The following is a 144,179-nucleotide window of genomic DNA, read 5'->3' on the forward strand; positions in this document are numbered from 1 at the left end:
AGCTCTCATTTCATATTGCCACTGTGGTGTTTTCTGAGATCCCCTAACTGACCAGTTTAAAAGCTGCTGGGTTTGAGGCAGGAGGCAAAAACTGGCCACCCTGTCTGGGAAGGGAGCCAGCCTTCTTTGGCTACTCTAAACAAGCCTGGGCACCAGGGGAGGGGGAAAGCTCTAATTTGTTTCATAGACTGTATCTCATCTGAATTCCAGCCCCACTCTGAAATAGGAGGTACTGTTCTCATTTAGTCCTTTGGCAAATTTCTTAAGCTCAACGTGTTGGATTCTAAGAGAGGTTAAGAAACTTTCCTATGAAATTACAGCAGGCCGTGGTCAGCCCTATGCCCTATGAGCTGGCTGTACACATGATTGTTTTCTCTAGGATTTTACTACTAATGTGTTCTAAAGATCTTTTTCCCCTAGTAGCTGTAAAAAAACAGGCACTGGCTCCTTCCTGCATTCTCCTGCTCCTCACTCATTCATATTCATTTATGTGAAGCCAAGCATGTTGCTGAGGGGCAGCTTAAATGTAAACAAGTGACAGTAATAACCAGGAAGCTGAAGCCACACTGGGCACATGTAAAGGAGGGAGTGGTTGGCATATCAAATCTTCCATAACTAATAAGCTTCATCCAGGACTTCAGTTTCTTGCCCAGATACCCATCTCATGCCCCTCTCCCCTCCACAGTCTATGCCAACTCTTCTAGACTGAAACACCAGTGAGAGTGGACGGATATTGCTCTCAGCCGCTGTCTTTACAGCTTGGACTGTGGGTGTCCAGTGCTGGAGAAGTGAGTACTTTAGGATCACGAGAGACCTCAGAGTCTACTGTCACCCCAGCTGGGGAGGAGTTGCTCTTCAAGCCTCAAAAATCCTCTCAGGCTCATACAAGTCGGGACTTCACAGAGTTGGTGGCAGGTAGGATGTGGGCTGACTCCCCATGGTAGGACAGTGCCCTGAGGTAAGGACGGATAACAATGAGAGTGAGACTCCATTCTCAAACTCTCTGGGTGCTTTCCACTTTGAGTCATCCACATGCCTTAGCAGAAGGGACCTTGGTAATGACCTCTGACCTAATCCTTCATTTCTTTACTTTTTTTAAGAGCAAGTGCATTCTCTAGATTAATGTTTCTGTGGCACAGCTGGAACTAGAAAGCCTTATTGTTTCGAGAGTCTCTTCAAAAAACTATCACTTGACTGCCTAAAAAATAAACAGATTGCGTGGACAGCTAACCAAGGGAGCTCCTGGCAAAAGCCATTCCATCTTCAGAATTGTCACTTCTGTATAATAATTTTCTGCATTCATTCCAGATGATGACTCCCTGCACTTTATAGCACTCACTGTACAAAAAGTACTTTCACATGTATAATCTTTGAGACATTGACTTACTGGAAATAACTGAAGTATTGACAAACCTGCCTTCGAAGCCTGCTCCATTAAGCCGGGAAGTCACTTAACTCCCATTTTCTCATTTGTTAAATGAAACTACAAATCTCTTATTATGGTGAAGATGAAATGACGTGACAGGTATGAGTGCCTAGAACAATTTGGGCACTTGGCAAGAGCTCAGTATACCTAAAAAATTCTCTTTTCTAAATTATACGCATGGCACACATCAGAAAACTGAGTTCCCCCGGAAGTCAAGTACACTCTCAAGTATACATCCTCCACATGCCAAAGCCAGGGTTTCGAACCTTGGCTCTGGCTTCCCAGCCCAGGTCGCTGTCCTATGCACCCACCAGGTAAAATGCTTTTCTTAGTTATTTCCTCCAAGCACCTCATGCTTCTGTGAAACTCAGCTTGCTTCTGCTGGGTACAGGGCTCCTGAACCAGTTACCTTCAGCCTCCACCCCCAGAAATTCCTTCTCTTCCAAATACACCTTTCACTGTTGGCCTCAGACCTGGGGCTGCCCCTGGAAGGAATGTGAGAAGCAGGTGTGACTCACCTAGCAGGTCTTGGCTTGTCTTCTGAGACTGGAGGAGGCTCAACTGATTTCCTTATGTGGGTCATCAAGAGTCTCTCTATTCTAGCTATTTCCTTAATTAGAACAATTTTTAAAAAATTATCCATTCCAGTTTCCCCCACTTACATATTTAGTCCAATAGCCTCATTCTGCAGATGAGGAAACTGAAGTACAGAGAGGAGAATGGTTTGTCGAACTCAGCAGAGGATGGCAGAGCTACCCTCACTGTGCCTGTCTAATGTTTGTTGCACTTGTCTCCCTGGTTAGTCTCCTGCTTATTTATTTTTCCTTGATTATTTGTGTTCTTAAGCTGTGGTTAATCTTTAACTTTTGAATATCACTTAAATCAAAGAGATACTTTGATTAAATGTAAAATGGATGAGCTTTGATGTTATCTGCAGCTGTTTCTCTATTTGTAAAATAGGTATAGGTTTATCTAATATGTTTTTGAGATTAGACGTGAAAATATGGAATATGTATTCAGTGAGTGATCACTCTTGTTTGAACAACAAGAAGTTACCCTAAGATCACAGGGAATAAATGACCAGTAGTGGTTAAGCTATTCCAGTGGAATGTGAACAGAACTTCCACCCCACTTTCTTAAGAGGACATTTCCATTCTTAAACTTCAACCTTGGAAGCCACCTGTTTACAGAGACAGAGCAATCATCCACTTGGTTTGTATAAAACACTATGTCCAACACTCCAACATAAAGGCACAGGCAATGACGTACTCAATAGGACCCCTATAGCTCAGGAAATAATGCTAAGAGTTTATAAATGGGATGATATCAAGTTAACAAAGGCATCAATAAAGAATGTGAATAAAGAACCTACAAAATGGGAGAAAAATCTTTGCGAGTTACTCTTCTTACACAGGATTAATATCCAGAATATATAAAACACTTAACATCAAAACCACACACACACACAAAAAAAAAAACCAGCTAACAATTGGGCAAATGAACTAGATAGACACTTCTTAAAAGAAGAAGTATGAATGAAAAATACGTGAAAAAAATTTCAACATGTTAGCAATTAGGGAAATGCAAATTGAAACTACACTGAGATTTCACTTCACACCAGTCAGAATGGCAAATTATCAAGAATACAAACAATAACAAATGCTGAAGAGGATGTGGAGAAAAGGGAACACTTCTACACTGTGGATGGGATTGTAAATTGGTACAACCACTATGGAAATCAGTATGGAGTTTCCTCAAAAGACTAGGAATGGAACCACCATATGACCCAGCTACACCACTCGTTGGTATTTAACCTGAAGAAGTAAAATCATTATACTACAGGGATACATGCCTACCCATGTTTATAGCAGCATGATTCACAGTAGCCAATCTATGGAACCAGTTGAGGTGTCTATCACTGAATAAATGAGTGAAGGAAATATGGTATATATACCAGGGAATTTTATTCAGCCATAAAGAAGAATGAAATTGCCATTTGCAGGAAAGTGAATGGAAGTCAAGAACATTAAATTAAGCAAAATAAGTCAAACTCAGGTCAAGGGTTGAATATTTACTATCATACGATGAAGCTAGAGAAGAGAAAGGAAAAGAAAGTTGGGGTAGGATCTCATGTAAATCAAAGAAAAATAAGTGAAGAAAAGGATCAGACAGGGCAAGGAGGGGAGGGAAAGGGAAAATATTGGGGAATGATATTGGCTAAATTATACTGTTATATTGTTTGCATGTACAAATATGTAACAACAAATCCCACCATTATGCACAGCTCTAATGTGCAAATAAATATATGGAAAATCATCCCAGCTAAGCCCGTCCAGGTGGCACACTGATCTTCAACTAGGATGTGAGAGAAACAACTGCCCTCATTTTTTAAACTACAGGTTGAGTATCCCTAATCTGAACATCTGAAATCACAAATGCACTAATATCTGAAACTTTTTGAACAGTGACCTGGCACCACAAATGGAAAATTCCATACCTGAGCTCATGTGAGGAGTCATAGTCAAAACACAGGTTCACTAAAAATGTATAAAGTTATCTTCAGGCTGTATGTATAAGGTGTATATGAAACACAAATGAATTTTGTAAGTTTACAGTTGCATTCCATCCCCAAATCTGAGAAAAATCCAGATATTTCTTGAAAATATTTCTGGTCCTAACCATTTTGGATAGGGGATACACTGTCTATGTTAATGGGTCTCCCTAATAGTCTTTTTTTTTTTAAAATTTTAGCTTACTCTTTTACCCTAACTGGCATGGGTGGTTATATTATTCCCATAACAAAGGAGAAAATTAAGAGACTGAGAATAGCCCTTATGGAAGAGGACCCAAAGAGATCAATGCCTCTTCCACCATGTGTGGATGCAGCAAAAAGATGACTGTCTATGAGCCAGAAAGCAGACCCTCACCAGACACTAAATCTGCTGGCTCCTTGGTCTTAACCTCCAGAACTGTGACAAATAAATTCCATTTATAGGCTACTCAGTCTGTGGTGTGCTGTTATTACAGTCTATATTGACACAGTTAGCAGAGAGAGTTCTTTCTCTACAACCCTCTCCTTGATTCTCTTTTTAAACAAAGTATTTTCCAAAGAGGAAATGGAGAATTATTTCTGTATCTCACATAGGGTCACATAGTGAACACTCAGGAAACGTGTTGAATCAAACTGGTGAGCTACCAATGATTGAGCACATAGGCTGTGTGAACATTGTTCTATAAGCTTTAGCTTCATAATGTATTTCACAGCAACCCATGAGCATGAAGTATGTTCTCTTTACTGTTTTACCAAAGAGGAAAACAAGGCCTTAAACAAGGAGTCACATAGCTGGTAAGGAGCAAGGTAAAGTTCAAATGTGGGGCTGCCCTCTTCCAGAGACTGTGCCCTTACCACTGTGACCTATAGCACTGCAGAACGAAGAACCCTGTCCACAGCAAACAGTGATAATGCAGTAGCAAGATTTATTCTCAGGGACCTAGATGTACTCCCTCAAAGGACCATTAGGGAACTTAACAGATTTCTTTTATAATCAAGCACATCCTGGTGGACATCTTTCAGTTGTCATTTCCCTTCTGGAAACATTCTCAGACACTGGCAAATATCACCAGAGGTTTCGTGATTACTTTTCATCTAAGCTCAAGAAAAGGATTATTGGCAGAAGAGGAAAAATTATGGGCTAGGATCATTCACTGTTAGGGAATTGCCCTGAAGATGGGAGATCTGTGCCCCTGGTATCACGCAAGCCCTTCTCCTCCATTTCAATGTACAATCTCAGGTCTATTCTGCACAAGGAAGTCAATCCAAGCTGGGTAAGGGAAAGGAAAAGATCCAGAGTGAGAGTCAACACATTATCCAACAGGAAACAGGAATTTCAACTTACCAAGGCATCTTGTCTCCTTGAAAGAAAAGAGACCTTGACTAAATCAGTAGAACTCATGAGAAGCCATGTGACCTCGTGGCCCTGACACTGGATACCTCAGTCACACTCTCAACTCCCCTGCTATCTGACACTGTTGCATGAAATGTCCTGGCCACCCTATTTTTTGGGGGCAGGGAGGACTGAGGATTGACCATAGGAAGGGTCAGCCACTGAGTCACATCTCCAACCCTTTTTATATTTTATTTCAAGACAGGGTTTCACTAAGTTACTTAAGGCCTTGCTAAGTTGCTGAGGTTGGCCTCAAACTTGCAATCCTCCTGCCTCAGCCTCCCAAGTCACTGGGATTATAGGAGTATGCCACTGCACCATCAAAACGTTTTGATGTAAAAACACATTATCATATCCTATTGAACAATGTAATAAAGAAGGTGGGGAGAGACACTTGTTTTAGTTGGTTTTTTCATCTCTGTGACCAAAATGCCTAAAGAGAACAATGAGTGGAGGAAAATTGTATTTGGAAGCTCAGGGTTTCTGAGGTCTCAGTCCATAGATGAACTGCTCTATTGCTGTATACCAGAGGTGAGGCAGAATATCATGGTGGAAGGGTACAGCAGAGGAAAGCAGCTCAAGACATGGTACCAGGAAGCAGAGAGAGAGAGAGAGAGCTCCCCTCAAACAGGACAAAATATATTCCCCAAAGCCACTCCCCCAGTGACCTGCTCTTCCAGTAACATCTTACCTGCCTATGGTTACCACCCAGTCAATCCATTCAACTGGATCAATGTACTGATTAGGTTAAGGCTCTCAAAACCCAATCATTTCACTTCTCAATTTCTTGCATTGTCTCACACAGGGACTTTTGGGTAAACCTCATGTCTAAATTATAACAGCACTGAACTATGCTACCAGATGAGATTTTCAGTCCTGATTCTGGCTTCCTAGCTGTGTGATCTTAAATACTGAAGTTCATCTTCCTGAATCTCACCTTTGAATCATAAAATGAATCTAATGAAGTCCACTCTAACTCATAGGGTTCTTATCTCGCCTCAGTGGGACTGAGATAAGCTTGGCCAAGTGGCCAGTCTGATCTGGGCTGGCTATTGCTGGAGTGCAAAGGCCCTTTGCGACTGTGGTGGTCACTCTGGAGCAGTCACAAGTTGGGCCTCCTGTGTTTTTAAAGATGAAGAGCATTGATCTTTCATCCATTCCTTCAAGTACTTTTCGTTGTATTTTATGCAGATATGGTACCCACTTGGGGAATATACAATGAATTGAACAGATGCAGTTTCTTTGGGGCTTATTTCATATTTTTTCTTACCAGGAAGCCCCACAACCTTCTCAATAGGAGAAACACCCCCGTTATGTGAGTCTTGGTGGGAGACCACGTGGTTCTGGCAGGTGGGACATGGACATGTGACCTGACTTAGTCAGTTGAACACTCCTGCCTAGGACATTGCTCTAAAGGCCATGCTGTGACTCAGGCCATTTGAAAAAATACTCACAGCAGCATTGACTTTGCCAAGAGCACCAATTGTCCACCTGTGAATTATTAGTTCTGTTACCTCATAACTTGACCTTGCTCATGTTCCCTGCTGCACAGCTCACCTTAGTTCCTGGTCATTTTCTACATCTGCTTTCTGCCTTCCCATCGATTCTGCAAAATTCCCCTAAATCCTCCAGTAAATTCCTTTTATGCTTATGTGCAGCCAGAAAAAATTTCTGTTATTTACAATCAAGAATCCTGACTCTCAGAGTCTCTACCCTTATGAAACTTAAAGTCAGCTATTAACTATATAATCATATAAGTAAGGGCACAGTCATAAAATGAGATAAGTGCTCTAAAGAAAAAGAGCCATTATGGACTGTACAGAGTCACATCTTTGAGGAATTAATGCTTGATCTGAGTTGCAACATAGAAAATGTTATTTATGCATGAAGAGAAGCATTTTAGTGAGGGAAAAAGCCCAGGCAAAGGTCCTGAGGCAGAAGGGAGTGTGGTTCATCTGAGGACCTGAGAGTAAATCAGCAAGCATGGAGCATAATAGCAGTATGGACTGGTGCTGCATGAAGTTGGGAAAGCAGTCTGGGACAGATTACGGAAGACCATTTAAGCCTATGAAATATTATGACCTTTGTGCAAATGACAAAATCATGCCCTTTGTGCAGACAGAATAGAAAAAAGCATCCTATATATTTGTCTTAGGCTGTAGTATAGGACATGGCAAATGTACCCATCACCCACTATAACATAGCTTTGGCTCCTCCCCTGTCAAGAGCTTAGGGATATCAACGACAAAATTTATTTTAGGGAGTAACATAATCAGATTTGGGTTTTAAAAAGTTCACTCTGGCTGGAATATGGAGAATAGACTGAAAAGGAGCAAGAATGGAGATAAAGAAACAATCAATGTCCAGCAGTAGGAGCATTTCAGGTGACTGAGGCAGCATGGATTAGGGATGAGCATAGTCGTGCTGATGGGGAGAAGTAGGGATATTGGAGGGATATATAGAATATAAAATCAATAGAACTTGGTATGGAGTCTATGTGGGGAAGAGGAGAGGTTGGATTAAGTGACCGAGACTTGCCTAGGTACAACTTTACAAGTAGCCAAGCTATTTGCCAGTGTGCGATCTTGGATCAAGTTACTGAACTTTGTGCCTCCATTTCCTCCCTTGCAAAATGGGAATGATAACCCCTCTCCATAGAGTTGGTGAAAGAAGTAAAAACCTTAGTGCACATAAAGCTCTTGGACTAGTGCCTGGCATACCTTGAGCACTCATAAACCTTAGCAATTGTTAAGATTATATGAAACTGGAACACACAGTGCCTTGGCAGGCTCCTCGAAGGGGTACTGCTCCTTTTATTCTCCTCATATTCGAGTGTGCAGAACAGTGCCTGGGACACAGCCAATGCTCAATTATTAATGCCAATTGAATGGATGGATGGAGAAAATGGGTGTAGATATCTCTCAGAAGGAGTCCTGGCCTGTGAGTTTAAATAGGGCCAAATGTGTCCCTTGGACTATGGGATCAACTGTTCAAGGAGTTAAATTTCATAGAGTTCTATTTATAGGTCACCACTGAAAATTATATTCAGAAACAAAAGGAGGAAAAAGAAAGCTACTTAGAATTCCAAGAAGATTTCTTAAGAAAAGCAACACAGAATGCAATTAGGTAATTTATGAGTAAAATAAATATAAAACAAGCAAGGAAAACAGCCCAATATACTATGTAAAAAGTTAATAGCTATAGTACATAAAGCTATTAACTTTTTAATTAATTTTAAAAAACAATTATTTAGTTCAGGACTCAGCTATGTACCTTTGTGCAAATTAGAAAGGGCGGCCCCCTCTGGGCAGACAAATTAGAAAAAGGCACTCCATCTTCTTGCAGTGGGCTTGCAAGGCAGGACTGAGCAAGTGTAAGGGGACAAAGTTACCCTTGTAAGAAGAAACAAGGTGCTCCCTCCTGAGTTGAGGGTACGCAGGTTGGTGTCTGGAGTCAGCTTGATTTCTATCCTTGGCCTTTTTGTGACACATAACACAGAACAACCCCATGAGATGATCTTGAGTTCAATAGATGAACCAAGGTCATGAATGGACAATTCCAGAAGAGGAGCTAGAAATACTAATTAAAATCTTATTTAATGAGTTTAAAGCACAGCAAATAAAAAAATTTCTTGCAAAATTAATAAAACTGGTGTTGCTCAGTGCTGGTGAGGGGAATGTTAATTAGTATGACCTTTCTGGAAAACATGTGGACAAAATTCACCAAGAACCTGAGCTATTTCTAGTGTTCATTTTCTTTGACATCCTAATTCCATATCAAGGATTTTATCTTAAGGAATTGAACAATGATGAAAACAGAGATTCACATACAAGACATATTCCCTGCAGCAGTTCTAATAGTAAAATGGTGAAAGTAATCTAAACATCCAACAGTAGGATGGTTATACAGGTCTACAACTCCTTGAGATCTGGTACATTTCAGCATTCAGAAATTTTCAGACCACATGACAATTTGGTGCATATGTTATTTAATCCCCTCAGCAACCTCTGTGACAGCATCCTTTAGTCACTACATTCAGATTTCTGTCATGAATCTTATGAATAGTCCCACTAAATGATATAAATAGACCATAACATCCATAGATCATTTCCGGTCAGCTTTACTGCCATAGGAATTTGCACCAAACTTGCAGAACAGTTTCTGGTTTTCAGAGCATTTTGGATTTGTAGATAAGGAATTGTGATTGTGTAAATTATGATATAGTACTTGATGACTTTTTAATATGGAAAAAATATGCTCAAAGTTATGGTTTGGATGTGAGATGTCTTCCAAACGCTCGCATGTGAGACAATGTAAGGAGGTTTGGAGGAGAAATGATTGGGTTATATCCTTAACTTAATTAGTAAATTAATTCCTGAAGGGATTAACTGAGTGGTAACTAGAGGCTGGCGGGATGTGGCTGGAGGAAGTAGTTCATTGGGGGACATGGCTGTGGGGTATATATTTTGTATCTGGAGAGTGGAGTCTATCTCTCCCTGCTTTCTGATCATCATGTGAGCTGCTTCCCTCTGCCACACTCTTCTGCCATGATGCTCCGCTTCACCTTGAATCCTGAAGCCTGGAGTCTACTGTCTAATGGATTGGGACCTCTGAAACCATGAGTCCTCAAATAAACTTTTCCTCCTCTATGATTGTTCTGGTCAGATCTTTTATTCACAGCCATGAAAAAGTTGACTAAAACACTCAGTATACTGTAGAGCTAAGTAAAGAGGGGAAATGTAACAAAATTATATAATGATTCCATTCTTTAAAAAAAAATGGGAACAACTTTGTTATTTTAAGTATAAAATTTGTTTTCTTAAATCCAAACTGGCCATAACTGACTTCTTCTCACTCCACCCTGCCCCACTTTTCTTCTTTTTTTAAGACCTATCTTTGAGTAGAATGGTATAATTTTTATCACTGAGGAAATAGTGTTTTCTTTTAGTCTGTTTTATTTCAGCCTGGAAGCGCCTGTAAGGGCAGAAGCAAAGGAAACCTACCTCTGTGACTACCTCCTCTTTACTGAGACAGAGTAAGAGGCTTTGCACATGCTGAGGGAGGCCCTGTGCATAGAGGAGCATAGAGGAGCAGTAGGGGAGATCACTTGGCAGGAGATAGGACCATGTGTTAGTTTCCTGGGGATGCCACACGAGGGACCACAAACTGGTTGCCTTAAAATGGCAGACATTAATTTTACAAAGTTCTGGAGGCCAGAAGTCTGGAGTCAGGGTGTCAGCTTTCTCTGAAGGCTCTTTGAAGAAGAAAGTTCAGGAAGTTGCTGACAATCCTTGGTGCTCCTGGGCCTGGGGCAGTGTAACTGCAAACTCAATTCCCTTGCCATGATGTCTCCCCTCTGTGTGTCTCTGTGTCTGGATTTCCATTTTCTTATGAGGACAGCAGCCCCTGAATAATTGGGGCCCCTCTAATCCAACATGACCTCATCTGAACTCGATGACATCTGCAGAGACCCTATTACCAAATAAGGTCGCATTCACATGTTCCAGGTAGAAATGTTTCTTTGTTTTATTTTATTTATTTATTTATTTATTTTGTGGGAGGGTACTCTTTGACCCAGTTCAGACACCTAGTGCATCACTCAACCAACCAAGAAAATGGAATTCTCATATTCCCATTATTTTATGGCTGCTGAGTGAGTGAATCAATCCCTTCTTGCCTTTACTCCCAAATTTTCAGTTTGCCAGCTATGCAAGAGTGCTGGATGACTAATGTTGTTTGTATGGAAATGAAAGGAAAGGCATCTTTGTGCTTCTGTGAGATAAAGAGGGTACAGTCAACAGAAATGAAATCAGGCAACCCCCAGGAGAGACCCTGAGAAGGTAAGACCAGGAGGTGTCCCCTGTGGGGGAAGAGCAACGGATCTGAGCTGATATCTGTTATAGATAGGCACACAGAGAAAAGACTGCCTGTCATCAATGGTACTGGTAGGAATTTCTATTGTCCCTAACTGTGTTTTTATATATTTCCCACAATGATTATAATCTGCTTTAATCACAAGGAAAAACAAAGTTATTTTAAAGAAGGTTGGTGTATTCAACATGATGTGTTATTCAGATTTTAATATAGATGTTCAGAAAATGCTCAAAGAACTGGCAAACTGGATTTCCCCTTTCTTTAGTTTATGCAGGCTACTATATACTATTAAAACAATCATCTTAATTCTCCATGACTATAATTATCTTCAAGTTATGCCCTTTGATCAGTTTAGGAAGTTTAAAACAATTACTGTAATTTCATTAAGAAATCACCAGGTGTGGTGATACATATCTGTAATTCCAGTCAGTGGGGAGATTGAGGTGAGAGGACCACTGGAGCCCAGGGATTTGAGGCCGGCCTGGGTAACATAGTGAGACTCCATTACAAAACAAAACAGAACAGAACAAACAAAAAATGAACTGGAAGCATAGCTCAATGTTTGAGCACCTACTTAGCATGCATGAGGCCCTGGGTTTGATCCCCAGCACCACAAAAGAAATCCCTAAGTAAAAGCAATAACCAGCTTTTTGAAATGCTAAAAATCAATCAGGATAAACTATAATTGTCTAGTAGCCACATGAAAAGATTTGCACTTGGTCATAGTTTATTTTACTATAATTCTGAAAATCAAATGAAGTTCAAAACTATGGATGACTAGACATCACAGCTGCCCACATTATTCCATCAATATGCTAGAAAAGGGGATATAGTAATCAACAGAATTGTTTCTGCCCTCCAAGAGCCTACATTTGACTTAAGTTGTTACAGTAAATGGAGCAAGTGTATGACGGGAGCCTGTGGGGACTTACAAGAATATCCAGCAAGGAGAACCCACGTAATCTATGGCGAAGGAGGGGATCGGTTTGGGGAGGTTCTACTTGAGGAAGTCCTGCTTAAGCTGAGACTTGCAGACAAATAGGAGTTTGTCAGGCATAAGAAGAGGAAAGGGAAAAAAGTTGAGAAGAAAGCCAGGTGGGTAATAACTGAGAATATTACTAATTTCAGTCCAAAATATTTGCAACTCAACTCAAACTAATTTAAGAAAAAAGAAATGTGTTGACTCACCAGACTGCAAACTAAAGAGAAGGTGTTAGTTTTAGTCATGGCTGCTTTTGGAGACTCAGAGAATGTTGTCAAGTTCCTGTTTCTTATATCTTTTTTTTTAATAGCTAATATTATTCATCAGAGTTCTCCAGAGAAACAGAACAAATAGGATATCTACAGATATATAGAAAAAGATTCATAATGAGTGATGACTCATGGCATAATGGAGGCTTAGAAGCTCCACAATCTGCTCTCAGCAAGTCAGAAGCCCAGGGAAGCCAGTGGTGTATTTCCAACCCTGAAGACCTGAAAACCAGGGGAGCCAGTGGGGAAAATGACAGTCCAAATCTGAAGTCCCAAGAACCAGGAGCACCAACACCTAAGGCCAGGAGAAGAAGGATGGCCCAGATCAAGTGGGGAGCATGAATTTGCCCTTCCTCTATCTTCTTGTTTTGTTGGGGTCCTCAAAGGATTGGTGGTTGTCTAGCCCCATTGGTGAGAGTGGTTTCTTTCCTCAGTTTACTAATTCAGATGCTGATCTCTTTCAGAAACACCTGCACACATAACCCGAGGAATAATGTACTACCAGCTATCTGGGCTTCCCTTAGCCCAGGTAAGCTGATAAAGTTAACAATCACAATAGCATTTTATTTTTTTTAGAGCAGTTAGTTTTAGGTTCACAGAAAAATGGAGCAGAAGGTACAGACATTTCTTCTGGAACTCTTGCCCCCACGCATGTATAATCCCCTCCACTATCAACATTCTCCATCGGAGTGGTACATTTCTTAAAACCGAGGAAACTGCATTGACCCATTATTATCATCCAGAGTGCATAGTTTACATTAGGGCTTGCTCCTGGTATCATACATTGTATGGATTTAGACACATGTGTAATGATATGTATCTACTACTGTAATGTTTTGACTACTCTAAAAATCTTTGCTCTACTATTCATTCCTGCCTTCCCCCAACCTCTGGCAACCACTGATCTTCTTACCATGTCCATAGTTTAACCTTTTACAGAATGTCATATAGTTGGAGGAATACAGTCTGTAACCTTCCCAGACTGGCTTTAACTTAGGTAACATGTGTTTAAGTTTCTTTCTTGTCTTTCATGGCTTAATAGCTCATTTCTTTTTAGTGCTGAGTGACATTTCATTGTGTTGATGTACCACATTTATCCCTTTGCCTTTTGAAGGACATTGTGATTACTTCTAAACTTGGGCAATTATGAATAAAGCGTTATAATCATGTGTGAAGATTTTTTTTTGACATAAGTTTTTTTTTTTTTTTCTTGTATTAACAGAGGAGCTTTGGGGGGACACCTTTGGTAAATGTCAAAGAGCATGATTGCTGTATTGTGTGTTAAGAATAGGTTTGGTTTTGTAAGAAAACACCAAACTGTATTCCGAAGCAGCCATACCTTTTTGCACTCTCACAAGCAATGAATGAGAGTTTATGTTGTCACATAAACAAAAATGTGTTTACTGTCAGCGTTCTGAATTTTGACCATTTTACCAGGTATGAAGTGGTGGCTCGTTATTTTAATTTGCAGTTCCCCCTGACAACATATGATGTGGGACATTTTCTTTTTTTTAATTTTTTTAATTTGTTCTAATTAGTTGTACATGACAGTAGAATGTATTTATGCATTTTGATAGACCATACATAGATGGAGTGATCCTCTTATTTTTCTGATTATACATATTATAGGATCACATCGGTCATGCAGTGATATATGTAAATAAGGCAATAATGTCTGTTTCACTCTACTATCATTCCTTTCCCCATTCCCCTTCCCCTCCCTTCACTCCCCTCTACCTAATATAAAGTAACTCTATTCTTCCTTATTCCGCCCCCACCCCCTCCCCCTTATTGTGAATTAGCATCTTCACATCAGAGAAAACATTTGGTCTTTGGTTTCTTGGGTTTGACTTATATCATTTAGCATGATATTCTCTAACTGCATCCATTCACCAGCAAATGCCAGAATTTCATTCTTCTTTAAAGCTGAGTAATATTCTATCATATATATATATATATATATATATATATATATATATATATATATACATATACCCACATTTTCTTTATCCATTCATCTGTTGAAGGACATCTAGTTTGGTTCCAAAGCTTAGCTATTGTGAATTGAGCTGCTATAAACATTGATGTGGCTGTGTCACTATAGTATGTTGATTTTAAGTCCTTTGGGTATAAAGCAGATATTTTTCATATGCTTATTTCTTCTTCCATAAAATGTCTCTTAATGTCTTTGGCTGAGTTTTAAATCAAACTTTTTTTGTACCATTGAGTCTTAATTGTACATTTGTGATAATAGTTCTTTATTTAACACACCTTTTGAAAATATTTTCTCACTTGTGATTTTTCTTTTCAGTCTTTTGACAGTGTCTTTTGAAGATGAGGAAATTTCAATCTTAGTGAAGTCAATTCATCAATTCCTTCTTGTATGGATGAATGCCTTTGGTGTTGCATTTAAAAAGTCATTGCCAAACCCAAGGTCATTGCCAAACCCAAAGTCATCTAGACTTTCTCTGATGTTCTTTCTCATGTTTCTTGTTTGGGCTAGTTAGATTTTTGTTGCTGTGACCAAAATACCTGAGCAGATCAAATTAGAAGAGAAATTTATTTTTAGCTCACATTTTCAGATGTTTTGTCTGCTGTTGGTGATTTCATTTCTCTGGGCCCAATGTGAGGAGGAGCATCATGGCAGAGGGCAGGTTGGAGGAAAGCTGCTCACCACATAATAGCCTGGAAGGAGGGAAGACAGGAGGAAGAGAGAGGGAAAATACATAATCTCTAAGGCACGCCCCAGTGATTCACTTCCTCCAGCCATGCCCCATCTGCCTATAGTTACCATCTAGTAATCTATTTAAATTATTAATCCATCAAATGAATCTAAAAAATGGATTAATTCATGATTGGAATATGGCTTTCATAATCTAATTACTTCTTGTATTAACAGAGGAGCTTTGGGGGGACACCTTATATCTAAACCGTAACAGGTATTTTACATTTACGCCTGTGATCCCTTTTGAGTTAATTTTTATGAAAAATGCAAAGAGGTCTGTATCATTATTCACTTTTTGCATTGTGGATGTTCTATTATTTTAGCACTATTTATTGAAAAGACTGCCTTTTCTCCATTGTATTATCTGTTTGATTGTCAAAGATCCATTGATTATATTTTGTGGGTCAATTTCTAGATCCCCTATTCTGTTGCATAGATCTATTTTTTATTTTTTTTATTTTTAGCAACCCACTGTCTTGGTTAGAGTAATTTGTGGCAAGTCTTGATGTTGAGTATTGTCAGGCCTCCAATTTCATCTTCCTTCAATATTGTATTGGTTATTCTGGGTCTTTTGTTTTTCCATGTAAATTTTGGAATTGATTTATCAATATTCACAAAATAATTTGTTGGAGTTTTGATTGAAATTGCATTGAATCTACAGATCTAGTTTTGAAGAATTACTAGTTTGACAATATTGAGACTTTCTATCAATTTACATGGAATTTCTCTTCATTTAGTTAGATGATTTCTTTCATTAGAGTTTTGCACTTTGGTTCATGTAGATCTAATTCATTTAAAAAAAAAAAAAGAAACTTGCACTGAAAGAGAGAAAAGGGCAATGTGAAGATTGGGGCAGAGATTGAAGTAATGCATTTACAAGCCAAGGGTCTCATTTATGTTAATTTAGTGGTTTCAGTCTGAGATTTGGAGTCAGGCTAACCTGGGTCCAGTACTTCTGTTTACAATCTCAGTAGGAGCAATATGAGCATGAAGTCCTCCAACTGTTCATAAGAGGGGAAATTCACCAGTTCTGGTCTAGATACGTGCCAGATTGCCAGGGTTGGTGATTGTCACTGTGTTTTGAAGAGTGAAATAGCCAGGTGATGGTAGAAAAAACATTTGTAGCAGATGCCACTGGTGTCCAGTTACATTTCCCTTCATTTTGGTGACTGGCCCAAATTTCTGTACATGTTGGTTCAACTTGCTACTGCCAACAGCTGAAGTTCTTTGCTTGAGGCTTTCTCTGGTCAACAGAAGCCCATTTTACTTGCACATGTAGGAGGTTGGAAGTGCCAGAAAATTAATCACCTCTAGGACAGACAACCTTCAACAAATGACTAACAGAAGATGGTGGAAAGATAGCCCAGCTCCTCATCCCTCAGTTGGAAAAACTCACGCCTTTTTTTTACAGCATTCCACTCTTCCCCATCAGGATCACACGCCATCTATTCTCATTTGCAACTTGTTTGTTAATACATCTTTTGTTGGTGTTATTGCTTAGATATTGAATGTCTGACAAAGATCCCAGTATTAAAGGCTTTATCTTCAGAATGACAGTATTGGGAGGAAGTGGGACCTTGGAAGCTGTGAGAGACCCATCCTCATTGAGGATGTGCTCTTAAGGAGTTTGTGAGACTCCATCCCCTTCCTCTTTCTCTGTTGTCTCCTGGTCTCCAGGTGGGCATTGTTTGCTCTGCCACATGCTCCTGTCATGGGGTGCTGCCTTGGTACAGGAAAAAAACAATGACCAACTGATCATGGGCTGGAACCTTGAAAACTGTGAGCCAAATAGATCATTTCTCCTACGAGTTGATTGCATCAGGCTTTTTTTTTTTTTTTTTTTTTTTTAGAGTGGTGCAAATCTGCCTAACACAATTGGCTTCTTTTCCCTTCCTTATCTCACTTCTATACTCCCCACTCCCCAAATGGTATATCCTGGGATCACCTTCCTGCTTCCAAATCATTTGCATTTGAATTCTTAAAGTCTCCTTTGGGGGGGGGACCTCCTTTAGGCAGCATTCCACACACAGTGCCATGTGCAAGTGCATGGAAGTCAAAGCATGGAAATCTCAAAGCAAATTTAAGAGGCTGTCCATCTTCTCTGAGAATCTGTTGCCTGGTCTAGTGATCTAATGTATGAATAATCATTTGCAACTTTTTAATAAATGGGCACCATGATGTAATGACCATATTTTATTCAGGGGATTGTGGAAGTTGATATGAGGCATTGGGGACTGCTAATTTCCTCTGAAGACCAGTTCTACACCATCCCTGGCACATAGTACACATTCTGTAAGTATTATTGAATCAATGAATTTGCTTATTGTGTTGAAATTAGTGTATTAAAAATGTTCCCAGTGTGGACTGTGGGCTCTGGGTGATAATGATGTGTCAATACTGCTCTGGGTTGTAAGGTAGGCTGTTTTTATGTGGGAACAGGATGTATATGAGAACCTTCCCTGCTTTATACTCAAACTAAAACTTTTCCAAAAAAATAAAACTTGTATTATGCACTAGGATTCAAAATGCATGCTCAGAAAATAAGATTTGTTGAAAAAATGAAAGACCTTGAAAAACCAAAGAAATGCCTTTGTGTGAACTGAGCCACCTGCTGGTGAATTTTGACAAGGGGACTCTAGACAGTGATTGTGTGCTCCAGAATTTTTGGGACTTTGACTTTAAAATTCAAACTCATGAGCAGAGTTGTTCATATCAGCAAAAGAGTACAAATGATTAGAATGTTTATCAATAGAGGAATAATAGAGTGAATTATGGCATATTGTTATGGTTTTGATCTGTAACGTCTCCTAAATGCTCTCGTGTTGAAGACTTGGTCTCAATGTAGCAGTTTTAGGAAGTGATTGGATTATAAAAGCTCCATCTTCACTGTAGATTAATTCAGTCATGGATTCATAATTCGATGGCACTTTTGGGGGGTGGTGAAAACTTGAGGAGGTAGGAACTAATTACAGAAAATAGGTCACTTGGAGTTTGTCCTTAAAGGATACATCGTATCCCTGGTTCTCTCTCTCTCTCTCTCTCTCTCTCTCTCTCTCTCTCTCTCTCTCTCTCTCCCTCCTTTCTCTCTCTCTCTCTCTCTCTCTCTCATCTCTCTTTCACTCATTCTTCACTTACTGACTTCCAGGAGGTGAGCTGCTCTACTCTACTACACTTCTTGCTATGATATTCTGCCTTACAACAAGCTCACACCAATGGGGCCAAGTGATTATGGACTGAAACCTCTAAAACCAAAATAAGTCTTTCCTCTTTGATTTTCCTCAGGTATGTTGTTACAGCAATGAAAAGTTGACTATACATATATTCTTTGCACAGAACACCATGCAGTGATTAAAATAAATTTAGTGATCTGAATATATTGAAATTCAAATTTCTCTTTATGTTGTTCAAGTAATAAACTGTAAATCACTGAAAATATATATAGTTTGATGTTACCATGTTTTAAAAACACCGAAATATACCCTGGGTATTTGGTTGTGCAAGATGGGAACTCAACAAGAGATGGGATAGGGGTGATGAAGTGATTTTTAAGTCCCTTCCAGCTTTCAGATTCTGTAATCCTAAGAAATAAAAATTTATATTCCTTTAAAAAATATACTGCTTTGACCCATGTAAGAAAATTGTAAAATGTTATAGAGAGACATAAAAGGGGACCTGGGTAAGTAGAAATGCATAACAGTTTCCTGGATTGATAGTCAGCATTGCAAAGATATAAATTTCCCCAAAGTAATCTAAGATTAAAAACAACAACAAAATCAAAATCCCAGTGCATTTTGGGAAAAGAAATATAGTTCTAAAGTTCATCCCAAAGGCTAAATGTGTAAAAAGAACCACACAATATTTGGAAATACAATGTATATTACAAAGTTACAATAGTTAGAATTATGTACTGATGTCAGAACAGAGAGATCATGAAACAAAAGAGAAAATCCAGAAACAGGAGAATTTGGCATATAGCAAAAGTGATACTTGAAGTCACCAGGCAAGACTGGAATAGTCAGTTAACTGTAGGGACAGCAGTTGCCTTGGTGGTCCTGTCCCTGGGGAAAAGCTCTCCTGGTCTAATAGTTCAGAAAGCATTTTATGTTCTATTGTTTTCTCCTACCTCGTGGTAAAATATATTCCTAGTAGATTAAAGATTTTAAAAGACTTGAGAACGAAATCATTAAAGTGCCACTAAAATATTGATAAATATATAACCTTGTGATTAAGACATAGTATAAATGTGAGCTCAGAGGCAAAGACCACAATGAAAAAAAGGGACAGATTTATTCATATCAAAAAATCTAAAATTAGGTACATTTGTACATGCAAATTAACAAAATTGAAAGACAATAACCTAGTGGGGGGAAATGCTACATAAACAACAGACAATTCTTAAATACATACAAAAGCATATGAAAGTTTTATTAGTCAACACATTAAAAAATGAATATTTTATAGAAAGATTGGTTAAGGGAATAAAAAGACATTTGCTAAAGTAAAAATTCAGGCAGCATATAAACATGAAAAAGGGTTTACCTCATCAGGAATAAAAAAAATGTACATTAAAATAGCAGGGATCCATGTTTTAAGTATTTTAAACATGCAAAGTAGCTTAAAATCCTTTTTCAAGAGTTAGATAGCAAAATGATAGCAGTGTTTGTCAAATTTCCAAAACTATTTGCTTCATCTGGATATAGAGGACTCACAAGAATAATTTCCTTTGGATAAGCCCTCGGAAAAAGTGCTCCATTCTGAACATGGCTTGATAAGTTGTGTTTTTTGTAGGGGTTCTTACTGATCATGCATGGTGGCCGAGTTGCTGAACACCGGTTCTATGGCAGCATTTGTCCTTCCACACCATTGCTGTAGTCGGAACTTTGCTCATTAACACAGTAGATACTGTGCTGCTTGTCAAATCCCATTCAAAGAAGCACCATTCCAACAGCTGCCTGCCTCCTGGGAGATTTCACCTGGCTGGAGGCACCTGCCTCATCCAAGGACATGTCCTCTCCCCAGAGACAGACTGTTCAACCACTAGTTGATTGGGGGGTACCAAGTCCAGGATACTGCTTCAATTGAGGATGACCCTGAAGAGCTATCCTACTCTAGAACTCTTCTGGGAGAAGTTGAAATACTCCCTATTACCCTCTACCCAGCGCTCTTTTCCTTGCTTTCTTATAGGTGTTGTTCCTCAGAACTCTTTCCAGTAACCTTGCACACAAGGATTATCTCAATCTGCTTCCAGAGAATACAACCTAAGACAACTCAGCTTTCTCCAGTGGAAAGCCACCTTGCTAGAGAGGAATATTTATTGATAACTCCTACAAGAAGTGCTGGAATTTGAATACTGAGTTAAAGGTGAAGAATTATGAAGCATTATTTGTTTTATGACAGGTTTAGACAGAAGCTCAACACAACAATCCGATCTCTGCTGATCCAAATGCAGGTTGTGAACCAGCTGAAAAGAGAAGGACCCATTATTTGGAGGACCGCAATGCTAGGACAGCACCTTCAGTAAAGTGACCTCTTACTCTACTTAAATATGTGCTGAGTGTGACTGTTCAACGTGGTGGAAATGGCTGGCAGTAAATTTGAAATCACTCTAACCTGCAGAATTTGCACATCACCATATTCATGCTCTATTCCAACAAAAATTAGTTTGGCATTTCCTTCATCCATGTGTGACTTTCTTTACTTTCTTGTCATCCAGACTGTTCTTCCCACATAACACAAGTGGATCTTCCACTTAAACACTTGTCTTCTGCTCCAAAAGAATGGTCACACCTAGGCCCAGTATATTATTTTTATAAATCATCATTTAGATTATTATTGTCCCAGCTTCCTAACTGGTCTTCCTGCCTCTAGCCTCACTCAGTTTGTCTAAACAGTAGATACTAGGTTCCAATTCCTGAGGTTAAGCGTCAGGATAATTCAACATGGCCCAGCTGGCTCCAGGTAAAGACAAAGGGGAAGGCCAAAGCTCAACCACATCCTTGCTTATCTCCCAGAGTTTTTTTTCTTTAGAGAGTCCAGTGGAGCACTTTTCTAAGTGTTGGTGTAAACATTTTTTTGTTGTTGTTGTTACACAAGCAAAATATTAATACCACATTAAAGCAAAATAAAAAGTGAAAATTACTCTCACTTACCCCTACTTAGTCACCACTACCATTTGATATGTAACTCTCTTGAAATGGCAGCGAGGCTGTGGGGAGCATGACTGACTGACAGCCTGTGCCTCTGATGTTGTAGGTTCTCCCCCACATTTACAACAGCCTCATGCTCACCCCAGGCTGCTCTTAGCCAATGACTAGGCATAATGTGAGTTTTAGTGGATACCCATTTCTGGGCAGTATGAAACTCCTGTAATGAATGAAAGAAAAGCAAGACTAAGGATGGCTAGGATCCCACAATCCCTTCTGAGGCACACCCCCGGTGACCTAAGGAGTTAACACAATGCCCTAACTCTTCAATGTCCACAGAACCTCCCAGTACTACTCTGCTGGGGTCAAAGTTTTACACATGGGTGTTTGGAGGACACTACCCGTATTCAAACCACAGTAAGTGGGAATCTGATGGAAAGAGTCATGAAGCCCAGAGATGTTTCAATGCTTAGCCAAGGCAGATCTGAGCCCTGGTTGTGAAAACCTAAAGTATGGAATGGGACATCTGGATAGAATCCTTGAGGATGTTGACTCTGTAGACCCTTAGAACTTGTGGATGTGGCCAACTCCTCCGTACTAAGAGTGACACTTAACCTAAGTGGCAAGGCCAAACTGAGGTTCTATCACAAGGTAATAGGTGCCCGTCAGGAACTGTTCCCCATCTCCTCTTTGTTGTCAGAAAGGGAAATAACCAGGGTTCAATCTCAGAATTACCCAGTTAGGGATGTGTTAGGTCTGTTAAGGAGGAGAAAGATTGCATAATGAAGGAGCTTCAAGAATTAGTAAGCATGTACCAGCAGGAGCTGGGGGCAATTTTTGATTGATTTTTGAGTTTTTAAGGGTACTTCATCAAGAAAGGCAGGACGACCATAAGCCAGGCTAACTAAAATTCATTAACATGGGAACTTTTTCTTTGGGATGTGGGATCCTGGGACCCTAAGAGATAGGATGAACTCAATGCTGGGTGATTCTCAGAACCTAGGAGAAAATCATGGTTTAGGCACAGTGAGGCAGGAACGTCTGAATTTCCCTAAGAGATGGTAGAGAAAGGAATGAGGTAGCTATGGGAAGTAGCCTTGCTGGGATGGATTTATTGTGTGAAGGCAGAAGACTAGTCAGAGGGCTGTGTCCTGCCAGCAGCTCAGGTGGCATTCAGATACAAAAGCAATGGGGTGCACACAGATGAGAGGGACACCAGCATCACTAGGAAATTCAGAAGGGACTGTCCTCTGCAGGCCAGTGATGAGGGGAAAAGTAGTCATCATGAGACTGGTCTAGATAATATTCAGGGGGTAACAGGATCCCAGAGTAACAGAAACTTGGCGCTGGCTTGAAGCGCCAGAAGCCTGCAGGCTGAGATTACTGTTAACAGCTGTATGTAAGCCTGGCCCTCCCTCTCTCTGCTTTCTATTTTGAGATAATCATGCTAACTTCTATATGTCCTTCTACTATTATATGATGCCATCCATGGACCTCACCAGAGGCCAAACAAATGGGGCTGCTTGTTATTGAATTCTGAGTCTCTAAATTTGTGAGCTAGCTAGACCTTCTCCTCCCTGAAGTAGCATTCCTCGAACATAAATATAGAATACCAAACTAATATAAGATCCTTGACCTTGAGTTAAAACAGTGGAGAAGGCCAAATGCAAGCCTGTGAAGCTGCTCCTCTCCCCACGTTAAGATAATAAATCAAAACCAATATTTCTTCCAAGAGAGGATGATGGTGGAGATAAATGCCATCATGAAAGACTTAAAGGATACAGGATTGGTTTTCTCTGTCATGCTTTCATTTAATTTGCCAGTGTGGCTTCTTCAGAAATCAGATGAACCCAAGAGAATGGCTTAAGACTACTACAGACTTAACCAAAAAGCCCTGATCACGATGTTGTGCCAGCTCTTTCACACATAGTCCAAAAGGAAACTGAAACATTCTTGGAGAAAAGGAGGACAGTAAAACACCATGACCCTAGGTGCTCTATCCATTCCTGAGAATCTAACCAAGTTAAGAGAACAATGAGAGTAAGTCAGAACTCTCTATATACTTCTTTACTGTCTATTTTCTGGAATTTCCAGATAAACATTAACTTGAATGACAAAAGCTTTCTCTTGTGTATGCTGGGAATTAAGGCAAATTGTTAACTGTAGAAAGCTGCTTTCTTGAATGTAAACCAAGTTCCTTGGGATGCTGGTTATATGATGGGACAAAGTAAGCTAAGTTAGTGACATCACTGCTTCTGTAGCCTAGATTATAAAACTCCTCTCCCTGTAGTAACTGGTGCAGAATTGAGGGCGCTATGTAGAGGACAAGCACTACTTACTGTTCCAGCTGGTTGCCACTGGAAAAGATGTTGAGTGGAACGGAAATTCTATTTTCTGGAGTTGTGAGAGATGGAGGCATTATTTGGTGAAGGATCAAGAGGGATGGAGGTGTTATCTGTCCAACTTGTTGACACTAGACTGTCCCTGCAAGCATTTAAAAATAAATCCTGTGCCTTACATGCTGTATTTAGGTACTTTCTCTGGTCTCTCAGCAACCGATCCCACTGCCCTAACACAACTGGGTTGTAGACAGTACAGAGGTGAACCATGTGGACATCCCAAGAACCTCTCCATTTATTACAACGATGGCATCATGTTAAGTAGGCACGATAAGTAGAAAGGTGCCTAGCATTCTGGAAACCTTGGTAAGGCAAAGGCACTTCACAGGTTCAGAAAACAATCCTAGAGAACTGAGGGACCTGCTACTTCAGTTTTGAGGATCCAGGGGGTCAGGGTTTGCCAAGATGTTCCCTTCAAGCAAAAGGCAGATTATAAAATACAAACAAGCAAGATAAAAGAAAAAAAATCACTTATAAATCCTCTGAAATACCTAAAATCGTTCATAGCATTTATGTCCTTTGAGTTTTTTTCCATTGTACTGAGTATAAATATGATAAATATGGGATTCCACTGCTCATCATGCTGGTGTCTTGTTTATTTATCTATATACTCCTTTACCGTCTACTTTCCTTTTTTGTGATATAAGCGCCATGAGTCAGGTCTTTGTGATACCGCTGTTTACCGGTGACGAGTCCTGCTTCCTCAGGTGTTGAAGTATAACGCCGGAGAAGCACGCCGAGGCAAATGTAGAGTGGAAAATGCAGCTTTATTAAAGAAAAGGAAAAGCAGACTTCTCCCGGGTGGAAGAAGGGGACTCAAAGGCGGAATCCATGGGATGAGCAAATCTTGTCCTTCTTATGGGTTTCATTCTCCCATCTCTTTTCCCCCTTATCTCCTCCCTTCCTGCCCACTGGATTAGGCCTGGTTTTGAAATGTAAAAAGCAAAAGCGGATGGGGCAGAGGGAGGGTCAAGGTGTCTCAGACAGGCAAGGGCCCAGGGGGCATTAATTAGCACCTTCTTGCCTGCAGTCTCTGGCAAGGGCAGGTGAATTTGGTTATCAATGGGTTCTGCATGTCCTTGATATTCCATTCTCCCATGGCAGTCTCCAACTTCCAGAGGCGGATGGCTTGATGGCCTCTATTTTCTCGATCTGACCCGATTTCCTATTTCTACACTAACTGCCTGTCCCCAATTCTGGCTTCATTCCCCCCTCTAATCTTAGGAACTCCATGCTGCTGGGGAAGGGGGTCGATGACCGCTCTGACTTCTTCGAGCTGAAAGTGGACGGCGAGGGGCAAGCAGCTTGGAGTTCCTTTTTATAAATCGGGTCGATCGAGGGGTCCATGGTAAAAGTCTGGTTGAAGAGTGATAGGTTGGAGGGTCATTTGAGAGATGGGCGGTCTATAAGAGAAACAAGAAGTTATGAGTACTGGGATAAGATTAATGCAACAGTAAATGCCACAGCATAGGAACACACCAATGAGTATGATGATGATTATAGAGACTAATAATGTTTTCCACCAGGAGGTACCAGAGAACCAGGAGCTAAGAATTTGTTCCCATAATGAGTCTGGGGAGGACATGGCCTCTATCTGAGAATGTAAATCTTTAAGAATGTCAGTTACATTGTTAGAGTTGTCAGGGATGTAAACACAGCGTTCAGTTCTAACAATAGCACAAGTACCGCCTTGGGCTGCAGTGAGGATATCTAAAGCCATTCGGTTTTGTAAGACAGCTTTCCTCATGAGTGTCACTTCTGTGTTAAGGAGAGAAATGCTTTCTTCAACGTCATGGAGGGCGGTTTGGGTATAATTGTTTAGAGTCTCCACATGCCACATTACACTTTCTAAACCAATTTGCGGGATAAACATTGAAGCTAAATGATCATACCAACGAAAAACAGATCGTCCCCATCTATGTTTGAGATTGGGGAGATTTGCTGGCTGTTCTATACTTGGGGTCCATCTCCCTTGCATCCAGGGGTACCCAATAGTACATCTTCCTATCCAGCCTGGGGGAAGCCAGGGCCATAAGTTAGTTCCACATATCCATTGTGTTCCATTGGGTGCTGGCCAGCTAATTTCAGGCCTAGAGAGCCAACTAGTTCCAAACCAATCATTGGCTTGTAAAATTACAATTTGTTGGCATTGTGACTCTGGGGTCCATCCTAATTCTCGAGTATTATTAGGCCATATATCATAAGTATGGTTATGTTGTTCCCAACAGATTGGGGCCTTTTGGTTTAGATGCCCAATGGTGGGTGTAAGCCAGAAATTTCCGTCCCAAACCTGATAATAACCATCTTTGTATCTGTGACATATTGGTGGCGGTGGTGGAGAGTTAGAAGTGAATGGGCCTGCATGTGACTTAACAGCCGTAGAAATTTGAACATTGGTCTGCTCTAAAGTGAAAGCCTTTTTATGACCTGGTAGTGATAGAGTTTCATTGATAGGCCATAAGCTAACATTGGCATGAGTAGCAGTTTGTAAGGAGGGTTTTTCCTTCTTTTGTTCTAATATTAAGGACTGTAAATTTGTCCAGTCATTTCCCTGTAAAGGAGATACCCACCAAGGTAGTCCAGAGGTGCTGGAAAGGGGTAATAGTCCACATATCCAGCAATTATCTTTTTGTAATTTAGTGGCATATTGCTGGGCCCAATTTAGGAAAGAATTAGTTTCAGTGGATCTGCCTACAATAATAAAGAAAGAGAGGAGGAAAAGTTTACATATCACCATTGTCTCTGCAGAAGAGATATTTTAGGTCCTCTATCGGAGTGCAGGAGTATCGCTCCTCAGTTCCTTGGGAGGAAGTTTCTTTGGGAGTCGACTCAGGATGGCAGGCTTTAACTCGAGAGTGGTGAATCCAGTTCTCTTGTCCCAGCACTTTTACTGCAGAGGGGGTAGATTCTTTTTTTTTTTTTTTGCGGTACTGGGGATCGAACTCAGGGCCTTGTGCTTGCAAGGCAAGCACTCTACCAGCTGAGCTATCTCCCCAGCCCGAGGGGGTAGATAAGATTACAGGAAAAGGTCCTTTCCAAATAGGGTCTAAATTTGGAGAACTTGAAGGTAAGGTTTTTATCATGACTAGATCTCCAGGCTCATACAGAGGTAGAGAAGTGATTGGCTCAGATGCAGGATATTTACAGATTTCAGTTTGAAATTTGGCCAACTTTGTGATATGAGCCACTAAATCTGCAGTTTCCTGATCTTTAAGGATATCATTTCTTAGGAATGGTCTTCCATATAGGAGCTCAAGTGGGCTGAGCCCTAATGTTTTGGGGGTATTTCTGATTCTGAGTAGGGCTAGAGGAAGCATTTTAGGCCATGGGTAGTGAGTTTCTTGAGTGAGTTTTCTTAGGTGCCTCTTTAGGATGTCATTAGTCTTTTCTACCTTTCCCACTGGGGCCTCCATGCACAGTGGAGATGGTACTTTATGCCTAAGGCTTTTGATATTCCCTGAGTGACAGCAGCCTTAAAAGCAGCTCCATTGTCACTTTGGAGACTGCGGGGCAGACCAAATCGAGGAATTATTTCCTGTAATAAGGCTTTGACTACTTCTCCTGCCTGTTCAGTTCTGGAGGGATAGACCTCAGCCCACCTTGTAAATTTATCTACCATAACCAATAAATATTGAAATCCATTACTTTTTGGCATGTGAGTAAAATCAAGTTGCCAGTCTTCTCCAGGGAATTGTCCTGTTCTTTGTAGCCTTGGGGGCTTTTTGGTAGAGTTAAGGGGGTTATTCCTTTGGCACATTTCACAGGCTTTGACTATTTGTTGGATTGTTTTTGAAATATGCTTCCCTTCAAATATCTCTTGAGTTAATTTGAGAGTGTTTTCTTCTCCCAGATGGAAGGATTGATGTAGGGTGTGTAAAATCTTCCACTGGGAGTTAGCAGGTAAGTAGAGTTTGTTATCTTCCATTTGAATCCACCCAGAGGGCAAGAGGTTACCTCCTCTAGATAAAGCCTGCTGTGTTTCCTCCTGGGTGTATTGGGGCCTTATCTCTGGGGGAGGACCTGTCCATATCAGAGGGGCTAAAGTTGTCATTTGTTGTAGAGTCCCCTTAGCAGCCTCTTTGGCTTTGCTGATCTGCTCGTCTATTGCCTTCTGTTATTTCATCTATTCCTTTTTGATGTCCAGGGCAGTGAATTACTGCTACCTCTTTGGGTAAATGGACAGCTTCTAATAGTTTTGAGATCTGTTTATAGTTTTTTATAGCTGTTCCCTCAGTTGTTTGAAATCCTCTTTCTTTCCAAATTGCTGCATGTGCATGCAGGATTAGGTAGGCATATTTAGAGTCAGTATAAATATTAATTCTCTGTTGTTTCCCTAGTTCCAGGGCTCTTGTTAGGGCTATCAATTCTGCAAGTTGTGCGTTTGTGCCTGGGGGCAAAGATTGCGCTTCTAAAGTGTTATGTAAAGTCACCACAGCATATCCAGCTTTGCGTTCTCCTTGTTCCACAAAGGAACTTCCATCAGTGAACATGGTGAGGTCTGGATTAGACAGGGGAAGGTTTTGAAGGTCTTCTCGGGCTGAGTAATTCATGGCTAGGACCTGTTGGCAGTCATGTTCAGGACTTTCCTCTAATGTTTCTGGTAGGAAAGTAGCTGGATTTAAAGTCAAACAAGTCCTTATTTGAGTTATGGGTCCTTCCAGAAGTAAAGCCTGATATTTTAGAAGGCGACTATCTGAAAGCCATAGTCCTCCTTTCGAGTTTAAAATTCCTGAGAGATCATGGGAAGTGTAGACAATAAGGCCTCTTCCCAGGGTGATTTTGATTGCCTCAGGGACTAGTAGAGCTACAGCTGCAATTACTCGTAAACAGTGGGGCCATCCCTGAGATACCATATCAAGTTCCTTGCTGAGATAGGCTACTGGTTGTTGAATAGGTCCATTCTTTTGTGTTACCACTCCTAGGGCTATTCCTCCTCTTTCAGTGACAAACAAGTTAAATTTCTCCTTAGTAGGTAAACTAAGGGCAGGGGCTTGGAGTAAGGCCCTTTTTAATGTCTCAAAGGCTTTAATATGTTCTGGTTCCCATATTAGGTTGGTTGCTCCTTGTTGTAAAGTTTCTTTCAGAAGACTGTAAAGAGGCTTAGCTAATTCCCCATACCAGGAATCCAAAGTCTGCAGTATCCAGTTATTCCTAGGAAGCCTCTGAGTTGCCTTAGGGTCTGAGGCAGAGGTATTGTCCTATGGGAGTTATTCTTTCCTGTCCTAGTTTGCGGACTCCTTGAGATAGTTGTAATCCTAAATATTGGACCTGTTGCTGACATAATTGAGCTTTCCTTTTGAGACTTTATAGCCCTGATTGGCTAAGAAGTTTAAGAGCTCTGTAGTAGCTTTCTGACATTCCTCCTGGGTGGGGGCGCATAGCAGGATGTCATCCACATATTGGAGAACAATTGCAGATGTCTTATCTCTGAATTCTGTTAAGTCCTTAGCCAGAGTTTGTCCAAATAGGTGGGGGCTATCTCTAAATCCTTGGGGTAGTACTGTCCAGGTCAGTTGAGATCCACTATCTGGTTCCTCAAAGGCAAACAGATACTGAGACTGAGAATCCAGAGGTATGCAAAAGAAGGCATCTTTTAAATCTAACACAGTAAACCAAGCGGCAGTTGCTGGAATCTCAGATAGCAGAGTATATGGATTAGGAACTACTGGGTGGAGGGGAACAACTGCTTCATTAATTATTCTGAGGTCTTGGACTAAACGCCATTCCCCATTTGATTTTTGAACTCCCAAAATTGGTGTATTGCATGGGCTGTTACAAGGTACTAAAAGTTTCTGCTGTTTGAGGTTCTGGATGATTTTTAATAAGCCCTTTTTTGCTTCTGGGCGTAGCGGGTATTGTCTCTGATGTGGAAAGACAGAGGGATCCTTTAAGACTATTTTAACTGGGATTGCTCTTTTTGCCCGTCCAATCTTGCCTTCAGTGGCCCATACCTCAGGGTTTATATCGCATTCTAGTAGAGGTAAACATAATGATCCTTGTGGTCCCAAATTCATTGTAATGGAAGTCTGAAGTTTTGAAAGTAAATCCCTTCCCAATAGAGGGGTAGGGCATTCTGGCACTATCAGGAATGCATGAGAAAACATCATCCTATCCCACTCACAACTCAGTGGGGGAGTAAACTTTCTGGTAATAGGCCGTCCAGACACCCCTTGGACCGTTATAGTATTAGAGGAAAGAGGTCCAGGATAAGAGGTGAGCACTGAAAAACTAGCGCCAGTATCTAAGAGGAAGTTGACCTCTTGGCTCCCTACGGAGAAGCATACCCTGGGCTCATGTGTAGTGATAGGAGTTACGGGAGCCATTAGAATTGGCCCCGGGCCCCGTCAGGCCTGTGTGGAAGAGTCTGGCCTCAAGGACCTACGCCCCTGAGGACAGTCACTTTTCCAATGATTGCCTTGACACTTGGGGCAGGGCTCCGGTGGTGGCCGTTTGGCTTGGGGACATTCCTGTTTGAAATGTCCCTCCTTTCCACAACGGAAACAAATCCCTTTTGTGGGCTGAGGTACATTCCGTTTTCCTCCTTTATCACCCGGGAAGCTAACTCCTCTTAGGGCTAAGACCAGCGCTTCAGTTTTTCTTCTGTCTCTACGCTCTTTTTCCTTCTTTTCCTCTACATCTCGATTATAAAAAACGGAAGTTGCAAGTCGGAGGATATCATCTAAGGATTGATCAGGGCCATATGCCAATTTTTGTAATTTCCTCCGAATGTCTGGGGCCGACTGAATGATAAATTTGTCCTTTAAAAGTAAATGGCCCTCTGTGGATTCAGGATCCACGGTGGTGTGTTTTCTCATTGCCTCCCTGAGTTTCTCCATGAAAATAGCCGGGCTTTCTTCGGGACCTTGTGTAATTTCAGAAACCTTAGAATAGTTAATAGGCTTCTGTTTGATTCTCCTAAGGGCCTCAAGGACTAACATCTGGAAGTGTCTGATCTTCCAAGCATCCTGTTCATCGTTTGGGTCCCAGTCGGGGTCATTTCTTGGAACTGCCTGTGCTCCCGATGGATAGTTGGGTTTAGATCTAGTTTGGGCTCCTGGGGCATGAGCAAGGTGTAGGTCATCCCCAAATTGTTCAGCTGCTTTCAGGGTGGCTTCCTTCTCATTGGAGGTTAAAGTCTGGTTAAGTAACAGGATAATATCTTTCCAGGTGAGGTCAAACACCTGGCATAGGTTTTGAAACACCTCAATATATTTATCTGGATCTTCTGAAAATTTCCCTAGGTCTGTTTTTATCTGTCTTAGGTCTTGGAGGGAGAAGGGGTTGTATACTTTAATTGGTCCAAATTCTCCTCCCGGCATCTCCTGGAGAGGTAGTACATTTGATCTGTCCATTGGGGCAGATGGAGAAGGACCAGGGTATGGAGGACAGGAGGCCTGCTGATGGACTTTAGCAGAAAATTCCTTTCCCTCAGTAGGTGACTCTTTAAGGCTTTCTTCCTTTAGAGTAGTGGTTCTGGCTGAATCTATTTTACATTGTTGGCATAATTTGGGGTCTTCCCTTAGAATAAAGAAGATCTGAACATAAGGTACCTCACACCATTTTCCTTCCCTTTTGCAAAATCTATCAAGCTGTAAAATGGTATTAAAATTTATACTTCCCTCGTGGCCAAGATTCTCCATCAGAGAGTTTATATTGAGGCCAGGCCTGGCAGCAGAAGAAAATGAGGCGCTTTTTCTTGAGTGTCTGTGGGTCAAATTTGTCCCAGTTTTTCAGTATGCAGGCTAGTGGTGAACCTGGCAATACTGTTGAGAGTGAAGCTCCCATCTAAGTGGAAGAAAAGAAAAATAGACCTCAGGCGCCCGCGCCGGAGACCATTTTTAGGGACGTCTCCCTAAGTTTGAGCTTCAATCCGGTCCAGAAAACCCGTCTCTCACTACCTGGCTTTGCCAAAGTGATTTCTGGCCTTCTTTGGCAAAGTGCTAGGGTTTCTAGTTTGCCCTGTGCTAGAGACCCTGGGAGGATTCAGACTTAAGGGCATTACTGCTTTCCTCCCTGCCACTATAAATTCCTACAACAAAAGAAGAATTGTACATCTTCTTGCCTATTTTGTAGACTAAAGGGATCTCCAAAGGGTGAGGGGGACACCTATTGATTGTTAGACATATAATACCCTGTTCTCTGAGGGATTCAAGGGAGGGGTTGAATTAAAGTATACATCCTCCTTGCAGCTTAGAACACACTGAGCACCTTTAAGCACAGGAAAACTTTAAACAAACTAGCAAAGACTAAATATGCAAACAAAGATAACCTGAGCACTTTCCTATTGATTTTCCTATGATCCTACTATCTGAATGTTTAATGTCTGATCGGCGAGCAAAGGGGAAACATCCAGGAGGGAATGGATGTCTGTGGTGTGCTGCACGGCCCATACGGAGGCAAATGTAATTGGCGCTTTCCCTCAGTGCCGTTTGTCTACTGATCACCTTGGATACCCCTTAGGGCTGTCGGGAGGGGGAGTCCAGAGAAGGAACCTTTGGGGTCCACCCGAGAGTAGCCCGGGCCGAGAACCCCTCAGTTGTTCCAACCTTTCCTCCGCCTCCACGCATCCTGGGCGGATCAGGACTAGGGACACTGTGTACTCACGGCAATTGCGCTCCGGGCCTGGACAGAAAAGTAGGAAACGGCTTCAGCAGAGCCCCAACGTGCCTGCAGAGCAGGGGATTGGAAACTTGCCTGAGCCGAGAAACCTCTCACCCGAGTCTTAAGAATGGCGGCTGCACTAGTTGCATTTAAGTAGCCGACGGGTGCCCATTTTGCCCTCCAGAAACAAAGAGACAGAAAGATGCACCTCGGACAGATTGGGGTTCGTGAAGAAAAGCTCACTTACCTCGGCGTAGATCTCGGTGGGACCTCCAAATCTGATACCGCTGTTTACCGGTGACGAGTCCTGCTTCCTCAGGTGTTGAAGTATAACGCCGGAGAAGCACGCCGAGGCAAATGTAGAGTGGAAAATGCAGCTTTATTAAAGAAAAGGAAAAGCAGACTTCTCCCGGGTGGAAGAAGGGGACTCAAAGGCGGAATCCATGGGATGAGCAAATCTTGTCCTTCTTATGGGTTTCATTCTCCCATCTCTTTTCCCCCTTATCTCCTCCCTTCCTGCCCACTGGATTAGGCCTGGTTTGAAATGTAAAAAGCAAAAAGCGGATGGGGCAGAGGGAGGGTCAAGGTGTCTCAGACAGGCAAGGGCCCAGGGGGCATTAATTAGCACCTTCTTGCCTGCAGTCTCTGGCAAGGGCAGGTGAATTTGGTTATCAATGGGTTCTGCATGTCCTTGATATTCCATTCTCCCATGGCAGTCTCCAACTTCCAGAGGCGGATGGCTTGATGGCCTCTATTTTCTCGATCTGACCCGATTTCCTATTTCTACACTAACTGCCTGTCCCCAATTCTGGCTTCATTTGTCTTGTTCATTACTACATAACTGGCACCTAGGATGCAATTGGTGCTCAAGAATTTTTCTCTCTCTGTGTGTGTAATGAAGTATACTATACACACTGTTTTTTTTTTAAACTGCATTTTGATTCATTGTACACAAATGGGGTACAATTTTTCATTTCTATGGTTGTACATGGACATAGGGTAAAGATATCTGTCTCAGTCTATCTAGTTCAGTCTATCTCACACTATTTTGTAGTTAGCTATTTTCAACTAATTTTCAGACACTTCAGGTTATATTTCATCTTTCTTAGAATGTGTCACTCCAGAAATCCTGTGAAAGCAGAGAGTTCCCAAACTCCAAAGACTACTACTACCTGTGTAGCTTCTGAACCAAGAAATTTGAGTTTTTGGTAGCCCTTAAGTCTCTCTCCTTTTGGCCAGTACCGCTTTAGAATCTTCAGCTTGTACAGCCTTGTTCTGATCATTGTTTAAACGACCCAACTCGGCCAAAGTATCAAGGACATGAATAAGTTAACTCACTCCCCGGCAAATCACCCAGCCCAAAGCCACGTCCTCCTCCAACCACACGGGGGCGCTATGGCGCCGTAGTCCGCACAGGGACCGAAGTCCCCCAGGGAGGACGACTCTGGGCGGGAGTATTGACTGCCCGGGGTGGGCGGAGAAAAGGCTCGGGCCGAGCCGAGGGCAGGAAGTGGGGAGGTGGGGCTTCTCGGAGGGGTGTGCGCTTGCGCAGAGGTGGGTCGGAGGATCCCGGGTTTCGCCACTGGTAGAGTCTGTCCTCACGGTGACGCCTTTGCCCTCTTCTTCCGTGTTGGGCGGGGCGGAGGGGAAGGGGCGCCGTGTGGGAGCTTGGGGAGGGTGGGGCAGGGCAAGGAGGAGCGCCGGGTGAGAAGGGGACCTGTGAGGACATGGCTGGGCTGGGTGGCGAGGCCTGGGGCGCGCGCGAGAGGGCAGGTGCGAGGGCACAGCCTGGTCCTCTCCCGACCGGGATGCCACGGCGCAGAGTTGGAAGTTGGCCCAGCGGCGGTGTTTTCCGGGAAGCTCCCTTCCTTCCCTCCCCCGCAGACTTTCCTTCTCACCAGCTGCTCTTTAAGTGTTTGCTTGCTAACGCAGGATTGCGCGCCTCACCCGGACACCTTCACCTGTCCAAACCTCTTCTGGTCGCTTAAGGCATCTCAGTGTCAGCCCCTCGCTCTTCTCTTCTTTCTGAAGGAAGAAAAAAGTTATCCTGCCTATACTCGGCAATAAAAACCAGAAAATTTCCTGTGTAAACCTTTCTGTAGAGTTGTAATAGTTTCTTTATGAACTTGTTTATGAAATATCACTTTTTTACTATTTAAATGTCACCTGTGTGTGTTAAATGGAGCAACAGTTTTACTGTGCCATGCAAACCTCAGCAAAAAATGTTAGTCCAGGGAGATGAAAGTATCTCATTGAAATTCAGGAGTTGATCAACTATAGTGACTCCCACCAAGGCCTTGTAACCCTCACTAAAAGGGTTTAGGTTCATATCCGTCATTCTTTGGCAGGGTGAAAGGGTGCAGTGTGGCATTTGGAAGCTTAAGAACCCTGTCTGCTGTCTTACAATTTTTTTTAAAAAAAGATTTCCATCATGTGTGTACTTTGCTTGAATGATTATTTTAAAGTGCATGTCCTATTTTTGCCAATCTGACAGCTGTTTCCATAGAAACTAGAGAAGAAATAGTCATTTTCAGCGAGAGTTGTTAAAACTGTCTTCCAGTCTTTAGCTGTGAGTGCCAGTGAGTGCTGTACTTGCTCATTCTGATATGATACTTAAAAGAATTAAGGATCTGAAATGATCTTAGAGGCTAACAATTCAAATTGCTTAATTTTCTCACATCATTAATTTAGTAATCCTAGAAGTCTGCCTGCTATGTTTGTTGACCTGTCACAATTCTTTAAAAAGAATATGTCAGTCCTAATTCTTTCATAGGTATTGTATTGTCTAGTGATTGGCTCTTTGAAAATGTATAAATAGATTTCTTCCCCCATTCTTTACCCTATTTTAAGGATAAACCAGGATTACAAAATATCAGGTACTATTTCTATATAAATGACACTTGATTGTCAGTGATATAAATGGTAATGATTTTAATTATATATGGGTATTGTTTGGGGCTTTTTCTCTGTCAGTAGGATGCTTAAATTTTTTTTTCACACAGGTTATGAGGGATGAGCAGGAGTTTACTTGTCAAAGTTAAGCAGTATGAATAGATGCACATAGGCATAGATATGAGAGCTTTCTTTTCTGAGGGGTATAAGTGAAGCAGAGATTCTGAAATTTAGGAATGGGTGAAGGAAGGTTGGGAAAAGTGCCTGGAGAATACTGAGAGACAGCATTATGAAGTTTATTGAGGCCTATAGAAAACTAATGAAAGTAAAACAAAGTTGCTTGGTTTGGGGTTTACAAAAGTAATACATCCTGTAAAAAATTAAACTGCACAAAATATATAAGATGGAAATACTATATCCTATGACCACCATCCTGCCACCAAAGTAGTTGTTATGAATAGTAATCTACCTTAACATTTACTTATTTTTTATACATTAGCACATATTATCATTACTATTCTTACAAATTGAGTAGGTTTTTTCGTTTTGTTCTCTTTAATATCCCTACCACCCTGAATTATGTCTATCGTGTAGTAGGAACTCATTGAATATTGAATGAATAAAGAAACGAATGAATAATAAAATCCAGAGGACAAAAACTGAATGAAATATATGAATATTTGTTCAAGGTGGTCAAGAAACTTTTTTTTTTTTATGTTGGTTGCCAGCATTTTACAATTGACAATTTTAAAGTCTGAATTTCTGCTGGTAGTTTTTAGACATTTGGGAACATTAAACTCAAATTCCATTATACTTGTATCTCCTTTTAATTAGAGACGAATCTGTGTTCACTTAAGTGTGACTTTACTGATACTCACCTTCCTGAATCCCACAAACCTGCTGTTCAGTATAACCACTGTCACACACAGTATGGCCATTTAACTTTAATTAATTAAAATTAAGCTAGCTAAAAAATCTGTTTCTCAGATGTTCTAAGTGCTCAATAATTACATGTAGAGACTACCATATTGGACAGTACAGATGCAGAATATTTCCATCACTGTAGAAAATTTTGTTACGCAGTTACTGCTTTAGACCTTTCAGTTTGCCTCTCCTGCTATACAGTTTTTGCAAGTAGCATTTGTTGTAATTATTTCTTAAATTTGCATATTTATTTCTCATGACATGGATCTCCATTTTTTTGACTGTCTAGTCTTTAGCACTGTATGATTTTATGTGAATTATGGCACTAGATTCTGTTGTCTAATCTGCATTTTAGAAAAGTTGCCTTAACTCGAGCTTGGGGAATGACCTGGAGTGGAAGAGATTGTGGCAAAATGAGGCCAAATGGTTGGAGAGTGTATCACAAGCAATGCAGAGCCTAGGAACTGGATTGACAGGGTGTAAATACGCAGGACTGATTTAACGTGGGCTTAGATCTTTTGGATGTTAAAGTCACTATAGAGATAATTCAGCATTTTCTGAAACTGTTGCAGTGCTGTAAATTGGGAAGTTTGTATAGAAGGAACCTTAAGGTGGTTTCAATAAAGAACATGTGTAATACTAAAATGTTATTATTTTGTATATAAATGAATGTGTAACTGTTTCAGACCATGTTAAGTGTCTTAGAGATCATCTATTTTCAAGGTACTCAATGAAGAGAGGGAATTATTTTTGGAATAAAGTAGAAGCTTATGAGGCACAATTAAATGTAGAAAGTATACAGGTAATCACTTAGGACTAGGATGTTCTTAATCATTCATTTTCTCTCTGTCTCTATCTCTTGCTGGCTTCATGGTCTGTCCCTTGTGTCCTTTTTACACATGTATTCCATTGTCCTTTCTGTATATCCTCTTGCAAAGCTTTGGGTTTGCAGTTCTTGCTTGTATACTGCTTTGTATTTCCCTAGCACCAGCTATCTTCCCACTTTATATAAACCCATATATTCTTAGGCTGGATGCTGTCTTACATAAAACTTTCTCTATATCAGATATCCAGTCTTAGCTCTGTGGTCAGTTGTAGGAGTCATTAGGGACAACCATGACTCTTTAGGTGCATCCCCTAAGTTGATGTTGTGATTGGGCAAGAATCTAAAGCTTATCTACCATAGTAAATCATCAGATTTGAACTAAAGGAAGGAAAATGGGTTTGTGCTGTTTTTGCAGTTTGATTTCCAGTAGAAGAACTTAAATAAATTTTGCCATTTGAAATAATTCTTCTGAATTTTTTTGTCTCTTTACATCTACCCAAATGGCATAAAGAATTATGGTTGTCTCAACTAGATTATAATCTCTGTTAGGGAAAAGACTGTATATTATGCTGTTTCTGTAACTCCCATGCCACCTAGAGAAAGAAGAACCTTATTAGCTAAATACATGAGGATGGTCCCATTAGATTGTAACAGAGCTGAAAATCTCCAGTGGTCTATCTAGTGGCATTATATCTCTTGTAATATGTTCCTGGCACAACGTGTTAACTCATCTGTTTGTTGTGATGCTGATGTAAACAAACCTTCTCTGAGGGTCATATTAAAGTACAGCACCTATAGTATATACAGTACATAGTACTTGAAAATAAACAGGTAAGTATTTCAAGAATCAGATATTCACCTACATCACCACAATTTCATTACCTAAGAAAATAAGTAATAATTGCTTAAAATAACTTTAAAAACAAATCCAAATTCATATTCTCCTACTAGGTCTTTTAAAACTGTTTTTCTTCCAAACCAGGATGCAAAGATTGCATATTGTATTTGATTATTGTCTTTTTGGTATCTTTTAAAAGACAGTTTGATTGATATATAATTAATCTACAGTGATTTATACATATTTAAACTGTACAGTGTAAGTTCTGACTTGTGGACTATTGTGAAGCCAAAACTGTAATCAAAATAGTGAACAAATTCATTATCCCAACTCCTTGCAATGCCTTCCCCTACTCCTTTCTACCTACCCATCCTGAGGCAGTCATTGATCAGACACTATAGATTACTTTGTATTTTTTGCAGTGTATATTATAGATCTGGAATCATAGAGTATTGCATATACTTTTCTGGAGGGGTACATCTGGCTTCTATCACTGTATAGAAATAGTTATTTTTATGTATTTTTCTTGTATTCTGGTAACTTGTTAAATTCATAGCATTTTTTTTTTGTTTGGATTTTCAGTATAGAAGATCATGTTGTCTAGAAGTAAAGATTGTTTTGCTGCCTTATTTCTGGTCTAGATATCCTTCCTTCCTTCCCTCCCTGCTTCTGTCTCTCTGACTGAGACCTCTAGTGCAGTGTTGAATAGAGGTGGTGAGAGCTGACATATGTGCCTCGTTCCTGGTCTTAGGGGGAAAATGTAGTCTTTATCAATAAATGTACTATTGGTTGTTTGTTTTTGTATTGACTGCTTGTTTCCTCTTTTATGAGATGGAAGAAGTTCCCTTCTATTCCTAGTTTACTGGGAATTTTTTTGTTTATTTGTTTGTTTTTAAATCAGGGATGAATGTTGAATTTTATGAAATACTTTTTCTGTGTCTATTGAGATAGTTATGGGTTTTTCTTTCTCAGTCCATTAATAGGGTGAATTACATTGATTGGTTTATGAATGTTTAACCATCCTTGCATTCCTGGGATGAATCTCTCTCTTGATCATGAGGTTACTTTTTTATATATTTCTAAAATTTGCTAAGAACTTTTGTATCTAGGTTCCTGAGGGATATTACCTTATGATCTTCCTACAGTATAGTTGTCTGTCTTTGGTATCAGTGTAATAGTGGTCTTAGGAATGTGTTGCACACTGTTCTTTCCTTTTCACTTACTAAAAACATTTGTATAGAATTAATATTAATTCTTTAACTGTTTAATAGAATTCCTCAGTGAAGCCATTTGGGTCTAAGTTCTCTTAGTGGGAAAATTTTTAACTAGACATTCAATTAAAAAAATAGAGCTCTTAGGTTATCTATTTCTTCTTGAGTGAGCTTTAGTTGTGTCTTTCAAAGAATTTATTCATTTTGTCTAAGATGTCAAGTTTGACATTTTCTCTTTCATTGGTTTTAAGAAATTATGATGTGCCTTGGAGTTGTTTCCTTTGGTTCATTAAACTTTGTAGATTTGTGGGTTTATGGTTTTTATTGAGTTTAGGCAATTTTTGACCAATATTTCTTCAAGAACTTTTCATCTACCACCCTACCCCCCACTTTGGAGGATTCCAGCTATAAGGATATTAGGCTGCTTGAAGTTATTCCATACCTCATTGATACCCTGTGCATTTTCTTTTTTAGCCTGTTTTCTCTCTAATATGTGTTCAGGTTCACAAGTCTTCATTTCTACAATGTCTAATTTCCTGTTTTAGCCTGTATGCCTTTCATCTTGGACATTGTGGTTTCCTTATTCAGAAATTAAATGTAGACCCTTTAAAAAATACATTCAGTGTCTCTACAGAACATGCTCAAATTTTCCTTTAACTACTTAAACATGTAAAATATAGTTATAATAACTCACTGAATATTCTTGTCTACTAATGCTGTTATTTGTATTATTTAGGAGTAAGTTCATTTCCATTGATTGATATTTCTCCTAATTATAGATCACATTTCCTACTTCTTGAGAACCTAGTAATTTTTAATTATAAATTATACCTTGTTAAGTACTAGATCTTTTTCTGTTCTTACATCTGTTCTTGAGGTTTTTGTTCCCTACTGGTATGTAGTTGTTATATAGAAACAGTCTGATCTTTTAGGTGTTTTTTCTAGTCTGTTAGTTGGGATCAGAATAGCTTTCAGTGTCGGATTAATTTTTCAGTAAGACTGAGGCCAAACACTTCTGAGTACCAGTAACCATGAATTGTAAGTTTTTCTACTTCAGTGGGTGAAAATGGACATTGCCCTATGATGTGTAGCCCTGTATTTATATACATTGTGCCCTCTATTTTTTTCAGGTAGTTCTTTCCAAGTATTAGTGGTTTTTATTTTGTTTTACAAATATGCGCTGATAGAACTCATCTGAATGCGAGAGGGGGCTTCTCTGCAGATCTCTGGAATTCTCTCTGCAACTCGTCTTTTCTTATTCTCTGCATTGTAAACTCTAGCTACCTGGGCCTACTGGTACATCTCTTCAATTTAGGGCAACCATTGAGCTTCACCTAGATTTCCCTGTCTGCATTGTCACCTGGAAACTCTCTAGGTAGTATAGTAAGCTGGGGTGAATATAGGGCTCATCTTGTTTGTTTCCCATCTTTCCCTCTTTCATTGTCTAATGATCAGTGTGTTGAAACCATTGTGATATATATTCTATTTTTTTAGGTGGGAGGATAAATCTGGTCCCACTTACTCTATTTTAATCCTAGGAAAAGTCCTAGGATTTTATTTAGAAGAAATACATTTTTACTTTAAAAGACACATTTTATAAGTTAATTTTTTCTATCCCACTGCATACTTCTTTCCCCCAGTTACTGCCAACTGATAAAATTTTACTAGTGTTTTTTAAATATCTTATTTATTCTTATTCCCCAAATAATTTGCCTTTTTTTTTTTTTTTTTTTTTTTTTTTGCGGTGCTGGGGATCAAACCCAGGGCTTTGTGCTTGCGAGGCGAGCACTCTACCAACTAAGCTATATCCCCCAGCCCAATAATTTGCTTTTAAATAAAAATAGACTCCTCCCCATCAAAAGGTTAAAAATGAAGTGAAAAAAATGCGAGTTTTTCAAGTACACATCGTACAGTGATAGTATTATATATGTTCTGGTTTGTGTTGGTGAAAGTCATTGCCATAGGGATGATTAGTAGAAACGTAAGATAATTTAGGCTGAGATGTGGCAAAAGAACAACCATCACACGTGTTTCATAAGTATTGTATTCCCAATTTGGTGAATAAATATTTTTCATAGATACTTTTATTTTATTTTTTTCGTGTTCCAGATAATCAAGCAAAAGAAAGATGAGCTTTATCTGTGGACTGCGGTCTGCTACTAGAAACTGTTTTCTCTCCCGATTTAATTCACGGGACAACTGGAGAAAATGGAATTCACCAGTAGTAACTTTAGTGGGCTGTTGTCAAGTACAAAATCTCCAAATGTTAAAGAAGTATCAAGGTCTTAAATCATTCAGTCAGTGCGACAGGTGGACTTTTCTCCCTGGAAACTTTCATTTCTGTAGGACTTTGAATAACAGAAGAACGGGATACCTCTCAAGTGCCAAAAGTAAGAAAATTCGGATGGTTACTCACACCTGTTCTGCATGGAATGACTCTTTTCCCAGATGGGTGCTTACAAAAGAAGTTGCAGTTGATCTTACTCTTGGAGCCTCAAGTCCACTGAACTGTTCCTCTGTCAGAGTTGGCAGGAGTTTCCACACTTCTTCACGGGTTCAAGCCGCTCCAGTTCCTCTCTTCTTGATCATTCTGAAACCAGTGCAGAAGCTACTTGCAATCATTGTGGGCAGGTAAAATAATTAACAAATTAAACTTTTATATTAGCTTTTGTTGATTTTGATATTCACATTTCATATCAACTTAAAAATTAAAGTTTAGTTTTGAAAACCTAAACTTTTAAAGAAAGTTTGTTAGTCCTCCCCATACCATATTTAGCTCAAAATTGAGTTTTTATACAGTAGGTCCTACCCAGTTTTGTTATATGTGATTTAATACTCTCAAAATAATTTGCTGCATATTAATTTATGGCATAAAAATATGATCTTTAAAAAGTTATATGTTCATGTAACCCCTTTTAAAAATATTTTATAATTATAAGAAGAATCACAAGTATTGGCTATAGCTCATGCATAGGTGTAGTACTTAACAAACATTGCCTTTTTATTTGGTGAAATATGAGAAAGTGAATCATGAAATTAAGGAGCTTTTCTTATATAATAAAGGGCTCATACCTAGTCAAGTTAACTTTTAAACCATTAATATGTATTTATTCTGTTTCTAAAATAGTTTTATTTTTAAAAATTACTATTTTTGCATCATATAAGTCATTTTTTTTTTTTTTTTTTGGCAGTTCTGGAAATTGAACCCAGGGGCACTCTACCACTGATCTATATCCCCACCCCTTTTTAGTTTGAGACTAAAACTTGCTAAGTTTCCCAGGTTGGCCTTGATATTCCTGCTTGACCTCCCAAGTAGCTGGGATTACAGACACTGCCACCTTGCCCAGCTTAAATAGTACTTTTTGTTGTTTTTTAACCTGGTTTTTTTTTGTTTGTTTGTTTGTTTCATGGAAATTGAAGAAAGCTCATCTCATAAAGGTTTCTTAAGTTTGGTAACTACAATGTCCCTTCCAGCCTTCTTTCTTCTATACCAACAACCCAATATACTTTTAATAAAAATCAAAATGTTCTCTTTAGTTTATCATTTTCTTCTTTATGATTTGGTGTTGGCACTTAGAAAATAAACAGTCATGTTGGATCATAGGTTAAGTAGTAGACTCATCCCAGTTTCTTGGAATAATATCTTTCTGATTTCTTGTGTGTTCTCATCCTTTTAAATTCTTTTTTATTAATTATTTTGTTGTGGTTACAACTATGAGTTACTTAAAATTTTCTTATAGGATATGTTCTGCTTACATTTTAATTAAGTAAAATATCATATAAATTTTAAATAGGAAATAAGTGTACTTTGTAGTTTGATTTAGGTCTCTTCTGGTTAGGACCCTTTGTGTAAAAGCATTTCATATATGTTATTGTGTTAGGCACCTTTCCATCACTGTGACAAAATACCTGAAATAATCAACTTATAAGGAGGAAGGCTTATTTAGCTCATGATTTCATAGGTTTCAGGCAGTGGTCTCTTGGCCCTGTAGTTTTGGTCCTATGGAGGTACAACACATCATGGCAGAGAACTGGAAGCTAAAAGAGGGAAATAGGAAGGGGTTAGGGTCCTAATATTTCCTTCAAGGGCATGGACTTAATGCCTAACTTCCTCTCATTAGGTCCCTACCTCTCAAAAGTTCTATCATCTCACAATCCCAGTAGTGCCACAGACTAGTAACAAAACTTTTAACACATGGACCTTTGGGGGTCACTTGTAAGCCATATTAGTAACTTAACAAAATTATAACTTTAGAATTTTTTAAAGTAAATTTTTGTCGAGAATGATGTATATATATATATATACGTATATGTATATATATATATATATATGTTAAATTTTTATGATTTTATTGATGAACTTACAAGGAACTTTGAATCCCATTATTGAAGATATTACTTGTCAAAATATTTCTGAATTCTTCTGAGCAATAGAGTATTGTTGCCTGGTAGAAATTGAACCTTCTCAGAGAGTATCTATAAAATCTATTTGCTTATTTACAGTGCTTCCGATCTTCTTTTTACCTCTCCTTTTTCATATTCTAGAGGGGATAAAGGAGTTTCTGCTTCTGAATAATATTTATTTCCAAAATCAATGCTAAGGTAGTTTTCCTTGTACCTTGCTGAAGAACTTGCCAGAAATGTGAGAAGCAGTGGGAAGAGTAGTGGTTAAAGGTATAGATTTGTTGTACCGTAACTCCTTATATGTTTATATGGGCAATTTATCCCTATTAAGTGGTTAAGTGGTCAGACTCTGGAATGCCGTTGCCTTCATTGCCTGGTTTTCCTCTTTACTCTGTAACCTTGCACAAGTTGCTTAATTTCTCTGTCCCAGTTTTCTATAACATGGTTATTAGGAAGATTAAATGAGATGACATCTATATAATGATTAAAAGAGTGCTTTTCAAGTGGCAAATAGTCAATAAATATTAATTAATGGGAGTTATAGTAAAATAATCAAATAACTCCTCATTTATTGTTTGTCCTTAAAATATCTGAAGAAAAATTTCAAATGAGCATTAGAATTTTTAACTGTATCTCCATAGATACTCTTTGATCATTTAGCTAGCAATTTTATGTTAAAAAGTCAAGTATACAGAGAAAAGTATCATAAACATTCAAGTGTTTGATGACATAAAATTCTAGCACACATGCATTTGCATTTTGGTGATGTGTGCCAGTACAGTTATCAGAACTTTTAATTTTTCTCTTTGCTCTAGGGGCATAAGGAAATGGTGGCAAGCACTTCCTCCTAACAAGAAGGAACTATTAAAGCGAGTGTAAGGAGGAATAAATGGAAGTTATTCCTTGGTTTGAGTAGCTTTGGACTGCTATTTGTAGTGTTTTACTTTACTCACTTGGAAGTGAGCCCAATCACAGGAAGAAGCAAGCTACTATTATTGAGGAAAGAGCATTTCAGACTTCTGTCAGAACTGGAATATGAAGCTGTAAGTAGAAAGAATTGTTTTTCATTAGATTTTCACTCAAAGAAGGAAAGTTTCATATATTTGAAAGATGCACTGCTTTTTAATTTTAGTCATTGGAATGAAATTAACATCTTTTTTTGTAGAAATCCTGAGAACTTTCGCATGTAGTATTCCCACTGTCTACATTGGTTTCTTTCCCATTCACCAGCAACTCCTGCTCAGCACATGTCACCTTTACTTTCTCAGGAAAGCCTGCCTTGATTATTCAGACTGGGATCAGCAGGGTGACTAGATCAGGCACTAGTGGGTATCCTTCATTTAGACTAAACTGTGAACCTGCTCATTTGTAGTTGTGCCTGGTGCTTGGCAATAGTGGGGTTAGGTCTTTTACTTTTGTCTTCTTTTTGCTTATTGTACTTTTCCTTCAAAGAACTTACATGAGAGTAACTTAATAATTATTTGCATAATTATTTACTTTTTAGTCTCTTTCCCTTATTGAACTAAGTCCAAGGGGCCAAGGACCTTGTCTATTTTGTTTGGTGTTTTATTTAAGGGCTAGCATGTATGGGTAGTGTGAATTTATTGAATGAACACATATGTAGTGAGAATTTTTAATGCTTTGAAAGTCAAGTAAAATAAAATAATTTTTTGCCTAAACATCAGTTTTGGCAATTGTATTTTCTGAATGCAAAAAAAAAAAAAAAAAAAAAAGAGGGAATTCTAATTCTTAACTCCTTGGAGAATATAATAACTCAGGTAGTTAAACATTTTGTACCCTGGTAAGCTACTTGAGGATATCAACATTCTGTCTCTGATACCTAGGACATACCTCATATGTGCTTAGGTCATGTTGACTGAGTTAATGTCTTTTAGCCTCACTTGACCAAGCTTTGGTATGGTTAGGTCTTTTTTTTAAATTACAAATAAGTTACTGAATTTATCAAAGAAAAGTTACCGTTAAAATAAGGAATAATAGTGACTTTTTACTGTAAAATTGTTTTTAATCAAGACTTATCTCATGATAGATTACATATAGAGAGGTGAGATTTTTTTAGAATTTAGTCTAGTAAATTTAGTAAGAGACAAGTTTGAGGAAGGTATTCTGGAAAGATTGAGATGGGCTTTCTATTAGTGCATCTCGTACTATTCATATTGCTAAGACATTTTAAAAAATCATATATATGTGCTTCTATACCTGTATATACATATAGATATAGACACACTTGTCTGTTTTTAATTGTTTAATCTACAGATGTAATACCTTTGTGGTGAAAATTCAAGCAAATGTTCTTTTAGAGATAAAGTACTATAATTATATATAATCTTAATTCCTTCAGATAGGTTCATAGTAGGTTTTTGGTTTGTTTTAGTCAGTTTACATTGATGAAGACTATTGTAAATTCATGTTCTATAAAGTATGGTTTTTAGTGAAGCTGAAAAAGAAGGTTGCTCCCTTGTTGATTTATATGTGAATGACAACTTGGAAGTTAAAGTAATAGATTCAGAACATCCTTAGTTTTCTCGAAAGGATCTTTCATGAATATAGTGTCAGAAAAAGTTCTTAAAACCTGAGGTGACTAGTTTTAATCAGCATTGTATGGAAAAAGTAATCCATGAGTTCTCATATTTTAGCAATTCCCTTTCAGTCTGTGTGAATAAATCACTTTAAAATGAATAAAATGTCTTTTTAAAAGTTTATCCTTTATATTAGTATTCGTGTGTGGAATGTTTTTCTAGTGAGTTATGAAAGTAACTCTTGTGTCTCGCTTTTTTTTTATGTGAAATCTTTGTTTTCTAGGCAGTGTTTTGCTTTCTAAAATACTTAGGAAAGTAAAAATAAAATTTAAGTACTTTACTAGCATATAGGTTAACAGAAAAAGAAATTTTGACTTCAACACATTTATGTGAAAAATCTTCATATTAGAATTTATTCCATTTTGAGAAACCACTTTGCATGAGTAATTCAAATTTGAGAGATTTGAGTGTTTAATATATACAAATTTTTATATAATTAAATCTTAAAATGTCCAACACTAAGTAGTCATGTAACTTCATGAAGTGACATAAATGTTTTGTAAAACTCTTTACAATAAAGAATACTTTCATTTTAATCTTTTAGTGGATGGAAGAATTTAAGAATGATATGCTAACTGAGAAAGACCCTCGATATCTGACTGTTAAAGAAGTGGTTTGTCATCTAATTGAATGTAATAAAGATATCCCAGGGATCTCTGAGATCAATTGGGTTATTCATGTGGTTGATTCCCCAGATATAAATGCCTTTGTGCTTCCAGTAAGTGAATGTTTTCAAACACATTTTTATTGTTAAATTTAATGTCCTTATATTTTATGGTTTCTAATTGCTTATATTATTTTCTTTATGGTGCAGAATGGACAAGTTTTTATTTTCACTGGGCTCCTAAATAGTGTAACTGATATGCATCAACTTTCCTTTCTTCTGGGTCATGAAATAGCACATGCAGTACTTGGGCATGCTGTAAGTACCTATAGTGAATGCTGAGTTGTCAGAATATTGCTTCAAAGGTAGCAAATTACATCTTTTCAAGAACTAGTCTTTTCAGTTTTCTATTTTTAATGATGGAATTTTAGTATTTTTAGTAATTTCCTTATTCTGTTACTTAAAAAATGTAATTGGCTCATTTTTAGATTTTTTTATAGTCTTTGTACTTGATACTGAATTGCTAGTGTTTCTCTTAAATACTATTTTTATTAGCTGTCTCTTTTGCTAAAAAGTAATTATTTTCAACCTCTAATTATATCAAATTAGATTTTAAACTTTTCATAATTATTAACATATATATAATCTAGTCAGAAAATTAATTATATAAAATTATATTACTGTTGAAGTGGGAACATGTTTTTTTATTCATTCTCAGAGGATAGCTTAGAGCATCTCTGAAAATATCTAGAATGTTGGCCACATATAATTAATGCAAAATAATAATATTATCTTCTTACAGTTTTTGAAGGTTTTTTATATGTATCTTTTCATTCTTAACTTTAATACCTCATGAAATATATATTTATTTTCCCTATTTTATATATGAGGACTAGTGTATAAAAAGACTCTAAATAACACAACAGTACAAAGTGACTGACTTGAGAATTTAAAGTAGGTCTTCTTTTTGCAAGTTCAACATTTCTTTCTTTTACCACAGTTACCTGCTTGTTGGCAGCACTTCTTTTTATAGATTTTAGAATTCAGGTTGATTTATGGTCCTTTGATTACACATCTGTTTGACTTGGTATGAGTCCAGGAAAATAACATATATTTATTTTACTCCTTTTTAAATTGTCACTCATTAAAAAAATATGAATGGCTCTTTTGTCCACATAATTAGAGAGAAGTATATTTTCTTTAATTGAAAACCTGAAGGCAAATAGTGAAAGGATTATGAAATGCTAAATTACAAGTGCAAGTAATGTTAACCTCCAGTGGAAACAGTAATGTTTATAGTCCTTCTAAAAGTCTTCTTAAATTCTGCCTCTTAGAGTAATAAGAAGATAAGATAGGTCAAAGTTGTGCTTTTCTGAAGTGCAAATAATAGTTTTCTTCCTTATTTCCTCAAAGTTACAGGAAAATTTAAAAAGTATTTTTCTTAAATATGTATAAGTCCTAAGCGATTGTTAGTGTTATTATATGCACTCTGTCTTTCAAGTAATGTTGTCATAACCATAAAAATAGATCAGTTTTGGCCATTTTAACATTTAAAAGGTATTACATTCATTATGTTTTTTTGGCATCTAATTCAGTGCCTTATTCTCATTTTGTTATTGTTATCTTTGTCAGTGTAAGAACAATAATTAGATGAGACATAAAATGCAAATAGTACCCTTCATAGGAAATAGTTATTAATACTTTTTATGCAGAGATCTTTATTATATAAAAATATATTTTCTCTTTTGGGAATCTCAATTTTGATTAAATCTAACCTTTTATGTTGTTTTCTTTGTTTCAAAAATACACAGAATTTTTTATTTCTAGTTTCCCAAGACTGTGTGGTTTAGCAATTATATTTTTCAGTAATTAATAGCAAGGACTTTCTGTTCCATAATGACTTCATTATTTTGAGTTTCACTCTTTCATGTTAAAATAATTGTGTACTTGTTTTTCATAGCACAGAGTTCTTATAATGAAGCAAAGTGTGTTTTGTGATGAAAGATGATATTATTGAAGAATATAGTCCAAATCATTGCTTTTAGTTTTCAGGCATGTTTCATATGTTCAGGTTAATAACTGCAATATTATCATTCTCAGCATTACATTTACTGATCAATTTTCATAGCAAACAACAAATAATCCAGTGCATTAAACTTACATTAAACATTATTACTCAAAAAAAACTATATTACATATAATCTTGTTTGGTTACTGCTGTAAGTAAATACAAAAGCTCAACCTAATTCTCTGGTGAGAAATACTAAAATTACAAAATTGACAACTTGTATAAAATCAATGAGCCTTTCCTATTTTAGGTCATAAAGACCAAAAGATGTTTCTTTAAAATAAACTTCTAATCTTTTTTCTGAATTATTCCTTATTTTAACTGCTTCATATGTTAGGTAGTGTTTAGTCTTTATTCCAAAAATATAATAAACACATATATTTTGTTTAAAAAGATTTAGTGACTATATTAGAAACTAAAGCTTACTGGGTCTGTCTAATTCCTGGTCCTTTCATTAATAGTGGTGTGATTTGGAAAGCAGTTTTAAGGGTCCTCTCCATCTCAGTTTCATTATCTGTGAAATATGAATAGTTCTACCTATTTCACAGAATTGTACTGTTAATATAAGAACCTGTCATTGACTTGATAGTAAGCAGCACAGTAAATGTTATGTGTATGAGTATGTAAGTGAGGGACAGGAAAAACAGACTGGGAACTATATGCACACGGAAGAAAGAGAAGTAAGGATTGTATTTCTTGAGTACCACTTAAATACATGCAGTTATTTAATGTGATTACACATGATAACTAGAGAATATAAACACACTGTCTCAATTTATTGAGTGTAATTTTCACTTTTTTGATTATTCTCAGGCAGAAAAGGCTAGCTTGGTTCATTTACTGGATTTCCTAGGTATGATATTTCTCACGATGATTTGGGCCATTTGTCCACGAGATAGTTTGGCAATTTTGGGCCAGTGGATACAGTCTAAACTGCAGGAGGTAAGTCTGAGATAATATCTTGAATTTATAATGGCCTACTGAGGCTATTTTAATATTATTGTGAAGCAACAAATAACAGATGTTTTCACTTTTTTGGTGGATATTTAATATTTAATTTATTTCATTTAGTATTTAATTTAACATGGGTATTGAATTTTAGTGTCTTATGGTTTCTCATTTTTAGGGAATATTCTTACATATAAGCTTTTAAATTAAGAAATACTACATCTCTCAAATAAATGATGAATATGGATGGTTTAAAAGGGCTTGGTAATTTTTGGCTAGTATCTTTTTTTTTTTTCCATAGTTGTTCTTATACAGAGAGACCATAGTCACAAAACCCTTCCTTTCATCCCATTACTGTGGTGTACTGACTCCCCTGTCCCCCAGATATTTTCATTTTTTGGAAAACACTTTAATCTCTAAACTTCAATGATCATGGAGTTGCTAAGCTGCTTTATCACCCTCTCCTGTTCACTCCCATTTAAACTTACATTGCTTCAGAATTAGCAAAAGGACCATCTTAAAAGGTGTTTGTTAACTTTGGTTCTTAGTGCTTATGTGTAATGATAATCTCAAAAATATATTAAGTCCTTCATTTTGTTTGAAACACTGCATTACTGAAAGTAGGTCTTGTAACCTTCATAAGCATTTTGTTAACCATGATTAATTATTTTATTTTACATTTTTCTTTATTTCTTCTTATCCTGGGAGGTTTGGTTATTTAGGCACAATCTGTCATTTGTTTATTTAATGATTTGTGGAGCACCCATCAGAGTGCCATCTGGGTGTTGTTCAAATCTAATGTGCAGAATTCTTTGAGACAAATTGCTTTTGAGATTCAATAACAAAGGCTTTTATTCAGAGTCATCACATCATTTGGCTTTATTTATATTGAAATAAAGGTTCTCAAAGGGAAAAAGAAGAAATAGTTATTGCTTAGATTACAGAATCTCATATTTTGGACTTTGTTTCTGTCACTGACCTGCTGCAATGTCAGAGGTGTTCTTGAGGTTTCCCCTACCCATCCATCTATAGATTACTTTTTCTGTGGTGAAATCAGATTTTCACCACACTAAGATACCTTGTAGCTATTTTTGAAATTCTTGATGAAGCCTGTCTTTTCATTGTAATTCTTTAATTTAATAATTAAACTGAAAATAGAATAGGAATGACTTTTGTTTGAATTCTTTTCCCCTAAATTGAGGCCCCTCAATGCTTTTGGTGACAAATGTTTTCTGTCCAAAGCTCTTCCCATTTTGACTGGGAAGCAGAAAGGAACTCTGATAGTAAAGTCATTAGGGAGTAGGAATTGCCTTCATTCATTTACTGTCAGTCGTTTGCTGTGACTATTGAATACTACACTTAATGATAGGATTTCTCAAGCTTAGAACTATAATTGTTTGTTGTGGGGAGTTTTCCTGTGCCTTGTAGTTACCAGTAGCTTTCCCTTGTTGTGACAAGCAAAAACTTTCCACTTACTAATGTCCCTGGGGGACAAAGTCACACCAGATTGAGAATCACTAATTTAAAGCATTTAGCATAGTCCTTGTCATAAAGTAAGGACTCAATAAATATGAGCTATTAATTTTATTATTGGTTCATTTAATACTCTGTAAATTTAGGAGTTTGGCACTGTTATCAGCTCCATTTTACATATAATACTACTGGCTTTCCTTTTAAAGCCAATGTTTTTAATTGGTATATTATGAGTCTAAATGGGACACATGAAGACTGCTCATGGGTGAAGAAACAGTGATCCATTTACCAATCTTTTTAAAACAGATACGATGGAGACGAAAACATTCATATCTAATGGTCACATACTGTGATCAGATTGATAACAGGCATGTTGCCACCTTTGAAAAATTGCTTCCCCAATTAATAACTCTTTTCTCAAAAGTCCTTCCTATTGATCTTTTATAAAATTTTACTATTTACTGAAAATTAGAATTTAACTGGAAAGCATTCTCATAAATACAAGTAATTAGGAAAATTAAAGTTATAATGTCTTTTTTAAAATTTGAAATCAGAAGAAAATTTAATTTTCCTTACAAATTAATACTTGGAAAGGAAAGGGAAATTAAGATAATTTATCAAAGAGAGAACATTCTGCCATATTGTTAATTTTCTTACTGAAACAAATCTTCTGGTAGTATCACTGGTTATTATGTACCTATATTTTTTCAGTTCCATTTTAAACTGCAAGATCTAAATGTTCTTTGGTCATATTAAGAGCTTACATTAATAAGCTTTCTTAGGGATCCCTCTACTAAGTGGAGATTATAATTGGAAAAACAGAAATGAAACTATTGACTGTCCAGAAATTTGTAGGCATGATTTTTTCTTTTTTCCCCTTGTTTTTAAAGTATTAATCTGATAGAGGAAATAAAGGTTCTTTTTTTTATTTTATATCATGGTGTTCTTCAAAGATGTGGGAAGTATAGAAATTTTATCCTAGATACTCTTTGAAATTGATTTTTAAAAATCTTATTATGTTGTTCCTTTTGTCACATAATAAATTATCTTAATGGAGTTTCCCTATCATATTTCTTCTTAGTATATGTTTGATAGACCATACAGTAGAACATTGGAGGCTGAAGCTGATCAAATTGGATTAGAGCTTGCTGCAAAGGTAAAGTGACTATTAGTTGAAAGTCGTGTTCTTCACATAGTAAGATAAATGGGTGTTGTCTTAATGTTTGGCATGGGCAGAGATTGAGAATTAAACTGTATTAGTCCTAAATATTTATCAGTTTCCCATTACTATAACAAAATACCAGAGGCAACTAACTTCAAATGAGAAGAGGTTTATTTAGCTCATAATTTTGGAGGTTCAAAGGCATTGTGCACACCTGCACTGACTGAGTTCTATTGTGGGTAGAAGATGGTGGCATGTAAGGGCAGGAGCATGCATAGGAGCAAAGTGGTAATATCTATAACAAAAGCAGAGAGAAAGAGGGTACAGGTGGGGTCCTACAGTCCCTTCAAGGATGCACTCCAATGACCTAGGGATCTCCAACTTGTTCCCACCTTCCAAATGTTCCACTACCTCCCAATAGTGCTGCTTGGGGTCTAAGACTTTAGTGGTAATGTACCTTTAGAGTCATTTAGACCTCATTCAAACCATAGTCCCCTTTATATAATTTTCATTAATCTATAGAATTTGAAGATTGTCATCTTTGTAAGAATGCAAACTAAAGATGTTCACTTAATCCCTCCTATACTGAGGCTTTGTTATACCTTTAATAGAACATGTAAGATTGTAGTGCTGTAATTATTGTGTTTTATTAAAAAAAGTCTTACTCTTCTATTGGAAAGAATTTTTTGCTTGCATACATTATTCAATTATAGACATGAATTATGTAAATTGAAAATTTTAAATATAGGTATGTCCTGATCTCCTTTTAAAACTTACCACATGGTGGGGTATGCCTGTAATTCCAGCACCTTGGGAGGCTAAGGCAGGAGAATTTTGAGTTCAAGGTCAGCCTCAGCAACTTAGCAAGTCCCTAAGCATCTCAGAGAGACTGTCTCTAAATAAAATACAAAAAAGGACTGAGAATGTGGCTCAGAGGTTAAGTGCCCCTGGGTTCAATCCCCAGTACGAAAACAAACAAACAAACAAACAACCTTGTGCTCTCTAGAAAGCTAATGCAGTCCTTAGTTTTCTCCTATCCCTTGCTTCTCTGATCTAAGGAGGCTTTATGAGTAGATAAGATGATGTGTAGCTGTTACCCTACCTGGAGAAAGGTTAATCCTGTTGTAGCTATTATTCTGGTTGAGTAAAATGTGTAAAAGAATAGGCATTCAGGGTATTTTTGTTGTAGCAGGTAGAGCAACTTTGGGTCTTCACTTTTATTTAAATTGGTTTTGTTTCTCTTTACTCAATGGGCACTTAATGCCTGACTACTATTTTAATCACCTGTAATAACTGAGTTCCTAGAATTTAACATTAGAAGTAAAAGTGCATTTTTTTAATAAAAATAAGTGTAAACAATGCCACTTCACATATTAAGTTCAAGTTTTATTTGATCCTTTGTTGAGTTTCCAGTAGTTATTAATTATTAAAGTCACTATTATTTGAACCTCTCATAATGAGTTTTATAGTTTAATTTCATAAATGAAGACATTACTCATTCACAAAAGCAGAAGCGGTCCTTTGAATGTTAAATAAGTAAAACTAAGTGACTTTTCAGACTGCACATTCAGATTCCCAAATAAGGGATGATAGATATGTTATATCAAGAACTTTCTAATTTTAATGTATTATAGTCTATCAAATTTTCCCTTTATATTGTATGTTCTTTGTTCTTGATAAGAAACCTTTGTTGATCTCAATAAATTTTGCCTGCTTAATTTCCAAGAAATTTTATTATCTTTTTTCATATTATATAAGAGGTTAGATAATTTTTTTTCTATACGGATAGGTAATAGACTTGGCACCATTTTTTGATGAGTCATCGCTTCTTCCCCACACTTCAGTATCTTTTTGTTTTAAGGTGGTGGTATACATGGGGTCTATTTCTGGACTCACTGTTCTCTTCCATACCACATTATTACTGTACTTTAGTAATAAATGTTGACATCTAATAGCTTCTGTCCTCCAGTGTTCTAAAAGATTGATTTGACTGTTTTTGGACATTTTCATATGAATTTTAGAATCAGCTTATTAAATTATACACAGACTTACAAAGCATGCCTAGAATTTTAATTGGAATTGCATTGTATTTATACATCAATTTGGGGATAGTTGACTTGTGTCTACCTTATTGAATTTTCTCATTCATGAATATGATTTATTTGTCTATTTATTTAGATGTTTTTAAATTTTTCTCAGTAATGTTTTGAAGAGTTTTTGTATGTAGGACTCAGACATATTTGGTTAGATTTATTGTTAAATGTGTGATGTTATGATAGTGTCATTTTAAAAATAAATTGCTTATAGATAGAACTATCATTTATTTATATAAACGACTTTGTATCCGGCAATCTATTTCTTACTTTCCAGTCTGTATATTTTTTTCCCTGCCATATGGTAATAGTAAGAAACTTCAGATGGTAGGCAACTTTGTTTCTTCCTGATCTTATAGTATTTTTCCATTAATTATAATGTGTGTTATAAGCTTTTTATAGAGACTTTTTTTCAGATGAAAATTTCCCTTCTATTTCTAATATTTTTGTTATTTTAAAAACTTATAAATATTAAATTTTATCAAATGTATTTGATACATTTACTGAGAGAATTATGTTATTTTTCTCCTAATCTGTTAATGTGGCAAATTACATTGATTTTACTTTAAAGTAGTCAAACTTTTACTTGTGGAAGTGAGCTGGATTTTGTCAATTATATTATCTTTAATATGTTGCTAGAATTGGTTTGCTGATGTATATATTTGAATGTTTATATTTATGTTAATAGGAGATGGTAGATTGAATTTGCTTTTCTTATAATGTTAGTTTTTGGTATCAAGGTTATAACTGACCTCATAAACTGAGTTGGGAAGTGAACTTAATTTTCTATTCTCTAGAAGAAATAAAAGAAATGTAGGAAATGTAATGAAATATGAGAAATGTAATGCTAATCTTTTTGTAAGAGTAGCATTATATTTTTTAAATGTTTGGATAATTCATATGTAAAGTCACCTGGGTCTACAGATTTCTTTGTGGGATTGTTTTTAATTATGGACTTAGTTTCATTAATAGATATAGAAGTATTCAGTTTTCTATTTCTTGTGTCAGTTTTAATAGTTTGTTTTTCTAGGAATTTGTTTAAAATTTCAACAATTTTATTTTAATATATTCTTACTATCTTTTCAATGTCTAAAGGATACCTGCATTTTACTTATTAAATTTTAAATATCCTCCTAGTTCCTAATGTTGGTGACGTGTGCCTTGTCTTTTTTGCTGTATTTTATCACTTCCATCAATCATCAAAAATCATCTTTTGGTTCTATATAATTTCTTTGTTTTATGTTTGTTTTTTATTATATCAGTTACTTTGTCTATCTTTATTATTTTTTTTTTCAGGTGTCTCATGCTGTTCTTTTCCATTGTTTCTTAAGGTAGATACTTACTGATTTTTTAAAATTGTTTTGTTTCTAGCATAGATACTCTTCAACTTACAGTGGTGTTACAGGTTAATAGCCTTATTAACCAGTCAGAAGTTAAAAAATATACTATTCGTTGTGTCCCCCAAAGTCCCAGGTGTTAGAGACTTGGTCCCCAGCCCATGGTGCTATTGGGAGGTGGGCCTGTTAAGAAGTTAGGTCCTTGGGAATATGCGCCTGTGAGGGAAATATTTGGACTCTGGCCCCTTCCTGTCTTTTTTGCTTTGTGTTGCCATGACGTGAACAGACCTCTTCCTCCACATGCTCCTCCCATGATGTATTGTGCCTCCACACAGCCAAGTGACCATGGACTGAAACCTCTGAAACTGTATGCCAAAATCACTTTACTCCTTTTAAGTTGATTATGACAGGCATTTTGTCACAGTGACAGAAAACTGACTAATGGCCTATTACACCTAACTTTTTAAACATTGTAGCTTAGTAGTACAGTGCAGTGCATTTTACCTATTGGTGACTTACCCTTGTGATCATGTGTCTGACTGGGAGCTGTGACTCTGTTACTGCTCAGCATCATAAGAGTACCCTATATATATTACTAGTCCAGGAAAAGATCAAAATTTGAAGTGTGACTTCTCCTGAATGCCTGTCACTTTAACAAGATCCTCTAGTCAAAAAACTCTTAAAGTTAAACATTGTAAGTTGAGGACTGTGTATATATTTAAGGATATCCTATATCCTATATCCTTTAAGAGCATCTTTGCTTGCCACATTGCAGGTATTAACATATATTTTTTTCTTTAGTTTAAAATATATTCTTGTTTTCATTGTGATTTCCTCTTTGACTTGTGGATTATTTAGAGGTGTATTGTTTAATTTTTGATCATTTCATGGTTTTATAGTTACCTTTTGTTTTTGATTTCTAGATTAATTACAGTGACTAGAGAATATACTGAATGGTGAGTGTTACAGTTTGTATATGAGGTATCCCCCCAAAACTCTTGTGTTGACGCAGGAATGAACGTTCAGAGGTAAAATGACTGGATTGTGAGAGCTGTAACCTAATTTTTCCATCCTCGTTTGAATGGACTGGGTTGGTAACTGTAGGCAGATGGGCATGGCCGGGTGTGGGCATCTTCCCTGTGGCCCCCACAACCTCTCTCTGCTTTGTGACCTCACCATGACCTGAACAGTTTTCCTCTGCTGGGCCCTTCTGCCATGATGTCCTGCCTTACCCTGAGCTCAGAGAAATGGAGTTGACCGTCTGTGGATTGAGACCTTTGAAACTGTGCACGCCAAGTAAACTTTTCTTCCTCTAAGTTGTTCTTATAGTATGTTTTGGTCATAGCCCTGGAAAAGCTGACCAAAACAGAATCATCTGTTGGGTCTTACTTTGTGACTCAGCATGTGATCAAGATTGTTAAAATGGCGTGCACTTGAAAGTGAGCTCTACCATTGTGGATGCAGTATTCTATAAATGCTAGTTTGGTCAAGTGTGTTAATTTTGTTGTTTTAGGTCTTCCCTACTTATCCAAAGAGGTTTGTTAGTCTTTAATTATCATTACAGATTTTTCTCTTTTTAGTTCTATCAGTTTTTGCTTTGTATTTTTATCATCCATATCTAGAATCCTTTTATCTTTCTGGCAGATTAATCTTTTTATCAGTGTAAATCCCATTTGTCTGTATTAATGCTTTTTGCCTCCTATTCACCTTTTCCTTTGTAAATATTGTTATCCCACCTTTTTTTGGTTAGTGCTTGAATGGTATGTCTTTTCCTAATTATTTTCAGACTTTCTATGTTCTTAACGTGTATCTCTTATAAGCAGAAATCCTGTTCTTTTCTTTAATCTTGCCTTTTGAGGGGTTGTCTTTTGTCTGTGAGTTTTAGTGGCATTCCTTGATGACTAATGATATTAGTATAAGCACATTTTCATGTGCACATTGGGCATTATTTATATATTTTCCTTTGTGAGTTGTCCAAATATTCTGCCCATTTTTAAATTGAATTATTTGCCTTCTTGAGTTATAAAACGTTTTTATATACTTGCTAGATACAAATGCTTTGTCAAGGATTTGTGTATTTCATATATTTTCTATCATTCTGTGACTTGTCCTTTTGTTGTTTGAGTGGATTTGGATTTGGATTTTAAAATGTCTATTAAGCCTAATTTTTCTACTTTGGGTGTAATTATTTTCCTTTGTTTCATTTTCTTAAGATGGGTGTGTTAGTCAGCTTTTAGTCACAGAGACCAAAAGACATGACAAGAACAATTAGAGGAGGAACAGTTTATTTTGGGGCTTATTGGTTTCAGAGGTCTCAGTCCATAGATGGCTGGCTCCATTGCTCTGGGTTTGAGGTGAGGCAGAACACCAGGGTGGAAGGGTGTGGCAAAGGAAGGCAGCCCAGGATTTGGAACCAGGAAGCAAAGAGAGGAGCTGAACTCAACTCAAAATATATATGCCAAAGGCATACCTACTCAGTAACCTACTTCCTCTAGACACATCCTGCCTTCCTACAGTTACCACCCAGTTAATTCCTGTTAGGGGGTTAATGCACTGATTAGGTTAAAAACTCTCATAACCCAATCATTTCCCCTTTGGACTCTTGCATTGTCTCACATGTGAAAATTTCAGGGACACCTAGTATCTAAACTATGACAATGGGAACTAAGACACTTGGTTTTGGACTTTCTTGTTCTTTACCAAGAATAGTTAAAGCTATAAATTTCCCATTTTCTATTATTTTAGGTTAATTTGACACATTGATATATTGTTTTATTTATTATTTAAGTAAAGATGTTTTCTGATTTTTTTTGTGATTTCTTTTATCTCTAGGTTGTTCAGAAATGATTGATTTAATGTCCAGATATTTTTGGCTTGTCTAAATGTTTTATTGTTGCTTATTCCTAATTTAATTCCTTTGTGGCCAGTAAACATACTCTGTAAGATCTTTAGCTTGTAAAAATCTGGAAACTTGGTTTGTGGTGCAACATTTGGCCTGTCCTGATGAACATTCTATCACTTGGAGAAAAAAATGTGTTCTGTAGTAGTCAAGTGTGTGTTTTTGATAAATACAAATTAGTTTATGCTGGTTTACACTGTCATTCAGATTTATATCTTTCTGATTTTTGCCTACTAGTCTACTTTTTGAGAGAGGAGTTTCAGAATCTTCAACTATAATTGAAGATTTGTTTATTTTCCTTTCAGTTCTCTTACTTTTTGCTTCATATAATTTAAAGCTCTATATTAGGTACATATGCATTTGGACTTATTTTATCCTCTTGAATTGATTAGTCATTAAGAAACATTTCTTTTTGTTTCTAGTAATACTTCTTACTTGAAGTCTATTTTGTTTGACACTAATATAACCACTTCAGCTTTCTTATGAGTTACTTCACTTGGTATATCTCTTTCTATTCATTTATTTTCTAGCCTTTTGAGTTTTTTATATTTAAGGACACCTCTTACTGATAGCATATGCTAGGTTGTTGCTTTTGGTATGTCTCACAATCCTTGCCTTTAGGTTGAAGCGCATAGTCCATTTATATTTATTTAAATATTTTTGAGAATGGTTGTATTTAGGTCTGCCAATTTGCTGTTTTTTATTTGTCTTACCTAGTTTTTGTTTCTCTGTTCCTCCTTTTTTGCCTTCTTTTGGGTTAATCAGTATATATTAGTCTCCTGTACAATTGACTTGCTAGGTATAGGTCTTTGCATTATTTTTAAATTGTTCCTCTTAGGATAATAACATTCATATTTAACTTATTCAAATCTACTCGAGGTTAATATTGAATAATTTCTAAGAACAGGGGTCTTATTATGGTATGTTTGGCAATCAAGGATTCAGGCAAAGATGAAGCCCATTCTTCATATTTGTTTGAGAGTTTCCTCTTAAATTCACATCGTGCTGCTGGCTTCAGGTTCTCTCCACAGAAACTAAAAGTCCATATTGTTTCAGCTTTTTGTTGCCTAAACTTCTCTTGTTTGATGAATGCATTGATTAAAAAAAAAAAAAAAAAAAAAAAAAAAAAAAAAGGCTGCAGACTCATAGATCTGGTCTCCTGGGTTCCTCTTTTAAAAGTGCATGTCTGTCTATTCTCTGCCAACTTTTCAACAGTCCCCCAGAGTACCTTCAGTGCATTTTTTCCTCCTCCCCATTAGATAATTTGGGCAGAGCTGACAGTTTCTCATGCCTTTTGTTCCCTCACTATAAGAATTTCCTCTTATAGATTTCTCACTGCTTTTCCATCCCTGAGCTCTGGAACTGGAACTGGTGGACTGTTGTTTTCCACTACCTTTTACTGCAACTTTGTGGAAGCTGGGCAGTATCCTTAGGCCAGAAAGCCATGACCTTTTGTCTTATTTACTCTAAAAAACTTTTGATATTTAATTCTCTTTTGACTTGTTTATTTTTCTATACTTGCCAATATCATTAATTAGCTGTTATTCTTAATCAAGTTTTTATTATTGTTATCTGCTGTTGTGTTCACAAGCTACTTGAAGCTTCACATTCTTTGAAAGAATATTTTTGCAGGGCACAAATTTTAAATTGGCAATTATTTTCTTTCACCATGTTAATGATGACATTCCTGCATTTTCTAATTTTATTGTTTCTTTTAAGACTTCAGTGTTTCTTTTAAGACAAGACATGGAGTGTTCAATAGGAAGCAGTGTATTTTGTACCAGCACAGACTTGACTGATTTTCATCCACAGTCCAAGCCCCTAACATAGAGGGACCCTTTTGTCTTATACAGCCCCTGATAGTCCCCCTCCCCCCACGCCATTACATAGTAGTCCCTTTGTTTCCCCTTTATGGAAAAATACATTTTGCTTGAGTATTCTATACTATAAAATCATAAGGAACTTAGGACAGAGCTGTGCCTGCCCACTGGGGAAGGGGGTTTGTCAGGGTCATCCATGTGCCCTGAGTGCCAGCGAATTGCACATGCGTGCTGTGTGCCACCTCGCCTTTTGTCTGGGAAATGCATGGGTACCTGGTCACTGAAGGTGCCATGTTGTCTGGCAGAGTCCCGCTTGCGCGCACAGATACTAACCAGGTTAAACAAACTTTGAAGAGGGCTTCCACCACATCAGCTATCAGTTTTTCCATTGTTCCTTAGTTTTTCCATGGCTGCTAAAATTTTCTATTAGTCTTTGCTTTTCTGTAGTTTGTGATATATCTACTTGTGTTTTCTTTTCATTTATTGTGCGTGTTGTGGTTGGATATTCTTCATCAGTTTGGGAAATTCTCAGCCATTATCTTTTAATGAATTGCACTGGCTTTATTTATTTTCTTCTCTCCTTCTGGTATCAGGATTACAGATATGTTAAACTGTCATGTGTCTCTTTCATTTTTATTTTTGTATTTTCTACACGTTTGTGTTTCAAGATGTGTGTTTTTCACCTGCACAGTAATGCAGTTCACTAATCCTATATTCAGCTGTTTCCATTCTGTATTAAACTTATCTTTAAGTTTTAAATTTCAGTTACTGTGTCTTTTCATTCTAGAATTTCCATTTGATTCTCTTATAAATCTCAGTTCCTTGGTGAAATTCTCCATCTTGTAATATGTTTCTTTATATTTTCTTGAATATGTGAATCTTAATATTTTTAAACATCCCTTTTTGGTAATTCTAATGTCTGGATTCTATTTGGCTTTGCTTCTATTTTCTATTTTGCCTTTGGTCTTTTTTCTTAGTTTAGTTGATTATTTTTGATTGCTGGATATTTCATATAGATAGATATTTTGGCTCTAATTAACTTTTTATTTCATTAGAGGAATTTCTCCCTGTATTTGATGGCATTTAGAGTAAAGTAGGACATTTCCGTCAATCAGGACCCTACCTACTATCTTTGTCAGGTATACCCCGTTTCTAAGAGTACTGCCCTCTAGGCAGGCTTCCCAAAGGCCTGGAGTGTGCACTGTCTTCCTTCTCTTTAGTGGTCCTCAGCTTCGTTTTTTTATTCTCACAGTACCAGGATTCTGCTGAAATTGTTGAAATCTCTACCCAGTTTTTTGGATACTGTTTTTGAGGGCAAGGGGGTACTAGGGATGGAACCCAGGAGTGCTTTGCCACTGAGCTACAGCCCCATTCCTTTTTAATTTTTAATTTTGAGACAGAGTCTTGCCAAGTTTCTGAGGGTCTTGCAAAGTTGCCCAGGCTGTCCTCAAACTTAGAATCCTCCCGCCTCAGCTTTCCCAGCCTGGGAATACAGGCATGTGCCACCACACCCAGGTTTAGCTACTTCCTGTTTCACTTTACCTGTTGCACTTGGGTGGCTGAATAATGGCAGATATCTCTGTGAACTAGATTCAAGTGTTGGCTTTGTGCCCTCCTTGTCTTTAGAAGCTTGACTTCTCAAATTTAGCAGCTTTGATGAGTCTGATTCTGAAGTTTTTGGTTCTCCAGACCCACCAGGCAGCTACACACTCCTTTGCCACCTTTCTGCTCAGATTTTTCAGCCTCTTGCTTTTCATTGCTTAAAATTCCTCACATTCTTTGAGGGGAAAGAATGACACTCAGAAAGGGAGGTTCACCTTATCGAACTCCCCTTGTTTCAGGGATTTTTTTCTTTTCTCCAGCCTCGGCTGACTTGTTAACCAAATATTCTAATTGTGTATGGCAGAAACATTGGTCTGTTGCAAGCTACTTTTTCACAACTAGAAGAGTAAGTTCCTTAATTAGTTATTTTAATAACTACCTAATGTTGCATAATAGGGATGATACATTTATTTATCTGCTGTTAAAATTTGGGTTATTTTCAGGATTTTTTCTTTTTGTGATTGTTGTAAATAAAAAGGCATCCTTATTCATATTTCCTTAAACTCCATGGACTTTTATAGCTGTAGGAAGGGTAACAAGTAAGATTGGTAGAATTTTTATTTTTATATTTAGAACATACTTCCAATTATTCTACAGTGTTAATAGCAGATCTCACCAATATGTGAGAATGCCCTTTTTGTTCGTACCCACATCAGTACTGTTTCAGTCATTTTAACTTTTTGTCAATTTGGACAGAAAAGATGTCTGACTCCTTTTTTTAAATTTTCAGTGCTGGGAATGGAACTTTGTGCATTCTAGGCAAATGCTCTGCCACTGAGCCACATCACCAGTCCTTTTTATTTTATTTTGAGGTAAAGTCATATTAAACTGCACAGGTTGGTCTCAAACTTGAGGTTCTCCTGCCTCAGTCTCCTGAGGAGCTGAGATTATAGATCTTAGGCCTGTGTTACCACACTGGGATCCTTGCTTTTTAAATTTACATTTTCTTACCTCATGGTAAGTTGAATATTGTCTCTCTTCTGTTGACTTTTATTTTCTCTTTTGCAGATTGTCTTTTTTTGGGGGATACTGAATTGATTTTAAAAAATAGATACTGTGGACTCTGTACTTGGAAATTCTGATTTAGTAGGTAGATGATAAAGTTCTGATCTGAAAATATTTAAGAGCAAACATGTGATTCCGATACCCAGGCAAATTTAGACATTACTGCTTTTAATCATCAAATTCCAATTTTGTTTATCCATTCATCATTTGAAGGGCATCTGGGTTGGTTCCACAATCTGGCTATTGTGAATTGAGCAGCTATGAATATTGATGTGGCTGTATCTCTGTAGTATGCTGATTTTAAGTCCTTTGGGTATAGGCCAAAGAGTGGGCTAGCTGGGCCAAATGGTGATTCCATTCCAAGTTTTCTAAGGAATCTCCACACTGCTTTCCAGAGTGGCTGCACTAATTTGCAACCCCACCAGCAATGTATGAGTGTACCCTTTTCCCCACATCCTCGCCAACACCTGTTGTTGCTTGTGTTCTTGATAATCGCCATTCTGATTGGGCTGAGATGGAATCTTAGGGTAGTTTTGATTTGCATTTCTCTTATTACTAGAGGTGTTGAACATTTTTTCATATATCTCTTGATTGCTTGTAGATTGTTAGATCTTCTTCTGTGAAGTGTCTGTTCATTTCCTTAACCCATTTGTTGATTGGATTATTTGTATTCTTGGTATAGAGTTTTTTGAGTTCTTTATGTATTTTGGAAATTAGTGCTGTATCCGAAGTATGAGTGGCAAAGATTTTTCTCCCACTCTGTACACTCTCTCTTCACATTACTGATAGTTTCCTTTGCTGAGAGAAAGCTTTTTAGTTTGAATCTATCCCAGTTATTGATTCTTGTGCTGTGAGAGTCCTGTTAAGGAAGTCTGATCCTAAGCCGACATGTTGAAGATTTGGACCTACTTTTTCTTCTATAAGATGCAGGGTCTCTGGTCTGATTCCAAAGTCCTTGATCCATTTTGAGTTGAGTTTCATGCAGGGTGAGATTACTCAGCCATAAAGAATAATAAAATTATGGCATTTGAAGGCATATGGATGAAATTGGAGCATATCATGCTAAGTGAGATAAACCCATCTCAATAAACCAAAGGATGAATGATCTCGCTGATAAGCGGATGATGACACATAATGGGGGATGAGAGGGAGGCAAGAATGGAGGAAGGAGGGACTATATAGAGAGAAAAGAGGGGTGGGAAGGGTGGGGGGAAGGAAAAAATAACAGAATGAATCAAACACCATTACCCTATGTAAATGTATGATTACACAAATGGTATGCCTCTACTTCATGTACAAACAGAGAAACAAGATGTATCCCTTTTGTTTACAATGAAAATAAAAAAAATTAAAAAAAATTCCAATTTTGTGTTTTGGGGTAACTTGGTAAGTTTTTAAATAGAAGAATGAAATTAGATAAATTAGTGGAGAAATACTGATATTTCTTTGATTATTTGTGACATACAAGCCATTTTTTAAAAAAAAGATGTATCTGGATAGATAAAACTCTGATTCCATTTTCTAAAGTGCACTAGACATTTTTGTGTTGTGTAGTATGTGACTTTTTTGCCACTTGTGATAACATGGACTACTTAGCTCAAATGAGAAAGAGATATTGCTATGGATGTTGTCATAAATATGTAGCAATGCAGATAATGTCTTTGTTATGGAACACTTATGATATAAAAATGCCATCCCTGAAATACAAGTTTTTATTTCCTGTCAAAAAAGAAAAACAGTATAAAAGATTCACATATTTTATTTATACTGCCATTTATTTTGTGATAGCATCTGTTTGGATAATAGCACCATTATCTGCCCTTTAATACTTATTATATGCCAGTGTTATGCTTAGTGTTTTATATATATATTACATAATCTGATCTCTCATATAGTAATTCTGTAAAGTGGTTATTGTTATGACCATCATCCCCATTTTACAGATGAAGCTATTGAAGCCCTCATAGGTTCTCAGTTTCTTGCTTATAGGTACAAATGGTAAAGCTATGATTTAAACCCAAGTTTGTATGATTTTAAGGTCCATGCCTCTGTTCCTCTATCAGTTTTGTTTCTCTAATCAGCTTTTTTACCTATGTGTTATATTCCATGCAGAAATTCTTTTTCTCGCTCAACTTCTTAGTAGCATTTGAAACTACTAACCACATTCCCTTTTAAATGTGTATATGTGTGTGTGTGTGTGTGTGTGTGTATAAATATATATAATGTGTGTGTGCGTGTGTAGCTACCCATTTCAATATAGTATAGATATAGTATAGAAAGGTGTAAATATTATGAATTCATATTGGAAAATAATGGCCTTCTCTGCCCCACTTTACATACTCATCTTTAATTCTTTTAGCTATTTACTACTGCATTTATATGTAATATGTTTATTTTGGAATTTCTTCATTAAGTTTAGATATTATCTGTTGACTTCTCATTTTGGAAGATTCAGAGTTTTTTTTATCTGACTAATGATTTTATGTGCTTACTTGCCTATGTGTATTTCTCTATTTAACTATCTGTTCAACACTTTTACCATATTCTAATTGGATTGGTTGATTTTTTTACTACTAACTTTAGAATGCTTCGTACATGTTTTGTACACAGTTGTTTGTTGTATGTATGATTTGAAAATAGTTTTTCTTTATGGTCTGTCTTTTTTTTCTTAATAGGATTTTTGCTGCTTTTTTCTGTTTCTTTTTCTTTTTCTTTTTTTTTTTTGGTACATCTGCAGAGCAGACATTTCATTTCAGTGAAGTCCAGTTTGAGTTATCTGAATAGAACCTCTATACCAATGTTGGGGACCTTGCTTCCTTTTGGTACCTTATTACACAAATCTCAACCACTTCTGCATCCCTCAACTCCTGTCCCCTAACTCCTTTCACTGAGACTTGCCATGCTATACTTGGGTTCTGCCTGCCCATGCTGTAGTCAGGAAACTCTCCCATGCAGAGAACAGAGGCACATCTTGGGGTCAACTTGAGAGTTTTTCTTCAGTCAGATATCACAGTTCTGTCCTACTTAATACATTTGCCTTATTTGTTTTTTTCCAGCTTTATAGAAATTAACAATGAGAGCATCGGTCTAGGACTATTCTTTCATGACGGAAACTATATAATGAAACTCCTTAATTTGTGATTCATGATTATCTTTCCATATTTCATAAGGCACTAGGAGATATATCAGAAGCTCTGTCTGCATAGGCTGTGATAGTGAACTTCACTGTAAGATTAAGAATGGTGAGTGAGCTTTCTTGGGAAACCTTTACATGGAATATAGATAGGCCTTTTCTCTGTGCTTACTTGAATGTGTGTTTCAGAAGAATCCTATACAACTGGTTGTCAATGTTTGGGGCTTGAAAGGGCAGAAGGAGATAGAGTTTCTCATTTATTTTATTAATTATTATGAAAAATTATCCTTTAAAGTATTTGATTTTGTTGACTGTGCATGTTTTAGTCAGCTTTTTCACTGCTGTGACCATAAAGACATGACAAGAACAATTTTAAGGAGGAAAAGTTTGTTTGGGGCTCACGGTTTCAGAGTTTTCAGTCCATAACCAGCTCCATTCCTCAGGCCTCCAGTTGAGTCTGAACATCATGGCAGAAGAATGTGGCAGAGGGAAGTGGCTCAAATGATGATCAGGAAGCAGAGACAGAGACTCCACTTGCCAGATACAAAATATATACCCCAAAGGCATGCCCCCAAATGACCCACCTCCTCTAGCCATACCCTGCCTGCCTTCAGTTACCACCCAGTTAATCCCATCAGGAGAATAGTTCACTGATTAGGTTAAGGCTCTCATAACCTGATCATTTCTCTTCTAAACCTTCATGCATTGTCTCACACATGAGATTTTGGCAGATACTTCACATCCAAACTGTAATAGTGCATATTCATTTGTCACTACTATAAACAAATTTTGCCAGTTTACAGTCAATTACAGAAATTAACTTTTAAAAAAGATTTCACAAGCAACTAGACTATTTATTTTTGAGTATCTGTTTTTTAAGTTTGAAAAAGAAATTTTTTTTTTTTTTTTTTTTAGTGGTTCTAAACTGAGGGCATCCTTTTAGGAGGGCGTTATATGGGATTACTTTTTATTGTTACAGTAATTAAGGAGGTGTATAGGGGAGATTACTGTGTTTAATGGGTGGGGATGAGGGACGATAAATATTGCAAAGTGGCTGAAAAGCCTTCTCAGGACAAATTGGCTCTTGGAGCCTATCTTGCCCCTTTGGGAAACACTGCATGCTGGTTTAACTAAGCTGAGATAACTGTGCCAATAGCACCATCTAGTGAGGGAATTAGGTACCACGCTGAATCTACTTTCCTCACAGAAATAAGAAAATTTAAAATTGTAAACTATGTAAAATAATAGATTAGAGATTCAGATTTTTTGAGCAGAAGGGAAATTTAGAGCTAGTATAATCCACCTTCTTCTTTTATTGGTAAGGAAACTAGAGTCCAGAGAGGTTAACTGATTTATTTAGTAACATGCCTAGTAGCAAGATCCCTGGCATTTGTTTTACAGGTTAGTATTCTGAGCCTTAATTATAGGGAGCAATTTTTATGTTTTATTTGTATTACTCCCTTATGTTCTTGACTTAGTTATTCATCTAAGAAGGAAAAAATAAATGAGAACATCTAATTTATAGGTGTGTTATAAAGTAACTTTCATTATGCATACCTTATGCCTGAAATCTTTGTTTGCACTTAATGTTATCACCCAGAGAAATGAATATTCACTTAATTTTTAACTGCTACTGCTCTGAGTGTTGAATTTTATGATAAAATTTATTTAACATAGAGAAAAATAGGTACATGAAATTTTACTTAAAACTTTATTGAACTGATTGATGAATTGGAATGTTAGCAATCAAAAGATACAGAAAATTTGGGCAAAAAATTTTAAAATTAAATGAACCACAGTTTGCTCCCATTTCTCCTTTGTGTAGGGACATATAAAATTTTGCGGAAAATCAGATTTGGTTTTTATCAGTGAGAAGGATTAGCAAATAATGTGACTGATTTGTGTCTTGAAACTGTGTCATATTCAGTTGGGAAGGAGAAATTTTAAATTATTTTCTGGAAAAATATTAGAGCAGTGGGTCACAAAATAAAGTGAGTTTTAGCAACTCATGCCATCAATGATATTGGAAAATGATGAAGCTGTGTGAGTTAGACTGAAATGAGCTAGTTTCTTGGTAGATGACAAAAAAGACATTGGTATGCTAATGACACTGATGATGGTCTTAATGGTGGTCATAAAAGCAGTGGCAGATAACATTTTCTCACATGCTGGACACTGTTCTGAATGTGTTACATATGTTATGAGGTTCCCTGTAAGGTGTAGGTCCCGTTATTATCATTTTATAGATGAAACTGAGTGGTAGAGAACTTAAGTAGCTTGCAGAGATCTCTCAGATGGTAAGTACCAGAGTAGAGTTATGTTCATTTCTGACATGGAACTGTCTTATTTTAACCCATTGGAAACAATTTTAGTCTTTTGCAGTATTATTTCTAAAATAATGCCAATTTTTGTATTTGTTTTTGTCCCTTTAAATCTTATCTCAAGTTTTTTTTCTAGCTCTAGGAATCCAAGTACCCTCTGCTATAGTCCTTTGTAGTATTATCTCACACGATTATTTTATCTACTGTAAGTCTATGTGGGATACAGGAGAGGATGCCAGAATGATTGGAGCAAGTGTAAGGTGTTAATGACAGTCAAAAAAATTCAGAGAGGCTAATACCAAGACTTAACGTCTTTCAGGGAGTGAGGACTGAACAAATTTTGTTGGAGAGTCTAATAAGTAGAAATAGCAAAATTCAGACACTTTTCATGTTTTATTTCTAATGAACATTTTGTCTACAAGTAGAGTACAGGTAGGCTTCAATGTGGTCTAGCTTTGTTATATATTGTTCTCTGTATTCTTTTGGCATTGAGAAATGTTCATACTATAAGGAAAGTTCTTATACTGATACACTCTTTATGAATATCATATACCACTGAGTTTCTAATTGAATAGTAGCAAATTCTTTGTCAATTAATATGTCCCTTAATGTATATTAACGCATATTGTTACTGTAGTCGAGTTTAAACTATATCCTTCTTCACTTATAAATTTATGACATCATTACTTACGACCAGACATAGCATCCTCTAAATACCACATGCCTCTGGTTGCTCACCAGGGGAAAAGAGGAGTTGAAATAGTATTTACTATATTCTGGGTTCTGGACTGACTATTTTGCAAGTTATCACATTTTATTATCCTAATAATCTACTGCTTTAATTTCAGTTTTATAAATGAATCTTAGACTCTGGAGACTGAATTTTTGGCTCACAGGCACAAACTCTGGCACCAGATTACTTAGGATCAAATTGTGGCTCTAAATAGCTCTGTAAACCTCACCAAGTTGTGAACCTTAATTTCCTCATCTGCTCTTTAAAATGGGGATAATAACTACTTATCTCGTAAGGTTGATATAAGGATTAAGTGAGCTAGCATAGTGAGTTAATGTTTATAGTATCCTATAGTACCTGGCATATGGTGTCATATAACTGATTATTACTTAAAAGAGTAACTGGTATTTTGAACTCAAATCTTTTTGGTTCTAAAACCTATGGTCTTTCCATTAGCCCAGTCTTCTGCCTTACAAAACATTTTGCCGAAACACGTTACTTGTGTTTCTCTGGTTGGATGTAGTCATTACTGGTTCTGAGAAGGAAAACTTGACTAGAAAGTCTTTTTCTTTCTTTCTTTCTGTATTTACATATGTTTGACAAACTCAGGTTCCTTATATTTGCTGTTATTTTTGTTGAGGCTAGTGAGGCTTATGATAAAGTGAATGTTTATTTTTAAAATGTTTTCATTTGGCCTATAGTTGTCACTCCTCTCTCTCTCTCTCCTTTTTTTTTTTTTTTTTTTTAATAGTATTAACATTTAACTTGAGATTTACTCTTTTAGGTAATCTAGCTGTGCCATTGCCCTAGTGCTCCCTGTGAGTTAAGACCGGAGTGTGTTCCCTGGGAAGCCTCTGGGAGTACTAGGGAAATTGGATGACTGGCTCCATTCTCCTTTCCCTTCTAATACCTGTGGGCCCAGGGAAATCTCTGTCTTGTACTGGGCAGACTTAGGGGAGGGGAAGGGGTGAGACCATTTTACCTTTCTAATTCAGATTTCATTCTGAATTAATGAAATTCAGAATGAGCACATGGATATCTCAAGCTTATTTCTAAGTGTGAATGTTTTCAGAATTATGTTCTAAGCAAACCTTATGTATTTAAAATAATTTATGAATTTGTAAATTCTATTGAAGGTGTTATCTTACAGTTTTCAGTATTTCATTTTTTTTTACCCTGTTAGCTAAGCTGTGCTTTATAAATGATATGATTTCAGTTGGAATTCTTTCAAGTCATTGTATATTTTTATGAATTATTTTAAATTACCTTACTTGCTTGTCTCAGCTTGAGAAAAACAATTTATATTGTGAATGCCATGCCCTGTTATTGATAGACATATTCCTGTGGGTATTTGGAATTTAGCCATAAATATTTCTATGATGTACACATAACTTGTGCATTTATAGATATGTATGTATATATAAAACATGGGTCATATCTTTATATATTTGACGTATGTATTCATCTTATATACTCCAGTTTATACACACATATACCTGTATATCCATATCTGTGCAGTAGGAAGCTTAGGGTAATCAAAGATCTTCGTAGTTCTCTGAATATTGAATAAAATTTACTTGAATTTCAAATTATTTTTTCTAAATTTTCCCAGTATTTGAATATGTTTTATCTTGTGTTGGAGAAGAATTGATGTCGCATCAATGTAGACTACTTGTATTAGCATGAGATGTGCCATATTTGCCTCTTTGGGTGTCACAGTCACACTATTGTAAGGCTTTTTGATACCGCATTTGCATCAATACATTTTTCTTTGTTTTAATTGAAAGTAAAATATTTGGAAAATATGTAATCACTTATGTAAGCACTTATTTTTCAGTTATTTCTTAGAATAAATTAAGAAATGTGAAGAAACTGAACAGGCTTATGAAAATATTGTTACCTTATGGAGGATTTAACAATTTTTGTTATAAACATTTTAATATAGTTTAGAAGTAAAATTTTTATTTCTTCTTTATCATCAAATACTCTTAGGGCGACTACTAACAACAGTTTCTTAACTAGCCTTCCAGAAATATTGTGTATGTATTCAAGTATGTGCACACAGGTATGATGGAATTGTGTGTGTGTGTAGGCACATGTACATAAGATCCATATATGTCCTTTAAAATTACTTTTAAAACATATTCTGAATGACTTAAATATATTCTTTCTCATACACATTGAGGAAAAGATAAATTAATGTACATTAAAATATAACTTTTTTGTTTCTGCATGTTTATTTGAAGTCTTCTAATTGTTCTAGTGGTATAGATTAAGAGAATAATACCTTTAGAGCAGTGTGATAACTTGTTATATGTTAAAACATTAAAATTTATAAAATGTATTTTTACATAAGCATAAAAATTTTAATTTGAATAGAAGATTTTACCCTTAGTACATATTCTTAATATCCATCATATTGAGAATAGTGGGTTATCTTTGGGGAGCAGGATTACTGTGAGTGTTGTGTTGGGGAAAGAGCAAGAATGGAGGGTGTTGGTGTTCTCTTATTTTTATAATATCAGAGTATTTGAATTTTTAAAATCAATGAACATATTCTACGTGTATTAAAACAGTGGTATAAAATGTTTTAAAAACATGTAGTAACATAAAAGTATATTTAATAATATATCCTAATAACTCAGTTCATTGTGTGCTTTTATTAATTTTGGTTATAGGCTTGTGTGGATGTAAGAGCCAGTTCAGTGTTTTGGCAGCAGATGGAATTTGCAGATAGCCTCCATGGTCATCCCAAGTTACCAGAATGGTTATCTACACACCCTTCGCATGGAAATCGAGCTGAACACTTGGATAAGCTCATACCACAGGTCAGTTAACACTGTATGAAGCAGGTAATTATTTTTGCTCTATCACTTATCTTTAATGCTGTTATTTCTTTTGCATAAAGTTCTAGTATGTCAACTATTTGATTACTGATTATGGATTATCAGTTTGCAAAAGATTGGGCCGAAAAGTATAATCCTGCATATCCACAAGTCTTGGGGAGTAATTGCTATGTTAGTTGACGTTTGTCAGTAGTGAAGATTTAATCCTTTATTGATGACTTTTAATTTTAACTGATTTGATAAAAGTTTAAAACTGAAATTTAAAATTAAAATTGATATGTTTACTACATTGATTATAATTTAAATTTTCCTTGGTGATGTAAGCTTTTTGTTAAAAATACCAGTTAATGAATTGTACAAAAGTTTAGGTGAAATGGGTTTTAATTCCAGTTGTTTTCTTAGAAAAAATAATCTCATGTTAGTTTGCTTCTTGTTATCCTCTTTTAAAGATAGAGTGGTTTGTATGCTCTCTGACTTTTTTTTAATAGAATTGATTAATGGGTCAAACCGAGGCAGCTTTCTTCCAAGTAGTTTTCACTGTCTTCTGAAAATCTTTTGATTTGTTACATCATTCATAATGTTTCTGTAGCTTCCACATCAGGACAAACTGGATGTCACATGTTTCTGAGCAAGGCAGTTGATCTTCTGTTTCATTTGCATTGAATGTGCTAGGTGGTATGAAAGCAGAACATTTTTAGCAATTTAAGAATTGGTACCGGGCTGTTTGCTGCAGGAGAACACAACAGATCAGGTGTATCATAGAAATATCTTTCAATATGACTTCAAATTCAGCTCAAGGAGTATTCAGTACTTGTTAAAAGCCAAGAAATGGTGCTGAGTGCAGGGGGTCCAGAGGAATAATTTGTGGTTCTTGATACTTGTATGATGTAAGATAAGTACAAAATGATTAATGCAAGGAATATGATTATCATTAGAGAAGTAGAAATATAGTGGTATGTTTTGTTCTGTTTGGTACTGAGGATTGAACCCAGGCATTTAATCCCTGAGCTACACCCCCAGCCTTTTTTATTTTTTATTTTGAGACAGAGTCTCACTAAGTTGGTTAGAACCTCATTAAGTTGCTGAGACTGGCTTTGAACTTGTGATCCTTCTGCCTCAGTTTCCTGAGCCACTGGGATTACAGGTGTGTGCCACCATGCCTGGTTAGTATGTGATTTTAAGGAAGAAGAATCTGCATGATCTGTTCATCTATTTGTGTGATCAGTATTTATTGGAAATCTGCCATTTTATATTCTGTTGCTGGGGAATGAACAAGGAACAAAGCAGTTTGTTTTCTCGGAGCTAGCATTCTAGTTACGTAATGCAAACAGCAACAACGAACCTTATAGCATCCTGGCATCAATTGACATGTTAAAGGAAAAATAAAATAGGTAAAAAGCATTGGAGAGGGATTGTTGGCAGAGAAGGGGTACTGTTGTCAAGGAAGACCTCACTGAACAGGATCTGGAAGGGAGCAGGGCAGCATGTCCTGTGGATATCTGGGGAAATGGCTAATGCAGAGGACCTGAAAGGAGAGTATGTTTGGTGTGTGCCAGAAATAGGAAGGAGGACATTGGAGCTAAATGAAGTAAGGGAGGGGTAGAACAATTGAAGATGAGGTGCAGAGAGATCACGAAGATCACGAAGGATCTTCTGAGTCATTGTAAGGACTTAGACTTTTACTTCAGGCTAGTAAATTTTTAGCAGAGAAAGACTTGATCAGACTCACATTCTGTAGTGATCACTGGGGTTACTATATGGAGAGTGAGCTATTGGGGGCAGAATGGAATCAGGGCTGTTGAGGAGGCTCTTGAAATAATCCTGGTAAGAGATAATTGTAGTTTGGATCAGGTATATGGTAGCTGACGAGGGGGAGAAAGTGAGTCAAATTCTGGAGATACACACACACACACACACACACATACACACACACAGTTTTTAAATTGGTGCGTGGTAATTTTACATAATAGTGGGATTCATTCTGCCATATTTGTACATGTATGTAGTAATTAATTTGATTAGTTTCATTCCCCATTACCTTTCCTTGCCCGCTCTTCCTCCTCCTCCCATTTGCTTACTCTACTCTACTAATGGCCTCCTTTCTATTATTGTTTATATATGCATATATAAATATATATATAATTCATTGTGGCATATATGTACATGAATATAGCATAATTTGGTGGGTTTCATTCCTCAGTTCTTCTCTGTGCCCTCTTTTTTTCCCTCCCTTTCAATCCCCTTTCTCTACTTCATTGGTCTTTCTTCTGTTTTCATGAGATCTGAATATATTTTGAAAAGAGCGATGAGAGGATTTGTTGATCATTTGTACATACTTTGTGTCTTTCATGACACAAAGGGAATAGCTAGGCATTGATTTTTTTTTTTTTTAATATCTTTTTACTTGTTGATGCAGTGCTGAGAATCGAAACCATGCATGCTTCTTAATACTTATCTCATTAGTTAATTTGGGCTACTGTAACAAAATACCATAGTCTGGGTGGCTTATTTAAAACAGAAATTTATCACAGTTCTGGAGACTGGGAAGTCTTAGATCAGATTTGGGTTCTAGTGAGGTTCTGCTTCCCAGTTCATACATGGTGTCTTCTATTTCTAACCTCACATGGTGGAAGAAGCAAGGGAATTTTCTGGAGTATCTTATAAGGATACTAATCCCATTCAAGAGGGATTCATTCTTATGACCTACTCACTTCTCAAAGTTTTCAACCCCTAAAACCATCACGTTGGGGGTTGGGATTTCAACATATGAATTTTTAGGGACATAATTATTTATTCTATTTGGTTATTTAGCCTAACCAAATTACATTTATATGCTTAATTTGAAGGAAAGGTATTTGAGAAATACTAGTAAAATGTACGAGGTATAATGTACAGTAATCATTTATCTTAAAAGGGCAATGCAGAACTAGTCTTATAAGTTGAGTCTACGCTAAGTCTACGCTGAGTGTCACTGACTGTAAGAGCCTCCTTAGACCCAAGACCCAGGGATCTTGTGGTACCTTAGGAGGCCTGTCTCAAAAGCCATAATAAACATACGATTTCTCTTGGAAATTTCCTTCTTTTTATTTTCACCTAGTACAATTCTAAAAAATGTGTGGTTTATTTAAACTAGACAATGAATTCTACTAGCCAACTTTGATTTGAAGTCTTTTCTAAATTCTGAGTTGTCATTTCATCAAATTACTGAGGCTCTTCAGAGAGGTTAAAAAAAGGTGCTTTAGAAAAGTGTCTTTAAATAATGAGTTGATTTGTGCATATGGAGAAAAATGGTTGTAGAAACTAATATTTGGAAGCCAGTGATGAAGAAAAACATGGGAGGTATTTTTCTTCTAAAAATAAACTACACCAGTTCAGAAACTTAATTTGAAAACCTTAGATGAATATCTTATTTTTCCCCCCCAAGTGATTAAATTCAATTTGAAAGCAATAAAATTCTACTACAATATTGGGAATAATTCAGGGTTGAAAAGAAACTGATAGTTAGTGTATGGGTATATTGTTAATTAGAATACACAGTCATAGCTCAAAGATTATAATTCTCTACTATCATAGGTCTAATTTTTATAATGAAAAAAAGCAATTCTTCAGGTACTGTGTAGAATTATGTGAGTCTATACACCACTAAAGACCATATTTTAAAATTATATTTCATTTAGGATTTTTCCTACTCAAATGAGTACAATATTATATTGTACCTTAGCCTCCTGTCCTTGGATGTTACTGATGTTATGGCTTAAGTGATATATGTCTCAAAAGTAGTTGGGACAGAGACAAGTCGAGACCAGAGGCAGTGTGTCACTCAAAAGAGGTGATAGATGAAGCAGCGAGAGTGGATGAGTCCACCATGGAACTGAGTAAAGAACAAGATCTAGAACAGAGTAGCGCCAGGAGTAGGTATTTTCTGCATTTAATTGGTGAGAGGAAGACAGAGCCTGTTGTGGGTCAGATTCATAGGAGGAGAACCAAGAAAACAAGATTCTGTGGTAATTTTTGGTAATTCTTAATTTATTCATTTAAATTACTGATGGTTTAAAATTTTTCTTTTTGGATTCTTTGAATATCCCCACAAAAATGTATTATTTGTTACCATAGTATGTATTTATGTATTTAAGATGTAAATTTGTTTAATACAGTCAACAAATATTTATTGATCACTTATGCACCATGTTGTAGGTGTTTTAGGTCACATAAACTATAGAAATCTACACCTTCGTAAAGCTTATTCTACAGTAAGGGGAAACAGACAATAAATAGAGGAGGTGGGGTTTCTCTGGTGTCTCTTTTTGAGAAGAACACTAGTTCCATTGGATCAGTTCATCCTATGATCTCATTTAACCTTAACCTACCTCTTTGTAGGCCACATCACCAAGTATGTTCACATTGGGGATATGAGTCTTGGGGGGAAGCAGTTCATTCTTTAGCAGACAGGCAGTGTGTGAGCAGAAACAGTTTTGAGCAGAGAATTGGAGGAGTGAGAGGGTTTAGCAGGTGCTTGGAAGGATGTGCTCTACAACTTCCACAGAGCAGTACAATTTTCATATAATTTTAGAGTACTTTAGATCATATAGCGTATTGTTCAGAAAACAGAATAGTTCCTTTCCTGTTTTGTTCATAAATCAAGATAATGTCTCCAAATAAGAAAAAAAATCCTTGCTATTTTTGTGAATTCTGAGATAAAAGATGTATAAATGTGTATTTAAATATAATCCTGTGATCCACTACCATTTTAAAAGGATAAATATAGGTTTATAGTAATAATATTATTTGCAGTTAATAAGCTGAGAAGCTATAATTTTATTTACTTGAAATAATCAGTTAAATTTAGGAAACATATCCCACATATTTTGGTTACCATAACAACTTTGGTGAAAAATTGAAGAACAGATGTTCTGTCAACCTGTTGATGTTTAATAGTATGACAGTTTTAAAATTATAGTTATACTGTTCAGACTTTAAATTCATGTACATCATAATTTGTCCTTGAAAGAGATCCCTCATATTTCAAAATACGAGTGGACATGAATAAGTTAAATTTACATAAAAGATTTATTTTAAAAGCAAAAGTATTTAGATTAATGTTTTTCATTCTCTACTTTTTAATTTTTTACTTGTTATTTCTTGTTATTCTCTACTTCTTATATTCCCCCCTTCCCCGCTTTTCTCCCATCCCTTCTTTGAGAAGTACAGGGAATGGAGGATGATAAAATGTGTATGAAAATCATTTGAGGATTATTTGGGATTAATAAATTTATTATAATTAATGTCATTATAATCATAATTTGAATAAGATTTATTTTAAAACATTTTTAGAGCTTTCAGTGCCAGCTTTATTTGTAAACTATTTTAAAAATCTTGATATTCAGATTTACTATATTCAGTTTTTAGGTATCAAAATCACTCAGTAGCAGGCGATAAATGCATTCATTTTAATCTCATTTTATTTTGAATCCTTTAAACTTTCAGGAAGCTGGGGGCTTGAACTCATGCGTAAATCTTTCTTATGCATTTATAATTGGACAAAGTAAATGAATAAATCATTAGTATTATACATCTCATGAGCAGAAAATATAAGAGTGTTTAACATTAAAGTGAAATGTCATTGTTGGCCAACACAAACATACACTGCTCACCTTACAGAATTTCATTTTGTCTGACATGGAGAGTGTGGAGGAAAAAGCAAATATCATATAGCAGCTACTGTAATTGAATTGGCCTCTGAATCATATGAAGCCAGGAAGCCTGACAGTAACATTGTCTAAAACCTTAAAAAAAACATTATATTGTATGTGATGTGTATCTGCTAGAGGTTGAAATGAATGGGCTATTAGGAAAAATTGCTTGTGGGTAAGGGAGGGACAAGTAATGATATTTTTAGAAAAACATGTTAAAAACTGGAGGTGATTTTTTTTCTCTCCTTGAGTTGTCTTGCTTTCTGCTTTCAAAGGAAGCTTTTAATCCAGTCACGAAGTCTCTCTGGCATTATTTTCTCTCCTTTTTTCCTGTTAAACTCAATTATTATTATTTATATTTTATGAATTAGTGATTGTTTTACTTGATATAAAGTAGAATAATTCTGATGTGTATCAGCAGTTGTTCCATGAATTCTTTAGTTATTACTGGGAATAAATATAGTAAGTGCCTTTCTTAAAATAAATGTGTTTATTATTTATTTTAACCTTTTAAAATTATATATATTTATGAGGTATGACATATTTTGATATTTGCACACATTGTGGAATGAGTAGATCAAGGTAATTAATGTATCCATCTCCCTGTGCTTATTTTTTTGTGGTGGGTGGCATCTTTTAAAATCTATACTCTTAACAGTTTTCAAATATATAGTAAATGTGGTCACAGTGATGTACAATAGCTCTCTAAACTTATTCCTTCTACCTAACTGAAACTTTTATGTCCTTTGACCAGCATCTCTCCATGCCCACCTCTTCCACCATAACTCCTGAGAGCTGCCATTCTTTGAAATTCTATGAATTTGACATTTTTAGATTTCACGTATAAGTGAGATCAGATAGTATCTTCCTTTCTGTACCTGGCTTATTTCACTTATCATAATGCCCTTGAGATTTATCCATGTTGTTACAAACGACAGGATTTTATCATTCTCCTGTGTTAAGTGTGGTTGACTATAAAATGTTTTTGTTTTAAAACCTTGACTGATTATTTTTTTATTCCAGAGGACAATTGATATATTAAATGGCCTAATTTTTTACTTTTAAATTTTACTGTAAATTTTCTTATTCACATTTACTTTAAACCACGTCAAAAGCTAATCAGACTCCAATGTCCATTGCAGATTATGAAAAGAGTTGAAGTATAAATTTTTCAAAAGATGAAATCTTGACTCTTACAAATGTAAAATGAATACATGTCAGAAATTTTACTTAACTTTCATTAATTAACTTGGGAAACTAATTGTTATAGCTAGTGCAAAGGAGAATTCAAGAACCATAGTATGAGCCAAGTTATCATAAATGAAGTTAAGGGAAAAAGCAAAGACAGTTTTATTCAGGTGTAGAATAGATTGGCAAATTCGGAACTCAGGCGCAGTTAGACCATACCAGCATTCCTCTGCAAGAAACTGGACTTCAGCTTTTATCAAGTCTGGCAGTTGGGAACTGATACAAAGGAGGATGGTCATAAATTTTGTAGGTTTATCAGAATGTCCAGATCAAGGAAAAACTGGATTACTCTGGTATTTCTTGAACATTAATATTGTTAGATGCTAGAAAATGGTTCCTTTTGGCAGACTCAGTTCCTGACATGATCTGTGTGGTGATCTTGCTTCTGTCAGTAGATCTCTAAGACTCAGGAAGTCATGTTTGCTTTTTCTTTTGTTTTTTATTATGTTTTACATTCTGCAGTCATATTGATTTTTATTTCATTAATAGTTATATAGGCAGTGAGGAATATAAATAGATGCAAAACTCCATTTATAGAGCAGTAATCAGATTCATCCTATGAGACATAGTTCATTTCCATTTCCCATTTCCATAGACAAGTATCATTTTCATTATTATTAATTTTCTATGACTTACAGAATTGTGAAATAACTCAAAGACTATGACAAGTACAGATAACCTAGAAGGGTGCACTTAATAGGGCACCCAGTGATATTTTTTTGCCTGTTTCAAGGTCTTGTATAATTCTTTGTTTTTATTTTCTATTGTCATTCTTTCTCCTTTTAAGAAAAAAGATACCTGATCAGATATCATCCTGTCAGACTAATATATAAGCATGTTCTTGTTATATTATTGTGAAGCCATGTAGGTGTCATCCTTACCATATTTTTGTTCTGTCTCTTAAAAGTAGCAACCCACTATTCTCATTAATTTTTGATCTGTTGTGAAGTTAGTCTTTAGATTGAAGTTAAACTCCATAGGTATTTTGAAAAGTATATACTTGCTTTCAGAAATTAAGGGATGGAGTTGGAAATAGAGGTGGTAGTAAAGGGATTGGTTTCTTTTTCCAGGAAGAACATTTAAAACTTTCATGAGCCATTTAAAACTAAGAGTGCAGATGTAAAATGAAGGGTAAAGTTGCAGAAATGCAAAATTGACAAAAGAGAAAGGAGGACAGAGAGGAATAAGTATTTTAAAATATATTAGTTTTAAATTTTTAAATTTTAAAAATACTTGTAAAAATAGAGAATGATTTGAATAATTAATGAAGCTCATATTTCACTCATCTTACAGTATCAACCCTTTTATGCATTTGCTTCATCTGTCGTTTTCTACCCCTCCCCAAGATATATTTTAATGTGAATCCCAGACATCAGGGCATTTTATCCTAATTATCTGGGAGGGAAAAATAACTCTTTACTCTTCATAGTTCTTCCTTAGGACAATCCTCCTATAACAAATAGTACAGTAGCAAGAGAGAAACAGACATAACTTTATTAACAGGTATACTTCATGTATACATAAATGATACCAGGGAAAGAGGATGAGGATTTTGAATTCAGGCTTAAATAATATCTTTAACTGAAACACTGAGAGCATAGGGAAGGACTTGTTATGGGGAGGTGGTCAGAAAAGCATGGTAAACAAGGGTAAGGTATGTTGTGCAGGTTTAAGTCAGTACCTCTCCATTGTTCAGAGTCTCTAGTGATTTACAGAGTAATCCTTCTCTTCCTGGTACAGAGAAAGAGGTTTTCTTTATAGATGTAAATTTCCCTAACAAAAGGGTAACTTCTGCCATTTTCAGAGCTTCTCCTGTGTGTGCTGTTTCTTAAGTAAGTTCAAAATAATTATTGTACTAAAGAGACATTTGGGGTGGCATTTTCTAGACTATTAGTCATATTTTGGGATGACATGTCCTGAATTCCATTGCAGGGGAACAAAAATGTCTTCCTTCTACACTTCTAGGATTTTTTGGCTGCCCTAGATATTAAATTAGTGTAAAGCAGTTTAACAGGAGAAAAACCATATGTAATTATATACCTATGCACAGGAGTCCCACAATAATATGAAACTCAAAGTTAAGAGTCAGATCCTTGGAGATCTGACTCGGGATGCTATCTTATATAGCATCCTGAACTACAGAAAAGAACAGGATTGGGGCTTCTAGGGTGGGGTGGGATATAAGTTATGGAAGGGTAAGGGGAGGAAATGTATGGTGAATAAAGATTGCCTTGTTATACAGATATAAAGTCTCTCAGCTAATAAAATTGAAGAATAGATGATTATTTGGGCATAGCATCAACCTCTAGTCTCCTCTCCTGTGATGTGAGTTAATCTTCTCTGATAAGATTACCCAAGAAGAAATTCATAACAGTTGAGTTCCTTTAGGAGCATCTGTCTTTAGGCAGATAATAGAGAAAGCCTTGCTTTCCTCCTCTGTTCTCCAAATATTCTCAGTTCAAAGTAATTAGCATACCCAAGGGCCATACTTAGGGGTGGCATTTCCTGAGCTTGTTCACTGTATATTTCAATATGCATTTCAGGAAGTAGTATCTTTGTTTTTTATAAGCATATCATTATCCTGCTACATGAGTTCAGTTTAGCATGGCTGCAGCTAACTTGAGTTGTCATCTCCATGATCACTTTGGAGTAATCTTACTTGGTTTTCCTGTATTTACCTGGAAACTGTAAATAGATAAAACTTTTGACCTAACCAATATATATGACCCCTCTTTCTGACTCAAACTGAAGGGATCTAACTGGTCTTGCTGCTACCCAGGATCACGTTTCTGGCAGTAAGGGCCCAATAAATTGTACTCTGTGCAGTTCTAGATCTGTCTCCTCTCTCTGGTATGATGATATGTTGGGGCCAATTCTCATATACTGAGACCAGGTTGTTATATAACATCTGCTTAAGGGAAATTTACAGTTTTTCCTTAAAAGTAAATATTCTGTCCGTATTTAGATTTCTTTGTCTCAAAATAGAGTTTTACAGTTGATTTATTCAGATTGGGATTCATTGTGGTGCACATATTGCATTTTGTCCTCATGACCCTTCAGTCTCCTTCACTTTGGAAGAGTACCCCTCCCTTTTTATCTTACTTTTCAATATGTCATTGACTTGTTGAATAGATCTACTCCCATATTCTAGATTCTAGATTTATCTGATTGCTTGTTTGTGGTATCATCTAACTTGTTTCTCCACACACTTGTAATTTGAAGTCCAAATTGGCAAATGCACTTTTTAGGCAGTGTATTATGCTGTGCATTGTTTTGCATTGGTCGTCTCTTAATACTGGCTACCTCAAACACCCCGGAGTCTATCAGTTTTTTTTCCTGACTCTTCAGTCGCACATTAGGTTTTTCCCTTTACAGCCAACAAGAAATTTTTCCCCATACAGCCAACAAGAGACTGTGGGGTAATAATTTCATACCCTATAATTATCTGGTTCTCAACCTGAGCTTTAATAATTGAGAAACCGTCTTCCTTTTCTATCTGAAGAGGCTGACCTCAGTGTATGTCAGGAGGAATATATACCAGACAGTGAAGAAGGAAGTTAGATCAGCCAAATCAACATTACTGAAATAACAAATGTTGAAGCTACATTTTTCTCCTATTCAAGAGCAAATCTAAGAGGTAGAAAGACTTAAAAAATCAGAATGATAACAAGTGAACAAGAGTTGGAAAAAACAGCTGAAAAGAGAAGAATGATAAAGGTAATTTTCTCTAAAAGATTTATTGAATATCTCAGTATCCTTAACTGGTAGGACCCCAAGGAACCTCATCTAAGCTAAATCCAGTAATAACATCAGAAAACAAAACCTCAGAAATGCCCATTGTCTCCTAATAAGATAAGTCTTGGAAAAATATAAAAAAATCAAAACCAAGTCTCAGGTGTAATTTTAAAATTTCACTGCTGGAGAGGGCAGAGGAGGTGGCAAGAACTCCTACAAAAGCAGTACCAACTGAAACTGGCATGATAAGCCTGACTTGACTGCTTCAGAGCGACAGAACAAGAAAAAACAACTATACAAATGTAAGATATGTTCCTTTTGGAAAATTGCTAAACTTGCGAATACAGCAGAGCTGTAAAACTTTTCATGGAGGCTTTAAAGCAGAATTGATGCCCCAGAACAAAGACTCAGTGATGTGGAAGGTAGAGGAACATAGCACAACCAAATTAAAACACTCAAACCCAAAAATTGTCTAAAACATGAAAGAATATTGAAGGACACCAGGAAATCCAAGCTGCGTGCAACAGTAAGAGGGACAGATGCGGTCATTTCTTTACTTGTGTCTTCAATTTTTTGTGGCATCTATATCACTTTCTTTTGTCATTTAGATACCATTTCTAAAGATGTGTCTTTTAGAAGATTCCCAGAGTATCATGCTTGAAAACTGCTGACATGGCATAGCTCAGTTATTTAAATTTATGAAGGATTCAGTCTTCATTGAAAAGATAGACTCTTACCAGCTACCTAGGTAAAAAGCAGAAATTTAAAGATACACCAGAGTAAGAATGATGTTGGACTTTACTTTTCAGACTTTGAAGAAGTCTACATCTAGGGGAAAAGAAAACCAAAAAAAACACCAAAAGAACTTGTACACTTTGGTATGATATCTAGCCACATTGATACTATTTTCTTTTAAGATGGAAAATACTTCATAAATGTAACTCTTAACAACATGTCAATGAACTACTCAGTAGCATCAGTGCTCTTTCCAGAATCTACCAATGATCAAGAACTAGATCAACTGCTCAGTTTTAGTTTATATAATTATATAATTCTTAATTTTATAGTAAGACGTTGTGAGAACCACAAAACAAGTAAGGAATTTAAAAATTCAGTTGTGTAGTCTGCAAAATAAGGTGAAATTGACATAAGAAACAAAATGCTAAGTAAAAGGAGTACATTTTCAAATGCACATAGATTTTTCACAAAATATTACATTTGTGATATAAAATGTGATTTAAAATTTCAAAACATAGAAAGTGACCACATAAAAATTTAAATGATGTGCATTATACATAAGAGATAAATCTACAAACAACATGAGAATACCTTAAATAAATTTTCTAATGATGTGGTTATGTTCATATGGGTTGCTGCCAAAGCCATATTTAAAAAGAATTTTATCAATTTAAATCTCTGTTAATTAGAGAATAAGAGAAAAGAAGTAGAGAACCATAATAAGTACCTCTAGCAAGGGAAATACAATTAATAAAATTAAGAAGGAATAAAGAATAGGGCAAATGTTGATTCTTTGGGAAATTTAGTTAAGGTGATAATCATTGGATCAGTTAGAAAAAGAATAAAATGAAAATAGTATCTGGCGAAGACAAAAATTAACATACTGTAAAGCCAAATTATTTGGGAGAATATTTTTAGTTAGATGATGTTAATTGATAGCTCAGGTTAAAATCATTAATTAAAGTGTGTGCATGTGTGTACGTGTATGAATTGCCAGAGTAATTGCAGCTAGAATTGGAAAAACTATAGTAAACTAGAATGAACTTCTTCAAATTAATTTTGGAAAGAGGTTAGGTGCAAATAAATGAAATGAAAAAACTAACAATTATTATAAACCCATAGAGTTTTAACAAATGAAGAAAGAGAAGGGCATCTATCCCTGATGGGGATTTACTTTGGAGAATTTTTTCACTAGTTGAAAGAACAATTACCCAATTACCAATTCCAGCCTCAAAATATAAAAAGGGTTGTTATCAAGTGTCTGATTCACCCTATGTCATTTCATTAACATAAATGATTTTATTTCTACAATTTGATAAATACACCTTTTTTAAGAATTTATTTTTATCGTAAACAAATGGGATACATCTTGTTTCTCTGTACATGAAGTGGAGGCATACCATTTGTGTAATCATATATTTACATAGGGTAATAGTTTTTGGATAAATACAGCTTTTAAGGAATTTTTGGAATGGTCTCATTAATCATCAGATGGTAGAATACTACTTTTCAATAATTATTTATCACAAGCAAGTAAATTGTCCTCAGATTCATGGGTGTCATCTTAAAAGAAAAACTATTTTCACCCAGAAGGAAATGTAGGGTTCATCTTTGTTACTTCTCTTTTCTTCATGTCTGCATCCTATCCAAGAGAATGTCTTTTGACTTCATGTACAGTGCATTAGGAATATGTCCTTTTCTTTCACCATTGCCACCACCCTGGTACAAGTCACCATCACCTTTCCCCAGCTACGATAGGCATCTCCCATCAGTCTTCCTGTTCCATTTTTCACCTCAACTCCTAATACCCTGTTTTCAACACATGTCCAGAATGATCTCTTCAATGTGATTTCCTTGCTTAAAAATTACCAGAAACTTTGAATAAAAATTCATTACTCAGTCTTCAAATCACAGAATCTGGACACTGCCTTCCTCTCCTGTTTTATCAGTTCTTGTCCCATACCCTCAGGTTTTTCTTGTTTCCAGCCATTTTACATCAATCTTGTTTCCTCTTATAGCTTCTCTACTTGCTGATTTCTCTGCCTGGAACATCCTGCTTTCAGTTCTTCACACAAGCGTGACCTTCCTGAAGGTTTTCTTTGATCCCTTAGTGTCAAGTAGCCTCTCTTCCATGCAGTCATTCTTCATTTCTCTACACAACACGCTGTTCATGCTCTTCATGTGCTTAACTAAAATGATGTTTACTTGTTTATTGTCTGTCTTCTACCCTAGAATGTAAGGCCCCTGTTCATTGTTTCCTTAGTGCCTGTGACAGTTTCTGAGATGCCTATGAATATATGAGTGCATGGTGTGTAATAATAGGAAAAAATAAGCAACATAATAGTGGGCTAAAAATAGAAAAGTTGGCAGTAGAATTGAATAACACTTCCACAGCCTTATAGAACATTAGCATGTAGGAAAATTAATAGTTGGTGATGGGGAAAATAGGCTCATAGGAAGTTGTATTGTTAAAAAAAAATAGCAGTGGTGTTAGGAATCTTGGCTTTTGTTTCTGACCTAGCCAATTAACTTTGAGAAAGGATATCTAACCTTTGGTTTTCTTCATATTTAAAATCAGGGTTGCAATATCTTCAAGGTTTGCTTTATGTACTTGTGTACTTGTGTGAATCAGGTCCTGCCAGCTTCTCTCCTTCATTGCCTGCACTCCTTATAAGTATTTTACACCAGGCCCAAGTCTTAACCTCTGACTCACATTGTAACATCAGTTTAGATAACATATGAATGATACCTGGCACAATGCAAGGCACAAAGTGAACAGTCAGTGTCCATGCACTTCTGGTTGGATTCTTTAGGTTGGCTCATTCTATATTTACTTCAGATCTTCCTCAGGATTCTCAGAAGCATACATTATTGTCAATAGAGTACCTTTTTGCTTTCTTTTAGGCTATAAATTCTTTAGAATGTTTTCCTTATGACATCACAATGACTTATCCATAACCAGGTTTCTACATGTTTGTTTAAAATTCAGCATGTATTTATTATGTGCCTATTATGTGCAGTACATGAGTTAAACAAGAAAACAAAGTAAAAAAAGAATGGAAAGGCAGCAGTATATTAGGACACTATTACTTACTTTTGAAGACATAAAGGGATATTTAATAAGATGGAGTTGAATTTGTAAAGCTTAAAGAGATGTTAGCACCCTAATACATAATAAAGTAAGAGCAGACTGAAAAGCAAAAACTCGGAAAAATATTTTATCCAGATATCAGATAAAATTTTACTATGCAATATAATAGATTAAGCTTTGACAGAAATGCATGTGGTATTTAACAGAATTTTGCTTTGATAGTAGGAGGAAAGAGTTTACACATGAAAAAAGTGATAGGAAACCTTCAACAGATGAATGAATAAAGAAACTGTGGTATATATACACAATAAAATATTATTCAGCCATAAAGAACAATAATATTATGGCATTTGCAGGTAAATGAATGGAATTGAAGAATATCAAGCTAAGTGAAATAAATCAATCCTGAAAAACCAAAGGCGGAATGTTTTCCCTGATAAGTGGATGATGATATATAAGGGGGCTGGAGGGTAGGGGGTGAGAGAAGAATGGGGGAACTTTAGATTATGTAAAGGAAAATGAGAGGGAGGAGGGGGTGGGGTATAAAAGATGATAGAATGAGACAGACATCATTACCCTATGTACATGTATGATTACACGAATGGTATGAATCTACATTGTGCACAACCATAAAAATGAAAAGTTGTACCCCATTGTGTACAATGAATCAAAATGCAGTCTGTAAAAATATAAATAAATAAAAAAGAATCATAGCAGAGCATAAAGGCACTGCAAAGGTAAAAAATATCAAACTTTATGAAAGATACATAGCTTTTCTAGCAATTAAAGAAATAGATCAAACATTTCAAAGTACATTTATTCAGTAAAGAAGTTTACTCAAGAAGCATATCATGTGTTACAAACAAGTATTAGCACAAAAAAACATGTTGGTGAAAACATTAGATGTAAAACAGGTCTGATTCCTGCCTTTTTACTTCTAAGCCACTTCAAAAAAATAAACTCTGAATTTTTTAAAAAACAGTGTTTTCAGCACAATTGAGAGGCAGGTAAGAGATATACCTGACCCGAGATACAGACTCCCATACAATCAAAATCCTGCAGCAGAGTAACATGTTTGTTACAGTTGATGAACCTACACCAACCCATTGTTATCACCCAAAGTTCATCATTCATATAAGGGTTCACTCTTGGTGATATAAAATGTTTTGGCAAATGTATGGCATGCATCTGCCATTATAGTATCATACAGAGTAGTTTCACTCTGTAGTTTTTTAAGCTCTTTATTTTTGAGACAAGGTCTTACTAAGGGACCCAGCCTTGCTTGAACTTGTGATCCTTCTGAGTTGCTGGGATTGTATGCAAGTATCACCACTCCCAGCTAACAAAGATTTTTTTTTTTCATGAGAAATCTGAAGTAGAACTATTAATATAAAATAAATTTCAAGAAAAAGTATTTTCAGAGATAAAAGGGAACATTTTATAACCATAATATAGGGCACAAATCCACAATCCTATTTAGAGATTTTAAACCACCTTATTTTGCTGGAAGGAGTAATGATATAGAAGGCTTAACAACATTATCATCCACCTTGACCTACTTGTTATTTATAGAGAACTATACACAAGAATGACATTTAGAAAATTAATAAGAATAGACTACATTCTGTCATAAAATAAGCTTTGATAAATTTAAAAAATTTGAAATCATGCAGGCTGTTTCTTCATGATTTATTACATTAGAAATCAATCACCTTAAGATATATAGAACCCCACATCCACATCTTAGCTCCTTCAAAATTAAACAGCATACTTATAAATATCTGACAGATCAAAGAAGAAAGCACAAGAAAAGTAAATAAAAAGTGCTTTGAACTAAGTGATAATAAAATCTTAAAATATCAGAATCCCTGAAACAAAATAGTATTCAAATGAACACTTACAATTTAAAGTACTTGTATCAGAAAGAAGCTAGATTAACAATCAAATTATTTTCAAATTAGGTACTAGGAAGGAAAAAATAAGAGTAGGAGCAGAAATATGTGAAGTAGAAAAGAAATAATATAGCTAAAAGTTGATAAAAATGTAACAAATCTAATCAAGAAAAAAATCAATGGAAAGGGAGCTATCAAAACAACCCTACAGCTGTTAAAAATGCATTAAGGTAATATTACAATTGTGTAATTACAATTCTGCAGCTTACCTAACTTGGTCTGTTTTAGAGGATAGAAACCCCTGTTTGCTAACATGATCCATGTGAGTGATGTGCTTTCCCATCCTTTCACCTTCAGTCTGTGGATGTCTTTTCCTAAGAACTGAGTCTCTTGGAGACAGCATATTGTTGGGTCTTGTTTTTTAATCCAATCTGCCAGTCTATGTCTTTTGATTGATGAGTTTAGTCCATTAACATTCCAGGTTATTATTGAGATATGATTTGTGTTCTTGGGCATTTTGGTTTATTTCTAGCTTTTAATTTGAATTAGTTTCTCCTTTGATTGACTATTCCTTTAGTGCAGTTCCTCCCTTCACTGGTTTTCACTTTTTTTTCCTTTCATCGTCATGGAGTATTTTGTTGAGAATATTCTGAAGTGCAGGCTTTCTGGTTGAGAATTCTTTTAATTTTTTTTTCATCATGGAAGGTTTTTATTTCATCTTCAAATCTGAAGCTTAATTTTGCTGGATATAGGATTCTTGGTTGGCATCCATTTTCATTGAGAGCTCGGTATATGTTTTTCTAGGATCTCCTAGCTTTGAGAGTTTGGGTTGAGAAATCAGCTGAGATCTGAATTGGTTTCTCTTTATATGTAATCTATTATTTTCTCTCTCAGCCTTTAAAATTTTATCCTTATTTTTTATGCTAGGTATTTTCATTATAATGTACCTTGATCTGAGTCTGCTGTAATTTTTCACATTTGGGGTCTGGTAAACCTCTTGTAGTTGATTTTCCCTTTCATTCTTTAGATCTGGGAAATTTTCTGATATTATTTCATTGAAAAGATTGTGTATTGCTTTGGTTTGTATCTCTGCTCCTTCATCTATCCCAATAAATCTTGAATTTCATCATTTCGTGTTATCTCATAATTCTTGGAAGTTCTATTTATGGCTTCTTAACATCTCTCCATGGTCAACTCTGTTTTCAAGATTATGTATTTTGTCTTCATTGCCTGAGGTTCTGCCTTCTAAGTGGTCTAATCTGTTGGTGATACTTTCTACTCAATTTTTAGTTTGGTTTATTATTTCCTTCATTTCAAGGATTTCTTTTTTTTTTTTACAGCAATCTTTTGCTACCTGTATTTGCTCTCTTACATCATCCTTTACCTTGCAGATCAGTTTAAGTACATACATTCTAAACTCCTTCTCTGACACTTCTTCCACTGTGGTATTGATGAATTGTTATTGGAGTATCTTGGTTTACTTGGGGCAATTTGTTCCTTTGCTTTTTCATGTTGTTTGTGTGTCTACCCATCTAATAATATGGATCTGAGGTAGTAGAATTTCTACCCTGTGGATTTAGTGTCCCTGAAGGTTTCCAGTACCTCACTATTAAGGGGATGACAAATAATAACAACAACCAATGCAAACAATGTACAGGGTTAAACCAAATAGTTCCTACTATGACTTCTACAATGTTAATTATCACAATAAACAGAAATGATATGATCAGTTATGTCTATAATAAGAATAGTAAGTTTGCAAAAGGGTTTACATTTTCAAATGGTGGACAGGGAGAGAACAGGTGTTATAGGATGTGACGATTATGAGGGAGGAGGAGAGAAGACAGAAGTAAAAGATTAAAGGAAGAGTGAAAGAGAGCAATAGAGATTACCTATTAGCAGAAGAAAAGAGAGAATCAAGGGAAACAGGTAGGAGAAAAAAACAAAGCAAAAATTTAAATAAAAAAATTAAAAATAAAAAGAATACAAAACAAAACTAAAATACACTAATCAAACATCCTACTTCACAAAAAAAAAACCCATGTAAAATAACTGACTTTAAATATGCTAGAGATGAAAAAAAAATAGGGAACTGTATTAATGTCCATGTACCATTAAGATCACAATTAAACAGTGAAAAGAATTTTTAAAAAATCTTGATGAAAAGTTGAAGAATTCCTTCCATGGAGTTCAGAATATTCTGTTTCTCCTCCCAGCAGTTTGAGGTGGGGTCTTGTGGAGTGTGCTGCCCCACCCTCTGGATGGCTGGAGTGAGAAGTGATCCCGTAGGCGGAGTTCCTGGAGGCAGGGTTGAGGCTTAGGTGGGCTCCAGGCTCTATGCTGAATGCCAGCTGGTCTGGAGATTTTAAATCGGGCACCTCCAGTGCCCAGTACTTGCTGGTCCACGCTGGGGGACTTTACCCCAGAGGTCCCCTGGGTTCAACTGGTGCGGTGGGGGTGTCAATTCTTGGTCCCCTATGTTACCTGCAGACCCCACATTTCCTGGTCTCGGGTTCAGTCTCCAAACAGTTTCTCCCGCCCCCACCCTTCAGAGTTCCTGGCCAGATGCAACTCTCCCAGCTGGTCCTGCAAGCAGTTGGATTGGAGGGGTGAGGTAGAGCCGGGTGGGTTTCCATGACCAGTTGTCCCCTGTGTAAACCTCTCTCTATGTTTGATTTTCTCCTGGTCACTTAAGCACGCTCTGTGTCATGCAGTGTGTGTTTACTGGGCCTGTATCTTGGGCCACACTTGGGTTTGCCAGGAATCGGCTTCCTCAGTTGCTGGTCCCCCGTGCTGCAGCTGCAAAATGGTCCCTTCCTTTGTCCTCTGTGTGCTGCCTGGAGAGATGGTGGCCTCTTTCCCCACACTCTGATATCGTGCAGCGTGTCCTTCGGGTTTGTTGGGCAATGCCCTTGTTCTCTAAGCACTCCATACCCAGACACCTCCGGCCTCCCCAAAACGCGGGTTCCTTTAATTACCCGTTTCTGTGCTCATGGAGTGACCTCTCTGGCTGGAGGTTTGGGCCTGGCTGTGGCTGTGGCTATGCCACTGGATACTTTTTCCTTATTTTATTATATCCAACCTCCTGTATCCCTTATCTGCTTTGACTGTCCAGTTTTAGGTTCCAGTAAAGTACCCCACCCCCTACCATTTTTTGTTCACTCACCTTGTGGAGAAGCTGCCTATTTGCTTTCTTGGTTTCATGCCAGAGAGCAGCCAGGAATGTGACCTCCTCTATTCCACCATCTTGGATCTTCTCTAACAAAGATTTTTAAAGCAGGGTAATTTATAAAAGCCAGATAAAACCATGGGAACAATTTAGATGTCCAGCAGTAGAAAAATACAAAGCAAAATTACAGAGGACAGAGACCATGACTATTCTGACTGATGTGTTCCTACTACCTTACTCAGTGTGGTGGTCTAATTATTTGTAATATATAAAAAGACTGAATAAGAGAATTTAAGAGTTTTTACTGATGATTGAGAGGCTTCCTTTTCTCTTGTTCTCTGTGTGCTGCTTCATTGCTAAATGCTGAATGCTATGCCCACTGTTACTCTGCTAGACTCCATACTTTCCCCCTTTACTGATGCCAGTATGGGGCTTAGACATGTGGTATAGCAGCCATGACAGATAAACTTCTTACTTGGAAAAGAAAATCAGTATGTTTGTGAAGAGTGCCTATATATTGCAGTTCTGCCAAGAAATTTTTGACTTGTGCCTAAAGTCTGGCGTAAATATCAATGGCATCTCTTGCACCCTCAAAAGTATCCCCGTTTGGACAGTAACTCACCCTGAGGATCTGGCTTTCCCTTTATTTCAGTTGTATAGCAGGGAAACATTTTCTTGTTTTTAAAATTCAGTCTACTTTGACAAACATTTAATTAATGCATAATAGAGGTAATATCTTAAATTCATCATATTATGAGATTCAAAGGGAAATAAGACTAAGTGCCTGCCATCCATGAGGTTTAAGTGATGCTTTTACCTCTTTAGTTTACTTTGGATGATGATACATAATGCAGGTGGGGGGAAAGAGAAGAATGGAGGAACTTTAGATTACATAGAGGGTGGAGTGGGTGGGGATATGAAAGGTGGTGTACATGTATGATTGCATAAATGGTATGAATCTACCTCGTGCACAACCATAGAAATGAAAAGTTGTACCCCATTTGTGTTCAATGAATCAAAATGCAGTCTGTAAAAATAAAAAAACAACAAATAAATTAAAAAAAAAGAATAGCCTCATCAATCAGAAGTGCTCCTAGCCCTGGTTCCTGCCATGGCCCTGTCCACTTAAGAGGACTTCTTTCTGACTTGTCTCTGGCTGCATACTGCTTGCCTCCACCCCACACTCCTGTGGGGTTTAAGGGAACTTCTCTTCTAAGAATCGGGGCTCCATCACACTCCAGGTACCTTGCTCAAACATTTTTGAGTCTGCTTCTTGGACCTATTCCCGTGGATACATGTGTACATAGGCCCTTACAGGGCTGCCAAGATAGGATGGGAGGAGAGGGGAGCAGACAGCAGTCTAATGGAAAGTACCAGAGTAGACTCCCTCAACCTTATACATTCTGAAATTCAAGAATTTGAGTTTTGTATCTGGACATACAGGTAATTTTGAATGGATATTTGTTGAAGTAAGAGAATAGAATATATTTTATGTAATAGTTTATAATCTTGAATTCTAGCTTGTAGATACTTAGACACATGGTATCCAGGCCTCCATTTGCAGTCTTGCCATGCACCCTACAAACATTAGAGGCAGGCCTTTTCACAGTATAGTGTAAAGGATGTCCTGTGACCTGTGAGAGCCCATACGATCTTATCCTGTCCCTGACCCTGTGCTCTCCTGGTGCGCCAACCTTTCCACACTTCCATCTCCCTTGCATTCCCTGCTGTTCGCTCCTTTGTGGAATGCTTTTCCTCAGGGTTGCCACATGATCTCTTATGTCCTTTAGGTCTTCTCTTCCTGGCCCAAAGTCATTGTTTTACTAGTTAGATCTTGTCTGTCCAGTCTTTCTAAAATTTTTACCGATCCCCCAAATGCTTACTATTGCCTTTTCTGCCCTATTTACTTCCCTTAATACATATCACTATCAAAAAGTCAGAAGTACTATAAAAAAAAAACCTGAACTTTACTTAAATATCTTTCTTCTAAAACCACCTAAATATTAAACTTTTTAAAATACAAATATTTTAATTTTAAGGTCTTAAAAGTTATTTATGTGCCCACTTTAGACATAAGTAACTAGTTAAGGGTAATTACTTGAAGCAGCAGTCTCCCATCCTGCCCTCAGTTTTGGGGTTAATTACTTTCCAAACTTGTTGCATAATTTTTAAATTTTCCCACATTATCTAAATAACATGCTTTTGTTGTGACTTCCTAACTTTTCAATTTTAGGCCTTTTATTTACTTTCCACCAAAGAAGACCTGACATAAGCTCCTAAACTTTTACCACTATCATACGTGTACATGCACACACATGTATTCAGCTCTCTCATTCTCCACAAATTATATTAATATTTAATGAAAATTTTAATTTTAGTTAGATCATGATTTGGTATTTTATTTCTGTTTTTTACTTGGTACTGGGACTGAACCCAGCAGCACTCTACCACTGAGCTAAATCCCCAACCCTTTTTACTTTTTTTATTTTGAGACAGGGTCTTGTTAAGTTCCAAATGTTGTCCTGGAACTTGGAAGTACCCTATCTCAGCTTCCTGAGCAACTGGGATTATGAGCATGTGCCACCAGGTCTGGCTAAGATTTTTTATTTTAAACTCTAATCAGTAGTTGTAGCTGAGCCACATGATGTACTATGATGACTTTTCCTTCCCTAACAGCATTTTATTTTTCCTAAAGTTAAAAATTGTCATGATTTTGATTTTGTTTTCTTTTCCACTTTTGCATGAATTTCATCCCTTGCTGTCCAAGTTATGTCTTTTTTTTCAGTATGTTCAGACATGTATTTTCTATTGTTTTCTTTTTCTTGAAAAAAAAAAAACTCTTTAAGAATCTTCAGATTATTGTTAATCTGAATGGTTATTCTCAGGATCTGCTTGAATTTGACTGAAACTATAGAGGTAGATCTAAGACTCATTTGTCCTTTACAGAGTTTTTGTTATAGATACAATTGTCATTGTTTAAAAAATATTATTTGAGCTCAGGATGGGAAGTAGATTCTTACCATGAATTTATCTATGGTTATCTTTTATGTGTTTTAATTAAGATGAATTTTATTCTAAAATACAGAATGTGTTATATTTGATTGTTTTGCATAAAATATATCAGGAATTGCACTGTATTCTTTCTTTATAGGCTCTCAAAATTCGAGAGATCTGTAATTGCCCGCCGCTTTCTGGACCAGACCCTCGATTACTATTCAAACTCAGCATGAAGCATTTTCTTGAAGAATCAGAAAAAGAGGACCTAAATATCACTGTTAAGAAACAGAAAATAGATACTCTTCCGATCCAAAAGCAGGAGCAAATACCATTAACATACATAGTTGAGAAAAGAACTGGCAGTTGAATTAAAATTTATGAGACTCAGGACATGTGAAGAATACAGCAATCCTTTTCATTTTTATGTTACTTTTAAAAAAATGATGTTCAAAATAAAAAAAGGGGATATTCAGGGTCAAATCATGTGTATTACAGATATTATCTAAATTCTACAGGGCATTTATTTTTCATAAAATATTGATGTATTTTAATCTATTTTTAAATATCTTTAATGAAGAAAATGTCACAGAATAAATTTATATTACACATCTTAATCTCTGATACTTCCTTTTGATTTGAAAGGCAGACCCCTAGTGGATAAGAAATCTGAATGTGCAATAGTTGTTATAGGATTTCAGCCTAAACTGAGTTCCAGAGTCTGGGTGTTTATGATGAATTGGGAAATGGACAGTTCGAAGGTATCCGTTTGCAGGAAATGGTTGGCATTGGTGGGGAAAGTGGAAATTGTGTGGAAACTAGGACCTTGGGAGAGAAAATTTCCTGCTTCACCTATGGATGACAAAGGAAATAGTCACAGGCAGATGCTGAAGAAACCCTTTCCATAGATAAGCGCAAGAAGTGCTGTTTTTGGTTCAGGCGATAGAACAAACAACAAAATTGGGAAGGAGGGTCATTTTCATGCTGTCACAGCGTGTTTGGTACAGTCTTAAGAGAAAGTCATGCCTTTTTGAGTCCTCAACAGTATTACAGCTTGGAAATCTCTGAGATTCTCAGAGAAGACAGCCACTCTGTTCTTATTGATAGCGCTAGGAGAAGCAGGAGTGAGATGCTGCCCCCATGTTTATCTACCTGACTACTAGACATCAGCAAAAGTGCTGGAGGAGAAAGATGAGAAAAGAAGCACAAGACAAGTCCCAGTGATGCCCAGAAATTGCTGTATTATATAAATTTGGGAGCAAATTTTAAAATATGAGTTTAATTATACAGTATTATTTGTACTCCCAAACTGGTGAAGACTAGCAACATTCTAGTTATATTCCTAAGGCAGACATTTTTCTTAAAACACATTATATTGAATAAATAATTTTTTAGGGAATTGAAAGGGAAAGAAACTACTTTTTTGATTATCTACCATGAGCTGGACCCTGTATTCATTTATTCTACCACCTTGTGGAAAGATTTTATTTTCATTTTACTCTGAAAAATAGATTTGGAGAGGTTTTAAAAAATATACTCAATGTCCCTTACTTAGAAAGAGAAAAGCTATGTCTAACTACCAATCTATTTTCCACAACTCTCAGATATCTGTAAGTTATCAAAAGACAAGAAAAAAATTCTACTCTCATTATTTTGTTTCCTCATGTGTGGCTTCAATACAGGTAAACATCTTGCAATATAAAATCTGAGACCACTTGTATTGTCTGCAGGATGATTTTTTCAGGTATTCCTTTTAGACCGTTCTATCAAAATTGCATGGAAAGCCAGGGGTGAGACAGCATAGGAGAGTGGGACCCTACCTGCCTGTGGGAGCCTGTGGCGTCTCATTTAGGATGTGTCCTAATGCTGTTAAATTTGCTTAGACAAATTATTTGCCTAGTGTTAAGAAGACAAGTTCAGAGTCAGTTTTTCTTTTCCATGGTTTTATTATATAGCTTAGAAGATATTTCTTGATCTGCACACAAGACAACACTTGTAAGGGAGAAATTCACAGTGCCTGTTCTCCATACTGTCATTCTTCACTTTCCTGGTGATTGGGTTTCGTAAGAGGCACTCCATAACATGTAAAGACGTTTGGAGAATGTCACCCAGAGGTAAACAGTAAAACACAGTGTTTGATTTCCCTGCAGATTTCCTAAGAAAATAGTGTAGTGGAGAACCCTAGTCTATTTTTCCTTCCACCCCCTTGCCACATCTGATTGTGTTGTTCAGACTTTCTAAGAAAACATGTGCAAGTTGACATCATGTCAGAAAAAGCAGAGATAATAGAGATAATACTTTGTAGTTATGTGAAAAAGATATTTTTTAACCCATGGAATCAAATATAAAAGAAATAACTACATTTTGATCCAGGGTTTCAAGAACAAATAGCAATTAGAATGTAAGATGTATATATATATATATATATATATATATATATATATATACACACACACACAACCTCTTTACGTTCTACATTTAGTTGTAGAATTTTTCTTGTTACTGTCTGCACTATCCCTGTTCCTTTAAGATTTAAATGTTGCCTGGTTAGCTCAGTCATTAGGATCATGAGGTCAGTAAATTGAAGGCACAAACAATCTAATCTCTTTTATAATACAGATAATTGTGAAACTGTATCCTCTAAAACTAAAAGAGAATGTGTGTATTTATTGGTATATATTTAATACCTTATAGTTTTTGTCACATTATGGACATACAATTAATATTTTATTACCACTGTATACTCAACATCAATCATCTGGTCAAAGGGTAAAAGAATGAAAAAAGGAGAAACAGTCACATTTTGTGAAATCTCTGCCTCTTGGAAGCTAGCCTTGGGACCCTGGACAGGTCACCTGAAACTTTGTAATCCTCATTTCTTTATTTACTGTCCTCAGAGGTTTGATGCAATGATTAAGTGAAATGATGTACTTAAGGCATCATAAAGTCTAGAGGTCCAACCATAACCATTTTTTTTAAATCAAATGTCTGCTTTGTAAAAGTGCCTTTGAACCTCTCAGTTCAACCCTATAAATGATAGATATTATACTGTCCCCTTTGGAGATCAGGAAACTGAAATTTAGAGGGGCAATGTCATGGCTTGGCTATCAAAGACCAGGAAGAAGCTTTACTTATTAGAACAGAAAAAACAACTCAAACTGAACCAAGAAGATATATTGCCTCATCTAACAGAAAACCCCAGAAAAGTGTGACCTTTCAGCATAGTTTAATCCAGAGCATCACAATGTAATCAAAGCAATGGATATTTTGCTTTGTGATTTTTCTCAACTGTGGCTTCACTTTTCCCCTATGTTATTAAGGTGGCTATCAGCAGCTCTCATGGCTACATGCTTCATTCATACCCAAGTGGAAAGAGCAACTCAGCCTACAACTATTGCAACAAAGCCTTCAACACTCTAACTGCATCCTGAAGCAATTACAAGACAAGGGACAGGATCATCCTGATTGACCTGGACTCATTGGGCTCCAGCCCTGGAGTTGAGGAGGGGCACCATCAACACTAGCAGACAGAATGTACAGTGGGACATGCAACCACAGGTCCTAGTGAGGAAGTGGCAGGACTAGAATTGAAACCCGTTAGGTTTATCCTCTTTCAGCAGGCAAAGAAACAGATAATTCCTTAAAAATTTGTCCTGAAATGATATTTAATCTCAGCAAAAAGAGCCTAAGTTTTTACTTTGCTATGATAGTAAATTAGTTTATTCACTTTACCACATAAGGTTGTTTTGTTTGTTTGTTTTTGTTTTTTAACCTACATTATCTTCTCAAAACTAACTTATTAGGTTGGAAGGAAAAATAGTATTACAGGAGAGAAACAACTTGAAGGAATTAGGCAAATTATCTAAGTACATATTTCAAGTAAATGACTAAACTGGGATTGGAGCTAAAGGACTCACTGATTTGTAATCCAGTGTTCTTTCTGCAATACCACATTTTTTGGAGAAGCAAGAATCGCTTCCATTTTTTCCTCTGGAAACTAAAGCTCAAAGATATTAAGCAATGTGTCCTGCACTGCTTGACTCTTAATGTCGAACTGAGATGCAAATCCTCATCTTTTAACTATGAAGTCTGTGTCTTTCGTTCATTTTCTGCAAATCTCATGAAGGTATGGAGTTTGTTTCTTCTCACCCCTTACTAGTGAACAGCAGGACCAGTACCTCTTTCCCCTTACTTAAAACCATTCATTTTAATACTCTAAAGAGAGAAGGTAAAAATATCCATTTTAAGCATATCCATACAAGTGGAGGGTGAAAGTCCTGTTCTTTTAGGGCCTAGAGAGTTCTGTAATCTGTGGTGACAAATACCCTCATTCATTTCTGGGAAGAAAACCTCAATATTCCACCCTCTACACCTGGCCCACTGACTTCCATCAGAAGCGTTAGCCAGTGGCTCCCACCTTCTAATCACCAAGCACTCCTTTTCCTGGCTTTGTGCACAAGAAGTTTTGCACCACAGTTCTCTGTGTCAAAGGGTCAGAGTGTCTAGACTCAGGACCAGGGTGTCTCACTGCCCCAGCTGTTTAGGAGTTGAGACTGCTCGGCAAGGGGCAGAAGTTATAATGTAATCCAGTTTCCAGCTCTTAGAATGTCTATGATATCATCAGAGACTAATCAGAGTCTCTGATCATAGTGTGCCCTCTGCCATTCCAAATTCCACCCAAAGGCAGAAATTTGGATGGCTTAATTATGTGAGAGAAAATCTAAAACTTTTAGTTAAGCTCTTAGAAATACTAAGCATATCTGGCAGATTCCTACTACCATCGTCACAGACCACAAGGGGTCTGGAACCTCATCTTGAGCTATGTTGGTTTAAAATCAGCTCTTTTTCCCCCCATACCTTGAGAATATAGAAGAAAGTAAAATTAACATGTATAAATTTTGGCCAATAGATACAAAGTATGACCATATTTTTGTGGGTTAGACATGATGGATGGTCTCCAGGATTTTATTGTTCTATATTTAAGGACGTATTTTCTAAAGTAACTTGTTTTGCATAGAAGCAAATCAAATTTGATTTTTTTCCTTAATTATTTTCCTTTGATATTGTAGCTGTAAGAGAATCAAGTACAACATCACTGGTCTCACATCTTATTTTTTCTTTGGGAAAGTGGGGTAGTAACATTTGCCCTGCCTAGTTTCCAGGGTTTATTCTGGATTTTAAATATAGCAATAGGCACCTGCTTCAAACAGCATCCAAAGTGCTCTACCCATACTGATTTTTACATGCTGGCATTATTAGCGAGGACATTTCCAGAAAGATGATCATTTACCTGATCTATTACAACTCTGAACTGATGATGATCTGTCCTGGTCTGGCTAGTGCTTCTGATCTCCATTGTTATGACTGGGATTTGAAATGTTCTCCCAAAACTCAGGTGTTGAAGGCTTGATTTCCAATGTTCAATGTTCAGCAGTGGGGCCTTTAAGAAGTCATTGGATCATTAGGGCTCTAACCTCATCAGTGGATTAAAAATATTGATGTATCAAAGTTCAATAGGTTATTGGGAAATGGTGGAACTTTAGTAGATGGGGCCTTGTTGAAGGAAGGAAGTCACTGAGGGTGTGCCCTTGGAGGATACATTTTGTCCCCAGCCCCTACCTCTTGCTTTCTGCTTCCTGGTCACCATTGGTGAGCGCTTTGCTTCACCATGCACTCTCCACCATGATGCTCTATTTCACCACAGGCCCTAAAATAATGGAGCCAAGATACCATGGACTGAAACCTCTGAAACTGTGAGTCAAAAGAAATCTTTCTTCCTTTAAGTTAATTTTCCCAAGTATTTTGTCACAGTGACAGAAAGCTAATTAATACGTCATCAGTTTATTTATTCTGATGTTTAAATATAGAAAAATGAGACCAGCCTTTTCCTGGAATCACCAGTCCATTCTCCATATGATTGACTGGGAGAATGGGAACTAATATTTGTTGATCCCTACAAAAGGCAAGATCCTATAGTTTTTATCTCCTTTTAATCCTCACAGCAATCCTGTAAACTTTGGGTTATAGGACTGTGGCACTTGACCACAAATACAAAGATAGTCCAGGTCTGTGAGACTCAAAAGTTTTAACTGTCTTAACATACTTTTACACACAAATGAAAGCAATTGAGAGGGTGACAGGGAAACATTTATTTGGGGCCCTCCTTCTGCAGGAACAGATTTTCTCCTGCTTCACAATCCCTGAAACTTTCCAGTATCTTATTTCTCAATAGTAACTCTGCTTGTGATGAGCCAGTCAGCTAACTGAAAACTAGTCTTGACATGTATTGGCACATAAGTGCTAAGTGAATTCAAGGCAAAAGATTGAAAGCATTAATGAATGGAGGTATGAACAAATTTGTGCAAACAAGCAAGGAATCGTTTTTTCTTAAATGTTTGAGGAAACTTTTGGGTGAACTTCATTTACGAACAGTAATGGGAAAGCCTTACCCAGGTACCCAGGGTCATTTTTACATTACCTCTTCCTAATGTCCAGGGGTCACTAAGCCTCAGCTACACCCATAAGCACTTAAGATAAGAAAAGCCCCATCAGTTCTGCACCCTTTAACCATTCACTAACCCTACAGTCTGCTTTATTTTTCTTCAGAGTATCTATATCCCTTTTAAATCACAGGCTTATTTGACACTTGTGGCTACCCAAAGTCTTTCAGGCCATCAGCCTTGGCTTGATCTAATCTCTATGAACTAGCTCCTCCTCTTAGAGAACTAGTTTGGAAACAGCCAGGGATTTGAGTTCAGAAACTGTGAATTCATATCTTGTCTTCCTTAGTGGGGGGATCTGACAAGTCACTCTGCCTCTCAGAACCTCAATTTGTCCTTGCCCTATGATGTGAAGACAGGAAGAGTCCTATCACTGTACCTGCCATATAATAATGTAGACCTGCCTTTGGCTACTGGCCTAGGAGTATCTTTGGGGCAGGAGCTCTGTTATTTTCATTGTTTTTTGTCCACAGTCCAAAGCACTGCTCAATACATGCTTTTTAAGTCAATTTAAAGAACAGTAACTATTATTGCCTTTTAATGCTGTGCCATCGAATTCCTCACAATGGAGTCTCAACAGTTCTAGCAGACAGATGGATTCCTTTTCAGCTTTGCCCCAAAGCCTTGCCCCTAAGAGCTCAGCCTCTGCAGCCACCCAGACCTGGAGACGTCTGAGACTGGCTGGTTCTGGGTGGGTTACCTCACTCTCTAAGACTCTTTTCTGCTTAAAAAATAAAGATATCCACAGTGGTGCTTTGTGGGGTTGTTGTGAGGACCTTGTGTGTGTCCAGGGCTCAGCACACTCCAGGGTGTAAGAAGTACCATCAGGATGCATCTGAGTTGGCTAGCATTCAGAGTTGGTGTCAGGATGACTGGAGGGGCCACACTCATCTCCCATGGACTCAAGCTCACCTGCAGCTGCTGAGGGTGCTTGCTCTCCTCCCGAGGGGTTCCTTTGGCACCACAGATGACACTTAACCATATGTCACTTAACCATAAGCAGTGTCAGCTGTAAGTGCGGGGGTTGGGAGATTCAAGCCCAAGGCCATCCCCAGGTTAGTGGGGATGAATCAGTGGACATAGCCCTCTGCATCTCCATCTTCATGGGATGATTCTGGGGTCTGCACCACACAGTTTGACAGAAGGGCCCTGTGGGACTGAGCCCCCTGGGTCCAGAACTTTCACGTACTGGCTTTTCTCTCTTTCCTGGCTTACTTTCAGCCCCTCACAAGTGCTTCCTAAGATCACTGCAACTACACTAACTGCAGCTCACCTGCCCTACTCTTGTGCTTATCTCGGCCAGTTTTTAGGGGAGCCCACACTGTGAGGTTAGCTATGAAACATTGTTATTAAATCCACTTTATAGATGGAGAAATTGAAGTTCAGAGAGGCAAAGGAATTGGCTTCTGGGTTACACAACAAGTGGTTCTGAGACTCCATAACTCCTGGGGTTGTTCTGAGGAAGTAACCATCTACTCTCAGGCAGAAATGGGCTTTGTAAATGTAGTATTGTGTACCTTGCTTTTTGTCTCTTCATATGCAAATACTTCAAATGAGGATGACATGGAAGGTGGTTCGGCGATGTCCAGAGTGCCCATAAACATGCTCAAGTATAATAGCTACTCAGTCCATTCTTAGGCCACACAGTTTGTCCCCAGAGCAGCCTTGCAGTTTGAGCTTATTATCCATGATTCATAGACTCTGGATCCAGAGTGACCCTAATAGCCACCATGAAGTAGGAGTTTTGACTTGGAAATCATAGTCTAGGCATAAAATGATATTTACATACATGTGACAGCTTGTCCTGGAGCAGGAAAAGTTTATTTAACAGCCAGAACAGATTGCAGATAACACTCAATGGCCTCATCCAGAACACAGAAATCTGTCCGAGTTGAAATGGAAAGGAAATGCAGGCAGGGAAGACAGACCAGGCTTGGGGAAGTCTACTCAGCAGTGCTCAGACTCACTCTGCAGCGGGCCCTTGAGCTGGATTGTTCTGGAGATGGGGTCACTGGGGCTTAGTAGGATCAAGTCACTAACAATACAAGCAGTAAGGAGAGCAATAATAATGGCTGCCATTCCTTCCTGAGACCTCTTACAAACCAAGAAACACTTGCCATGTTGTAGTTGGTTTGACTCCTGCAGCAGTTCTGTAGAGACAGATATGATTGACCCACTTTAGGAATGAGGAGACTGGAGCCCAGAGCTCTAAGTCAGTTAAGGCTACCCTGGCCTTCCAAGCTCCTGGGCTCCTGACGCAATGCCATTTGGAGACAGCAGGTGTAGGGAGCTTGGCTAGTTGGTTGATTCATAATATATGAACATACAGAGTAATGTGGGGAAATGTCTTTCTTGGAGAAGTACTTAGCTTTCCTGGGACAGCTTCTTTTCCTACCAAATGATCTGGAATGCCTGCCTCATAGAGCATGTGTGAGAAGATAGTGGTTTTAGGCTTGGAGGTGCCTGGCTCAGGTTAAGTGATCATTGCTTGCTACTGCTCTTTCTCTCTTACCTAATAGCGTACACTCCACCTATTTCCAAAGCTGCTTTACAAAAGAAAGTTGGGCCAAGGCCTGAGAGGAGATTCAGTTCTTGTCAGATCTCTTAAGAGATTCTTTTCTTAAGGCAGAGAATGTTAAGGGACAAATATAAGATGGCATTTTCAACCAAGTCTTTGTTTTGTACTCCAGATAACATGAAGTGATAATCAGCTGTTACCACCGTGGTCTCTGTGGCCTCTCTCCTGGGACTGTTTCATATATCCAAGCAGAGCTGGGGAGCCTGTCCCACCCCAGCCCCAGTGATATAAGAAGGACAGATAGAGCTCCCATGGTCAAGCTCAAAGGCATAACTGGTCACTGGCTCTTCTTCAGAGGGACCTGCTTCTCCCTCTTTTTACCTGAGATGCTGAAACTTTCAGTGTGAGACTTAAGAGTGTAATGAGAAAAATAAAGCTAAACTTAAAATAATATTATGTCAGGGTCAATAGAAGGTGGCCACTTCTTAGATAAGAGGCTGTGAAGACAGATGATGCTGAAGAATACTTTCCTCCTTTTTAGGATTGAAGCTAATGGCCACACAAGTTGAACACTGCCAACTTGCAGAGTGCCATTCACCTGGACCTTGATGTGTGTCGTAGTTGAGTTATGTGGCGAGGCAGCCCTGCCTGGGGTGCCTTTATCTTTGCTGTGAGGAGCGTGATCATCAAGACCACTGTTGAAGGTGAATGGAGTTCTAGGTGAACTGTTGAAGGTGAATGGAGAGGAAATGGTCAGTGATCCTGGTTACTTTTATTAACATTTTTAATAATAGTAGGCTATAATAATAGTTAATACTTATGGAGCAAAATGCCAATCTACTAAACACTGCATACATTCTCATTTTATACACTAAAATATGACTGTTGCCTAGCCAACAGTCACTTTTGCTCTTCCTTTCTGGCACACTTTATTTGGCTTTGTGGCATTGTGCTCTGCCCAAGAGAATGAATCATGAGCATCTCAGTCAGTCATGGCAGTGTTGTTCACCAGCTAGTGACTGGTCTAGCAAAAGGCATGTGACCAGATATGACCAATAATAAATCAAACAAAGCAAGTATTTTCCAGGGAAAATGTTTCTCTGGAAAAGAGAGAAGCCAAGGAAAAGGATATTTTTGTTTGATGTCAAAGCCTATTGTTATTAGTACCCTTGTTTTCTATCCCTGCTTTGTAAGTATTGTGTCAAGCTATGAAGGCCTAGAGAATTCCAGAGATACTGATCTGGAACCCCATCATCACTGAGTTGCTGGGCCAGGTGCACTGGCACTTCCTCCATTAAACATTTTGTGAAGGTGAGATATCAAGTGTCTTTATTATTTATGCCACTATTAGTAGGTTATTCTCTTATGTGCACGAAGAAATATTTCTACTGACACAATATTGGTTCCATTTTACAAATGAGAACTTAGGAAAGTTAAGTCACTTCCCATATGTAAGTGGGATGGCTTCAAACCAGATCTGCTTGAGCTTGATTTTCCTGTTCCTATTCTGCCAGTGGCCAAGTCTAGGAGAATTGCATTTCAAGGGCAATATGCTGGCCCAATCATGTAAGAAGAGCTCACAACACTGGACAGTATGCAGAATAAGGAGCTCTCAGTCACTGTAATGGAACTGTTCAAGCAGATGAGACAACCATGTAGGTGGAAGTGACAAAGACCACAAGTGAGAGGCAAATGTTCCATGCATGTTTCCTGCAATAGAACCAAAAGGGCCCAAAGAATAGGTGAGAAGGAAGTTGCAGTGTTAGTGAACCAGGTTTTCAGTTTGATGATGTGACAGTATTTCAAGCATCTGTGCTCATGGAACTGGGTCTGATGACTGTGTTTCTGGATTCTGGAGGGCAATGGCATGGTGGGCAGTAAGGGTCAGGTCAGGGCCTCCATCAAAGTTCCAGCTCTGCCACCTCTAGACTCTTAATCTCAGCTTCCTCTTTTGTCAAATAGGAAATGAAACCACTGAGAAGATCAAATGAGATGATGGTACACTTCCAAAAATACTCATTAATGAAGATCTACTATGTACCTAGCCTTCTCATGAGTCCTGATATCTGTATAAGCTGAAAAAAGTTTCCCAAATTTAAAAGAGTAAATATTGTTTTTTGTTTTTAAAAATTGTCCAAATCTTCTCTCCCTCCTATCCCACCAAGGAAATAACAACAACAACTAAGAAGGACCCCATCCATCTATTTTGAAATAAATTGAGCTCTTATCTAGGAAAATAGAAGAAGTAGCTCCAACGGACAGAGTTTCCAGCAAGACAAATCCCCCAATGGCCTCTCTCTGCCACCGCTCAATAATGGTGTTTGCTATAAATCAGAGAGCTTCTTTATCAAGTGCCTTGGAAGCGCTTGGGACCGATTTAGCCCTAGAGTGAGATTAATCACAAATGCTGCTTTAGAAAGAGTGATGGGTGTGAATAAGAAGGTTTGGTGGAGATCACTCTGATTCATCCCGATTGTGATAACTGGAGTTTGTAGAACTAAGACTGTAAGTTTTAAAACATTTCTCAGTTTGAGAAAAATAATCACATCCAAGGATAGATCTCTTTATCTTTTACAGTGGCCTGGTGGGATGAGGAAGAAATTTGTTTTCCATGCACCTACTATGTGTGTCAGGCACCATGCTTACATGGTCTCTTTCAGTTCCCCAAACAGCTCTTGAAATAGGTCTGGTTATTCTCATTTTGCATGTGAGAAAAATGAGAATCATGGTAGTGAAATGACTTGTACAAGGTTATGCAATGACCAAGTGACTGCAATAAGAATGAAATGCAGGTCTGTGAGATTTCAAAGCTTTACCTCGAAGCCTGCTAGAGCTTTGATTGTAGGTCCCTGGCAACAGAGTTCATCTGATATCAAGAAATAAATGCAAGTGACTTACTGTAACTGCTGGCCCCAGCAATGATGCACGAGATGGTCCTTTAGGACCCAGCTTTAATGACACTGTACTGCGATGACCTTGTTCAATCTCTCTCTCTCTCTTTTTTTAAAGATAGAGGATGAATGAATGAAAGTCCCGCAGGCAGGAAAACTTCTTCTCTGCTCATGTACAGTGGCAGACCTAGTGGGTACTCTTCAAGAGAACCTGCCATGGGAGCTACATGCTGCAGCTGCCACACCTTCAGATCTACTGCAGTGCTTCACCTGGATGCAGGTGTCAGAGTGGGCCATCCTGTCAACACAGGACAACCTTTTTTCAGGGACTCACTCTTGGCCTGGTCAAGGCCTTCTTAGAACTTCACTCCAGTGAAGCTCTCTTCCTCCATCCTCTTTCCTTCCCACTCTCCCTTCACACCTGTCAGATCTATATCTTACCCTGCCTCCCCTTTCATAAGAGTTTCTCCAATAAATCTCTTGCATATCTAATTCCATCTTGACATATGCTTCTCTGAAGATGCTAATGGACATCTGTGTTTTCCCAAACCAATTACCTGAAATCAAGAAAATAGATCAATACTATGATATCACCATGTAACTGAATACTATAGAGCAGTGAAAATGAATGAATGAGAGATACACATATCCACATGGATACATCTCAAAAACATCATGTTGAGCAAAACCAAAAATGTTGCAGAGTGGTTTATACAGTGTGCAATATTCATATACAATTTTAAACAAGTTAAACAATGTAATACATCATTTGTAGTCACATACATGTACAATGAAAGTATAAAAACACACTAGGGAATGATAAACACCTGAATCGGGAGAGAGATTACCACTGGGAAGAGAAAGAAAAAAGAGCACAAATGCATTTTGTAATTTAAGCTCTGTGGTTGGTACAGTTGTTCATTGTACCTGTGCTTTTTAAACGCCTAACGTATTTCATAATAAAAAAATTAAAACATTAAGCAAATTGTACACAATGAATTGCTTCACGTGAAAATAATAAAATGATTAGAAATTGGCTACGTTTTGGGAAATTTGGGACACGTGTTTTCACATGACAGCAGTGGAGTCTCAGTATTGTGACTTTTACTGCACTGAGTAGCAATTACTTACTTTTACATGTGTTTCTATTCTCTTTCTCTTTCCAACCCTCACTGGACCACCAGCTCTAAGAAAGAAGACTCTCACCTCCTTATTTCTGAATCCCCAGTGGCTGTGACAGCAGCAGGAGAGCAATATGTGTTTATTATGTCTTTAATAATCAGGAGATGAGAACATGGGGCATTGGGAAGGGAGATGGCAGGTAGAGCAGATGGAAGAGCATAAGAAACTATTTTTTCAATGTAGCTAGAAAGGCAGAGGCTCTGCCTTTGTGAGTGCAGCTACATTTGAGTGATAGTTCTGCAGTGGGGTGGCTGAGGGGCCAGGTCAGAGTGTGTGACATATTTGAGTTCTTATTACTGTGCTAGCCACTTTGTTATACATGACATGTAACTGGGAGAGTGAGGCACTATGGCCTGTACAGATACGGAAACTGATGCTCAGCCAATTTGAGAATAGAGTCACCTGCCAGATTAGCATTGCTGGGCTCATACCAAAGCCTCTCTAATCCCAGTCGCTCACTAGGAGGCATGGTATCCAGGTTCTGTATCTTCATTACAAGGCAAGTGATGGATCTGCTGTGAGGCTACACGTTCCTTTATCAATGTGTTGTTTATTCAGTGCTCCCCACACTTCCAGGGACTTGCACCAGGCACTAGAGTATGGTGGTAAGCAGCACAGGCTGAGACCCACCCTCAGGGAGCCCCAGCCAGCAGGAGGTGCAGGTTCAGCGTGGTGAGGTCTGTGATACATGAAGGTCAGGGCCTGCGGCAGCCCCAAGAAGTGGAGCATCTCCCTAAGTGGGCTCTGTAGGCTTCTTGGAGAAAATGACCTCCAGATGAGATACAGTAAATACAGAGGAAGGGGAGAGAGGAGGGTGTTCAAAAAAGAACAGGCCCTCCAAGGTCTGAAGAGGAGAGGAAAGTGACAGAGCTTCAAGTGGCAACCACCTGAACATCCCCTTTGTCAGGCTCAGAATCCTGGGCCTCAGGGCATCCATCCTGAGTCTGTTTTTATTGAGACCTACCCACCTCATCTGTATTAGCCTATGTCCCCAAAGAAAGTAGAAAATGAGACAGGAGTAAGCCTTCTAGAATCTGGTAGGGTAAAGGCCTGTGAGAGAAAGGCAAGGAGGAAGCTCAAGGAGACTGGAAAAGCCATGAGTTCATGATTCAGGACTGATCCCCAGTGAAGAAGAGAGGGAAGGCAGGAAGTGTCTCAGGAATCCTAAGGAAACTCTGGCAGGGCTGCCTAGGAGTCACCCTCTCATGGGTTTCCCATGAGAGGAGTCCTGTGTCTCTAGAAATGGCCTTTCCTGAGTGTCTCTGCCCACCTCCTCCATTGACTAGGAGTGGCCAGGGACCAGTATGGTGCAGAGTGGTGCTAGGGTTTGGAGGCAGTTGTTGGTTCCATTGAGTAATTATGTCCCCTGAAACAGGACATCTAAGAGGCATATTCTTGTAGCCTCTACACTCCTCTTGGTTTGTTTGTTTCAAGAGTCTGGGCTTCACTGGGCATGGTGTCACCCATTCGTAGTCCTAGCACTTGGGAGACTGAGGCAGGAGGATTCATTGAACCCAGGAATTCTAAATCAACATGGGCACGGGCATGGGCATTTGCAAAACCCTGCCCTCCTGCCAAAAAATAAATAAATAAATAAATAAACAAATAAATAAATAAATAAATAAAGAAAGAAAGAAAGAAAGAAAGAAAGAAAATCCAGTCTTCTGATTTGACTCTTATTCCTGGATTCTGACAAAAGAAACACATCTACCCCAAGGTGGTAAAGCCCAGAGGTTAGGATTACATGTTGGAAGCAGCCCCCAGCTCTGCCACTTAGTCAGGTACTTTAGATGAGTTACTTACTCCACAGTTTCCTTGTATGAAAACATGTGGTATGTCTGGTACCTGAGTATAATGGTACCTACGACACTTAGGGACCATTTTAATGTATCAGCTTGACAGTGCTACATCAAAATGTAAAATATCTGCACCCTGATTTCTCTGTGTGCCAAATATACCTGAACACCTCACTCCATTCTTGATGTTTTACCCATCTTTCTACAGTTTTTCTGAACTTGAGATTGGTTGGGATCTTCCTCTGATCCTGTAGCTTTCCTGTCCTAAGGAGCTTTTCACAATGACTGGTTGTGTTGTGTCTTTGTATTTTCACTCCTTCTGATAGGCTGAGCTCCTGTGGGAGTGGGCACAATGTCCTGTTGCCTATTGTGTCTTCCAGTGTGTGGCATGATGCCTAGCCCCTGCCCTGGCAGTGGCCACTCTGTAGGGTTACATAGGGCATCTGCCTGAGAGGAAACTGGGTCTGCAGCCTGGCCAGGGTGCAGGTCACTGAGTTGGGTGCTTAGGGCCTGTGCCTACCTGAAGGAGGAAGTATTCTAATTTGCATTTATGCAATGTTACTGATAGCTCACCAAGGTGGGCTCCCTGGGGCTACAGATATCCCAAGGAGGGCTTGTCTCTTATCTGACAAAGGTGCTCTGTTGGCTCATAGCTGCTCTGCTGCTAAGTCAGGCTGAGACTGTGTGCCACATCACTGTGCAGTGCCTCTTGCTGTGTTAGCTGCTCCTTCCACACACTCCTGGAAAGGGTATAGATGAGCCCTCTCAGTCTTTTTCTGCCTTAGTGACGTGACAGGTTGGATTCCCATTTTATCTAAGGTCCTCTACTGCTCCAACATTCAAAGATTCAAGGGATCCAGGAGTTTGGACACTGCTTGGTGAGGGAACAGGACTGCCCAACATGGAGCTCAGAATCATCACATCCTTTCCTGGGCTTGGGTCAGCCTTGCCCACCAGGTCAGTTCTTACCTCCTCCATAGAGCCTGTCTCACAAGCTCACATCCACAGTATTTGCTTTGTGCTTGATTACATGACTCCTCTTTCTCCTTCCCCATGTTCCTCCTTCTGTACTGGGAATAGAATCCAGGGCCTCATGCATGCCAGACAAATGCTCTACCTCTGAGCTACATCCCCAATCTATTCAATGACTTCTTATATATTTCTTTCTTTAATTCTACCAACAACTTGCTGATATTGGTGTTATTATCTCACTTTAATAGACAAGGGAAAAGAAATTCAGAGAGGTAATTTGCTAAGACCACAAAGCTCATAAAAGGCAGAGTTCACTCTTAAACACAAACCTAGCCAGTAGAATCCTTATCCATAGTATTTTTGATGCTTATAATTTTTCTCTGCATTGTATGATTCCTTGTTTCTGTCCCCATGTAGAATAGAAGAACCTCAAGGACAGGGGATATGATTCCACTTCATTAAAGTCCTTCAAACACTTCATGCACATAATAAGCTCAGTTTAAATGCTATCTGAGTAAAAGCCAACATTCTTGGAATTAATCACATCACATGGCAAGCTCTGGGAACGCCCTGTACAAATACAGATGACCATGTATGCACAATACTCACATTGATTTCTTCTATGCATACACATGGTGTAGCTGGTGTGACATACAGACACATGTCCACTGTGCCAATGCAGTCATGCATGTGTCTATGGGGGTAGGCACAGGATTTACATGCAAACCCATTCATGTTTTACATGAAGGATGCAGCCAGACCCACAGGAACATGCGTATGTAGACTGGTAAGCATGCAAATGATCTTATGATGTGATACTTAGTATGTGGGTACATATATCCCTTAGAGGGTGGGTACCAGAGTAGACAATCACAGCACACATATACCCTGTGCATGAATAGACTCACACATAGCCATGCAAGGGCCAGGGAGGCAGTGTTAGCTTCCTTCTCCCTATGGTGCCACACTCAAATGGATTCCACCACAGCTCTTGGTCTTTCAAAGACACAGAAGGCTCACACCTTCTCCTTGGGGCCAGCTCTTCTTTTTTCAAGTTGTAGGGCCTTAGGAAGGTGCCAGGTTTAGTTTGTGGTTTAGGATGCCTGTCACCTTCACACACAGCCACTCCTCTCAACAGGAGCTCTCTGCTCTCAGTGGGGAAGGCATGAAGGCTCAAAGTAATTAAATCTCTCTCTGTTCACTTCAGCAACATTGATCTGTACAGGGACACACTCTGACTCCAAAGGAACAAAGCTTTTAATTTCTCGGCTGGAGTACACTGTTCTTAGACTTGTTTCATATGTGAGTCATTAAGAGTGAAAATTACAGCATACTTTCTCATCTTCAGAGCACGTTACAGCTTATAAAACACTTTGCACTACTCTGTTTGAGTCTTGCAATCATCCTATGGGAATGAAAACCCCTGTTTTACAGATGAGGGAACTGAGGTGAACAGTAGTAGGCACTGACGTCCTACTATGTCAGGTATTGTTTTTAGTGTATTTTGAGTTTCAATTTTTTAAAAATCTTTGCAATAACATTAAGAGGTATGTCTGTCCTCATCCCCATTTTACAGATGAGGAAACTGAAGTACACAAGGTAAACTAATCTGCTGAGATCACTTAGCAAGAGTCTGGTCAATAGTATGCTATGTGAAATTAAAGGGATGTGACAAAGGATGTTTGTCTCCTATATAAAAAGTTAAAGCAATGCCTCCCATATTTTTTTCAAAGGTGAAACATTCTCAGACAAAAAATGTTACTGATTGAAATGCCTTCAGATTGAGAGGATGCAGGTTGGAGATCTTTGGGATATGGAAGGTACTTCCTCAGTTTGTGACTGTGTCATCTACCCCTCATGTGTCCTTGGGTAATATTACTCCCTCGGTCTGTTTGTTTACCTGTAGTGTAAGATGAAAACAATACAATTAAAGGGATAGTAGCATGATTGTGGATGCTTCACAACTCCTCAGAGTGAGGGAAGAAATATTTGTAATTGTCAGAAGAATGATACAGCTGGCAGGAGAATATGAAATCAGTTACGTAAATTGTGAACTATATGTCAAAGTTCTATTTGTCTAGAGACAGGGTGAAAATCAGCACATTTCTCATCAAGACAGAAAATAAAAACAGAGGAAAGACTAGGAGCCTTTTAGAATAACTCAGCCACAGAGAGGGTTCAATCCCTTTATCAGTACTTTCTGGGTGCCCATCCCATTGTTCATCTTGAAGCTGGCTGGTTCTTCCACCACTGGCAGGTGCCTCTCTGACTCCTTTGTGGTCGTTTAGTAGCATGGCTGGGGATGGTTGCAGTTTCTCCCTTGGTTTCTCTGATTACAGGAAAATAACTTCAGAACAAATTCCTCTTATGCTTTCTCCTTAACAATCCCTGAGTAGCTCTGCTTTCCAAAGCTTCCATCTCTTGCAGGTCTCCATTTTTCTCCTTCCTCATCCATCCCTGCTTTTTCCTTAATTTTAATTGCTTCAAGAGGATGAGCAGGAGACTCAAGCCTGGTAGAGGAAACAATTGGGCTCTAGAGTGGTGGTCTTTGATCTTTTTGATCATGTGACTTTACTAGAAATGAAAATTTTGAGCATCTGGTACTAGCATATGCATTGTGTGTGTGTGTATGTGTGTAGAGGGGTTCAAATCCTAGGCCTTATGTAAGCTAGGCAAGTACTCTATAATGGAACTACAACCCCAGTGCCACATCTCTTTTTAAAACAAATCACAGTTACTTCTGCACTAAAATTTTATGTATAAAACATAGAGTTAATGGAGATTTTAGCATGAATATTTCTTAAATGCATGAAATAAAGATAAACAGTAACCTAAAAATATTAACAAGACAAAAAATCTGATGTTTTTGAAAACCTTAGTTTAACCCTTTCTCAAGTAGTTATTCAAAGGTTCAATCCAAAGTTCAAAGGTTGAATTTAATCTGTCCTACCTGTAAGAGACAATAGCTAGTTTCATCATGAAAAAGATCAGGAATTTGTAAATCCTTGTGTTTTTGAGTAACAGTTACCTACCGTCTTGATTTTTGATGAATATTTCCTGGGATAACCAGTGAACCTCTTTCTGGGGCAAGATTTTCATCATCTCTTGTCAACACTAATATTTCAGATACTACAATAAATGACTGCACTTTACCTGTGCACACGTCAATTACAAAATACAAAATACAAAACAAAATAGACCAAACCCCCCCCCCCCACACACACACATGCAAATGTTGAAAGCCAAACACTGAATGTGGGTTCCGAGGGTAGCTCTTCTATACTGTGGGACACTTAACACATTCTTTGGAATCTCTCAGAGAGTAATTGAGAATTCCTGGGTAGGGGCATCAGTGTCCATCTGTATATTGTGTCTTAGTAAACCTCAATATTCTTTAACTATATAACTAGAAGGGTCAATATGCCCCCCCGCAACCCAGCTCCCACAAATCATTATGCATACTTTCTAGGTAGGTCAACCTCATTTTGGAGCCACATTAGCTAGAGAAGAATGAAATTCAGAACCATGGACAGCTACACACAAGTGTAGTATTTCCAATACTCTGCTTTGCTACCATCTGATAGGACAGTTATGAGACATGATCAAAATGGCATAGTGAATGCTCAATAACTATTCCTTACTTGCTTGCTTCTCCTTTTCTACCATTCAACCTGGTGACAAGTGATGGGAGGGAGATAGGAATTCAGAGCAGATGGCCAGAAATAAAAAAAAACAATGCAATTTTGGAAGTGTTTCTAGGTGGAATTGTAATGGAACTAGCCATTGTATTCCTCCTTCTCATCCACCCCTGCCCTATCCTCACTCTTAATTACTTCAGGAGAATGAACATGAGAATCAATTCTGATAGGAGACACAACTGGGCTCTAGAGCAGTGGTCTTTGATCTTTTTGGTCATGTACCTCTATTAGCATTGAAAATTTGAAAATGTAGTACAAGAGTATGCAAATTTTTGTTGTTGTTGTTGTTTTTCTGGGGATCAAACCTGGGCTTTAGGTATGCTAGGCAAGCACTCTACCACTGAGGCTGACTGCACCTGGTAAGAGACCCTGAACCAGACACACCTAGCTAAATTACTAACAGATTCCTGGCCCTCGGTTTTCAAAATCCTGAACCCTCTTACCTTGTTTGTAACTGATTTAAAGTTTTGACTTCTTGAGTTTTCCAAACAAACAATTTCTGGGTCCATCTCCTGTTTCTACTGCCTACTGCTGCTTACTGCTGTCCTACTGCCATTGTTGCTTTTCTTATTTACAGTTTAGTTTCTTTATCCCAAACAACAACAGCTTAACATATTGAGCATTTATTCCATTGCAGGCATGATACACACATATATTATCTCACCACTCATCCCTACCGAAGTATGAAGTGACCACATCATTATTCCCATATAATTAGTAAGCTGAGGTTCTGAGAGGTTGAAAACACTGGCCCACATGAATATTTAAATTTTGATATGTCATATTGCAGACCATATGCTGTAAACCACTTTGCTGTCTGTAGCTTGGGTCCTGGTATATTTCAATTACTTACAGGTTTTTGAGTTCAAATTATGTCTCCAAAACTGACCATCTGATCATTGTCTCCTCTTCTTTAAATGGGGAAAACAACATCCTCCTTAAAAGGTTTTGTGAGGGACAGATTCAAGAATATATAGAAAGTATCTTCTCATCTCATTAGACCAGTGCTGTCTGATAGAACTTTCTTTGATGATGGAATTGTTTCCTGTTTATCCAATATAGAAGCCACTAATTACATGTGGCTATTGAGCATTGAAACGTGGCTAGGATAAATGAGCTACTGAACTTTTTATTGTTTTCAATTTAAATAAATTTAAATTTAGGAGGCATATGAGGCTAGTTTCACTAGATTGAACAGAGCATTACTAGATCATAAGCTCTAGGAAGGCAGGGTTCATAGCTATTTGGCTCACCATGACATACTCAGCACTTCACAACAGTACCTGACACAACAGTGACACCTGAAATGAATTGTCAAATAATGTATGAATAAGTGGTCCATCTTGGGCACTGAATAAATAGTATCTATTGGTGAGGCAGAGCATTGATCTTTAGTGGACCTTCCTTGTTTCTCCCCATTCCCCACTCCCCCCTGCAATGGCAGCCAATTATGCTCTCCTGCAGAAATGTCATTTGAGCTCTAGGAATTGGACAGAAACTGGATTTCAGGTGACTGTGGGGGACAGAAAAAAAGGAGCCCCCTACATCTTTAATAGGCCACAGAGGACAAGAGCTCCCCTCATCCCTCCAAGACTGACTAGAAAGTTTGTCTGTAACAGAGACAGTTAAATTAATGATGAGATCTGGTGACAGGGAGGCCAGAGCAGCCCCTTAAATGTCATCTTCGTTATTTTTCAAGCCAACAGGATGAACTGCCTTCCTGTTGGCTTCCATGTTGTTATTGTTCCGCCTCAGGGTGGAGGGATTTTTTCCCCTAATCCCTACAACATAAGCTGTGTAAGTTCAGCAAGGGCAGGAGGCAAGATGGCACAGGCTGCTTAATAAGGGGTCTGGCTGTCATTGAGCTGGAGCTCTTGTGCAGACATGGGAGGTGGTGGGTGGGGGTGACCTGCTGGGGCTCTCTTCCTCACTATTCCCCTGTAATACAGCCAGTCTTGGCAGTGAGGGGCACTGTCTGACTCTCAGATGGCTTTCCCCATTATTTCTCTGGATCGATATTCCAGTCTGATAAAAATGCATCTGGTGGGGAGCGATGAATTCTGGCCTGGGGGCCAGGAGATAGAGGTTGGAGTCTGGACTCTGACATTACTGGTGTGGGTGACTTCTGACAATCTATTTCCCATACCAGTACCTCAAATGTTAATTCAGCAAAAGGAAAGGGGGCTGGACATGGTGATCTTTAAGACCCCTTTTGACTCTATGCTTGCAATAGGGATCGAGACTATGGACTTGGAAATCACAAAAACAAAGGGCGAGCCCTGGCTGTGCTCTTCTGAGCTGTTATTCAGCCTCTCTGAGACAATAGTAGTACAACCTTAAAGGGAAGCTGTGAGGATTAAATGAGATAATGAATTCCAGTGGTCTCAGCTCTGGCTACATATTAGAATCACCAGGCATGCTTTTAAAAAATCACAACGCCTACACCTAACTCCCAGAGATATCGACTTAGTTGTCCATAGTGAGAGCTAAATGCTGAGAGTTTAACAAAAGGCTCCTCAAGTGCTTCTGAATCATTTTTAAGGTTTAATTGGGGGAAAGGGTTCATATACCACAGGAGCTTATTAAGTGTTTTGTGACTCAGTGGATATTTTAAAGATCATTTTTGTAACCATCATTCTCCAAACCTGGCCCTCTGGACCTAAGATACCCATGACAAAAAAAAAAAAAAAAAAAAAAAAAAAAAGTCCTAGACTTATCTATGTTATTTATTATTTATTTATATGTGGTGCTAAGAATTGAACCCAGTGCCTCACACATGCCAGGCAAGCGCTCTACCACTGAGCCACAACCCCAGCCCTAGACTTGTAAAATGCAATCTCCATTGATTCTTCCTTGTTCTTCTTCAATCCTCCCTTGCCCTTCCCCAATTTGCATACTGCTCCATGGTGTATCTCTCTCATCCAATGGTCTTCCATTCCACTCCTGCCATATCCACTCTGCTTTCGAATATCATTATTGTACTTGTGGACTCTTTCAATAGAAAGAGATCACCGTATCATCTTCCCAGTTCCAGTATACAACTCAGTGCACCCCTTTCTCAGCTGAATCTATGAAGCATAGTGATCATGGGTATAGACTACATAGCCAGACAATCTGGGTTCTGATTCCAGCTGAGCCATTTACTAGCTATGCGACCTTGAATGATGTTCTTTAGCTTTTTTAAAAAACATATTCAAATAATTTTAATGAACACAGAATAATTGTACATATCTACAGCATACATTGTGACATTTCAATACATACACACAATGTGTAACGGTCATATCCATCACCTCAGGCATTTATCATTTCTTGTGCTGGGATCATTTAAAATCCTCTCTACTAGCTATTATGAAATAGACAATTGCTGTTGACCACATTTATCCTACTGCAATAGAACATTAGAAGTTATTCCTCCTGTTGGACTGCCCCCCATGCCCATTAACTGTCTTCTCACCATCCCTCCCTCCCTGACACCCTTCCCAGGGTCTGATATCCACTATTCTACTCTTTGCTTTTTTGAAATCAACTTTTTCACTTTCACATATAAGGAAGAACATACAGCATCTGTCTTTCTGTGCCTGACTTGTTTCATTTAACATAATGTCCTTTAGTTCCATCGAATGATTTGTCTTAACCTCTCTGTTCTCAGTTCCCTTATACGTTTAATGGGGATCCTCAAGACCCAGGCCTTTGTTTGAAATCAGCTGCTCTTCCCCATTGGGCCCTCTCTTACAGTGTCACCCTGCATTGGAGGAAGGAAAGAACACTGAGGGATCAGAAGTACTGAGCACCTACTGAATGATTTCTGTAAGTTACATAAATTCATTTCCACAAAACTAAGTGACACAGATGTTTTTATTTTAAGATGACAAAAACAAGGTACAAAAGTGCTGTCCCCAGTCCTGCAGTGAGGAGAGGCAGAGCTAGGGACCAGACCTCAAGCTGTACATGTGCCTCTGCCTGGTGAAGAGTCATGCTTTGGGGGACACCCTTCTACTTTGATTGACCTCTCAGCTTTGGGAGGGACGCTGGTAACTTGAGAGGTGGAAATGGAGACAGATATACCCACTTGCTCAATCACAGCTTCTGAACCCAATGCCCAGTGGGTGATGTCAAATGAGGGGAACTTATACAGCTCATACGTATGACTTTCTTTTTCAAGAAATGGCATTAAGGAGGGAAAAGTGCACTTAGGTAACCAGCCTGAGAGCTCCAGAAAACTCATGAAGAAATAAGTATAGTGGCATTCCTTTTTTCTTGTGTATATTGATATCTAGGTACAAGAAATAAATGCCAGTTCCTGAGGTTCTGAGTGAGGTGCACTGACCATTATTCAGTGGACTTTTGCTCTACTGTGCTACCTCACCCCATCCCTCCTCCTGGCGACTTGGTTTTTGGTCATGCCATGTGCTATAGCCAGGGCCTGCATGTCTTTGCTGAGGAACTGCTCCAGCCTGCTTTCTGTGCCTGTTGGCTTGGGCCTATACCTCAGGGAATTCAGGCCCCCTAGAAGCAGCCCTCCATCTCAGGCTGATGGGTATTGGTGTTTAACTACCCAGCTCCCTACCCCTCTTGTGGGTGGAGGGTGCATATCCCATACTCAGGGAGTGTCCTAGCTAGATGAAGCTGTTGTCACCCCCAGGGCAGTTGGTTTCCCTGGGCACTCCCTCCCTTCTCCCTCGCAGGCTCCTGTCCCCTCAGGTTGTCTCCTGGCTCCTCTCCCCATTGAAAATTGGAGTTTTATAGAATAAATAGACATTTGAAGTAGGAAGGGTGTAAGACAACACATTTCCGTTCCACAAAAGGAAGGAAAGCACTTTACTGTCACAAACTGGGTCTGGAGAATTGTTTTGTCAGAACTGGTGGGAACTCAGAACCCCTATAACAGAGGCCACCAGCAGCAGCCTGTCAATCAGGTGAGGAGGGAGGCCTCAGTGTGGGATAAGGAGCAGGCCTGCATTCTGACAGCAAGGAGGTGTGGCCCCTATTGCCAGCTTCCTCGCCTGACCTCCTTGAGAGCCCTTCACAGATCCGCCTCCTGCATCCTCTAGGCCGCCCCTTCATCTGTTGGTAAAGCTGCCTGTGTGGCTGTAGTCGCCTCTTGCTCAAGGTGAACTTTGAGTCTAGGTCAGCCACTCCTCCAGGCATCTGTCCCTGGCCCTCCCCTCTCTGAGGCTCCTCTGACTAGTCTGAATGTGTCTTCATGCTGGACCTTCTTGGCTGCCCCAACCTGCTGCTGCCCCCACTACTGGGTGTGCAGTCTTGGCTTTGTACCCTATAGGGAGTGGTGTATTGATGGCCTGGCATCTCCACAAATTAATCTCAAAGGCACTATTGCAGCATCAGCCCTTGCCACAGCCCCTGGAAGGAGCAGTGTGGGCCTAATTTGATCCTGGACTTCGCCCAGTGGCCAACTGGGTAAGAGGTGGAGACCTCATCCAAGACTAGAATTCTGTAGCAGGCCAAACCCATTGATTTCCCTCCCCAGAATTTGGAACTGTACATTTACAGAGACTGCCACCAGTATCTGGTAGGTCCTGGACCCTGAAGGTTGTGTGGAGTGGAGGGTGTGGGGACCACGAACAACTGAGGTGTGAGCAGAGGAAGGCAGGAGTGGGAGAAACAGCAGACGCACAGGGAGAGGAGCAGAGGCCAGCAGACTCTCAACAGAGCACAGTCCTCAGTTCCCTTGAGGCCTGGCTCTCCTGAAATTTCCATCAGAGGCTCTGGAAGACCTCTGTGAAGCCCTGTGATAAATGCTTTCTACTTTATCTAGCACAAGGGGCATTCCCTTCTGTAGAGTCAAGTGTCCTGAGGGAAGCAGAACTCGAGGGTACCTGTGGCACTGACCCAGCAGCCCTTGACCAGTGCCAGAGGGCAGTGGGCCATGGACTGTGGAGCTGAGGATGAGTCACTCCAGAGTGGCCTTGGTGCCAGGTCTTCAAGTCTTCGTGGTGTGCTGTGGGTTATGTGAATAGTCAAGGTACAAAAGGAGAGGAACCTGGAGAGGTGGGACTTGGGTGCTCAATGAAGATTGCCCTAGATGGTGTGAAAAAATTCCTCTTAGTTGGGATAAAGTAAGCAAAGGCCTCACATTCGTTCCCTGCTACCATTATTGCTATTATATTATTATGTGAGTTTACATACAGTCAAATTGACTTTCTTTTTCTCAGTGTACATGTATAAATTTATAACTACCATCACAATCAGGACACAGAACAGCCCCCAGCCCATGCCGTTGGCCTTGTAATCAAGCTTTCTTCCCCACCTTTAGCCCCTGAACCTTGAACTGTCTGGATGCCCGCAGTTCTGCCTCTTCCAGTGTCGTGTTCTTGGGATTGTACACTGTGTACACTTTTGAGACGGTTTTCTTCCACTCAGGGCCGTGCCTTGAGATTCACCCATGCCGTTTGTTACTGTTTTTACTTGCTGAGTATCCTGCTGCATGGAGATGCCACCGCTTGTTTATTCAGTTGACATCGTTGTGAATGTTTGATGATTATGAAAAGAGCAGTCATAACACGTATGTACAGGTTTCTGTGTGAACACAAGCTTTTATTTCTCCAGATTAAATATGTAGTAATGGGACTACTGGGTCATATGGAAAATGTAGTTTTAACTCTAAAAAAACAGACTGTTTTTCAGAATGCCTTTATGATTTTGCATTCCATCACCAATGAGTAAAAGTTTCTGTTTCCTCATATCTTCCAACACTTGGTTTTTTTTTTTCTTTTTCCTTTTAGACATCCTTTTAGGGGTCTAGTTTTATCTCATTGTAATTTTAACTTGCATTTCCTAAAGGCTAATAATCCTGAATCTGTTTTCTGTGCATATTTGCCACATGAATAACTTTTTGGTGAAGTGTCTGATCACAACTCTTGTCCATTTTTAAAAACTGGATGCTTGTTTCTTATTGTTGAGATTTGAGGCTTCTTTATATATTCTGAATATAAGTCCTATGTAGGTGAGTTTCAAATATTTTCCTCTCGTCTTAAATTTATCTTTTGTTTTCAATTGTCCCCTTTATCATTAACTGTCTCTCTCCCTTTTTCTCTGGTATTTTTTCTCACCCTGATGTGTATTTTTATATTAATCTAGTCTCTAGCTTTCTATGATCAGTATTTGTATGGTATGTCCTTTTAATACTTTGGCTCTTTTTTATTTATTTTTAGTGCTGGGCACTGAACCCAAGGCCTCACACATGCTAAGCAGGTTTTCCCAGCCTTCCTTTTGCTTTTTTATTTATTTATTTATTTATTTAAATTTTCTTTAGCTTTAGGTGGACACATTACCTATATTTAAATTTTTATGTGGTGCTGAGGATCAAACCCAGTGCCCTGCATGTGAGAGGCAAGCACTCTACTACTGAGCTACGACCCCAGCCCCTTCCTTTTAATTAAAAAAATATACTTTTTATTTCAGAATAATTTTAGATATTTAGAGTTCCATATACCCTCACCCAGCTTCCCTAATGTTAACATCTTACATTATCATGGTACATTTGTCAATGTAAGAAAGTTATCTGGATAGAATACCATTAGGTAAATTAAAGACTTTATTTGGTTTCACCATTTTCTCCACTAAAGTCTTTTTTTCTGTTCTAGGATCCAATTCAAGATTTGCTATTGCATTTAGTTATCATGTTTCCACTGATCTATAACACTTTCTCGGGCTTTGCTTGTTTTTCCTGACCTTGACAGTTTTGATGAGTACTGGTCAGGTATTTTCCGAAAGGTGCTCCAATTTGGGCTTGTCTGATGCTGTCTCAGGATTGACTGAGGTCCCACGGGTGAAGCGTCCTTCTCATCATACTGTTCAGAGACTGCATGATGTCAACGTGGCTCATCTCTGCTTCTCTAACCTTCATCTCTTGGCTACATCCTTGCTGCCTCCTTTCTCCCTTGTCAAGCTCATAGATGTATGAGCCCCGCCCCCAAACTCTGTTCTTTGCAAGTGAGTCCCTAAGTTGGCCCAAAAGCCAGAGTAGAGGAATCAAGCTCCACCTTCTGGAGTGGGAAGCTACTCCTTTGAAGGTTTTTCTTAGAGCTTCTTCTATTTTTATCCAGGGCATGGCTCTAAACGTCTTGCTGTCTTTGAGTATGGACTGGGGGGTAGGAAATCAACAGAAAACTACCAACAACTTGCTGTTACTTGATGATGTTTGCTTAGCAAATTCATGAGCCAACCCCTTGTGTTTCAACAGCCTTAGATATTTGTTCCATGAGTGTGTTACAGGGCTTCCAGTTACTTTTAGTGAGAACCAAATTGAAGCCTCCATATCCATCTCGATTAGAACCCAAACCTCTCATTTATTTATTAATTCCTTACTCCTATTCAGTCATTCACTTCTCCCTCAAAAGTCATATATCTATGTTCATATCTGTATCTATACCTATAAATTAATACACGTGATTTGAGCACTTACTAATAGTCAGTGGTTGTGTCAGTTATTGAAGATACATGAAGTAGACACATACATGAAGTAGACACAACTCTAGCCTCAAAATTCTTGGGCTTGAGGGAAAGCAAAGGAATTATCAAATAAACATTAATATATTGGAATGAGTGCTACGATACTACAGAAGTGACCAACTAACTTAAATGAGGGCATATTAGTCCATTTTCTATGCCTAGAACAAAATACCTGAAACCATATAATTTATGAAGAACAGAGGTTTGGTTATTTAGCTCAAGGTTTTGGAGACTGGAAAATCTGAGAGCATGACCCTCTTGCTTCATTATAACACGGTAGAGGACTGTACATGGTGAGATAGAGCAAGCAATGCTAATGCAAGTCTCTCTTCCTTTTCTTATAAAGCCACTAATGCTATCATGGGAGCCCCACCCCAATTACCCCATCTAAATCTTAATTTCCAAAGATACTATCTCCCAATACCATTAACATATCACTTGGGGAATTCTGATTCCAACACATGAACTTTTGGGGATATATTCAAACCATAGCAGAGCATTTCTTTAATAAGACAGTTTGGCTTCAGGAAGTTGTCTGTTTTAGGGACATGTGGATTTGGGCTAGGCAAGCATTTCACTGTGAAAGTACAGTTTGAGCTGAGGCATTGGCTTGGGAAGTCAAGGGGACGTGGGTGAAGAAGTGGTGAGTCTTCTTTGACCTGGGCATTCCTAGGATTTCTTTACAGGGGCATGACTGAAAACAATCCTAGAGTAGAACACAAGGACTCCTTCAAGGTAATCCTTGAGTTTAGAGAATTCATATTTGGAGGTCTCCTATCCTGCTTCCATCCTTCTGGGCAGTTCCATCTGCTTGGTATTCTATCATTTATAAAAATGTAGGCTTTGCTCCAAGGACCGGACCAGTCTGTCAGAGGGCTTGCACATCTTCTTGCAGGGAGGCAGCAGGCCTGCTTCTGCAGCCACTTCTGGAAAGGGATGGAAACAAGAAGACTCTCACTAATGTTCAGGTCCAAGAAGGGTCAGGTTCTGAGACTCGCCAGCCATCTTCAAGAGCATTATATCTGCCTCATTCCTCCCGGATTCCAATCCTTGGACTCTCAGAGCCTTCCTATTCATTCCCTTGATATCTACAGGTCCTGCCTTCTATCTGACCTTTCCTTATGCATTAAATCAGTCATTTATGCTGGGCACAGTGGCACATGCCTGTAATCCCAGCAGCTCAGGAGGCTGAGGCAGGAGGATCACAAGTTCAAAGCCAACCTCAGCAACAGCAAGGTGCTAAGCAACTCAGTGAGAACCTGTCTCTAAATAAAATACAAAATAGGGCTGTGGATGTCACTCAGTGGTCCAGTGCCCCTGAGTTCAATCCCTGGTGTCTCACCCAAATTAGTCATTTATTCATTCATGCATGTGTAAAAGAAATGTGAAAGTTGTCAGAATCCAAATGGAGTCACTTGTGTCATCCCTAACAACAACAACAAAAAGTAAATAAAGCCAGGAGGTCATACAGGAAGGCTTGTTATGCACAACTGCCCCATAGAACCACAGCTTGCACAGAGGACATCACAACCTTATACAAAATGTGTTTCTTCAAGAACCTCTGCCCAGCAACTGTCTGTTCATCCTTGGACTGACACCATTTTTGTCATTAATCGTTATGGTCAAGGATTAATGTTTCAAAATAGCTGCCGTAATCCTGCTCATTCCGCCAGCCTCTACCTCTTCGAACACCCCCATGGTTTACTATGATGTGCGTACTCCCATTGCAGTGCCCTGCTTCTCCCAAAGAAATGTCATGTTTCTTTGGAAAAATCTCTCTCTGGTTGATTATTTTTAGATTGACACATGCACGGATGCATCCAAGTATATTCTATCTGAATTCTGTGCCAGATCTTTGTTTGACTATTCCTGGGTGATGGGAATCTCGTTCAGTCTTCTACACTATTCCCATTCTTGTACCTCTGTGACCACTCCTTCCTATTTCTTTTGTTTGACTCTCTCCTCTACTCTGCAGTTCATGGAGAACCTGAACTGTTCTCATGGTCTGCCCTGCTCCCTCCTACCTACTCTGACCTCATCCCACTAACGACCGAGGCAATGTGCCATGCATTCTGAGATGGAGGAGGAGTACAGAGTTTTACCCAGTCATGCAGCCTAGCTCTTGGTTGTTGGAGCCTCAATCTAGGAACTGGCATTTTTTTCCTCATTTCTGCAACCCTAACAGGATCCTAGTTACAGTTATATCTTCTACTCATGTTCCATGTCCCCAAATTTCTTCCTTGAAAATGCATTGGGCCTCCCTGATCCCAGACTCTTCTTCCATAACTGGGATCCTTCACCCACAGACTCAGTGCCAGGATGGGTCCCATGTCTTGAGACACAGCATAAAAGCCCCACTGGGTCTGGTTGTCCTCACTGCATGCATGTTTCAGGGTGAGGAAAAGGCATGAACTTGGGGTCAGATTCATCTGAGCTCTAACTGAAAATTATATGAGCAAGTTGTATAACCCTCTGACTTCAGTTTTCTAATTATAAAATTGATTGTGGGTAAAATCCTGTCTTCTACCTTGCTGAAACAATGCTGCTTTTGTTTAGATATTAAGACTTCTGGGGAAGAATGATTTAAGCCCCCAGTGGGCTGACCTTGATCTAAGCTGATCATGGTAATTCCTTTCATCTTGACAATGATTGGCTTAGGGCTGAGCATGTGATGAATTTCTGTCCAATGGGTCGTTCAGGGGATGTCTGCTGGAAACACTAGGAAAGGATTTCTTCAACAGAAAAAGGAGCCTGGGGGCGGGGCACTGTTTGAGGAAGAAGCTCACACTTTTCTGCCTCAGAATTTGGTCTCCTCTTGCGATGCCTGAAGCTGTAGTGGCCATTGCATGAGGCTGCGTGGTGCAAACCCAAAAGGGCAAAGCCCACACCGAGGATGATGGCAGGGCAGAAGCAGGTGAGAACCTGGTTCTGATAACATTGTTAAACCACTTAACCCACCGGAAACTGTGCCTCCTCTAATTTTATTACGATTTTCTTTTGTTTAAGTCATTTCAGTTGAGTTTGCTGCTACGCACTGCCAAAACATTGTGATATGTGCTGTATTGAATGCCTCTCTCACAATGTTTAAATGAGAGACTTTCTGTTCATCCTGCAACTCTCAGACCAAATGTCACCTCCTCAAGGAAGCCTCCCCTCATTGCTCAGACTAACTCCTGTGTCCTGTCATGCCTTTGTCACTTGCACAGAGTATCTTTCCTTCATGACCTTCCTTTTCTTTCATGACCTTGGTCAGAGTTTACTTACCTATTATTCACTTTCCCTCACTCATCTATGAGCTGTGTGAAGGCAGGCAATGTTTCTTTTGCTGGTTGCTGAGCCTCTCATGTCTAGCATAATATTCAACATATAACTGACCCTCAAATAAACATTTGCTAAATGAGAGAATGAGTTAAAACATGATCACACAGCCATGTGTTGCTTAAGGACAGGCTTGTATCCTGAGACATGCCTTGTTAGGCGATTTGGTCATTGTGCAAACATCACAGAGTGTACTTACACAAATCTGGATACAGCTTGCCACACACCTAGGGTATATGGTACAGCCAGTTGCTCTACCAACAGACATGTGGCCTGTCCTTGACTGGAATGTTGGTATGCAGCACGTGTCTGAATGTAGAAAAAAAAATGGCATATAGCAGGAAAGTTTACCTTTGTGTTCTTTTTGAGTCTGAAAAGTTGATCAACTCTCCTTTTTTTCATTTTGACAAATGACTCTGTACCCAATCACTGGCTGATGTATTTCAAAACAATTTTGAATTTACTTTGAAAGGCACCATTATTTCCTCCTCCTAGGAGCAGGTGTTATTCTGTAGCCCACCCCTTGCTGCTATTCTTTTAGCATTCATGACAGCTAAGCAAGCCCCTTCTTTGATTTTTCTTCCTCTGCAGACTCTCGGTGAGTGATAAGTCATTACTTGTGAATAATGACCTGGGAGGTTGCTGCACCTTGTAGGGATCTGGCCACCTCCCCACTGAGCATGGAGCTCTTGTCTAATGGAATGAGGGCGATTTTGCCCCGGACACCCTTCTCACGGGATGGCCAGAGTTGCCTTCCACAATTCAGGGATCATGGAGCTTGTGAATGGAGGTGACTTGGGGCTTGGGAAGAACAAACTGGAGCAGCTTGTCATCCTTCAGGAGTATTTTGGAAACCAGCCAGAACACCACGGTGATTTATTTTTATGAAGCATTAGTTCACTGTAGGGGGGAAGCACAGGAGTTTGCAGAGGAAGCTCTACAACAGGGGCAGCATGTCTCCTCCTTGGCTCTCTCTTATGCCCTGACCAGGAACAATGATGGCATCAACAACAGTGACAATAACTACAGGCTAGAGGAGGCTGGAAGCGCAGTTAGCAGCAAGTACACATATTTAGTTACCTAGTCCAGCCTTTCTCAGAGGATGTTTGTGCAGCCTAAGTCCCCCATATACTCTTACTGAAGGCTCCATGGATAAAATGTTTAGAAAACCCAGTGTGCACTACCTGTCCATCCCTTCCACCCAGCCCTTTGATTGCACCTTGCTCAGCAAATATAAAGGTCACTGCAAAAATCTCAAAACCAAGATTGACTGTTTAACCCTGTGTCCTAGAGCTTCTTTTACCAAGGCAACCCTTATTTTTTGTAACCAGTATTAACAACTCCTGGAAGGAAGACGTTTTGGGAAATGCTGATCTGAGCAAAGGTGGTTATTAGGTATTCTTATACATGTAACAAGCATTCATTGAACAATTCATTCATTCGTGCATTCATTCATTCATTCTTTCATTCATCATGTAATGGATAAGAAACAAAGGATACAAGTTTGATCAATGGCTGCATGAAGCTTATAGTATAATAGACAAGCCAAAACCAAATAACAAATTCCCAACTGATTTCTTAATTACAACTGTGATGAGTACTATGATAAAGAAACAAGAACTACATATAAATTCCAATAACAATATAAAGGAGGTGGTTTGGGGGTACTCAGGGAAGCTATCCTACTTTGCCCAAGAATAACCTGTCTTGTGATGGGTGACTTTCAGTTCTAAAACTGGGACAGTCCCAGGAACATCAGGATGGTTGGTCACTTAAAAGAAAGTGGCTTCTGGATGTCTTTGGAGAATCTCATTCTGGCAGAGAGAACTCTGTAAGGCTGGAGACCTGTTTTCTGGGGTGGCTTCCCTTCCCTGAGCCTGACCATTCCCTCACTTGGGAGAGGAGAGGAGGAAGACAAGAGGAGTGGCGGCCATGGTAAGCTTGGCTGGGTGAAATGTGCATCCTGAGTGCAAAACGTTGCATTCCCTTAGGGGGACTGTCACTCTCACCACACAACCAGGTTTCTCCATCCTCTCGCAAGAGACACTTTCCACAGATGCAAGAACAAAAGCACATGCACAAGCTCAGCTTGGGAGCCTGAATCACAGAAGGGGAATGTTGGGGACAGCAGGATGCTGTAAGCCAGCACTTTCTCCAGGTCTGAGAAGGACTTCAGCCTAAGAGCCTTTCACTACTGTGGGCACCCTGGCAGGGTAGGGCCAAGGGCTGCACCTGGTCTCTGCGGCTTAGAGAGAAGCCTTGCGGCTGCTTGTGCACATACATGGTAGAGCACGTGCTTATCATGCATGAGGACCTGGGTTCAAGTGCCGGCACTAAAAAGAGAAAAATAGAAATTAAGTATTTATTTTAGCACAAACAACTATTCAACAACAGAAATGGTAAATATGATTACTATGTGTAAGCAATGAAAAGATCTGGTTATTCATTTCTCTGTGGAAGAGTAAACATGCTTATTCAATCTTTACATGTGTTACATGCAATATGTGATATTCTCTACCTTACCTTTTTAACACCTGAGCTTCTAACTTTAGAATAACTAGACTCAGGAAGGGTTGCAGAGGTGGAGCAGGGAGCTCCCACGTGCGCTCCACCCATCTTCCTTAGGGCCAATAGGTCACCAGGGAGCATTGGTCAACACGAAGAAATGAGCATTAATGCACCCCCTGAACTCCAGACTACTCAAATGTCACCATTTTCCACTGATGTCCTTTATCTATTCCAGGATCCAATCTGTGGTGGGAGGCAGGAGGCTGCTAAGTTTTAAGTAGAAAAAAACCTGAGTGCTGATGTAGAAGTTTGTGTGCTACTGGAACAAAGATTTCATGGGACTGTATCATCATTGGTGGCACTTTTTTCTATGTTCAAAATTAAAACATGTTATAATTTCATTATATCGCTACACTGACCAGTGTGAAATGTTTTTACAGGGAGGTTCCTGTGTGATGGCAGGTTGGCATTGTTTAACTCGGACCAGGCTGTGGACTGGAGAAGTCCTCAGATTACCTTCTGGACCTGTGGAGTAGGGGTGAGCCAGATGTGTGTGGGCATCCAGGGGAGGCAGGTGATGGCAAGCTGAGCTACCACCATTGTGACTAAGGTGAGATCAGGAACAGGCAGGGGCCGGATGCATTTAAATTCTGGCTGTGTGGTTCCATCATCCAGTAGCTGGTAAATCTAAAAGGGAACTCAACGTTTCTTTCTGAATTTGAGCTTTGGTGATTCTTTGTAAATGTAAACGTTTATGAAGCATCCCTTAGAGTACCAGGCCCTCTGTTGCCTGCTTTATGTATGTTACCTTCTGTAATCCTCAAAACAAGGAGTTCTGCTTTAAAGATCTCTATTTGCATTTTAAAGATCAAAAGAGTGAGACCAGAGAGGCTAAATTACCTGCCCACAGGCACACAGCTTGCCAGTGGCAGAGCCAGAATTAAAACTCAGGTTTTCTTTTATACCCCAGTTTTACTCCTTCGAAATGCCCTCAATAAAAGCCTCTTTGGGATTGACATCAAAGGGAGGAGGTAACTTTCTGCTGAGCATTTGGCTCAGGGATATCTTGGGAGGGGATAAGAAGGTTCCAGGAGGTACAGTGGGATTTTGTGTGTGGCTGTTTCAGCACGGTTGTTGTGGGTAAACTCTCCCTTCTTCCTTGGTTGAGCAATAATAAGGAATCTTATGTCAGTTCTTGGTTGAAACTGGAGGCTTTGAAGGGGAGCCAGCTACTGCATGAATGAGCTGGGCCCAGTCAGCCTCCGGATGGGTCCAGGGGTTCCCTTGGAGCTGGCCAAGTAGGGTTTCCTGGGCCAGATGCTTGGGAAACCTGCAGCTTGGCTTTTGAGATGAGGGCACACACCCAAACAAAACCAGCAGAGTGAGATGGGAAGACGGGAGGCACCCCAGTGTGCCCTAGTTACAAACTGCTGTAGTTCCTTCCGGGTTTTATTTGATTTTCTCCTTCACTGAGAAATGGGGAGACATCAGAATGACTTACGTGCCGAAGAGAGGACTCCGGGCCATCCTTCAGCCTCCCCTGCCCCCTCGGTCCCTTTCATGTGACAGGATGCCCTCAATTACTCTCTCTGGGGGGGGCCCAGTCAGATAGAAGATGGAGCCAACCATCTGTTAGCGACTCTGGTGAGCAATTTAATTTCCTCTTGTTCCCAATGAGGAGGGTTTTGAGAAGACATAAATTCCCTTCAGTCCTGGTTAATCAGGAGCCCGCTCTCTGAAGGGGCGGACACCACCAAACTAGAGACGCCTCCTGGCCGGGCTCCACCAGGAGGGCACCCTGCACAGTGGTGGGGAAGCCATATGAGGGAAGTGCCCAACGTCGGAGAAACTTCCTCAGAGATCATCCAGTCTGACATCTACTTTTATAGGAAATCGGTGCCAGAGAGGAAAAGCGATCTGTCTAGTTAGGCAGGCAGTTAGGGCTTGAACTTAAGATTCAATTCCCAAATCCCCTCTTTCCAGCATGACACAAGGTAGAATGGATGACTTAAATACTTGCCCTTGGGTTTAATCTCCACAGGTAGGACCAGAGAAAGATAATCAGGATGACAATGACAACCCTGGGTGAGAGCTATGCTTTATGTGACCAGCTCTGCAGGGAGTGGGGAACTAGTCCAGCGGGCTCTGGAGACAGGCCCCCTGGGTCTACATCCTTCTGCCACTGAACAGTTGTGTGTTGTGTGACCTTGGGCAAGTTTCTTACCCTTGGGAACCTGTAGGAGACACTGTCAGTTCTTGGTGTCTGTCTGGCCCACTTTTCCATGGCCAGCACCTGCATCTGTTTTGGAGGGCTACCTTTGGGCCTCCAGAATCTACCTTGCAGGTCTGAAATTGCCTGGGGACCGCCTTTAACCGACATGTAACAGATGTGGAATGTAAATGGCCCAGCTCCCTTGCCTTGGACTGGGATAATTCTAAGGCATGTGTTTTGCTCACTTTCCAGAGGAGCTGGTCTAACAATGCAGTAATTGACTGCTTTCCCCTTTGCCAATGTTACCTGTGCTCTTTACACTTCCCCATAATCTATTTGTGCTTTAGTCCTTGTGTCAAGATTGCCTCTGCGTGGTTAATCCAAGCCAAGACAGTGCCTGAGCTCTCGTCTATAAAATGGTGGTAATCATGGAACTAAGGATGATGCTTGACCCTCAGGGATAATTCAACACATGTTAGCCTTGGGTCCGATGAGTACTTATCAATTATCTCATTAAGTTTACATGGTTACACACTAGTACTCTCACTGTACAAACAAGACAATCCCAGTTCCAAGAGTCTAAATGTTTTCCACAAAGTTATGCCATTTAACAAGAATCCAAACGTGAATCCACCTCTGAAGTTCCTTCCATATTTACCTCCACCAGGAGGTACTCTGTTATAGTACTTTTCCTAGTATTAAAATGATCCCCTTGCTTCTTGTACTTCCCCCAGGGCCACGAGCTCTTTGAAGCCTGTGACCTGGCCTTAGGTATCTCTAAGGTCAGCTTTAGCCTGGTGCTCAGCACACACAGGCTTCAGGTGGGTGCTGAATATAGTAGTCCCCCTTATCTACACCTTCACTTTACTCGTTACTCAAGGTCAACTGAAGTCTGAGAACCCTTAAGGGAGAATCCAGAAATAAAAAGAATTCATCATTATTAAATTCACACTGTTCTGAGTAGCATGGTCTTGTCAACCCCTCTCCTTCCTACCTGGGATGTGAATCATCGTCTGGTTGTCCAGTGCTGTACATGACTCCTGCTTATTAGTCACTGTGTAACTGTCTTGATTATCAGATCGACTACCACAATATCACAGTGCTTGTGTTAAGTAACATTAATTTCTCTTAGCAATGACCCCAAAGTGTAAGAACAGGGATGTAAAGGAAGGACATAAGACCTGGAAGGACAGATTGATGTCCTGCAGCAATGCTGCAGGACATTTAGGAAAACACGTAGCATACTGAGCAAGGGTCTGTGGTCTTCAAACTTTAACCAGACAGGACAGTATGAAAATCCCCCACGGTCATCCTGCTGCAGAGAGGATTTTTAAATGTGACTGATAGGCCTCCTGGGGGTTCCAAAATTTCATCAAGGCATCTAGTCCTCCCTAAAATCTTGTCAGGAAGACAAGGATCTCCCAGGCTACCACCTGGAGATAGGTGGGAATCTAATCACAGTAATTGTTTCATTGTGAGGTCATGCTGGAGTGACAGGAGCAGCTTTAAAGAACTGATAAAGAGCATGAGAAAGATGGCAAGAGACGACAAGTGGGCTAAGGAAGACTGAAACGCGGAGCCCTTTTAATGAGAATGTTAATGATAATTGCTGTGATAATTTTAATCACAATCGTACTCACCTCCTTGGAGGACCTACATTATAGCATGGCCCAACAGATTAGTTTTTTCCTTCCCCTGCAATGCTAGGGAATAAACCCAAGGCCTCGTGCATTCTGGGCACGCTAGGCACATGCTCTACCACTGAACCACATGTCTAGCCTGTTTTTAGCCTGGGTTTGAATCTGTCACTTGCTAGCTGTGAGGTGTTAGGCAAATGAGTGTTTCTGTGTATCAGTGTCTTATTTACAAAATGAGGATAATAGTCACCTTCTTCACAGGAGAGTCATGGATATTAACTTGTAAAGTGCTGGGGACCATGGCCTACCTGTGCTAAGCAAGTGCTAGTTTTTACTAGGTACTAATAAGACTGAAAAAAACCAGAATGGACTGATTATCTTTGCTCTCAAGAATCCAGGATTGAGACCTGGGAGTGTTTTGATTACTTTAATATAAAGTGAGGACACTAATGTTTATTTATTGAAGGGAAATCAGTGAGAGAACTCTGGGAAGCATAGAGAAGCTCTGTCTAGTCCAGCCCTGGTGGAGGCCGTGACCAGTGGACATCAGGAAGGGCTTCCTGGAGGAGGCTATGCTGAAGCAAGTCTCCTAGGATATGTCAGAGGCCATTGAGTGGAGAGAGGAGGAGAGGGCTTTCCAGGCAGAGGAACACCCCAGTCCAAAGCTGACGACTGGACTGTGAAACGGCTTTTGAAGCAATGTGGACAATGTGCTGAGGCTGGGACATTGGGACATGAGTAGCTGCCAGTTGCTGTGCTGTGTAAAGACCCTCAGTGGCTCCACTGCTCTTGGGACAGAGACCAAAACCCCATGCTTAACCCATGATAATACCATGGTGGTCCCTGACCCTTAGTCTTACTGCCCCCCACCATGGCTCTGGTCACACTGGCCATCTAAGGTCCATTTTCCCAGCATAGACTCTGAGCCAAATCCTCAGGTACAGGTTCTTGTCCAGGTGTTCTTGAGCAAGCAGAGAAACAGGTAATGGAACAGGAAGTCAAGTAAGTGATTTAGGTGATGTTGTAGACTCAGCTTAACCCATAAGAAGGCCGAGCTGGCAGTGGTGCCCCAGAACTGGTCCTGCTTCATTCTCCCATGTCACTGGCACTGGACACCTGAGGAGGATGCAGCCCAGACCCTGCCGGCTGCCCTGCAGGGGAGGTAGGTGTCTCCAGGGCCCAGGAAGACTGTGGAGGTCGCAGGTACCAGGCAAGCTTCTAGCAGCAGGTCACGCAGACACAGAAGGGATCCCAGCACGTGTGGGGGTTGGGGCAGCAGGGACAGTGCTCTACACTGGCCTTCTCTGAGGATGCTCTGTGCTCCTACCTGAGGGTCTTCATGCCTGCTGCTCCCCTCCCTGGAATGCTCTCTCCCCAAATTCATCTAGCAAACTCTTCTCATCCTCTGGATCATGGCTACTTGCCGTTTCCTCAGAGAAGCAGTCTGGCTCTCGGGATGGGGTTAGGCCCACCTATTGTCTGTCCTCAGTGCACTCTGCATGTTCCTTCCTGGCACTCCATAGCAAGTCGTAATTTATTACATACATAATTAGTCTCTATGTATTAGGCAGAACTCTGTGGTTTGCAAATGGTGTAAAAACAAACTCAAACCAGCTGAAACAAAAGTGGAGGAATGGCTCCCTAGCTGGAAGCGATGTGGGGTGACATCAGGACTGTCTGCAGCCACCAGGGCTTCCACACAGCCAGCGCCTTCCCACTCCTCATCTTTTACTCTGCATGCTCTTTTCTACTACTGTCCAGGTGGAGGGAAGCTGTCACGGACATCTCCAGATCAGTATCCTCCCTGCTACTGGAAGAAGGCTGACTGTTTTGCATCTAGCCTACCCCTAGAACTACCTCCTGCTAAGATGGAAATGGGTCACTGTGATTGGCTGGCCCTTGGTCATCTGCTCACTTGACTCACAGAAGATAGAATGTGCTAAGGGTAGGGCCCCAGAGTCATAGGACCCAAGGGCAGTGCAACTCCTCTGACAGGTGTGGGGAGGGGCAGGGCACGTGGTTTCAGTCTCTCTGACCTTTTATCTTCCATAAAAACAGATATGACCTACTATGTGTCCACCACTGATCTAGGTATCAAGGGATGTCAAATATAAGTCTCTGCTTACCTTGGAGTTTATATTGCAGTGGGTGAGGGCAGAAAAGAAGCTTGCCACTAATCAAATGTGTCAGGTGGTGGTATGTGCTCTGCAGACAAAGCAGGGTACAGAACTGCTGGGATTGCTCAGGGGACACTATGTTCTCCAGAAGAATCAGAGATGGCATGTTGGAAGGTAGTAAGGAGGTACCAGCAGGTGAAGGATCCCCTGACCACTCTGAAGGATTTGAAGGGAGTCCTCCTTCCCTGCCCATCTTCCCTTCCCCGTTCTTAAATGTAATCTTTAGACTGCACCAGAATGCCCAGTGGGGCAGGGTACTTGTTAGAAATGTGGGTTCTCAGGTCTCTCTCAGGACCCACAGACTCAGGATCTCTGGGCGAGGCCTAGGCATCTGTATTACTAACAGGCTCCGGGTGACCCTCAAGCACACTGAAGTTTGATCACTACTTTCTGAGGCAGGGGAAAGACAGAAAGCTCTGAACAGGGAAGATGTTGATCTTGCTTGTGTTTTGGAAAGAACTCAGAAGGCTCCGTGGAGGACAGGCTGGGGGCCCAGACACAGAGAGAGAACCCATGTCTGGAGGTGCTGGCGTGGAGGAGAAGGCTCAGGTGGGAGGAGGGGGGGTGCAGGGGTTCCCTGTGCTCTGACTTGGGTAGTTGCAATAACCTAAACAGGACGCAGGCATCACTAACATTGTGTTTCTTTCTTTAGAGACTCTACATCCAAGGAGGGATTTAGAGTCACGTATTATAATGCTGTCATTTGATTATACTTAGGAGATAAATAAGAAAATCCTTTGTTTTTTTCCTTCCTTCCTTCTCTTCCTCATTTCTTTTTTGAACTTTTGGATCTTTACTTAATGACTCATCTTTCTAATCTGTTTTTACGTGACTACTTGCCACAGGGAGATCATTAAGAAGGTGCTGGCCTCATCTCAGTGGTGTAGAGTGGAGATGGGAAGTGATACAAGAGCTAAGAGATTCAAAGGATTAAGAATCTGGGGCCCAGAACGGGTTATGGCAACTGGGAACCTCAGATGAAGTGACTGCTCTGTCTGTGGATGTTTCCCACTCCCTTACTCCTATAGGATAGGGGATAATACATCCTTCTCTCCCTTCATTCTCCCCCAAACTCCACTGACCTACTTATGTGCTAGGTCACAATAACTGGGTGCCAATAACTGGGTGCAAGCATTACACAAGATAATGTTTGTAAAATTCTTGGCACTCAGTATAATCCATGCATTTTCTCAGTATAGAAGTTCAGGCAGATATTATTAGATTCATTCTACATGCTCACTCAGCCAAGATGAAGAGCTGGTTTCAACCTGTGACCAACTGGACTCTAAAGTGTATGTGTGTGTGTGTATGCGTGTGTGTGTGTGTGTGTGTGTGAGAGAGAGAGAGAGAGAGAGAGAGAGGGAAAGAGAGAAAGAGATTGAGATTGAGATTGACAGCCAGGAGGTGAGGACTTTGCAGGTTGTCAGGACTTTAGTTGAACAGGCAGGAGTTGATAATGGCTTCTGTTGTAGTGAGGAAGACCATGACTAGTTTGAAAAGCTGAGGGAGCCATCTGATGCTCTTCCCCCACGGTACCCCTGGCCAGACTGCAGGTCCTGTGCTCCTCAGTGACCAAATCTAAATACTCTCTGATATTTGTTCAATAAATCAGACATGCTAAGGTTAGCTGTCTCATAAATTATGGAACAGATTAACTGAGTTAGGCCTGAGGCATAAATAACAGACGCTCCACCCAGTGACAGGACAATGCTAGAGGTAGCAAAAACAAGGGCTGGAGGCAGAAGAGGGGGCCACCCTCCTCTCTTAGGGCAAGGCTAGCAGCAGGGAGGTCCAGGAAGAAACTAGGTGGGAAGGGGGATCTGCAGGGGGGAATCCCGGGAAAAGGGGATGACTGAGCAAACTGAAGAGGCCCTGGGTAGGGGAGGTTTCGTGCAGGCAGAAGCTTGCTTTGCTGGTGGGCACGATGACTTGGAGGTGTCTGTGAGACATCATTGGAGGTCTGGTGAGTAGCTGAACACAGGGGCCACCACATCCCTGTGAATGCATGGGAAAGAGCGATAGCTGCTGTGTTCAGTGACGTGTAAGATCGGTGTGGGAATTCCAACCACCGGCAAAACACAGCCATCAACATCAGGTTCAATGAGGAAAGAAGACAAAATTAGGGAGGCTGGAACACCAGCATTTGGTATACAGAAGGAGATGAGCCAGTCATAGAAACTGAGACAGAAAGGCTAGAACCAGGAGAAGGAAGAGTGAGGACTGGAACCCAGAAAGAGGGGGACACAGCTATCACCAGATGTGGGAGGAAACCATGGGAAAGCAGAGTAAAAATATGCCTGACTTCCCTCCTCCTGCCCACCCATCTCCCACTGGGTGAACCTGATCCCAAGTCAACCAGAAAGGGACCCAAGTGATGCACTCCACAGGCTCCAACTCTCAGAGGTGCAAGTCCTCATGGTCATCTGTTGTTTCGTTTAGGCTGGAAATGAGAGTTTCTAAAGATAAGAATGCCCCTGAAGCTGTGTTGGATGACACTCAGGATCCTTCACTGGAGGAGTTTGATGGCTTTGGAGGAAGAAGTTTTCATGGAACGGTTGGAGTCAAAGCTAGGTTGCTGGGTTGGTAGGTTGCTAGGTTGTTGGGTTGGGGAGAGTCTTGTTTAAGAAGTTCGAGAAGGGAGGGAGTGAGCTGGGGCATGTGGAGAATGTAGTTTGTTTAATTTTCCAAGTGTGTCTAACATCTCTTCAGTGTCAAAGCCACCTCCTACCATTGGCATGCACCAGGAGACTCATATTCTTTTGTCTACCTACACTCACTATACGAGTGACCTCATCCATTCTAATGGCAATGCATGCTATCTGTATGGGCATAGATCCCAAATTTATATCTCCCACTCAGACCTTTCTCCTAAACCCAAATCCCAAATCCAACAAGTCAAAATGAATGCCTTGATTCTCCCGCCTTCTGCATCTGCTCTGTCTGCAGCCTCCTCCATCTCAATGGGCAGCAACTTTGTCCTTTCTGTTTCTCTGCTGTTCTGAGGTGGAATCATCCTTGGATTTTCTTCCTGTCACATCCCACATCCAAGGCCTGAGGAAATCCTGCTGGCTCCACCTTTTACACCAAGAGCACAACTTCTTCTCACTGTCTTGACTCCTGCCAGCCCAGCTCATCCCTGCAGCCTCCTGCACCAACATTGCTTTCCTGTCCCCTGATGCTTTATCCTCCATACAGCAGCTGGAGTAGTCAGTTAGGAACCCAGGGTTCTTCAGTGGCCTAGTGACCTGTCTGGCATCCTTTCCTCTCTGCTGTCACCTCCTCCTACTCTCACCAGCCTCACTCTGCCCTGACCTCATAGGCCTCCATTGAGATTTTGAGAATTTCCCTGTCCACCCTATTGCATGTGCAGGCTCCCTTCCCTGTTCCCACACTTGTGACCCGCCTAACTCTCCCTCCTGTTTATTCATAGGACTGTTGGTTAAGAGTAGCTGAGACCACGGTGTGAAATACCCACCAAATGTGCAATCCTGCCACCTTCCAGAGAGAAGCCCCACCGTCTGGCTGGCGCCTGGGTGAGAAGAAAAAGGCGGGTGTGGGAGGCCCTCTCGCTGCTCAGACTGCTGCCTCGCACAGCCTCCAACCTCATTATCCACGCGCAGGAGCACAGACACTCGCCTCGGGGTAGAGTCAGCTTGCAAAGAGGAGTGCCTGGGAGGCAGACAGGATGCGGAGGCAAAGCTGGCAGCCAGCAGAAGGGCCGCCTCGGCTCCCGGATGTCACCCAGGACGTGAGGAGCTGGAGGAGGACTGTGGAGCTTCCCTCAGGGAAGCCCTGATCACCCAGGGCCCTCTTCCCCGGGGAGGGGAGATGAGAGTTCACAGAAGGTGCTGGACCTCCTTCTGCCCCCAGCAGAACACTTGCTCCTGTGGCAAAGTGTCAGTTCAGCAACCATGTGTGCCAGGCGCCAGGCAGGGGAGACTGAGGTGGCTCCTTGCTATTAGGGGCTCTAGGCTGGAGCGGCAGAGGAGTGAGGCAGGCACTCTGCAGCAGGGCTGTTAAGAGTGCTTGGGCACGGTACACGGAAAGGCACGCAGGCAGGACCCAGTTCCCCACTTGGAGGGAAAGCCTGGAGGAAGGAGTGCCCTCGCTCTGTGCCCATTCACCCGTGAGTGCTGCCACCATCCACTCAGCCAGTACCTTGGAGGGTCTTCCTGTGAGAGAAGGCTTTGGGCCAGGTGCTGGGGATACAGTCCTGGTCCAAAAATGTTTTGTCTGATTTTAAGAAACTTAGACTTTAGGACAGAAAACAAATATAATGAGGAAACTAAAACTAAAACCTGTTGTTGTAGACCATGAAGAAAGCTGGCAGGAACTTTAGGTAGAGAGCCACGGGGAAGCAGGGGCTGGAGGGTCAGTGAGGCAGCATAGAGGGTAGCATTCTGGACAGAGGCCCCGGGTGGAAGGACAGGCAGGGAGCAGCTCGGAGGGGGCCTCTTGCCATGACATGGATCTGAGTGTGAAGTCCAAGCAATTCTGGGGCTTCAAAGCCCCAGAGCCTCTGCAAGTCTAGGCCCCAGCCCTGCTCTAACTGGCACGGCTCCTCTGGTCATTGGCCCATAGTAAGTGCCATGTGTCCAATCCCACTGGTCCTTCAAGAGTATCCCCACTTTATGAACCGCACCTAAATCTTATCCCTTCATGAACCTCCCCGAAAGCCTGCAGGCCAGGATGGTAACACTCTCCTCTGGTTTCCCGGCCTAGACCTGTCACCCATCTGTGCGCACGTCTTTCCCGCAGCCAGGCTGTCAGACCTCCATGCATGAGCCTGTGGCCATGACCAGGCAGGGGCTCCATAACTGTGTCCAAAGAAGGAAGGAAAGCAGGGAGGGGAAGGAAGAAATGAAGGGAGGAGCTGACATTTTAAAAACATCATAGATATTTAACACTGGCAAAAGATGTATTCGGAAACCTTGTAAATCCAGATATTTGCAAATGTCAACTGAAAAAAAAGTATCTTTGCCACAAAACTTTTCCTAAGAATAGTTGCTTGCTTAGTTGTCACTACTTTTCCTTCCCTTCCATCACCATCATTAGCTCTTGGCTTTCTTTTTTGGGAGCACAATTCATCAAGAAACCATTTTTTTTTTTTTTTTTTTTTTTGGTACAGTTTCAGCGATCTCGAGTTTTCTCTTGTAAACCTCCAAGGCCATGCTGAGATCTGGATGCTGGGGTTCGCAAACCTGCTCACTAGCAAAGCAAATGACTCTCAAAAACCAAATTAATGATGCTTCAAAATAACAAATTACTACATGTCATAGACCTCAGGGATCCCCAGAGAATACTGCAGATGCAAAGCGTGCAGGCAGGCATGCTAATGGTGCCTGCTCTCACCTGTAAGGTACGGGGGCTCCTGGGAAAGACTTGGCAACTAGTTCTTCCCTCCAGATGCCTTTTACTCTCACTCACACTGGGCCACAGGTTTAGCTAAGTACTCGGTTACTAAGGAAACCCAAGTTGTCAGTCCTGAGCCGTATGGGAATAATGGTGATTTATTTAGGAAAAGCAAGCTTTGTCACTTTAAGCTTACTGCTACAAAATTGCTTTTTGATTACCTCCCTCCTTATTGCATTGTCTTGTCACAATAAACTACAGAAACAAGTGGCAAGGTTAATAATTACAGGCTCTGTTCTTGTCACTCTCGGGACCCAGCAAGGTCATGGTTGCAGCCCGAGTATATCCGGCAATCTGCTTCCAACTCCTGCTCTGGAGAGGAGGGCTTTGTGGAGAGTCCAGGCACACCCACTGTTTGTAGGTGGCTCTTCACTCCTGATTTTCCACTGCCCCAGGGCTTTTCTGGAGCCAGAATTCCTGAAAATCAACTCTCCTAACTTCTTTTAATTTTTAACCTGAGATAATCTCCTACTTTATTTCAGTTTCCCCTCTGGGCCTCTCAGGTATGAACGCCACTCATCCTCCATTGCTGTGGTCTGAAACTGTGTACACTGGCTTTGTATCTCCTACCCTCAAAAATCCTACCCCCAACCCCAAGGTGGTAGCTTTTAGAAGGTGAGGCCTATGGGAGGTAATTAGGTCAAAGGGCAGAGCCGCTGTGGAGGGAATTACTGCCCTTATTTAAGAGGCCACAGAGAGACCCTGGCTCCCTCTGACATGTGAGGTGACAGTGAAATGACCTCAGGGATCCCCTATATGATCTGTGAACCAGATAGCAGATCCTCATTAGATACCTGATCTGCTGGGCCCTAGATCTTGGACTTCTTAGCCTGCAGAACTACAAGAAATAAGATTCTCTTGATTTTTAAGCCATTCAGTGTATGCAGTTTGTCCCTCCTCATTTTGGTATTGGTACATTATAGTTTTACATATTGACGGGATTTGTTGTTACATAGTCACGCACACACACAATATGATAATATAATTTGGCCAATATCACTCCCCAGCATTTTCCCCCTCCCTCCCTGCCCCCTGCTCCTTGGTCCCTTTACTGTGCAATTTTTTTTTTTAATAGCAACTCAAAGAGACTAAGACAAAAGTCACTACCTGCTTTATACCTGAGGACTACAAGGCTCAGTGAAGTGGGGTTGCCTGCCCCTGTCACAGTTCTGCAAGTAGAGATGCTGGGATGGAAGCATCTAATACCTCCAGGTCCTGTCCATTCCTCTGCGCTGTTTCCCTCTTAGCATGTTGGAACAGCCTCCCTCCCTATACTGGGAACTCCTTCAAAGGTGCTCGAGAGCACCCCTCAGTCCATCACAGCCTCTCACCCAGAGGAGACCTTCCTTCTGTTGGCTTCCGGTACCCCTCACTGTCATGCTGTCCTCTCACCCCACGGACTGTCCTCCACTGCCTTTTCTGGTTTTGTCCTATCTCCTGGGCTCTTGGAAGTTGAAGAGCCCCCAAACATAGTCCTTGATCTCTTTCCACTTGCTCCTTAGCAATCTCATCCAGTCTTATAAATTTGGAAACTATTTATGTGCTAGTGACTCATTTTTTAAACAAACTGAGGTATAATTTTACATATAATAAAGTGTGCATCTCTTACAGCTTTATGACTATTTGTATGATTGCAAACACACAGGAAAGCATCGCCTGACAGAGATACAGGAAATTTCCCCCACTCCAGAAGGTTCCCTTGTTCCCTTTGATTGTCCCTACTGTCTCCCACCAGAATAGATGATTTTACTTGTCCTTGAATTTCTTTTATATATTCTTGGTGTTTGGCTTATTATGAAAAAGTTCAAGCATATCACTTATGTTAATAACTATCTTATTAAACATTTTTAAAATTATAGATAAGTTAAAGCATATACCATTAAGGATTAAGAATTGTATAATAAGTGCCCGTGTTCCGCCACTCTACTTCCATCTGCAGTAACACAGTTTGAACTCTAGATATTCTAATATATGTTTTTAAAGCATTAAGTTTTTTTTTCTCAAACAGAATTGCATTACTATTATGGTACTTGAAAATGGCAATAGCTCCTTAATATTATCAAATATCTAATCAGTGGTATGTTTAAAAGGGCATTTAAATGATATCACATATAACATTAAGTTGATGTATAGCTCTTTGGTATGTTGATTTATGAATATTTTTGTTTTCTTATTTTATAGCAGTTCCCTTGAAGAAACTGGGTTCCTTTTGCTGTGAGTTTTACATTCTGGACTTGGCTCATTGTATCCACTGAGGGTCTTTCAGCAGGTCTTTCTGTCTCCTGTATTTCCTGTAAACTAGTAAATAGATCTGGAGGCTTAACTGGAGCCAGGTTCCATTTCTGGGGCAAGAATACTTCACAGCTGGTATCTGACAGGAGGCATATCATGTCCAGCTGGAGGCTTTGGATGCTGTTGATTACTGTCGGGGATCAATATTTCCTAAGGGTTCACAGGATGGTGATTGTCTACCTCCATTGTTTCTTCTTAATTTATCAGAATATTTCTATTCAAAAAACTTTCCTTCATCAATGGTTTGATTATCAGAAGTGCAATTTATAAAGGAAAGGCAGTTTAAATACTTAATTATTTTCTCTTATTTACCAGTTTTTTTGAATAATGAGTTTGTTCTGTAGCGGTCTAAAAGTAACCAATGATACTTTCTAGTAATGTATGAACACATGGAATTTTAAATGCATTCTATGTGTGCCAATTAATTGCAGTTAGTAGTCTTATTAATTGTCCAGTGTTTGGCTGGTGGGAACCTCTTCATGTTCTCTGTCCTGATGATCCTTTACTTTTTATCCTTATTTCAGATCTCTCCCCTGAACCGCAGACTTACATGGCCGGCTTCCTACCTGGTACCTGGGAATACAGCACTTTGACATTTCCCAAGTGAAACACCCATTCCCCTCAATCCTGGTCCTGCAGACTCCCCAGTCAATTCAACAGCAACTACATCTTTCTAGTTGCTCTGATGAAAACCTTGACATAGTCCTTGACTCTCCCTTTCCCCACACATCCAAGGTCCAGCACAAACACTTCTATTTTAAAAATACACTCCCCAATTGAATTATGTTCTAACATCTCCCCAGTTGTCACCTTGGTCTAGGTTTCCAGTATCCCTCACTTGAACTAAATCCATCATCTCCTGACTGGGCTCCTTGGCTCGCCCTCTCTCCCTGCAGTCTATTCTCAATACAGTGGCCTTGGTGGTGCTGTTTAGATATTAGGAAGTCAGGTCATGGCACCCTACATGTCAGCACTGCCTAGGCTCCCGCCTTGCTGGGAGCCAGAGCCACAGTCCTTAGTGCTGTGTGTCTGAAAGATCCTGGTGCTCTGTCCAGCTCCAGCCCAGTCCGCTACCTTGACCAAATGTACCCCATGCCATCACGACTCAGCCTGTCCTCCTCTACTCTGCCCCTTCCCTTCCCACTCACATCTCCTTTGCTTGACCCCACCCAGTCTGTCCCAAAGCACCCCCACACCACTCCTCATGCATCCCTCCCTACCACCTCCCCTCCATCTGCTCTGCCCCACTCAGCCTCCCATCCCTCAACCCCACGGCCCACTGTACCTGAACCCTCCACAGTCCTCTTCATTCACCGGAGCCCAACCTATCTAGCCCACTGCACGTCAGCCTGCCTGCCTCTACCTCCCCACTTCACCCCACGCATGTACCCCTCCTGGCTGTGCCTGCTCCCTGGCTGTGCCACACTCAGCATACACTGGCCTCCCTGGTATTCCTGAATACCCCTGGCACGTGCTCACCTTGGGGCCTTGGTACTTGCTGTTCCCTCTTGCGGCATGTAGCCATAGCGTCTACTCCCTCACCTGGTGGCCTTGCTCAGACCCTCTCTTCTCGGTGAGATCTTTGCTAACCAACCTTCTCAACACCAAGATTCCCCACTCCAGAAGTCCTGATTCCTCCCTTTCTTCATTTTTTTCTCCATAACATTTGTCACCATATAAATCTTATTTATTAATTTTTATTCTTTTTTAAATTGGTTCTTTTTAGTGATATATGACAGCAGAATTCATTTTGATATAATTATACAAGCATAGCATATATCTTATTCTAGCTACAGTCCCATGGGAAAACTATGTCAGATTCATTCCACTGTCTTTCCTTTGCTTATCCCCCTCCCTTCCCTCCATTCCCATTGTCTACTCTATTACACTTGCATTTCTGTTCTTCCCCACATTGCCTCCCCCTTATTGTGGGTT

The 144,179-nt window shown here is 39.1% G+C and overlaps 1 protein-coding gene across 1 annotated transcript; it reads left to right on the plus strand.

Annotated features, from left to right (window-relative positions):
- The first annotated feature begins 33,912 nt into the window (after window positions 1-33,912).
- Window positions 33,913-95,267, plus strand: Oma1 (OMA1 zinc metallopeptidase). Its single transcript, XM_047529291.1, is given in 10 exon segments — window positions 33,913-33,966; window positions 41,164-41,685; window positions 44,274-44,317; window positions 44,320-44,501; window positions 46,600-46,773; window positions 46,870-46,977; window positions 49,541-49,669; window positions 52,230-52,304; window positions 71,932-72,081; window positions 94,814-95,267. Coding segments are annotated over 9 exon segments (1,578 nt in total). The 5' UTR covers window positions 33,913-33,966; window positions 41,164-41,182; the 3' UTR covers window positions 95,027-95,267.
- Window positions 95,268-144,179: the final 48,912 nt, after the last annotated feature.

Source organism: Sciurus carolinensis, chromosome 1, assembly GCF_902686445.1.
Source record: "Sciurus carolinensis chromosome 1, mSciCar1.2, whole genome shotgun sequence".
NCBI lineage: Eukaryota > Metazoa > Chordata > Mammalia > Rodentia > Sciuridae > Sciurus > Sciurus carolinensis.